Source organism: Lytechinus variegatus, chromosome 3 (genome assembly GCF_018143015.1).
Source record: "Lytechinus variegatus isolate NC3 chromosome 3, Lvar_3.0, whole genome shotgun sequence".
In the NCBI taxonomy this organism is placed as follows: Eukaryota; Metazoa; Echinodermata; class Echinoidea; order Temnopleuroida; family Toxopneustidae; genus Lytechinus; species Lytechinus variegatus.
Window position 1 is genome coordinate 41,881,026 of NC_054742.1, and position 144,179 is coordinate 42,025,204.

At 34.9% G+C, this 144,179-nt stretch overlaps 2 protein-coding genes across 2 annotated transcripts in view; one reads left to right on the top strand and one right to left on the bottom strand.

The window, feature by feature from the left end:
- Positions 1–34,996: 34,996 nt before the first annotated feature.
- Positions 34,997–97,202, top strand: LOC121411057 (neogenin-like). Its single transcript, XM_041603540.1, has 31 exons — positions 34,997–35,348; positions 42,999–43,098; positions 43,869–44,065; positions 44,865–45,021; positions 46,820–46,965; positions 50,470–50,748; positions 62,050–62,308; positions 62,900–63,054; positions 63,469–63,759; positions 63,924–64,121; positions 65,826–65,936; positions 66,681–66,971; positions 68,393–68,428; positions 71,198–71,354; positions 71,640–71,788; positions 72,341–72,367; positions 73,862–73,969; positions 74,461–74,652; positions 75,210–75,564; positions 76,781–76,953; positions 78,380–78,424; positions 81,326–81,394; positions 84,452–84,520; positions 85,811–86,299; positions 86,684–87,454; positions 87,792–88,151; positions 89,490–89,798; positions 92,109–92,201; positions 94,321–94,458; positions 95,111–95,253; positions 96,088–97,202. Exons 1-31 carry the CDS (start codon positions 35,237–35,239, stop codon positions 96,193–96,195), a joined length of 6,087 nt encoding a protein of 2,028 aa, XP_041459474.1. The 5' UTR covers positions 34,997–35,236; the 3' UTR covers positions 96,196–97,202.
- Positions 97,203–101,317: 4,115 nt separating this feature from the next.
- LOC121411058 overlaps positions 101,318–144,179 on the bottom strand; it is a 48,316-nt gene continuing 5,454 nt past the window's right edge. Inside the window, exons 2-5 of the mRNA XM_041603541.1 lie at positions 126,923–126,973; positions 125,564–125,616; positions 117,842–117,955; positions 101,318–105,515 (exon numbers count right to left, since the gene is read on the bottom strand). Coding sequence (XP_041459475.1) covers positions 105,471–105,515; positions 117,842–117,955; positions 125,564–125,616; positions 126,923–126,973 — 263 coding nt within the window. The 3' untranslated portion in view covers positions 101,318–105,470. The remainder of the gene's footprint in view (positions 105,516–117,841; positions 117,956–125,563; positions 125,617–126,922; positions 126,974–144,179) is intronic.

Genomic DNA, 144,179 nt, shown 5'->3' on the forward strand with positions numbered 1-144,179 from the left:
ATTATTATTTTCTGTGATAAGATTAAAGCAGTTCAAAACTTTGAATTTCAGTATGAATTTATTTAAATTTTGATGTTCAATTCCTCTTTTTTTTCTCATTTCATCAATGTAAACAAGAAGAACCTAGAAAGATAACCTCATGTTCTGTTTTTGGAAAGCTTAGAATAAAACTCAAGCTTGAAATTGTGTGAGCTGGATTTTAAATGGCTTTTATGCAAATGAGTGGAGGTAGAGGTAAGCCAATCTCTGCCAGCGTTTGAAATAGAACGTTTTGATGGGGTATGTGGGAACGCTGTAACTTGACATCAATGCCTTCTCAGCTGAAAGTACCAGGAGATGAGAATAGGAACTGATGAGGAGAAGAGGAGATGCATTCGTTTCTAAAACGTTCATGAAAGGAATGAAATCTTCATGAAAGGGAATGAATCAAGAAAGGGGGAAATGTGGAAGATGGCAAATGGGGAATGGATCAGTTTCAAGCACACAACAGAAAGTATGTGCTTGGCATGATTATAGTCACTGTTCTCGTTAACCTATTTGGATGGTGAAGAGAATCAAGAAAAGCTTCATTTTTGGTCGATCAATAAGTACCTCACTCGGGAAATTCATCAACCAATGGGGCTATTCTTGATAAGAAATGAATTAAAGGTTTCCAGTATTCTGTTTAGTCCTATGTCTTTCAGGTATAACTTGGTATTAGGTTGTGTATTCTTCTCCTTGAAAACCCAAGTCAATGGAATTATTTATGATTTTGATTGTGTCACTGCTATGTCGATATTTTCAATACATTGTACCAAATCTGTATGCAGTGATTTTTTTTTCTCATCAAGATGCATGATAAACAAGGAGTTTATGTAAAGTCTTGGTTGAGAGCTTACACTTTTCTTGGCGAACATGGCCAGATATTCAATTCCTGTTTCTGCATTTATGTTGAAACCCAACAAAAAATCTTTTTGCCCCAGAGAAAGGTCTGAGTTCACATGCCAGGAAGGAAAAGTAAATTATTTTGGAACGATTCTGAATTCTGTGAATATTCCAGTGAAACTCCCTGGAAATCTTGAATGGAATATCAGTTGATTTGCACATGTATCTTTGTATTTACGAAGTATGACTCAACTCTTAATCACTTCAGATCACTTTTTATTTTGCTGGAAATGGGCTTTAAATTCCAATATACTGTATTAGCTTAATCAGTGAGAGTATACATGGTAGGAAGTCTGTGTCCTTCATATGTTTACCATTCTGTAAGTAATGGTAATTCACTCTCATTCAACTGCCCTCAATGGTCTATATAAATAACTAATAGAAGGATAAGAGATCATCCAATGCTTCAAGTGAAATCTCTTCAGTCCTGAAGAGTATTGACTTTTAAACAGGGACAGAATAGAATAGCAAAATCGCTGATTTGTAGTTACTAAAATTTCGCTATAAGATTAAGAGTAATGACATATAGTGGAATTGCAAAATAGTTATAGTTGCAGACAAATGGTTCACTGAAAATGAATTCTTGGAACATAATTTTGAGAAAGTAAGCAGAACTTTGACATTGGTGGTACGTAATCTTCCTGTTGATTTTGAACAGTTGTTTTCTTCTTGCTTGTCTATATCATTGAAATGACTTTTCCCTTGAAGGGGAACTCCTTGTCATAAGAAGGTGATCAGAAGCCATTGGGACCTTATTTGTTTTATTGTATTGATCATTAAAAGGTGTTTGGCAGATGGGTACTCACAGATGCCACAACAACTGACATCTTAAGCAGCTGAAGCTTCTACATGTCGCCTATAGCAAAATAGAGTTTATTTTTTATATTTTGATTTAATCTTACAGTGTATGCTAAATTTTGGTTTATTAGGGTGCATTATAACCTCACACTCCCACTCTCCAAAACCTGTATTTACCTTTAAGGAGGATATTGTTGGGCGCTTGCACTTGTACCAAAGATTGTCATTGGCCTTTTTGAAGGTAAAATGTGTATTTGAATGGTGTTGGTGGTCATGGTTGATAGCAACCTGTCACTGATATATTCTGGTTGAACAAATTTCTCATTGACAATTCAGTGAGCAGTGTTTGACAGAAGTAAATAATAAACAGAGCTGCTCATGTGTTTGGCGTTCAGAAATTCCATTGAAGAATAAGTGTAAAGAAAATAGATATGAAGGGTGGGACTTGGGGGGGGAGGAAGGGGTGGAGAATGAAAAGTTTGAATATGAAACAGATATGGGAAGGAGCAAACATTAAGAGAAAGATTGGCAGAGAGAGAGAGGGGGAAACAATGCTATCATAAATGAGAGATAGGGTAAAATAGAAAAAAAACAATAAGTAAGATAGAGAGAGGGAGAGACAAGGAAAAAGAAACAATAATATCATAAATGAGGGAAAGGGTTAAATAGAAAAAAAAAATAAGTAAGAGAGAGAGAGAGATGGAAAGAAGGAGTTTGGAAATGGAGAGATAGAAACAGGAATGACAAATGACAGAAATGATCATATCATAGTGGAATGATCCCATTACAAAGAGCTCATCATGCACCCCTAATCATCTAGAACAAGTATATTGGTAAACTGTGTACGAATTACAAATAGCACCTGATACCCATTTGCGTTTCTCTGCCTGTTAATTAATTGGGAGGGCATAATGATATGTTAACCAGTGAATAGGCGTGTCTCCATAATTAGTAAGATATAATGCGGTCGTAAATGCAAACACATTTGCTATAACAGTCGGCTTTCTCCTGCATCCTCATAATAAACCATTTTACCATCTTGGATATTTCTTTGTGTTACTATTGGAGTAGGAAGACAAACAGGTCTTATTGTTACAGCATGGATGGAAATCAGCAGGATTAAAAGTACTTGTTGACTCACATTGCTTCCATTTAAATTAGAAGTGTATGCACCCATTTTTTGTTTGCTAGCACAAAGTGTTTAGAATAACTAGCCTTTGTCCCATCCTGGCATCTAACAATACGTCTTCCTCTGTCTAAACTTTTTTCGTCAGATGGCCACAAATTATTTTTCTTCTTGCAATGAAATTTAGATGAAATCTACCTCTGTCAACAAGCTGAAGGATGAATTTAAAAAGTATTATAAATGCTTTGTTTCTCAGATCCTATTGCTAGGGTGTTGATGCTTTCCATTTTCTAGCCAATATCATGCTTTAGTCACTTGTTTCTTTCTTTAAAAATATTGTGTCATTCCTCATTTTCATTTATAGACTGATCATAAATTAACCAAAAGCTGCATGTATGATTGCATTACTTCCTTTGGACTGTTTCTTTACAACTATAAATGCAGTACGAAAAAAATCATTATGAATGCGCTTTCCTGTTTGACAAAGATTGCAAAGACAACAACACCGTACTTTTTTCGAAAAAGTGCATGCTCTCATTTGACCCCCCCTCTCTTGTCCTGGATCAACATATCATGCATGTCAAAATTAAACATTTAAACAGCACTCTGTGAAAGTGTGTTTATGATAAACATTTACAATGAGCGTGATGAGTGTTTGGAAATGCTCATTCTGGCTTCACAAACAGAGGAAGCATAAAAGCTCCATAGAGGGTGATATGTGACAGGGTCATTACCCTATTATGGAGACAGTTAGATGCTGCCCTTGATTAGTTCATGGAATAAGGTACACTATAACTATAGTAATTAGCTATTAACACGTCATATATTGAAATAGAAAAAGGTGGAGTGAAAGTAAGACAAGGGTGTACCAATTTCTATTAGTGAAGGGATTACATGTTTATTGTAGAAAATAGATGAAATTCCAAATGATAAAGTGTGTACTATAATACAGTGGCTGACATCTTTCTTGTTAAATAAAGAAACCAAAGTGAACCACTCTACATTATCACCTATACAAGACATGTTAGCAAATAAATAAATGTCATATTTCGCTTGCTACTTTCAATCAGAGTTCAATGGGGTGAACATTTGCCATGTTGCCCTCCCCCGGCTTTGCCCATAGGAATGCTGTACAAAAGCAGATGGCAATCTGACAAGATTGAGTTTGCAATGTAACTATGGGTAACTGATGTAGAATTCTTAAATAGCATACAAAAGATTATAATACAATATTACTTCAAACATTCTTTGAATTTTCCTCTAGTACCTTGTACTTACTCATTATGTTGGCCTTGAGACAAAAATAGCAGAGTTCATATATAAATATGCATCTACACTTGTCTCTGTCTAATGTCAAATAATTCCATACTATATCAGTTACTCTCCAAATCACTCAGAGAGTTGGATATTTGAGTCCAATTAGCATCTTGGTAAGCACAGAGGGATGTGTAATTGACAGGTTAAAGAGACAAAGAAGGAAGAGAGAGGTGGGAGATAGCTGGACAGAAATAGACAACTATAGATATTTTACAGGATACAGATCAACACATATACCATGAAAATATTTATTTTTGAGTGATGTTCCTGTAAACTTATTCATGAAAAATTTATTAAATAGTTTTGTGTCTTACTCAAAATGAAGAAATATTGATTATATCTGACTGCACTATAGTATTTTGTTACAAAACAAAAAATTTACATTCATTGTAAAAATGTGATAGTTATGAATTGATTCAGAATAACGAGTATAGATTATTAATGCATATTCTAAAGATGTGTATTCTGTAACATATGAAATGTGAAGTGTTAACATTATCCTTTTCTCCCAAACCATGGAAGCGTTCCTTAAGGGACTGTTTCTACAGCTGAGAAATTTGACCAGGTCATCTCCCAGTGACTGAAAGACTTGGAAATTGGCTGTGAAAGCAGTCGTCATTAGGGAGACAGTAGATATCGAATGAGGTACGAGGGAATGTTGGTCGGCCCTCATCTAAAGCTCCTCTTCATACCATTTGGTTTTGGGTTTTTGAAGGAGAAATTGGCCTGTGAGGAAGTAGAATTGGAGAAGGATGATGTGTCCATTATCTTTGCGGCCTTTTCCTTTGAAGGTGTAGATTGACAGAATTGTGTTGCTTGTGATGGCTCACATCTATTCAGGTCACGGACCTCTCAAAATCTTAGCAACGTTGCATCCTTTTGCGGTGGTATTTTTAAGATGAAGAAGATAAACCTCATACTATACCCATCACAAATATATTAAGAGAAAAATGCAGTATTTACCCTGAAGATGTTGTTTCAATGGTTAGCTTTGGAGTAGAGGACGGGTTAGTAAATCATCAGTCTGAAGTAAAAATAATAGTTTGTTGTAAAACAACAAGACTCATGAATTATACATAATTATGTCAATTAACAGAAGAGGTACAACTACGTATCCCTGAGGAACAACATTGCAGCTGATATGAGCCACATGCACATAATTGCACTCTGCAAATTATCTTGATCCATATTTCCAAATTGGGATGAGAGAGAGTCATGCCCGGGGCTTATTAGGTAATGAATTATTTAACCTAGCAGGCCAACAAGTGGTATTGGATTGATTAAATGGAATGAAATTGAATTGAATTTCCAGTGGTCCTGACCAAAAATACTTATCATCAAGGTTGTTTTCAGGTTATGGAAATTCAGAATCAATTACTTGAGCTGTAATGGGTTCATGATAAAAGTTTTGTAGCATGTATCCATTTAATATTGTAAATGAAGTGTCATTGAAAAAGGAAAAAAAAGATCATCTTGCTCATATTTGCAGGAATCTATTTCGCAGATACAGGAGATAAAGTACTAAAATGCGTTCTTCATTTTTCTTTGATTTACAAAAAATTGATATTCATCAGCAATTGATTAACTAAAAAGCCCATAAAACCCATTGACTCGTAACCTAGATGAGACTGCCATGATTCAAGGTTGTGCTCTATTAAACTACCTTAATATATAACCATGCAGTCCCTGAACTTAATGAGAAAATCCTTGCATGATATTGGCAATAGCTATTAATTTGGGAATTCATTCTATAAGGTTAAAATTCTGCAGTAGACTTATACGATGAAATGAAGTACAGTATATATTTTGGATGTGAGTTGTAGCTTCCCGTGTGTGTTGGATTTATTGTAAGAAACATTTTTATTATTTTGTTCCTATAATTGATTACCTGTTATCATTTCTCTTTTTACATCCTCTGATGTCAAGTAAGATATGTAAGACATGCTTACTTTAGGCATTGCATGGTCTGTTGAGCTGGACAAACAGTTCAGAAGTACAGTAGCAATCTCTTTGTTGACAGTAATCAAGGATTTATAAAGTTAAGTAGTGTTTGAATGCTTTTGTAAAGAAAAGGCCTCCATAGCTCAGTGGATATAGGCCAATATGGCTGCAGACAATGCAAAGATGATATCCTCAATATATCTTGTCTTTTTAGAAAATAATTGGGATTTGAGCCTTTAAATCAAACTGGTTTAATTTTCCATGAGTAGAAGATAACTGTAAATATGTATTGACTGTCTATTCTATAAATAGGAAGTCTAATATCTAAACATAGGTCTACATTAAGGAAGTGCTTGAGAAACGTCTATCCTTATAAGGATGTGTTATGAGATTGTACATGAATTTCACCCATTTTCATTGGGACTTGAAGTGGGCTTTAGATTTATATCCCGAATTGTAACATGACAGTTTGTTTGTGAGCTCTCAAATTCCTTGCACATTCCAAAAGATGAGAAATACCTGTGGTATACTGTTTCAGAGGTGGACATGGCAATAAACACATTTCTTGTTGTTTAGATTATCAAGCTGGACCCAGTGTTAGTAGTGAATCATGTTGTATGTTATATGAAAGTCAGTTTATAGTAAGTATATCAGGTGTACATCCCATAGATGATAGTGTGGAAATTTATCACCAAGAAGATAACTTTACATGGTCCCTTTTGCAAAAACAAGTATTTCACATTGGAGATATTTTGAGATGTCCTTTGAGATTTATGGTTTTGTTGCCTTAAGTTTTCAGGTGCATTGAATTCATAAAAAAGAAAAATGTTGTTGAGGAATATATCAAACAACCAATTTTCTAGAACATTAAAAAGAGGATTTATGCCAATGCGCTCACTTGCACTTGTGATGACCCAAGTATTTCAAAATAGTAGATTTTTTTTAGAGAACAGGTTAGTTGAATATACAATTCTACAGGCTTTCAACAAAGTCAGGTCTTACATGAAACAACAACAAATTATATCATCCCTTTAACATAATATATTTTTGTTTCTTGATATTTCTTTCAAATGACTGTTTGAAACTAGATAAATAATTCTCATGTAACAAAGAGTGAAGATTGACATTTGAATTACAATTTTCTTAAACCACAAATTGCCTATTTTATCCGCAAATAAATCTCAACTTTGAGGTTCTTCTGGCTGATCTCAGGTGCAAGTATAGAGGAAATTCCTCTCAGATCGTTGTTTCCAATTATCATCACAGCAGGACAACATCCACAAGCAGCATGACAATTAGAAATGGATGTTTAGAGCTACTGGTCTGTTAGCAGTGGTGGGTTATATAGGGCAGATAATTAAAAAGATTAGCTAAGTCTAAGAATGACTCTATGCATGATCATGAATACCAATTCTCAAATTGGAATGTAGTGATATGAGAAATTTAACTCGGGTGATAAATTGGCAGAAAACACAAGCTTAAAGGCCCTGTCACATTGTTCCGTGCAAGCATTGCAGGTGAGTTGTGGATGATTGCCCGCAACTTACCCGCAACAAAGTTTTGAGCATGATCAAATTTTTTTGCGCAAATTAGACTTGCGTGCGCTTCTATGGGCAACTGCTTGTGAGATACGTGGAAGATGCTGTCAATGCAGGTGACTTGTGGATAGCAAAAATATATACCCATAAATCACAAGCATTGCTTGCACAGAACAATGTGACAGAACCTTAAGGTTATACAAAATTGGGAATTACAACTGAAATGGAAAGTCTATTCATTTTCCATGAAAATAATTCTGTTAATGGATCCCTTTTGGTGGAATGTCTTCATTTAAGCAGAACACTTGATATGAAGTTCATGTGAGCTCCCCAGATACCTACCAACTCTCTCCACCAACCCACTCGTTTAGAAGATCATGTCTCCTCAACGACTGCTGCCACCTAGAGCACTCCTCTCCAACCGCATCTTTGGGGAACCGTGCCTTGAATCCCAAAATCTTGGATGTGCGAGTCTGCCGCCAAATTGAATAAAGCTGTCAAAATGGAAGGAGAGAGAAAGGAACGGAGGGAGGATTCTCCAGAAAACAAGCCAAATCAATTAATATCCCATCAATGAAGGAACAGGGAGACCAAAGTCCTAGTCATGCCTGCACATTTTGATGCTTGAATGACTCGGAAATTGGGCTTTTGCTGCTCCAGCCAAAAATTCTGTTTCAGAAAATGGAGGAGAGAGACAGCAAGCATGAGAGAGTTAGAAATTTAGATGTTGTAGGAGGAGGGGTTAGCGAGAAATGAAAGAGAGTAGATCTTTTTCAACATCACTATCGTCAATTGTTTTTTGGCCAATTTTTATTCTCTCTGATCATCTATCTAAGTAATTAGAATGTTTGTTCAGCTGACATGTATATGATAAATACACACACATTGTTAATAGCTTGATGTTCACTTTCCAGGACAACAACCTCATTTTCAGCAACTCTGTACATCATTTGGCTGGAATGCTGCTGGTGAAAAATATCTTATTATTCTGAGCTCTAATAAAGATTTCTCTCCTGATAAAGTAAACTTTGCATCAAAATTGGGCTGGAATCGCTAGATTTTATTTTCTCTTCAGGCAAATGCTTGTGTTTAGTCAGAAAATAGAGATTTTATTCCGATAATCCCAACCTCCCAGTATTCCTAGGAGCCGACTTCAGTCAATTAGGTCGCTTCAACCTTTCATTTTGCCTTGTGCAATGTTGTTTCCCCATCCTTGTTTTTCAAAGGTTATTGTAATTGGGACGGGGAATATACTGTCAGAATCCCATAGTTTCAGGCGTGTATGTATTCATTTACACATATATTCATAATAGTGTACTCAACTGACAGTTCTTTTGAGATGATTGAATTTCAGGCTGAGGAATGAAAAATTCATTTTCTAATAATGGAGGATGAGAAAAGGATTATAAAGTTTGATTGGCTATGATATTGAAAAGCCCGTGGGGTTTTCATAATCGAGATTTCATGGTGTTGTTAAAGGTTCAAAGAAAGACAGATCTACATACTTTATGAGTTAGTTCTGAAATAAGAAATGAGGTTTAGGGGTTGGAGGAGAAATAGGGATATAGGGAAGCAGCAGAAGGAGGAGGAGAAGAAAGAGAGAGAGAGAAAAAAAGACTCAATTAAGATGTCACCAATTTAGGTTGTTCTTTAAGGAATTGTAAAAAGTGGTGACATACTTCTGAGAGATAGTGTTGAACACTATTACAATTATTACTAAATTATACCCTTCATCAGTTCACTTCATTTGGTCACTATAAATGCAAAGTATTGATCATCAAATACTCTACAAAGTTTCATTGCTAAAGAATATCATAATTTTAAATTGTCTTTAATCCAAATAATTAAATTCAATTTGATACAGGTATATGATCAATGAAAATTGAAAAACCTCAAATCCAGTTCAATGACTGAACCCTACAGTAGAAAATAAGGACTTTCTTCATTTGGTGAGCAGTGGCCATGGAGTATCATGAGAAAATGGACAAAATTGGTTTAGTAGCAGCCCAGCTTTCTGTGAATCAGACTAGTGATCCAATTTTCGGTTAGCTGTCACTCTCAATTTGTCTGTTCTACAAGCAACTTGTCACTGCGCTTTCTTGGTATCTACATTGTGTCTCAGAAAAGAAGAAAACAGGAATCCTCTCTCTTGTCTAGCTTTGGAAAATGAGATGTGATATTTCACTTGTATTGTTTGAATTACTGTTTTTTATTAGTAATAACTCTCTGTGATACAAGTGATGTTTTTAGATGAGCAAGAAGAGTTTGACATTATATAATGTCAAAATTAAGTTGGAAAATTTTTAGGTATTATTATGTTTTGTTTTGTAATTGTGTTCTGTATTAGTTTGCACGAAGAATCCATAGGGAATTATTTAAAGAAGTCTTATATGGATATGTTTAGAATTAGCCAAACTTTACCCCTATTTGTAAGTAAGAAAAGTAAACATTTAGGGCTTCCAATAATACAAGCATTTAAATGTTTTCCCCTGAATAATGTCAGATTAGCATAACTTTGGCTCACTGGTCATTTCTCATTCTTTTGTGTGATGGTAAGGAGAGAAAAGTACCCAATTAGATGACATTTAAGTAGACCTATAATGTACTTTCTATTATAAGTAAGGGTCAACTCTAGACCATGCCACTCCCTTCTATTGAATAAAGAGTCTTGTTGTACTGTTGAGCAAACTCTTTGGTGTCAACAATGAAATCTTGCATCCCTGTCAGCCAATATTGGCAAACAAAATTTGTTTTATTCTAGTAAAAGATGAAAATGTTCACATAGTTTGGTCAATGATGATTTTTAATCTTGCTCTCTCTGGAATTATTCTTTCGCATTTGCTTTTTTCCTCCAGGGAATGATGGGAGAGGAGGGGGATAGGGTATGGTTGTAAATTTTCTAGTAGGATATAAATTCTCTCAGGTAATGAAATGGAGTGCAGGAATCCATAGCACGTGATGACATCCTTTTTGTTAGTTGTTGTCTCCTGTTGCACCTCTCCTGAAACTGTGTAATGGTTTAATCCAGGTGTTCTTGTATGTACTTATTCTGCAAAAAGCACCTGCAAGGGGCCAATTACGGGCTTTGTGGCATACTTTTACCTCTTTATATGTACTTCCACATCCCCCTGTCCCCGTAGTGAGCGTGATTCAGATGGTGATTTTCCATCAGCCCCAGTTTGCTCAATCTTGTGATTCCTGCAGATCAGGTCACATCGAGATAGGTATTGAGAATCAGGAAACCTCATCCACATCAGACTGAATGGTGTTATTCTTCGTTTAGAGTTGAATGAGACTTGGGCATGTGGAGCATTTGCATTTGGTTTGAAAAGGGCGCAGTGGTATGGTACCATGAACATTATTGTTGTGAGCAATAACCAGAGTGCATGTCCATTTGCAAATTACTTTGAAAATTCACCAAAATCGTGCGCAGTTAAAAAAAAAAGTTCTAAGTTGGCTATGTATTATAATCTTATATATTGGCTATAAAATAGCATACTTATTGTGTCTTGAATTGATTATAGTACATAATCTTGGGATCGCTCTTATGGGAATAACTTGCTGGATCTGAAATAGCAGGTTAATTTGAAATCTCTGACTGATGGAGGAGGGCCTAGAGAGTTCTCTTCCTCTCTTCCCCTCTTGGAGTGATGATCATGTTTGCAAGCATACAAGATTTTAATCACCTGGTGGGGCCTACTACTTCAGCTTGTAAGGTTGTAAGCTCGCTTATTACATACCTTCATTTTTAACTATGTTCCTAAGATCTGTGATGTGATTTCTGATATACTATACATGTGAATGAAATAGAGCTCAAACAGTATCTGATTCAGGCATTTGATAGACCTATTAAGATTGATTTCATCTGTTTTCTTGTGAATCACTGTGTACATTTTCAGTTTCCACTCTACACCATGTTAGTAGTTATACATATTTTTTAAATCACAATTCTCATTCCTTTGATATCTAAAGAATATTTCCAGCCTTTCCATTTGATTCTATGTATGCTGAAAGTACAAATGTCAATCATTTACGAGGGTGCTTGAAAACATTTCCCTTGCAGTGCTAAAATTCCATTATACATTCAGTCATTTATTTTGTCTAATGTACGTCAGTAAATATCCACACCTCCATTTTCCATTTTCTTACTCAAATAACACCTTTACTACCTGACTCATTACTATATTTACATTTTGAGTTTTTTCTACAGTTTCCATTTAACTGACTGCCTCCTTGGGTTCAAGCTTATTCCATGCATCTCTTTGGATCTATTAGTGTCAAACACCCCCACCATTCACCACCACCATCATCACCATGGTCACCCACCCCTAATCAACATCCTCCCCTCATCTGAGACACTTCTGGTGTGGCAGCACACAACACCCCCATGCCACCATGGACAACACCCCTCCCTATCAAAGATATCTTAACCCCCCTTCTGAGGCATCTTAGGAGTTGAAGCACACCCCATCCATGCTACCAGCATCACTACCGACACCCCTCCCCTAACACACTCTACTGTCTGCTCCCACATTACCCCCTCCCCATCTGAAGCCTCTGAAGTGTTAAAGCACACCCCCATCTTCTACCACCACCACCACCGCCTACACCCTTCCCCTAAATTTCCCAGTACCCCCCCCCATCATCTGAAGCATCTCAGGTGTTGAAGCACACCCAGCTGTCACCTGGGAGACCCAATCAACCAGTGACTCATCCCGCCAGCTAACCCATCCAGCCGTACATGCACCAGCTAGCGTAGTGTCACTGTCACTCACCATTAAGAACATTAGAAATGGACTGATACACATTAGCCATGACCGGGATAAGAAAGAGACATGCCCTGAATGCACTTTCTCCTTCAGAATATGAAACCCTGCATAGTAAATCCTTCATTGCAGCCCCTTTCCCTTCACCATGTTATCTGGTTATCTCCCCTATCCATGTTAATGGATGGGGCACCTCATTCCCCCTAAAATTCACAAATGGTATGCATCACACAGATTCTTGATGAAATGTAATGGGAAGTACATTTTATTATTATTGAATAGTTCATATTAAGAAGTGTTCCCAATATCTTTTCCTGTTCATCCCACACTGTTGTCTTGAGTGTTAAATTTTTACTGTATCTTTACTTTTCTTGTACCTCATTGTTCAGCTGTTGGCTATTTTGATGGTTTGTTTTTATTATGATTAATAAATTATAATTTGATTAGAAGTTTCACCTAGATAAGCATGATCCCTTACATTCACCTAGTAATGTGGAAAGTTAATGAGAGATAGACCCTTCTTTTGTAGAGAAAGTCTTGTCTTGACTAACTTCATATCTTGAGGAGATAACACCCCGCTAGTACAGGTTGACATCTTTATAGCACTCATCTTTAAAGATTGAACAACTCCATCGCTTGTTAAGTCTGTTTAGAATACCAATCAGACTGAATGCATTTCTATGTGTTACACAGAATTAGTTTGATGATAACCTCATGCTCATACACGGTTTGTTGTAATTCCGGGGCATGTTTATTTGATCTTAAATACCCGGTATCTGTGTCATGTAGATAATTGTTTATTTCATCCTGACACCAATCCACTCATATGACCTTGGGTGCCTAATGGGTATTTCTTGATTTAGAATTGCTGGAATGGTGAGGTTGATTGCTACCAATGTTGGATGCTTTTATCTCCACATGGAAGATATGTCCGTGGTGCAGTCCTGGTGAAAGTCATTCCAATGCATACATAAGCAACATTCTTGAGTTGGACCTATTACACCCACATGTCAGGCCATGAATGTTGTGATGAATGAGGGCAATTTGGCTCGGTTTTCCAGCCTCTGAGCATGCCTTGGAGACAGGGTCATGTTCTCCCCCCCCATCTTCCCAAAAGGGAAAATATGATGGATGGAATTTTGTCTGGTTGCGTTGCTTTGGGCTAGGATGATTGCTTTGGTAAATGAGCTGAGTTTATGAATGACAAATGAGATCTCTCGAGTGCTTTGATGATTTTCAAATGAAAAGGAGTCACTGAGAGGAGTCTTGGAAATCTTATTTTGGTGTTCTATTACAGTTGAACACTATCATACACGCATGTGTTATCTTCAAGAGTAGTCAGTTGTCATGAAAATGCTTTTGAACACTGTAAATAAGCAAACAGCACAGAATCATTCATTAGTCAGGGAAAATGATATGATGACAACTTCTAACGTGTAAGGCCTATATTTTCATTATTCATTCCCTTTAAGTATTGAACCAAGCAAGATTAAAGATTTAATTTAATCACCACTGAGACTGTTGTTAAGATGAACTCCTGAATGCTTTTATAGGTTTCAATTACAAATCACCTTGCAGAACAAAATACAGGTAATAGATCTTGCAAATTAAATTTTGGCGAGGTTAGATTTGGGAGTATATTACCAATCTTTCAGATGTGCCTACACGTTTCACCGTGTGATGACCTTCCAAGAGTTACATCTCAATCTCCTCCCTCTCTCACTCCACATTCCTCGGTAACAAGGTAATGAACCTCATTGTAGCACCCTGTCCCATTTTAAATTATCAGGAATGCTCCGGTCGAGTAAATGACATCATCCCCTCCCCATGCCTCCTCTTTAAATTCTATTTGTGTTGCATGCCCTCCCCATCCAATATTACACATTCTAAAATATTCATATTCATAAAGAATGCACAATGTATCCTTTGCAAGAGTATCAATTTTTAATAGATTGGAAAATTGAATAGTGAATTTGGATTTGTTGCTGTCTTTTTGAAACAGATGGCGAGCGGAGAGTGTGTTTGGTTCAACCAGAGTTCAATTACAGTTATAACACATTTTACAATTCTATTATTCATTCTCAGATTGAATGCAAAAACCAGCTCAGCAGTTTTCTAGTTCAAACTTAAAATGAGCTCACTGCCATTTGTGACTATTCCAGTTTATCTAATAGCAGTGATGATGGTGAATGACTTTACCATGCAATGCCCTTCGGAAAGTCCACTGTAGAAATTCAATTCTCTCATAGGATAAGGTGTGATGCGCATATAATGAATCTTATAAATGAATAATGAATCAATGTTTGCTATTCTGTCCAGTTGTAGATTAGTTTATGCTAATAAGTGATATCTTTAAAATAGAGACTGTACATATGTTGCATTCTAAAAGAAAACAATTTTGATGGGAAGTAAGGCCTTGTTGGGAATTCAACAAAAAATTAATAATATTTCAATTTCCAGTGATCAAAACTTGCTAAAAAGAGCAATGTAGAGTATTTAGAAACTTTGTTACAAAAGAGAGTTCAAATCACAGTTGGTACCCAACTACTGCCCGAAGAAAATCCATGGTATGGAAATCTCAGAATAAAATTTACTTTTTTTTTTATATAGCAGAGGAATGAAATTCATTGTCTGGTAGAAACATCCTGATTGGTAGGTCTATGGTGTGATAAAGGGAAATAACTTTTTGTACAAAATTTTATTGTGTAAAGGATCAGTACACCATTGTCCTATGAAAAAGATTATATGAAATGTGAACAAAAGAGTCATGTTTTGTACAAAGGCTCTTTGTGTGCAGACAATTTGATAAATCTTTCTGCCTTATATATAGAACATGGACTGTAAAAAAAAGAAGAAAAATGTTCATTAGGGGGTAATTTTGTACAAAGTGTCATTGTGTATAGAAGGATTGGTATCCTACTGTCATCAAAAAAGACAAGTTAAGAACAAACCTCAGCACTCCATAGTGGCAAAATGACACCATGCATCTTCATAGAAGGGGGTCAAAAATGTGGTAACATAGGCTGCAATTTATAAATTCACTTAAATCAAATCAGCTGCATATTCCAGTCATGTAAAGACAGTGCATAAAAAATGTGTGCTGAACATTTTGTGATTGATGCTGCAAATACTCAACAAGAGAGATTTTGTGTTGCAAATATAATGTGAACTGTTCAAATTTGATTATATTGCAAGTCAGGTCATATTTCATCACTTCCTTTGTGAGAGAGATGTCAGTCACAAAATTGAGAGAGAGAGGGAGAGAGAGGGGGTAGAAAGGAAGGAGAAATAATGCAAAGTAACATATGAAAAGATGAATGGCTATTCTGTGGAAAATTATTTTGAATATTGAATTAAGCTGCACCCTTTTGCATATATAAAGGAAGAAAGGATATGATTTTTGAAAAGGTCTCAATATTTGGCATTGCATTTGTTTTTCATTCGGCTCTCCTGCATTGCTCCCAATCAGTGTGTTAACACCCAATATATTTTTTTGTGATCATATATGTTTTTCTTTAAAGATTTTGAGAATCATTTATGGTAATGACTTCAAGAGAATTGCTCTCGTGAGTTGCTTATTATATACCAAAGTGCCAATCCTGTGATAATTTGAAGGTTATTTTCTGCACATGCTGTCAAAACATGTAAGGGATCATTTATTTTACTTACAGAGATATATCTACGGAACCACTAAGTTGGCATTTTAAGCAGCTTGTATTAAATGAATTGTCAGCCATTTTCAGGTCATAAAATTCACCATTAGTCCTGCAGTTTACTTCGATATTATTTCAGGTCTATTTACAAATATAAACTGATTGGTTAGAGTCAAAATTTAATGTCTACTCAATGAACTCTGTGTAGTTATGGTGTTCAATAAATTCAGAAATTTTTCCAAGTGCTTGTATTTCAATCCTCTCAATTTGGAAAAGTAATTGATTTTTTATCTTTAATTTCTATGTGTGTATTCTCTATTAAACAAAATTAAGTATTCAAAATTATACTCATATTTTTATGATTCAATTCTGTTCAATTCAACAGATAAAATTAACTTAAACCTTACAACAAGTAATCTTTTTGACAATTGTTTGTGATAAATGCACATAACTTTACAACACAAAAGCTCAAAGAAACCGTCACCTTGTCTATTCTATCTTTTTTGCTGAATTTGGTTTCAGAAACAGAGAATACATGTACTCTGTCATTCTAGTTATGGACAATTATTATTGTAGGATGAAATCAATTTAGTTGGATACTGCATAAAGATCAATGTCATTATTTGATCAGAATATTTGTGTGTCAAACTCTTAGTTGATTTTTATGTAAGATTTTATTTTGTACAGTGAGAAAAAGAGTAGTTTTCTCTGTAAAATGACAATAAATATTTCCAGCCTGGGGGAAAGATTTCATAGAAGATATGTTGTCTCATGTCAGCTTGCCAAAGATATTCAAATTTAATATTTTTCTTTTCTGTCCATGAATGGAAATATGTCAAATATTTGAATACATACCAATGAATGCTCTTGGTGCCGGGAGTGTGATATAAATCTTTATTTGTCATTGCCTCAAGCACATGATGTAGATGACATGTACATTGTTGCCATTGTTGCCATTCATTTTTTTATGGATGAAGATAAAATTGAACACTTTGTTTGATAGCATCAAAAGAAAATGAAATGTCTAAATCCTTTGTTTGCTTTCCTTGTCGTTCAAAAATCATAGTGATACTGAATTTTTAACTCAGGAAATGATACAAGAGTTTACGTCTGATCTTTTCCTGAATATAAAGTTTGTATTCTCTTCTGCGAGTACAGAAAATACATTTGTGCTCTTACCATTGTGTTACTGTATATTTGTTTATTGATGAAGAACAAGTCCTTGTCAGGCATCAGCTGTGGCTGCTGTATAAATACATCTAGCACCGATTCAGACATCCCATGCAACCTAACCCTTCTCATATATACCCCCTGCAAACTATGCTAATTTCTAGAACAATTACTCATGTTTCTGTATTGGCTTTCACCCTGCTTTTTTGCGACCTGAATCTGAATTTCTTCCATTGTTAATTCTAATCTGCCCCATGGTTCTACAGGCGGCAAATAATGGTTGGAAAAATTGTAATCTCGCAATTTTTGTGTATTGCATTTAATCTGTGCTCTGAGGCAGTTGTGGGTATAGGGATTTTGGTTTCTGCTGTACCCCAACAAGACCAAGTATACCTTCGTTTGTTTGTGATGTCCCAACCATCGATTCTGTGCAGGTGTGACAGAGAGCTCTTTAGCATGCAAAGCCAGCCCCCTGACTTACCCCCGCTAGGTGTAAGTGATCCCTCATTTCCATCCACCTCTCAAAGTAGGCATGCCCACAAAACCCCTGCCTCTGATGAAAAGAAACTGAGACGAAATCTCACAAAATGTATGGAAATGAGAGCTGGTAAGGAGAAGATTGATCTATTTTCTCTTTTACAAACCTTTTCAAGATTTGTGTGGGAAAATATCCGAAACAAATACAGTATATAAAATGGGGAAACCCCTACCTACAAGTGTGGAAAACACAGGCAAACTCAAATTTAGTATATCTGAAAGAAGGCAATAAAGTATCTTTCCAGGATGTGTTGATCAACATCAATCTGTAGCTGCTTAAAGATATTAACACATTTGAAAATTACATCCAATAATCTATAAGGAGGACCAGCCATTGCAGCATGAAAGGAAAGGAACATCCAGTTTACAATTTTAGCATCCCTCTGTTCATATAGAACAGAGAGTGATGGATTCATGTGGCAGTGTAAATGAAACTGATGCCTTCACTCTCATCATCATCATCTAATGGCTCTACTATGGAATTGTATTTGATTGATTGAGATGGTATTAAGCCGAGATGGCAGTGCTTTGCAGTTTACTAGCATAGGGACAACAATCCATGTTTCTCATTTTGCCACCTTAGTTTTATAACAATCATAAGATAAATTGTATATTTTTATTGATGTATTCTTGAGGTGCAGAACTCCTTTTGTCGTCTTTATTATGGGAGTACTCTGGACTTTTTGACAAGGTGCCTCAGTGGGAGACTACCCTCTTCAGTCTCTCCTTCCCACTCACCAAGTCTCCATGGAGGACAGTGAGAAGAGGGTTCTTGTCTTACAGCGATGAGCTGAAACCCAAATCGGTAGTGTTTAAGGCTTGATTAGGGCAGTGATTATGACTTGGTTTGGGTAGCAATGGCAATGACCTAGCTGTTCAAAGAACCTTCTTCCCAAGGCATTCTCAATGACAGGACACTGACAGGGGGTACCTGGCATGGCAGGGATCCCCTATATGTATTCTGTTACCCTTACCCGTTGTATTCCTGGGTGCTGTTTCAAAAAGCTTGAGATGCTAAAATGAGAGTTTTTCATAAAATTATATTAACCTGCAACTGTATTACAAATAGCTTCATTGACTTTTTGCTTCAATTTTCAGAAACGTATGTTTTTTTTTCCAGATTTTGGCATTTTCCACTCCCTTAATGTGTCTTGCAGTGTCTCACTTCAACCAGCTATAAAGCTTTCGTTTGCAACCATGATTTTTCGGCATCATCAAGATCTACATATTTCATCATAATCAGATTGATCTATGAAGGCAATTAGGACTAGTCATTCTGATTTTTTAACCAGCTTTTTAAAAGAGCCCCCCCCCCTATTTAAAAATGACAATGTAAAAAAACAAAGGAAAATGTAAAGTATTTAAAAAAATATTAATGATGTTGTCTAGCATATTACTATATGCGTGTAATTTTTAAAAACTAAATTACAATTCTAATAAACTAATTTAGATTACATGTCTGATAGTGACGACATCCAAAATAAAATACCAAACCCCCCCCGAAAAAATTTCAATATCACATTGTGATGATGTAAATAATAGCACATGGATGTGTTTGTTGATGCGAGAATAAATTGCAATGGTTTTATAATGAATACCATGGGGTTTTTTTTTTACTATTGACATAAACCTTCAATTTAGTAGAATTGCCAACAAGTGTTACAGTAGCTTTATCAATTTTCTTTTCTCTTTCGTTTCATGGTCCAATCATATTGAATACGTGAAGGAATGCTAAGTGATTCTTTTAAAGAGTTTCATTTTTCTCACCACTCCTCTGCAAAGTCAAGGTCTGCTGAATTCATATTGTGGAGAAAAAAAGGCCAGTGTTTGTGTGAAGCTGTAGCTATAGGAAGTGTGAGTTGGGCATCAAATATAGAATATATTTTGATTTTACTGTCACAACTTCTATGTCCAATTCTATGTGAATTTCTCAGCCTTGGAGTGACTTTTGTCGGAGAGGCCTACGCAATTTTCTTTTTCCGTTGTCTGCTGCCCCTCACTACTTGGACTGTTGTGGTTGGTTGCTTCAGTATGAAGTCTCAGTTCCTTTCAGAGTAACCACCCTCAAACTTTGAATGAAAATAGCCCTTTTCACAAGGCCGAAGGACAAAATACACTTCATACAAACCAAGTGATGCAGGAGGTTTTGGTGAAGAATAATAAAGGGACCTAAAACTGGGCTGTCTCTAAATGAAAACTTCACATATTTCTTCTTTGAAAGTCTATTGTGTTATAAGCTAGAGAAGTCTGACTGTTTTGTTGTGAAATCATTCACCAAAAAGAGTTGGCAACGGGAGTTTTTCTTTTCCTATTCAAATTTCCTTCATAGAATGGTCAACATGTTACAATCTACCATCTATCTTTAAAGGTCTCTTATATTTCCCTAGTTGACTGTGTTGTTGAAAAAGTGGTGAAATGAAAGTGGTGAAGTCTATCCTCTACTGAATCATACCTGTTTTGGAGTAGAATTTCCCTATTGTGTTGTTGAACATTACAATATCCAACAGCATTCAACTGTCATAAACCAAACATTTTGGTCCATTAACATTATCTTGTTACAATCATGAGAATGTCCAACACATTAGCCAGTGTTACAAAATCTGTTTGGTTGATCACAGTGTAATATTCATCATCACATTTTTTTACAGAAGAGTTTATTTTAAGAAGTATGTTTATTCTTTCTGCATAGTTATTAATTTGATAATGGAAATTGCAGAGAATAATCTCATCAAAAAAAAAAAAGTTGATAGCATATGTGAGGTTTGCTTTTTGCTGATAATTGGTATCAGCAATCTAAATGCTTCCCTGAAATGAAGTTTTTTTATGCTCAAGAATGGATGGGCTTTTGCAGTATTGGTTCTTGTGATAATTCTGTTTGTGTAGACTTTGGGAATGGATAGGTTAACCCTCATGGGGGACCCTCATCAGTTCATAATACATTTTAAATTGAATATGAAAGTCATAACAGCTCCAATCAATTTAGTCATCTATAATGCAAAGGTTACACTTGACCTTGTGGGTTAACATTTCACAAGAGGACATTTACACTGTTGAAAAACAGATTCTCTCTTCTTTTGAAACCTAGTCAGAAGTTACCTAGATATTAAAGCCGAGTTTAAGATGATGTTTTATCCATGACTGTAAGATTCTAAATCTCAAAACTCAAAAGATAAGTTCAACCAAACGGCATATTTTGTTAGTACAACTTGCAAAACTTGATTGGTTTCTAAATCACTGTAAATGGTTACTGGAAAAAAAAACGAAAAAAATTGATTTTCAAATGAATTGGGATTTGATTTTTGAATTGTTTCATTTGTGGGTAGTGTGAATGGATCCTTATGATGCTACAGCAGCCATCTCCAAATCCTACAAAGAGGGGGGTAGAGTGGTATCACTCCATCATTAGACTAAACTTGAATGCCAGATATTTAGGGCAGGGGGCAAAGGCAGGGGCAGTGTCAAGGTTGATTCAGCTGCTACATTATTACCCATTGTGATGAAATAGGGATAAAATATACGACCCACTGGAGATTTAGCAGCAGAATCAGATCTGTACTTTTTTGTATTTAAATCACTTTTTCATATTCTATAGCAACTGTATCTCTATATATCTATCTTCACTGATATTTTGAAGACATTACTATTTAAAAACATGTTTATTCCTCTCTGAAATTCAAATGATTTTGATTTTATTTTGTCTGGGATGTTCTTAATTTCACTGTGATGTAATTCTTGGAAAGTCATCAGTTAGTACATGTATATGTGTATCCATCTATGTATCCTGGAAAAAAAGAGTTACCCTTCATTCTCTCGCCTTCCCCTGCTCTCCCATCTACCTCTCACTCTTGTATTCTTTTTGCTTCTCTCCCTTCTGCCTCCCTCTCTCTTTTTAACCCCAAAGTATTTCCTTTGTTTTTCATTTTCTTGATGTTGATCCCTGTATTTGCATCACGAAAGAAGAAATGATTGAAGACAGCCAGTGCAGTGTTTGAAGTTGGCCGACAAATACTGAAAGTGCAAAAATGTGTTTCAAGTTCGTGGGCAGCTGGCAAATATGCCCCTTGCTGAAACACATGTTTTTGTGTATATCTCAATTGCCCCTAATATAGTAAATACAGAGATTAAATCAGTATAAATAAAAAAAAAAATTATGAACTTAGCAAAATTCAATCATTTTAGTTTTTCCAGGATAATTATTGTGTACTTTTATAATTAGTAAATATTTAGAAAGTTGGCTGCACTTTTAAGTTTGGTACCATATCAATTTTCCATTCTTGTCTTATCAGTTACATGTACATGGAGGTAGCTTGTTAGAGTTTGATACATGAAATATTAAATTGTTACTAACTATAATTTCATATTTTAAAATCTTAATCTCAGTAATAACTAAAAGTCAAGCACCTTTCTTTTGATAAACTGATGTGTGCAGGTGAACAAATGGAAAGGTCAAGTCAACAATATGGCAATTATAAGATGACCTTTCAGCATCATTTCCTTTGATCAATCTGAAACAAAACAAGACTTGTCACTCTGGAATGATATAGATTTATCTGATCTCTTTTTGAATTGCTAGCTATTATCAATTTAGCGTATTACTAGTACCTCATTTAGTTGTTGGCAGATATTCTACATGTCACCCTATTGAAGGGGGGGGGGGTATAGTAAATCATTCTTTCCTGAAAAGAAATCCTATGCCAAAACCTTCACTGGTGGCAGGAACATTTCTACATTAGAAATAAATGTCAAATTCAATTTGGTAATGAGCAATGATGTGTTTTCCCAGTTCTTTGTTAGTTTTGTTTAGAAAAAAATGACAGCAGGATTACTGCCATCGACTGTGTATCATCAGTTCAGGTTTAAAGACAATGGAATGGAGCTTTTATAGCTCCATAAACTCAGTGATATATACATCATCAAATGAGATGGATGCTTAAGGACACATCCCCATTCCATGTTGACTAAAACATACTAAAGAAAGACATGGTGTGGTGCAATGACTTTGTGATGCAGGAAGATGTTTAACAGACTGGTATCTTCTTTCATGACCAAGCAACCATATAATAGCACCCATGGGAGTCTGACATGACATTGCAGAGTCCTGTTTTATGTCACTGTAATGTCATGGTAAATTGTTTATGTCATAAATTTTCCTCCAAGTATCCTTTGTCAGGTTCGTATTTTGAGATGCTTGTCCTGGTGAATGGCGAATCATATAATGATGCTATCCATTCCAGGATTCCAGGAGATCTTGTATCATGTGGTCTGATTTGGACTCTGTAGTAGTAGGGAAAAAAATGTTGATGCAAGCCAAATATGAAGCATTTTTATCTTCCTTTTGTTAGTTGAAAGAAATGTCAGTTTACTTATAGGCCCTATATTTTGTTGTGGAGAAAATGGGAGAGCAGGAGTGGGTTTAAAATAAAATGGATTGTTACAGCTTTTCCGCAGGGAACATCGACTGTTACAATCCATTAGAATGTCATGCAAATAATCTGGTTGCTTTCACTTCCAAAAGCTGCATTGTGTATGCGGTATATGAAAGATCGTCCAATTGACCATGTTTGTCAGTATATTCTCTAATAGCAGCTCTCGTGGGTATCGTTCAAGGTCCTGGAGTTTACAGATTGGGTGTTGGATCTCCTCCCAGGGGTCTCAACCATGACCCTTCCATCCTACTTTCAAACCAAAGTCCCTACCCCCCTCCTTTATGGTATTCCTTTCTCTTTGACCGCACTCTCTACCATGAAATATTTGAAATTGGAATTGTAGAGACATATGCAGTGGTGGATCTGGGCACGGGCGCAAGGGCTGCGTGCCCCCTCTTTATTTTTAAAGTTACCTATTGAAAATATTAAAGCTAAATTTTGGAAAATTGTCATCTGAGCCCTCATTATTATTGAATTTACTCTTTGTGCCCCCTTTTATTTGATATCCTGGATCTGCCATTGCATGGGTTGACTGTGTGGGATGGGTTTAGCTGTAGTTCAAAAAAAAAGGGGTGGGTAGGGAATTTGTGATTGATGTGGCTGAGGATTCAACAGAGATCAGGCACTGACAAAATCAATCATCACCACTTTGATGAGATTCCAAAAGAGAAATACCCCTTTCCCCTTTGTACATTTATAGAGATCAGTACCAGTTTGCCATCATGATCAAGATTTTGGCTAGCCAACACATCAGACAGGATTGCGTGTTGCATGCATGCGTGACCAGGGATTTGGGCGGGCAACAATTCTGGTCCCTTGGTCAGACCTGAAACACTGTGAAATGTTGGGAGAGATTCTAGTATGAACCTAAATCCCATGGTCAAAAGCTAGAAAGGAATGCAAAGCCTCTGTTGTTAAGAGTTCATTAAACAAACATATAGGGTGTAGAATTAGTATTCAGAAGTGAAATTCAAAATTAGATTAAAAGTGTTGATTTTTTTTTGTTATACATTCTAAAATTTTCACCCATTTTTCAGGTAGTATCTTTCTATATCTTTAATATTCTCATATTTGCATTAGAACCACTAGGTTTAATCTTGAGAAAACATAATTTAGCATATACCATACCATTGTAAAGAACCAAAAACTTGCAGTTATGAAGAAAGTAAAGGATGGTTAATGCAGAAGATGATCATTAAGATGTTTTTTTAATTAATGATTTTTAAGTGCCATTATTTCATCATCTGTATTAAAGTATCTGTTTTTTGAGTACTCCTGTCCAGTCATGAATGAATTTACCTTCATTCAAGTTGGACTTTAGATTTCCTCTTGTTATTCACAATTACATGCAGATGACATAATGGCACTATCCATAGTTGACTCTAAGGTGATTAGAAAAAACAAAATTTAAAAGGAGTTGTGACTACAAGTTTTCAGGTTGAATAAACTCCTTTTCAGATGGTAAAGGTTCAGTTATTGATAAACAAAATCACAGATACTTGAGGAAGCTTTTGTAAAGCTTCTATAATTGTACTAGTCAGCTTTAAGGCCTAAAATTTGAAATAATCCATGAGTTTTTGGCCTCGTTAGTCTATGCTGCATTGGAAGACTGTATTCAGACGGGCAGTTTAATATGGCTCTGAATGTGGTGGACCATGCCATAAAGGATTTCAAAACTCCTCATGCATTGCAAGTCAACCCACACAAAAAAGAAACAAGTGAATATATCCTGTGTCCACTTTTGAGAGGCACAATTAAAATTTTAATGTAAAAATTTGTTTAAAGACAAGTGTGCCCCCCCTTTTGAAAGTGAAGACCTTTTTTGTGGACGAAATGTACTTAATTTTTGGTTGAAAACCTTCTTTTTTTTGGGGGGGGCTTGTCGAATTTTTCCTCGGGAAAATGTGCCCCCCCCTTTGGAAAATCTTGGATCCGCCCCTGATCCAATTGAAATATTGATTGTGAACTTTCAAATTAAGATGAATATAATATTTTCTCCAATGTTCCTACAATAATTCAGTATGATCACATTTTCTTCCCGTAGAGTAAATGACAACAACTTTGCCTGAATCTGGAGGGTTATTTTGTTTGCTAATTTCATTAAATGCGAGGCATGAAGATCATTTCTTGTAACATTATCATGAGAAGCACAAAGAGAGGGAAAGTAATGCAGATGGAGGGGAAAAGAGATGAAGCGTTTGCTTTCGATTTTGCGTCATTCATCCTCGCACCTTGGTTGGAGATGAGTGGGGAATCCAGCAAGAGTGTAATATCGCGTGTCGTTCTCAAGACTGCTTGCAGCGGGTAAAGATTGAAGAGAGTTTACACTCCAGCAATCGTCCTGTCAAACCTCTTACTTTGAATGATAGGCAATAATCTGTTTGACACCCGACTGAATGAGACTCATCTATATCTATTTCATGTTGCCTTGGTTCTATGCGATTCTCTGTAGACATGTCACTCAGTGTACGTTTCGATCTCATTAGCATAGATGGGTTACCTTTGAATTTGAAAAGTATATGTTTAACAGACAGACAATTCCATCATATAATTTAAAAAGTTTCAGAGAAAACAATGTTGTAGATTGAAATGATTTATTATTTCAATGACAATTTTTGCAACATATTATTTTATTTTTCATTTTTTTTTAACTCCTGTAAATTATAGCTTTACAGTAATATATCGTAATTTTGCTCAAGAATATTTATAGTGAATTGAAGAAAATACTGCAATATTGTTGCCACTTATCGGTATTTTTTTCATTAACCAAATTTTTAGAAAATGCTTGAGGATCAGAAGGATCACATAGTCATTACTTGTATTGGTAATAGCAGTGTGAACATTTCCAGGTGAACAGCAAGACTTGTTTTTATTCCAATCATCTTTGCTATATCCATCCTATCCAGGCTATTCAAATTTGTTTGATTATTGTTGAAATCCTAAACGAGTCTGTGTTTGGCGACTCCTCCAGGCCAGAAAAACAACTCAAAATGTTACTCTGACATTTAGGATCACACCAAAACGTATATGCCATGTAGCAGGACAGTTTACACTCTTTTAATGTTACACGTTTTTAACGCCTGCAGGGAGTTATTGCAATACCTGAGATGGTTATTTCATACTATCCATGGCGTATAAGGGAATGATATGGGTAGATAAACTGGGCAGGAAGGTTGACATGAAATAGAGATGTTTAGACTTGACGAAAATGCTTAATTCCCTTCTATATTTTTGTTTTTATTTTTTAAGTAAATTGTCAAACCAAAACCTGAACTTAATAATTCTAACAATTAATTCCCAAAGGATAGCCATTGATGTATTACTGTCAATGTTTACTCTTGAAGTTTGAATGAAATTGGTGCATTTTACTGGCCATAGAATCTTTCTTGCTTCCAGTTGTGCAAAGCAGTAAAAACTTTTCCAGCTCATTAATAAAACAGGGCCAGTGAATATGTTTTTCATGGGATTTTTCAAATAGTATATAATATGATTCTACCCAGAACTTATTTTTCTGATTAGCATCTATTTTGTACAGTGTGAATTATCAAATGGGAGAAAATAAGAGAAAGGTTTTGAAATGAAAAAACAACAACAATTATTTGGGTCAATTGAAATAAAGTCATCGGAGGTAAAGAAAGAAATTATGCTATAAAAGGATTGAAAGGGAACATTATTATCCTGTAATTATACATTTATTGTAAGGGTATGTGTTATATAGACTGTAAATGTCACCTTAGATGACAGATTGGCAAATTTTTTAAAGCAAATCCAAACTGTAAGTGGTAATCTTATAAATCAATTAACAGATGATGCCACAATTCTTTTTGTCTATGATTCCCCGATGAACCTCATTCATTCTTGGTATAACTCACACGCAAGGATCTGTGATGCTTGAATGCCAGTATGGCAAATAAGAAGATGAAGGTATCTATACTGCTTATCACCTCCTTAGAATTGAAATCTGTCGTTTGAATGCCATTTATCACGTCTCCTGCTTGAAATGCAATCTTCTTCCCCAGATGAGAAGCAGAGATAACGAGATGCTGTAAATGGACGAATGAGGATTTGGGAGGGAGTGAGTGAGGGGTGGGGGTGTGGGCGTTCCAACGAAACAAAGATCGAACTGGAATTGAACCCATCGCTTGCCTGTCCGCCCACAATCATTAACTTTCTCAACAAGCACATGAATTTGTAAGCTCCCCCCCACCTGGAAGTTTCCAGACTTTTACCCATACCATCCCCTCCCCTTCACTTTCTCTTCATGACTTCTAAAACCCTCTCCTAATTTATTGTATTGCTATGTATCCCTTCCCACCGAAACGTGATCTATTGCTCATCATTTTGCATTTCCCCGGGATAAAGAATAAACGAAGCAAACATCATCCAGTCAGATCATTGCAGTCTGTCTAGAGTCTTAAGTCCAGATCCATTAGTGAGGATGAATTTCGTGTTGCAGTCAGTCTGCTTCTAAATTAAGCCAATGGCTTCGGGCCCCCCTTAAAGATGCTACGTGTTTCTTTGCCTTCATCTTCCCCTTATGTCATCTAACGTTACCTGCTTAATATGTGTCAGAGTTTGTTTTACCAAGATTTGAAATTGACTTCAATGGAATGTAAATGTATGTTTTAAGGCTGGCTCGGTACCCCTTCTTAGTTTCAGGTATACATTAGGCGGTATTAACTTGTCACACAATCACAGCAAACGTTGTTGTCTTTGAAGTTTCATCATGATCATTAGTTTTGATTCTCACTGGATCGGTTCAGCTCCTATTTTTAACTGAGATATGCTGCCCCCTAATTATCTTCAAATTGACTTTGTTTGAATGACAACGAGAACAAAAAAATGTCCCAGCCACATTGAAAGGCATCATCTTGAATCCAAACTGCTCACGTTGTCCCAGGTTCACATCACTAATGGTAACAATTTATGGTCTTATGAATTATACTAATTGACTGAAATCATGTTTGCTCATTTTACTCTTTACAACATTCATACTATACCTGTATATCTATATGCTGCCAATGAATAAAGGGATTGCTGCTTGACTCCAAAAATTCTTATTGATCAGTTAAGATGAAAAGCTACAGTAAATTCTATTTTCTAGAAAACTTTGAAAAAATTCTATTTTCTTTTATCAAATTGATATTTCCACATTTAATACAGGATGCCTTGAAATGGCCTCAAATTCTATGATGGTTTCCTCAGAGGACAAGCAAGCAGTAACATACACAACTTGAAATGAATATTTATACTTATTATCCAGACTGTATCCAGCAAAGTTCATTGCATGAAGCTACTTGCCAGTGTTTCTTTTCGACAGTCATTCATTATACCAATAAAATGAAAGACAAGGAATGGTATAGACCATCAGACCTCTTGCTTGCACTTTACAGAATCTCTTGCCAATTTATGAGGAGGAGCCATGTTGATCAATTGAATGACTTCACAAATAAGTAGAGTTGTAGTCTATACTGATGTTCAATGGATGAAAGTTGATCTTAGTTTATTTAAAGGCAAACTATTGTTGTGATAAGGCAGATGAAATTATGTTCAATCAGTTTCAGATAAATAATATGCTACTGTCAGTATTTTCATGAACTCTAAGAAAATTAGTGTTTCGTTCTGAGCTGACTTGGTGTGATTATGTAAGAGCGTGGTTATGGAGGTCATGACTTCTTCAGTTCTCAGCTTCGTTCAGGAGATATACATAGGCTTAGCTATGCTAAAGTGATGACCTCAGGAGACGAGCGCACTCTTAATTTAGCAATGGTGAGTGCGTCAGTTCTACTTACCATACACAACTGAGTTGCAATACCTATTATCCTCTTATTTAAGGTTCAGCAACTAGTGAGTTCATGCCTGGCCTCTGAAGCGACTAGTGATTTTATTTTTTACTCCCATGTGGACCTGATTGTTGATTTTCATTTGATTGTTGTGGATAACATTGGGTTTGGGGTATCGGCCTAGGGAGTGAGATTCTCTTGATAGTATAGATAACCAATTATATTTCAGCGTGCTCTGTTAGTTCTATTGGAAATTAAAGAATAATAGAGATTCCAATGACAAAACTTTATATCTAAGAACTTCGCATATTGATAGGATTTATAAAGAAATTAGAGTTTGTATTTTACAAATGTGTGATGACTGAAAAATAGAAGTCTGTTTTATAAATGGTTTTATGATTGGTGTCATTGCTAATATTTCAATTCAAGAGTCATTGCTAATATTTTAATTCAAGAGGAATCATGATTATGTTCATACTATTTTCATTTAAGTCATATGATATAGCTTTATTATAAATGATGCGGGAAATCATTCAATGATAGTATAACGCGATGTTCAATTCATGAGATGCCAGTTAATGGTCATTGTCCAGGATCTAAAACTACAATATCATACATTGTTGTTATTAATCTTGATGATAGATTCTTGACAAGTGATTGTAAAGCTGGAATGGTTGAGATAGAAGATTGAGGTGAAAAGTAAGATTGTAAAGCTACACCATAGATGACATCATGATTGAGATGAGAGGTTTTTATTCTCAATCCCAGAGGAAAGCTAGGATATAGGATGTGATTGTTCTTCATTCCATCAGCTTTCCTGATTGAAAATCATATTGACCAAGTAGACCCTAGGAAATAATATTGACCGAGTTGGCTCGTAGACCGTGCACTAATCAAGCACGCATTTTTACTTGATCATGGTTTCCCAGCAATAACCTGTTCTCCTCGATAGTATGACAGTATTGCTATTTCAGAGACCAGCACCTTCTTTTGCCGGTATGTCAGCATTCAGTTTTCAAATTTTGTTAAAAGCTGCTGTACCTATTCTGTATTGCATGACTTGAATATTATTTAAAACTTTTGTTATGGTAGAATTACTTGTATACTGGCAGACATCAAACATCTCTTCATTTTAAAAGACACTTCAATATTATTTAGACCTCTTTATATTGGTACTTTGCTTTAACACCTACTCAATCACAAAATTACCAGGATTTTTTTTGGTGTGAAAGCAATACTAATAATATCCCTGAAAGAAAATTTCTTAAAGTTTGTAGGTTATTTCAAAATTATGAAAACTATCACAAGAACTGTGCAAAAGTTGCTTGGGCAGTTGCAGTGTAGAAGCGAAAGTGTATAATAACAAGTAAAGCAAGAAGAATCCACATCCTTTATTATAGGGATGTGAGAGTTCTGTTTCTAGTTTATAAATAGGAGAAACTTGTACGGGTCAGGCATGGTTGAATGTTGAAAATTTATTATTTTAAGGCCTCACCAAGTCCAAGTAATTTTAAGGTATTTTTGTGAATAGGCCAGTGTGAAAAGCACCTTCTATTGACTCCATCTAGAATAGACATGGTTGATGGAATAGCAAGGATTATTAGATCCTTCCTTCATGTTTTCCACTATCCCACGTGGGGCCCGTAACTTCACACTTCGGTAAACTGGTCACATCTGCAGTTACTCCAGTTCTAAATCCATCTCATCCATTTTTGCAATTACGCATATTCCTTGACGCTCAGTGCTGAAATATGTATTTTGAATGAGCGCTTTCCGCTGAGCGTTCTCTTGGGGGCGCTAGAGATTCTCCTATAAGCCTGCATTAGTAATGTTCGGCGCTTGCATACTCTATCAAGCTTAACACTCCAGGCAATGGTGCTATTCTTGTGTAGCTTATATTATTATATAATTTTTGTATGCACAAGACTCCCCTAGCTCTAGCTCTTTGACATGCATATAAATCAGCATTTAAGGTAAATAGGCCTACATGTTAATTGAAAACTAATCTGCAAGCATGCATTGCCACCCTGACTCAACGTTTTCTAGTTGAGAAATTCAGATAACGCATTATAATACTACATTCATGGAAAAATACATTTAGGGGTTCAATCATATCCTTTCCAGTTTGATATGGAAATTTGTTCAAATTTCCCATCATCTTGCATGGAGTAAATACTCCTGAAATAATCCATTGTGTTGTCTGTCACCGGCAGCATGTCTTTTTAGTGACAAGCAATTAGTATGAGTGGGACTAAGGGAGAGTCTGTTGGCTAGTGATGAGTGATATGAAAAGCTGCCAGGATTATCAAGATATGATATGCCTGAACTAAAGGTCTCACGCAATTATCTGCACTTCTTCAGTAATCAACATTGCTTGCCTTCTATTTTTTTTTATAGATGTCATTGTAAACAAAAATTATACTTCTACAAAGGGCAGAATATTGATATACAACTATCAAGTTAATTGTTTGATTATATATTGTTGTTGCTTTAGATAAAATGTAAGATTTTATAACTTAAATTAAAAATGCTGAGATATACAGATGATATACGAATATAACGAAAGAAAGATTTATGTTGAAATGAGTGGATATCTATAGAAAGAAATGGTGCCCATTGTTAAATATTCAATTCAATATTAGTCACTGAAATACGGTAGTTCTTATTTGCTTTGATGCATATCTCAGTATTGATCTTGCACGAATGAGACAGTGAATATTTACAGTGCAATTTTTCATTTGAGCAGTGCAAATAGAGTGGGCCTTGAAACTGATTCAAAATCCATGCAAAGTGTAATGTAACATAGTAGGTAAACAAATGTAATGGATGGGTACAACAAATACCACATTGATACAGACTAAACCTGATCATGGGGGGAAAACCTTGAAGTCCAGCTGCTGCAGATGTAATGCAAGACTAATCGGGCTTGTTGCTAATGTGTATATTGGTGTGTAGGAAAGGTATGAGAGAGAGAGAGAGAGAGAGAGAGAAAGGGGGGGGGAGAGGGGGGGGGGGAAATGTGTGTGATAATAGATGAAAAGGAAAGGTATAGAACCACTCGGAATAGGCATAAGAGAGAAAAAACAGCAAGATGAATATACATACCATATAGAGACAAAATGATAACATATAGAGACAGAGTGCAAGGAAGAGATAAAAAAAGAAGATAGAACAAAACAGACAGACAGATAAGTCAGAGAAAGAGAAGCAAGTAAGGAATATTGCTCTTCCCTTCATCTCCATTTTCAGATTTATTTTGAATCCATCTCTCTTAAGATCTGATCAGTCTGCTTGTTTGGCCGATACACTTGGTGGCTTTATCCTATGATTTTAGGTCAATACACAGAGATTTGTCGACTTTTTGCCATTTACTTCTTCACACAAATAAGGTATACTGTAACAGACTTTCCCTGTTAGCTTACAGATGTTAGATAGGCTTCGTTATTCCACCATTATTATTTATTCATTTGTCAGCATTGGCACCCCTCCTTATTTCTCCTTCATCTTTTCCTCTGTTTTTATTTTTGTTTCTCCTCCCCCTTCTTCCCTTTTCACCTTCCTCTCTTCTACTTCTTCATTTTCTTGTCCTGCTCTTCTTGTTCTTTTTCTTCTTCTTGTTCTTCTTCTTCCCCTCCTTCTTTCCCCATTCCTTTTCCATCCTAGGACATCGCCTCTGATTTACCCCTATCCTGGATCAAATCAAATCAACCTCGGGGCTTCTGGTACTTTTCTTCCCTTGCCCCAACCAGATTAGAGTATCGACTATAAAACCTTCACGTTCCCTGGAGCGTGTTTTCACGGGATGACTCAGTCCAATTTGGCTGCAGTTTGTGCGCAATTTGTGAGAGGACAGGAGGAGGCCCTGAAGGTTTAGGATGGGTGTTTGAAAACTGGGGGGAAATGTTGGTTTGAAAGTCAGTACCCTGGGGCTTGAACCTTTTTGTCTCCAGTGTGTCAATTGTAGATGAAAAGAGGAAGGAAATCGCGTATTACCAATGAGTGAATGGCTGTTAGGCTATGAACATCAACAGTTTTCCATCAGTCGCTGACAAATATGATGGACATTCAAAGAAATATTTTAAACAAAGAAGATTGAATTATTTATTGGATGTGTGTTGACCATGCAGATGTTAGTTTTATTAATATCACACTAGAATGAACATAATGCAACTTTTAATTCATTGTTAAAAGTTGTCAAGTGTCATTGCCAAGGAACTTGATGTAAACTTCTAAACCAGGGATTCTCAAATGGTGGCGCGCGCGCCACTTGTGGCGCACCGAGCCTTGCGGAGTGGCGCTTGGGAGTTGGTATAAAAAAAAGTAAAAATAAGGAAAAATTGGGGAAATAAAAATGTATCTACCAGTAACCTGGAAATAAGGATTTGGTGATCATTTTAATACAAAGAGAAAACAAAAACTCTTTACTTGACACTTAATTGCTAATTGATTTCCTCAAATTTTGTCCAATTTAGCACTCGATAACCCCTATTATGGAGGATCGATGGTGTTCTCCTTTTTATTTATTCTTACAAAGTTTTATTTATTCTTACAAATGTGCCACAGAAGTGATATGAAAACCCCGTTTGTAGGATTTCTATTTCAACGGCGATAAATTTTGCATTTCCAGAGTATAAGTTTTGGTTAAGAGTTAAACATCAAATAATGTGATATTTAAAGAATATCATGATCGTAATAGATTATAAATTTAGGACATAACAAGCAGAAACCTTGTTTCCGGAGCCGATTAAAATCCGAAGTTGTAAAAGTGAAATATATGTATGCTCAGATGTATTGCTTGCCGTGATTGTCTGCATGCACTCTTGCTAAAGACGAACTGAATGAATAATACTGCACGTGAGTTGTAGAGAAAGATGGGTAGTTTGGGGCGCTAGGGCAGTGTAACGCCTAATTTTCAGCCCTTGCAAAATCGGGGAACGTAACTTTAGCCACTGGGGTACAGATGGGGGCCACCATGTGTTTCACGGCCAAGAAAAAAAGGAGAAAGGGAAAGAGAAAGAAAGGGAACGAGTGGAATTATCTTAATATTATGTCAAAATATATATTTTTGTATTGAAAAGTTCAATATTTTTACTTCAGCTGCCATATCTAGCCCTCTTTATTATTTTACCCATTACGCCACTTGCTTCAGCCAATAGATCTGGTGCAGAACAGTCTGAACTAGTGGTATCAGTGAACAAGTCACTGGTCATTTTTCTTTTAATATTAATATTGTATAGTTTGTTGGCATTTGTATTTTTTCTGTTGATATTAATTGCAGCACCTCTGCATGGGCAATTTAAAAGGCCTCATATTCCAAAACTTCTGGGGGCTCTGCCCCCTCGACCCCCATCAGGGGCCTCTGGAACCCCTCCGCTGATATTGCGTAATGGATAGTGGAGCATTACCAATTCTCAACAAGAAATGTGGCGCTTCCTAAAAAGTAATTGAGAATGACTGTTCTAAACCCTAAAATTATCCATTAACTTTATCTTAATGTATTTTTATATTTCAATTCTGAATGCTGAGTACATATTTATAATATGAAATTATTATAGTCAATCTTAATACGTGTAGGTAGGGTATGAAAAGAGAAACCCCATTTGCTCTCTACCTTAGATGTGATATCACTATTTTGCTTGGTATGAGAATTTTCTTGGTTTCTTATCCAGTATTAGACAGAAATTTTATTTGCCATCAGTGAATATTAATCTTTCTGCAATAATACTAAAAATTTCAAGAGCAACCCCATATTCATGAATTACCTGAATGTAATTTTTGGGGTTTTAGTTCTGACCAAGTCTTACCAGAAACTTAAAAAAAGGAAAATGTTGCCTTCTAGTTAATCGCTTGGCATTTAGATTAAGGAAGAATAACATGATCTTATGCTCTGTTTGTTGGTAGAGCAGTTTTAATAGGGAGCTGGCTAGTCTGGGCAAATAAGATACTACTTTTATTAGTGCTGCTGTTATTATGAGGGCAATTATTCTTATTTTCATTATCATAACTGTTATTATTATTATCGTAAATATCTTCTTATTTTTCTCCATTCACCAGTATCGTCACAACACCGCTACAGCAATCTTCGCTTCTCCACAGAACCCAGAGATGCACTGGTGGTCAACGGTTCTGGTCTTACACTCAATTGTTCTTCCCAACTATCCAGTGGTATCGTCATCGAGTGGTACAAGGATGGCAATAAAATCTCTTATTCAGACTCGATCTACTACAGCCTCCTACCATCAGGGGCATTGCAGATCATGCCTCGTACTCCAGTCTCCTTGCTCACCGGAGACTTCTACTGTACCACCTCCTTGAAAAATTCTCTAGAAGACACCATCAGAAGTCGCAGCGCCCGTGTCACACTTGCAAGTAAGTACATTAGTCTTGAAACCTTGACAAAGTTGCATCTATTGGCTTTATTGCAGTGAGATGCAATTGCTGCAATACACTGAGGGGTGGAGCTTAGCAAACGTTAAAACTGCAAAAAATTGCTAATCTTTTAATTTTTACAGAATTTCTAAAAAATTCAATGCTGGAATATTGATAAAGAAAGCTGTTTCAATGTTCCTAAAGCCCATGTTAGTTGGGATACAGGAAACCGTGAAAACTCGAGCAAGTAACCAGCCTTCATTGATGACTGACATGTCTTCTTTCAGGATATTAGAAACACCTCTTGGGGTGCAAAGAGAAGCGAATTAAAGTTGTCCAATGCCACCAAATCCTTCTGTAAACTTTTCACAGGATGAAGTGGCAAAATGTTTACTCCAAACGGCAGCCTTGTCAACCTTCCTCAGTCCTGAAATTTTCTGATTTTTTACTGCGGTTGCCTCTGAGAGTCTGTTTTCTTCGCTCATGTGTACATTTTCAGGATGGTTGATTTGATCTCCCTCTGCTATGATTATTAAGCTTGAGAAAAGAAAAGAAGAGGAAGAACACCTAGAGTGTGATCATGCATGTGGGATGTATCTCCTTGGTTTATTAGTATGTGTAAATTTCAGTATGGTTGACATGACATGCATGCATTATACATGGGATGTGGTGATGTGAATGTAATTGATTTCAGTAAACATGGAACTTGTATCTGTAGTTTCTTTATAGGGAATTTTAGGGATTTCATATCTACTTAAGATATTACTGAAAAACCCATTTTGTTGTGTTCTGAGATTCTTTGTCTTTATGTGTCACAATTTCCAAAGTGATCAGTAGATGTTATGATCTAAAAGATGTTAGCTTATGCAAAGTATGATGAAAAAAAGAAATGAATCTTCCTTTTCAAACTTTGAATGAGAGATAAGAAGAAAGAAAAAGATTTTATAACCAAGATCATAAAAGAGGAAGAAATGATGAGAGGAAGAGAGAGTGAAAGAAAGAAAGAAAGAGAGAAAGAAAGAAAGAAAGAAAGAAAGAGAGAGAGAGAGAGAATGGGGGATAGGGAATTGATTGGGGTATGGAGAAAGGTGATTGAGCAAAGCAGAGAGGGCAAGTAAAGATGGAGATGAGAGAGAGAAATTGTTACACATCATTTACAATACTTCAACACATCATTTGCTAGGCAGGTAGAATAAACATGTCAAGACTGAACAACTCAAACACTGCCAACTCCTGGCTAATAAAACACTGCATCAAACTCTCATATCCATCCACCAAGAATGACGAGGAAAACAAAATATAGAATTTTGTTAAAGCCCAAGCTGATGAGGATTTATCTGTATGTCTGTTGAAGGCCCAATTACAGTGGGATTACCGTCGGTATAGCTTAGAATGAGTCAGTTATAATGGACCAGACCATGTTTGATCGTCAAGACATGGTGTTTAAAGAGACGATCCACTGTTTGCTTCTTATCAAACTTCAGTCATGATTTTGATGGATGGGAGGGAGATGGGGATTGGAATATATTCTTTGATAATATGATGTGAGTAATATTTAATCATTTCCTTGAGTGTGAACTCTGTATTCTCACCTGCTTGTGCTCAACTCTCATTATTGTAGCCATACTCTTCTAAGCCTACATTGCAGTTTTCCCCTCAATTTTGTGCTACTTATGGGTAACAAATATTGATTTTTTATGATAAAAACTGAGTTTATATACATCTATATTTCTTTAGATTTTGAAATATTTTTGAAAATTTGAAATATTTTCAGAGATATTCAAGAAAAAGAGTAATGAGTGTCGAAAAAAAGAAGAAAATGGTAGATCAGCCTTAAATATGAAACAAGGAAGTGGGTGTGCTTTATGCATTATTTCTCTGTCAAAATACATTTGGTTCAGATTTAGAAATGGAAAAGGAATTCAGAAAGATACCTACATTAGATAGAAACACATAGCATCACTGAAGTATAATGTCATAGAGAATGTGAATGCAGACACCAATTCTGAGAATCAGAATGAACATGAATCACGAAGAATGTTCACATGGATTATAAGAATTGAACGAGGTGCTCTGATGGTGGTTATTTCATTGTTTTGAGATGAATTCAGCCCAAGTATGATTCACTGCCCCTCCTCTGTTTGCCGAAACACAAGTTCCCATCAAAACCCTACCATATCCGCCTCAAGTGGGCAGCCAAAAAAAATGGGAATATGATCTGAAAGCATCATAATTCCTGCAAAGTGTAACGAAACTAGCTGTCCCTACGATCCCCAGGGTCCTGTGCTTCCTAGTACATACAAGACATGTCCCTTCATTACGGAATGGAATTTGAGAACGGGGGAGAGCGGCGGAGATCTTGAAGTAGCCCATGCAAATTAACCCCCTTTTTTTTCATCCATACTCCATGGGGTAGGACCTGGGTTTGATTCGCTTGGCAAATACTAGGCGTCTGGAGAGGGGCTGAACATGGTATCCGAGAATGACTCATGGTGTATTAGCTATCCCCTAAAAGACCACTCCAGATCGCCCTTCGATACTCCTGTCCAAAGAAGCGGGTCCTGTCACTCAAGAGATGCACAAGACTTGCCCTGCACCACAGAGACAAAGAAATGGACTGGAACAAAAGAGAGTATAAAAAAGTGATAATGAGATGGAAAAAAGGATAATGAGCAAACTTTGCATTAGGGGAGATGGAGGGGGGGGGGGGCTTAGAAATATAGATGAGGAGAGAGTAGAGTATAGGAGGAGGGGGGGTGAAAGAAAAAGAGGAGAGTGGAGTGTACAAAATCTGGACAGAGAGAAAGAATGAATCTCAGACAGGAGAGAGAGAGAGAAAGATTGGAAAAAAGAGAATATGTTAGTGAGAAGAATAAGATGAGAAATATGAAAAGACTGGAATAATTGAATATTTCTAAATCATATTTCAAATGGTTGTAGTAACAACCTTCCTTAAATCTAATAAACAATGTAATTTTTTGGGTGCAGTACATTCTATCACCTTTCAACTTAAATGGTACAGCTGAATGAGCTGATTAGTGTTTTATTCTCAAGTTCATTATATTTATTTCTTACAAAATAAATCTTTGGGAATTCCAATTCTTAAGTCATTATGAAGATTAGGTTGGATGTATTATATATTATATGAAGCATGAAATGTAATTGCAGTACACTGGATATAAGCTTTCTAAAGTTTTACCCCGTGCTTCGATAGGTTTATTCAATAGAGGTTCTTAGACCTTAGTTAAAGTTCCCTTTGACATTGAATCACAATGCTCTAAGCCTTAGGGTGTGATCTCTTTAAATAGTGAAGGTCGGCCCACTTGAATCTCAGCCAGAAGCTTGTTTTATGGAAGTCACGATAAAAACGAATAAAAATCAATCTTGTTCAAAATTCTTTTATGGTAATGCTATTTCATCTTTTAGTTTGTTAACTCTGATTTGAGAGATAAAAAATGGAAATCTTGCTATTTAGGCATGTGGCATTTTGTCAGTGCCATCCTTTGCTGTGTGGCTTGATTGAAATAAGGTACAAGGCTAAACCATTCATGTTTTCAGTAAGAAAAGAAGGGTCGCAATGAATGTGCATTTTCATGAATGTTTATTCCAATTACCATTACCAGAATGCCTCATTGTGGTAATGAAGATGCAAAACTTCACCTTATACTTCTGACACAAGGTTGAATGTGTTTGTATACCAGTACTACATCTTCTACCAGTATTACCAGTACTATCGTCTTATCATATGTTTAAATGTAAGCGAAGAACACAATTGATTTCAGTAGGCTTTATAGAAAAAATGTTCTTGCAAAATGATATGGGTCTGTCATGTGACTTTAAAAATTTGCTGCAAATAATAAAGATGACCGATCTACTTAACATTAAAAAATTATTTGGTGATATTATTTGAGAGCATAAATTTATATTTAGCTTTGCAAACTAATACACTTTTGATGAGTTCCAGTTTATCCAACTTTGAACACTTTAAGGGTACTCCATATTCAAAGTCATACTGCCGCAGAACAATGTCAGACAGTACTGATTTCTATTATTAAAACTCAATAAAGCTTGTATAGTTGCTTTGAACCAAAATAAACAAAGCACATGATCATCCAGTTATAGAACATTATGACTGTGTGTGTACAGCACTGTGATAATGATGTTAACGTCATAATGTACGTTTTGATTAGGAACGTCAACAATAGTCAGCTTTGTCAATGCTTTATGACCCATGATGCCACAAGGTGTGCCGATCTGGAGAAGGACAAAAGAATGTGAAAAGTATTTACATTGTGTTTGTATGTATCATGCAGTATGTTATCATACTGTCTCTTATGTTGCTGAAATCTTTAAATACCCTACTTTCATTTAGAGAAACATGGGATGGGATGACCATGCTAGTTAAGATGGTCATTTGCATATGAAGGTATAATTTCCTATGTAATACATGTTTCTTGTTCTATTAAATGTGTTCTATGTCATATCGTTGCATAATTATTCTAGTTGTAAAAAGTGGTCCCTTTTCCCATTTCATGGTGAATGACATCTGAGCTCAGTTCTGAGAAGTTCTTGTGTACCTTTAAAAGGCAAGTAAATCAATCAAATTGATGATAGCCATCAGGAACTGACAGGTTGTCTTGATTGTAGGTGGTGTTTCTATTGTTCTGATGGTATCTTGGACAAAAGCATGGTGTTCCTTGGTAGTGTTTCATTGGGTGAGAAAGTCAAGTTATCATTGAAGGTTGTGTGGTGATACAAGGACACAAGTACAATAGTGAGTTTGGACTAGTGTGAAAGTTGCTATGGTCCATTTAAGACTCTGCTGGGTCATTGAGGTAGGGCCTATATCTATGATATATCTATATTTGTTCATTACCTGTAGGCCTACATGGTGAATAGAAACCAATATGTCAGGAAATTATCAACGTCACTAGATGTTTGGGCAACAGCGCTGACATTCTTTTAAGTGTCAGAGAAAAAGAAAGAAGACAAAATGCCTTAATGCCATCTTTGGATATATTTTCAACATCATAATTATATTTAATTTCCCTCAGTATTGGTTCTTTTTGTACAAATTTTCTACCAACAAATTACATGCATACAAATACCCTTCAAACTTCATGACAATATTAACTGTCATTTTGCTATCTTTACCGCGTGCAGTAACACTGATTCAGTAAGGTGTAGAGTGACTGTTTGGTTAGTTATAGTATTAGATTCATTTCTTCTCTAAAATGAAAGAGAGAAAAACTTTATTGCCTTTCATCAAATTATTTTTTTTTAGAAAAGGAGATAATCTTTTCTTGAATAGCCTGTAAAATTTTGCTGACATTTCTAAGAGAAACAAACAACATGTCTCAAACCATGCATGCTACCATAATTGTTATCGCTGGTGGCAAAGAGGTAGGTGTGTATTGTATCTTAGAAAAACATTTTTGAACAAAATGTTAGGATGAGATAAAAAAAATAGCTCCAGTATTATTTTACTGAAAATATAAGATGGAGTAAGGTACTATATTGAAAGCAGACATTAAGATGTCTTTGAGTTTACTTGTTATGCCGGCTACAATCCCACCCTTGTCCATGAATTAATACACTTGATTATTTAGCATATACATGTAGCTTTTAGAAGTGTTGTGTTAAAGCTCTGTAAGGTGTGTATACATCAATATATCTTGTTTTGCTACAAAGTATTTCAATGTTTGCAAGGGCTTCCTATGATTAATCCCCCTTTACATCTTGGTCTATTGAAATGATCTCTAATAAAGTATTTGATAAAAGGAATTGTTATATTGCAGGTATTTGTGCACACAGGTACCATGCATTCCATTTCAAAGGATTTCACATTAATCTTATTGAAGGCTGAGAACTGCTTTTAAAGAGTGATGATCTGTTTGTAGAAAGTTTTATGAATCTTCAACCCTTATTAATGCCTAACTCCTAGACTTCGTACAAATCTGATGATCCCTGTAATGTGCATGTAGAAATGACACAAATCTGTTGTCAACGAGTTAATGTATGGATGGTAGGATTATAGAAATCCTAATTAGTGTAATTTACAGAGTAAATTGTTCAAGGTTAATTTCAACCTCATGGAGTATTAAAATCAATTTATACCAACCTGTAAAAACCCATCTCGATTACACGTTTTTGTGTTTCTGTATGCATAAGAGACATCAAATCTATTTTGTTGTTTTTCTTCAGCTTGTTTTAAAATTGAAGTTTCAAATATGAATAAAGGACCCTAATTAAAGAATTATTTCATTCTATGAGTATGTCTTTATAGAAAGGTATCTTAACCCATAGACTCCTGGCACTGTATTTTGTATGTGCTTTATATTGGGACCACCTGATTCCAGTGGGTAAGGGCTTAACTTGATATTAAAGGTGTGTAAAATGGGGTTGAACTAAAAGAGGAGCACTGACTCACACCTTGTCCAACTGTGTAAAGCAATCTGCTGACATTAAGACAATTTATCGATCTTCTGCAGTTCTACTTCTCAATGAAAAGGGCCAGTCCTGGGAGAGATGTGTGAAAGATAGAAGAATTACTCAGATCTTCAGCTCAGATGTGTTAAATTTGTGGTTCATTGTATCCAAGGTGGAGAATGAAATCGTAGAAAGGGAGGATTCACGTTTCGCTGCCGATCCTTTTCTCGCAATGCACGGGTGTAGCGAAAATATTGACGCGTGCTGCAGCTCTATAACGGAAAACCCCGTTGGCATAGAAATCAGAATGCCAGGCATAGTATCCAGTTTCTAGGGCAAATGAAAATTTATTGATTTTTATCTGGGGATACGAAGTATTGACTTAACAAGCTCTTACAAAGTTAGCTACCTCACGTTGCTGTTTGTGTACATATTGAAATCTTTCTGCTTTATAAGAGCAGCGAGGGTGCAATATACAGATTGGTTATGAGGTGAATAAAAATTTTGCTATTTTATTGAAAACGACAGGAGTTGTCAAAGTCTAAGACAGAAAATCCTTGATTTGTATTTATATTGATTATCTGAATTTGTGGTAAAATACTTTGTATTTTTTATTGAAATTTGATGTCACATTTGTGTATTTGTGAGAAAAAGTACAATTGAAAACAAAAAAGGCACTGGAAGTATTGTATTGTGCATGAATTATAGATGGGACGAAAATGTTCTCTTGATATGTAAAGTTTAATTTTCACTAAGCACCTTACTCTAGATTAGCATGTACATCTATTACACATACTTGAATTGATATTGTCCAATCGGTTGAAAGTAAACCATTGGATACATTTAAGACTAGCCCATTAGAGCACAAGGCGTTCTGCTTTTTGTTGATTTCAAAAGTTATGTTTTTGGTGATGTTGGGCTTGCAAAATTAGCCAACATTCAAAGTGTAATAGGTAATAGCAGTGCTACATTATATTTTTACCAGGGCCAAGTTACATTAAAGATACAGTTAATTTACAATTAATCATAAATCTATCATAGCTCTATGGTAAGCCATGTGCAAAACGTTGCAATCAATTGTACATACTGAAAGTACATCTTTATGGTACAGGGTTCCAAACTGTATGAAAATTGATTGACATTAGTATTATAAAAAGAAGTGTTTGAATAATAAAACCTGTTATGTTCTGCTTTCTCTCTTTTGTTTCTATTTCCTTGTAGCTCTTGGAGAAGTGCGTTCCCCGTTTGGTGTGACAGTATACCCAGGAGATACAGCTAGATTTGAATGCGAGGTTAATGGAACGGTACCAAAGGTCACAACGTAAGTATGAATACCTTCTATATTGAGCCAATTTTGTGTACATGTCACTGTAAAGAGGTTTAACACATGAGTAAATATTGATACTATTTTAATGATTTATTACTTACTTTGGCCCTCTGCCTATTTTATGTATGAGATTACATATACTTGTAGTCATCAGTCAATATTATTCATGGATAAGACTTCATGTTCATGTAGCATACTGGAACTTATGCAATAGCTTTGACTTGAATGAATAGCCCCATATTCAACTCATGGGGATTAGAAAAGATTCTCTGAGAAAATGTATTGTTTCTACTGATGAAAGTTCATGTCATGTATTTGCATGAAAGAAACCTGTGAAACAATTTTAAATGACTTTTTTCGGTGAAATGATGTCAAGATTTGAACATTTCTTTCTCAATACATTGTCTTTAGATGGATGTGGTATATGGACATACATATTATGTATAGTTTATGAAAAGGTTCCTCGTCTGAAAACAGAATCTTAAGTGGCATATATTTTCATCCACCATTGTTTCATCTGTTCACCATTCTCTACCTGTCTTTCTTATTCTCTCTCTCCTACTCCATGCAATCCCCTCACCTCTCTTCCCATTCACTTCATTGAACCGTTTTCTGGATTTGATTTTTTTTATTGCTTTAATAATAAAACCCCTTTTCCCAATTTCTAAATATAACACAAAGAGCAAAACCAGTAAAACTAGATTTCTGCAACAAGCAATGCAGCCAAGCCTACTCTTATCCTCCCTATTTTTTCTTTATTTTAGGTGGCTTAAAGATGGCCAGTTGATCGATCTGACTGAAGAACGGTATGCGTCTCGCTATACTCTGCTTCCCAGTGGAGCACTTGAGATTCGGGACGTGAGGGAGGGCGATGCAGGTCGCTATCGGTGCAAAGTAGAGAGCCCTCTATTGCCAAATGAGAGAAGACGTAGTAACTCTGCAGGGCTGGTAGTGATGACAGGTACGACTTCAGCTGCTGATGCCTGCAGTTATAAACTTTATTGTGCAGATAATCATAGACCCTGATGTTTTCCAATAAAATGTTAAACAAACATATACAGTGACACATCCATGAAAATGAAGTATGAACATACAGTGAACATAAAGTAATACTAACTGACTGTTTCAATTGAGATGCTTTTGTCAAAGATGAAAATATTTTCTCCTTATATGCAAATGATCTGTGTGCTCAAAACATATTTAAAAGAACTTCTGTTTGGTAGATCTTCAGGGAAATTCTTATGTAAAGCTTATATCATTCTACTCCAAAATATGTCATTTTTTGTAAACATTTGACTTGATTTTTTAAATTATTTTTTGTCATTATTAATAGGTCTTTCAAAATGTTCATACCTCAAAAATATTCTCATTCACTGAAATATTCAGTACCAACTATTTATATTATTGTATTTTTGTCATCATTTTTCATGGGAATATGAAGAAAGAATGAAACAAATATCTCTACTCTCAAATCATTCATATTCTAGGAGGTGTGGGATGTATGTTTATATTCATATCATTTAAAAATTCACAATGTCATTCATCGCGTCTTTTTTTCTTTCCACTTATACCGCATCCTTCAAACTACAAAGAAAGAGAAATAAATGAACACAATGTGATAGTGATTGGAGTTTTTTCTAGCATTTTTAGCCCAATTATTCAGAACTATATTTATTCTTGCATTCTGCTCTGTACCACATTTTCGCCCACACTCGGCGTCTGTTTTTATTGCAACACTTCTCTTGTTTTCATCTCTTTAGAACCAGCACCAGCCCAGCGTCCAGAGGACTTGGCCTTCCTAGTAGCTCCTGGACCAAGCCCGATAGAAGCCTTGATAGGTAGTACTATCACTCTTGAAGCTGCTACTACAGAACCAGCTACCCTAGAGTGGTATAAGGGAGAAAAAAAGATTAATATGTTAGTATTCAACCAAGAGTAAATTCTTAATTCACACAACTTTAAATGGGTTTAAAGAAAAACCAGAAGAATTAGGAAAAAACATATCAAAGGTTTGGAAAGAGTTCACTTATGAATAAAATTGGAATGAAAGTTTAAAACTCGGATCCGAAAACTGTTCTCCCATTTGGCCTTGCTTAACATGATAATGATATTATTACCTCGGCTTTAGCACAGCTACCTTGATTGGGCGCTGGAGTATTCAAGGATTTTCTTTCTACAGGGTACCCATTCACCTCACCTGGGTCGAATGCAATTTCTTGCCAAAGGAAAACATACCATGGCTTGGAATTGAACCCACATCACCTCAGATTGAAAGACGAAAGTCATGACCACTAGACCACAACGTCATTGTGATCAATAAAATTTGCATATCAAAAATAGCAATTTATGAAATATTTATCATGTAACATTTTGTTGTAGAAAGATAGTATCTGATGTCACAGGCTAAAATTATACAAAATCATAATTCCATGATTATTTATTGATTTTAATGAAACTCTATTTTCTCTCAATTTGCTGCTTTCATATAAACTAACCTTATGACAGGGTAGACCTATCAATTTTCATCTTCAGTACACAGGTTAACAAAAGCAATCCATATTTAATAGATTAACAAGGGAAGTTTTTTTTTGTGGGGGGGGATGTTACTTTAAAATGGATGCCATTATCGTCAAGTTGCTATTAGAGATGACCGTCAAAATGTTTTTGATGTTTGCTGACGTCCATTCCACAAACATTTGTCCGTCATTTTCGCGCATAGCGTGCCACCCCTCCGCCCCAAATGAAAAAGACAAACATTTCCATTTCTCAGTTGAAGCTCCTCTTCAAATACACCTTTCAAATTTTCTCAAAGGTGAATTGATTTTCTTGTCTCCTGTTGATGAAGGCGAGGCAAATGATTGGAGTTTGAGAGAAGATGGAGATAGTGTATGTAAGATTCCCCTGAATGTTGGGTTGAATTTTGTTTGCTTAAAGATTGCATTATTGTCACACTCTGTGATGCAATATTCAGGTAAATGTCAAGATGAGGCTGTTATCCCAGTATTACTTGAAATGAAAACAGTGCAGGATTTGTCTATTAGGATGGGGATAAGGACGATGTTAACTATTACATCTGAAAATTTGTTTGAGTAATCAACTCCTTTTCAGAGATGCTCTTTTTATGAAGTTTGAATGAGTGGCAATTTAATTGCCTTCTGTTAGTAAATTTGTTCTTTATTTAAAAGTGTTTTCCTTGCACATTCCTCACTCTCTCTGTTCCTTTATTTTCTCTGACTTCACCTTCTCCTTCTCTTGCTCTTTTCTTTTCTTTTCATTTTGTAAAAGCTTGTTTTTCTTCATAGGGATTTTTCCCCCTCTTTAAAAAAGAAAAACAATGATGAAGTTAGTATCATGATTTGCATGATGTTGAATTTTTTCCAAGATCTATATGGAAAGTTAAATATATTGAATAACCCTTCCAATACAAATAATAATCATCCCTGTTGTATATACTTTTATTTCATTTTTATTCTATGTTTAAAAAAGAATTCTTAATAAACAAAAATCTGGGCAAGAAAATCGGTATCTTTAATTTGAAATAAAGGTAATGAACAAAATATGTAAATAGATATTAATACATAAATAAACTATTGAAGCGGTCTTTTTGTTATACAATGAATAAGATAGTTGCAAGGATGATCACAAAAGCAAATCTTGAATGAATGACAGCCCCTGAGAGTGGACCAAAGCAAATTGTATATTTGTTGCATTTCAGGCAAGGTGACCATTACAGAAGACTAGGACAAGGGAGTCTGCAGATAACCAACCTAGGAGAGATAGATACTGGCATCTATCGGGTGGTTGCCACATCTAAACTTGATCAAAGCACAGTGGAAAGAGGCGTAAGGGTTGTCGTACAAGGTATGTGGAACGAAGGCTTGATGAAAATTCTTTTTAAAGAAGGACAGGCCATAAAATGTTGAATGCCTTGAATTTCAATTTGTGAGGACAAATGCGTTTAGCTCCAGTAAATATCATGTGATGAAGATTTGAAAAAATGCCATTTTCTTTATTAGAAAATTGGAATTGAGTTTACCTCTACATTGAATATATATTTGGGCTCATTATTTCATACACTTTTCTATAGATGAAATCAATTATTAGAGATCAACCAAATAAAAGTCAGCAATCGATCTTAGAACAGATTGTTATGATTGATTGCCTTGTCCACCATAAGTCATTGATATCAATCGTACTATTGGTCGTAAACTTTGTGTTATTGGGCCCTGATTTCCTGCTTAGAAATTAGCTATTCATAATTAAGGCTAAAAAATTTGTATGTGTTATTTTTTTGCTTTAGATAATTTTTATATACTGTAGATACTTGATCTGGTGAATTTTGTTTAAAAACTATCAGCTACATTTTAATCATTTTTCTATAATTTATTTCTCATTCCATGATTTTAAGTTTAGATACATATGTTGGTTTTATGGTATTAATATGAATCGTTTTGAATCCAGAAAATAAAATATATTTACATGTATGTGCAGAATTCCTCCACAAAAAAATTTGGTCAACTCTAACAGAAATAATGTGTACTGGCTTATGGATAATTGTTCAGTTGCTGAGAGTATCCCTGCATAATCCAGTGTAAATTGAGATGCAATTCTAAAACCACAAAATGAGATGTTTTTCACCATGCTGTTGGTTAGCTCTGCTTGAGTTGAAACAATTTGTGGTGTATTCCACTTCCACTTGCTAATAAACCCATTCACTGTCTTCAGCCATTATGCTAATAGTAATGGAATTTCAACATGTTGTCAAATATGACCACTCTGTTTATGTCTTTGTCATATGATATTGTGGTGATTGTAGAATAATTCATGAAACTTATAATATGAATAATTTATATATCATTTACAAGTGTTTGATGATGGGTTTCCTTTAACACTTAAAAACAAAAAAAAAATTCCCAAAGCTATATCCTGAGTTACTGCAATGAAATTATTACAAATGTTTGGAGTTCAATATTCAAATTCCCTCTAAAAATTATGTCACATCCAATAACTTATCATTAAAACTTTGAGTTACCAAAGAGATATTTTACCTTTTATGTCCTGAAGAAAATCAGTGTAAGTTAAAATAAGCTCATCTGTACTTTCAATTTTTAAATTTTTTGTGAACTTTAAAATAGAATGCTAAAAATTCTGGAGATCTTGGAAATGCATGTTGAGTTTGGTGACTTCACCTTTTGGCTAGTCTTGCATCTTTAACAAATACATTTAAAACATGGTTGAGGAGAAGCACAAATAGACTGGAGGCAGTTTGGAATTGCATTCACAATCAAATTATGAGGCGTTTGGAGGCTTCCATGTTGTCCAGTATTGCATGCAGACTAATATGATTTGCAAGGGGGTAGCTTAAAGGGGTTTCTCACATCCCCTTAAATAAAATTTATACTGAGCCCATGGGCTTAAAGAGAAATGCCTGTAGTTGCAGTAAACACTGATTTCATGAGAAAGTCTGTAAAACCAGGCTTAATTGTCAGTATATCATCGAGGATCTAGATCTGGTACAGTTACATAAACTGAACTTTGTGAAATCTTGAAATCTACGCTGAAAAATGTTCCCACTGAAGATCACCAACACAGATAGGCACACGTGGGACAGTGTATTATTATTGCTGGAAAAAAGACCCGACGGAAGTGACCAAATCCGCACTCATTTTGCTTATTTCTCAGCAATTACACAATTTCTTCCAGAATCCTTTGGCACATATTTTTTATTCATACAAACAGACACTTGGGTGGTAATTATATTAGATTCTGTAAAAAGTCATTTTGAGATCGTTACCAGAACTGGAATTTATCTTTAAAGAGGATAAGGAGTATTGTTTCTGCAGACAATCTTTCATATATATTATTGCTGTGTGATGTATGTGATGTTCTGTTAAGTTCATCCTGAGATAAAAAATACCAAGAGGGTGATAAAATTCATTTGTTAGTCAGTCATAGGTCGGAGAAAAACAATTGTAAGTCTTGAAGTTGATTGCTTTTCTGGCCAAAGGAAACATGAAATAATTAAACATCTTGTTGGTTCTGTCCAATCCAAATTTACAAGTGATTGCAGTTGGTTTCAATGCAACACCCCCTCACTAGACTTGCCATGCCTTTCGTTCTGTTGGCTTTTATTATAAATTGTGTATTTTATTTGTGAAAAACAGAATTATTTCTTAATTTCCAACTAAATATGAATGGACAGGAAGTCTTAAGAAATGAATTCAAAGGCAGACAGATTTGTAATGATGATGGTGCCTTTTGTTGAGTAGTCATCAAAACAACTTCATGTTTGATTACAAGCAAACTTTCAATGTCTAAAGGTCTTTTTTTATTGATAAGCTATCGTGATATTTGCCTTATAATGTTCTATTGAAGAATTCTTAAACACTTAGTGTTTTTCACATCATTTTTGCCATGAAGGACTTCTTTTATTGAAGTTTAGTGATAACTGATAAAAAAAAAAAGTTGATTCAATAATGGCATTTTTATTTGCCATTTCACCTATAATTTTCCTAGCACATATTACAGATATGTTGTCCCATCACTTATCGCTTGAATTTTGAAAAATGCTTTAATAAAAACAGAAGGATTTTTTCTGTTTCTTTCAAAGAATTAAGTATATATCCATCAATACATTTAAGGAATCTGAATTTGTACCTCAGATTTATATAATTTTTTATGAAAATAAATTGATTCTATTTTATTATATATTATTTTGCTATTTTTTTAGTTTGGACAGAAGTCAGTGGCATAAGTCTAAGTCTTAGGAGCAAGACATGACAAAGGGCAAAATTAATTTCAAAATGCTGTGAGCAAGGGAAACAAGCAAGCCATGAATAGCCTTTTTATACGCAAATCAAATTTTGCAACAGTCAAAATTCACCCAAAAAAAAAAATTAAAAATCCCTCACAAGAGAACAAAACAGCCCCCAACCATGAATACATATCGACATCCATGGCTTGCCAATGTGTACATGATATAACAATATTACTTCGAATTCTTTAATTTTGATGAACGAAAAGCAAAGCAGAGAGTCAACGTTAATATTGATGGTTGCGATGCGATTGTGCGAAAACAGAATCACAGAGCGGAAAGCTTGTTGCGATTTGCTTTTCACATTTTTAAAAACAGAACCACAGAGCTGAATTCTGTTTTTCCTTTTTCATGACTAAAACAGAAAAACGACTTATCCATTTGTACCTTGATTCATAGCGTGGCTTCCAGATAAGTTTATTTTACACATATATGTACACTGAGCAGCCTTCGGACATGACAACTTCAGTCCACTCACCAATGAATGTGTAACCAGACGTTATGATAACCTAACTATATCTACACAATTAATTCTTTGCTTTTCTTTTTAGTTCCACCCATATTCCTAGACGAGCCCACCAACAGATACGCTAGATTGGGGACCACTGAGGTCCTGCAGTGTACCGTGTACGGAATCCCGACGCCAACCATCAAATGGAAGAAGAATGGGATCGATGTGGATGTGAGTGAAGACTTCTATAGAATTGATGATCGTGGGGGGCTAGAGATCAGTGGGTTGCAAGAGGAGGACTCCGGTATCTACCAGTGCCTTGCCAGTAACCTTCGCGGCAACATTCAATCTACAGCCGAGTTGATAGTGCTTCCCGATGGTAAGTTGAGCCATCTTTTACCTCTTGAAAGAGGCATTTACCCCTTTTACAGAATTGTTGATAGTATCTAATAGTATTCATATGAGGCACCTTTATGGACAATCCCTGATCAAGTTTTCAAGAGTTTTGCATCAATCAGTTCAATTAGATCTGAATGGTTCAGTCTGATGCACCGGAATAAAACAGTGTGATAACACCGTAATAATTTATCATTCCTATTATGTAATCTAATTCTTATTCTTATAAGTAAATATCAATATTGTTCATTATTCTTTCTTCTTTAATGTAACATTATTTATAACACTACCAGAACTTTTTAATTCAATGCAATGGAAGTTATCAAATTGTAAATGAAAACAACTAAAAATTGTACAATTGTTTTATGATAGTGTGTTATTCACATGTCATGAATCATTTTCACAATAGGAAAAGAAAATGTTTTTTTTTACAATTTGTAACGGATTTAATGTTCTACCAAAGGTTTCACATCAAATAACTTTACAACAAATATCATTAAAAAATGCAGTCTAGCTGTCATCAAAAACCTACATTCCCTTCTACAATTTTTTGTACATTTTAAACTACAACCTATTTTTCCTTCAACAATTCATTATGTTTTCCACCAACTTTAACTCTACATTATAGATCCTACTAGAATGGGGCCATGATACTATCACATGTGACATAGGATACTATTGATTTGTTTCTATCACATTTATTCTGAGCACTAAGTGTCAACCACACAATAATTAAAAGTGTTCACATGACATCATAAATTACCACAATTGTTTATTCTTTCACTACAGTCAAAAGCAAAAGCCTGAAAAACAAGTAAATCCCGTGTAATACAAATATTACCAAGCGCAGGTGCAAGAGGTCCAGGCTTGCATACTGTACAGTAAAATAAGGTATTCAAGCCATGAAAACATATTGCCATCGATCTAGAAAAATTCAATACAATCATTATTGATTACTCCTAGGTTATGCAGATTCATTGCTTTTGACAGTACAACAGATATTAAACCAACGCAATTTTTATGTTTTTTCATTGTTTTACATTGATTTGATGTCAATAATGAAATTTGTTATTGGAATAGTTTGGTATCTATAAGAGGGGTTGACGTCAGAGTTGACGGCAAAACAGGATAGTACCCTTTGCAGTTTAGAGTTTTATTTTGAATAATGTACAAAATATGACTTTGACCTAATCTGACAAGAATTGTAAGTAATATTTTGATAAAAGTTCCCTGGGCACACTTTTATTTTCAAATTGCATTAAGACTTAAGATATCAGGATAAAACAATGATGATTAACACTGCGAGTAGAAGTATCTGCTGGAGTGCTGGAAAATAGGATATGACGTAAAAAGCTTCATAAAACTTTGATGTCAGATTGCATAAGCATGCGTGAAGATGCTTTTTGGAAGGATTTAAAACCATCTGTGACAGTGATATTACAAAGCTGTAAGCCTTGACACAATGATCAACCGTAAGCTAATGAGATAACAGCTTCTGCTTGCTTTAAATAGTCATGAGGATCGTAAAAAAAACTAGGTCAAATAAATCAGTTTCAAGAGTCAGAACAGAGGGAACACTACTGATGCTGTTGTTGAGTGAGCTGGGACTAATTTATTGTGAAATGTAGCAAGCTGCAAGCCTATTCGTACGATAGGATAATGGGGGTCTATTAGGCACTGGAAGCCTCATCATTTAGAGAGAGATAGACACCATATGCTATTTTTTGGGTCTTTTTTTTATCAAATCTGTAGAATTTGGGGATTTTTTTTATATCAAATGTCTGTCCATTCCTGAGTAGTTTACAATATATTACAGGAATTTAGCTTGCAGATTGTATTTCTTTTCTTTCTAATTATTATGTTTCTTTCTGATAATTATGATTCCTGATAAATCATTCTCCTTGATAAGTTCAGAGGTATATTTTGAGAAAATGGTTGTTATCCTCTTTGATTTCTCTTACATTTTGAGTAAAACTCAATTTTTTGGAACACATGATAAATATAAACCAAAATGAACAGAAATAATGCACTCAATCTTGAAAGAGACAGTACCACATGATTATTATTGTTTATAAATGGAATAGTTACCACACTGCTTTGTAAAACTTTCCTACCAAGACTCGGTTTTTCACCCACCATTCTAATGTCTTTCATCACAAGAGCTTTCTTTGGGAAACTGCTGCTGCTGCTGCTGTGGCCGAGTGTCGTCTTACCGTGCATTATTCATACAACGGGCTAAGGAACGGGGAAGAATCATTGCTAATTCAGCACTCACACGCGTGACTAAAAATTCATGCAGAACCTGGACATGGGGATTAATTCAATCACACTCCAGCCCTGGACTCTCTGCTGAATATGTGTTTCTCAAATGCTGTTTATGCCTTGAACCAAGGTATGGTCCATGCCAATTTGCAACCGGAGAGACAAAATGGGATCGTGTTGAGATCTTTTATTCATTATTTTTACATATAAATTCATCCCCTCCTAATAAATTGTGTCTCTGTCTGGGAAGAGAGGTAAAAAACAAACAAATTATTCAATGAAATACTGGAGACAGATGTGTTTGCCTTTAAAGATCATATCAGAAGTTCAGACATCTGTAATATATCAGTGTAAAAATAAGCAAAGTAAATACAATAGAGGTTTTACACATTTTACTGCTGATCATTCTTCTTTAGAAATTCTCAAATCTTCCAGCTCTAAAAATTAATTATACTATGCTTCTCACTGACCCGAGATTTAAGAGGAGTTGAAAATAAGCATTCTATAAATTTTTGAATATTTTTGGTTGAGGTATTTTGATATCTACTTTAGATAAAAATTTACTGGTTCGTTTCCCAATCTGTTTAATTCACCTTTTCTTACAACGCATACAACAAATTTTATTCAAACATAAGCTCAGCAAATATTTTCATACCATTATCCTCTATTATGTATTTCAAGTGTTCATTTATCTGTTATTGTCAATAAATGCAATTATAGGCTGCAATACGGAAATAGTCAATTAAACAAATAAGAAAAGAAGGGAGCTGGAAATAAATTCTCTCCTAGTAAAATATGTCACTTTTACAATTTATTTATGAATAAAACATTTCTATAATTTAACTTAATGTCTGCGTAAAAAAACATTAAAAAGTTATCAGGCTCTGGTGTTTTTCCTTTCAGTTGAGTGTCTGTGTATTTGGAAGTTTTAGAATATCTCCTGAAATGAAAATTTAACAGGAAATCATATTGATACTTTCCTATTCGTAGTATAAGCAAATTTAATGGTTAAAGTGAGATTTAGAATCTGCATGGTAGATCTCATCATGAAAGGTCATCAAATAAAGATATTATATCAAGATTATGCATCAGCTCCATGTGCAAATATGCGTTATCCCTTTCTATCAACAAATGAGAATTATACTTTATCTTCTTAGGAATCAAAGAAGTTGTATTCCTGTGTGTAGTGTAGTATATTGTCTCTATGGATTTGAATTCCTTGTCTGTTTTGCATTATCCTTTTCTTCCATTTCTTCCTTTGAGTAGAATTCAAACTGATCCCAATCTTTAGAAAGCAGGCTGGAGATGCTAAGATTACCAAGGGTTATTTTGAGTAAACGTGGAAGAGAGAATACGGCGAGTGCTGTCACCTGCATCAATCCTTAAAAAACCGCACTTTCCTCCGTCTCCATGAATAATGCAGGAAAAGACTGCTCTCCCATCCATTATTCACCCAATAACGTGTTTCTCTTTTGTAACGCTGTTTTTGTTCTCTCCCTCTACCTTTCCCCCCTCACCTGAACCATTATCATCATTGTTTCCATGGAAACAGAATATCTTTAGGGAAAAATTAACTTGATAGCATCAAACACAGACCCTTGTCAAAAATGTATGTTATTTCCTCATGGGAAATGTTGTTGCAAAGTGAGATATATAAAAACAGCTGCTTATGCATCAGACACTTGTCTAGTTAAGGCTCTTATACATTTGAAGTTAAGAATCATGAGAGAGGATTTTTTGTTCAGGATTTTTGTCCTTTTTGGCATTTTTTAAAAATTTGGAACATGATGTTTTTCCCTTCATACATTTTTATGAAGAAATCGTATATTTGATATGAATTAATTTACAGAATTGTGATCCATCTATTGCATCTGTATCACAGATATATTAATTTAATTTATATATCTCCTTCTCATCAAAAGAGAACACATTCTAATGTGCATTTACATTTTTTTTGCTTAGTCTTTGATTGTATAAAATACTGTGAATGTAGGTTAAAAAGAAACCTTCATCATTCATTTCATGTTGCTATTTGAGAATGGCTCCATATGGCCTCAAAATGTTTGCTTGCCCCAGAAAAGGATCTTACTCAGATCTCATAATCTGTTATTTATACGGGATCTGTATTTATACGGGTGCATATCTAATTCAATAATATATTGCAAGACAACATGAGATATTGCTCTCCAACTTCATTTGCCCTAATCTAAATGCAAGCATCCATTACATCTTCAACAATCTTTATTAGAAATTTTCAAGGAAGAAACAAGATTGCTTATTCATATTCTTTAAGACTAACATAATTTATGCAGAAATTTATTCAATTTCTATTCTTACTTTTTCCATATTTGTACAAAATAAGAATCTTTGATTTTGTTGGTCACAGCAGAGAATGAAACTATCATCATAGTTTATAACTACTATCACTAATATTTTAGTTAAGAGTAGAATGTTTTTAGGTGTGTGCTGTTAAATTCTTTGAGAAGGGAAACTGTAAAGATATTGAAATTTTCCTCCTTTTGAAACTTGTGTCTTTCATATGTAGGACACACTGGCCATTGGTTTCATTGTATGAAATAATTCTCAGGAGGCATAGAATCGCTACTGCCACTTTGTGTCCAATATGTTTTAGAAGGTGTAATGAAATTGTATAATCAGACATTGTGATAATTTCTCAGAGTATTGTTACATCTTGTATATTATAACTTCACTGCATACATAGGTTGATGTTACCTTGTTTTTATTTCATGAAGTTTTCTTCTTTTGTTTGGCTTCTTTTGGATCTTTCCCGATGTCCTCCCTTGCTTAGAGATTATAGCTATCCTGATCAGGCATTGCTGAAAGCTTTTGTGCATATAATCCTCCTTCCCTTCCTGTGTCTTTCCGTCTTCATATCACCAAACACTCGAGCTTAATCAATAGAGATTGCACTGGTGTTGCCCAGGGTGGGCAACTCGATCCTCATCCTAGTTCACAGTCTTCTTGAGGAAGAAGGCATATCACCTCTCCCCGCTCATCCAGAATCGAGGATTTGGGCGATTACTATGACAACGTGAGCCCGTATTCTTGCTTGCCTGTGGCATGGTGAAGAACCCCTCATGTTCCTCCACACGTACCTTTTTTCAGGAAATACATGTCCAATCTATCTTGCCCGCTCTTGTCTTCTTTGCGATTCTAGCTGGGAGGGTGCCTGCGAAAGGTCATCGCAACTTGTATCTCTCGGAACAGGGTCAACCAAGTCCATCCTTGTCAATATGGCAAGCTCCTGTCTTATTGATGGCACCCCCTCTAACTTTTTAGTTTCTATCAAGTGACAGTGAAGTTGTATGTTCAAGGTAACATTTGCATAATTTAAAGATGTAGAAGAAAGTATGATGGGCATTGAATTGATGAAACCAAGCTGTCGGCCCTTGTTTTCTTGATATAATCCCTCTTCGATCGATCTCTTTCCCTGTGGATAGAACTATGTTACCCAGTGGATAGCATCTATGTTACACCTTTTTCCTCTTTCCATTGCAGCGACACCTTTTCTGGTCCCCCGCATCCTTAGTGTGAATTCTCTTATCATCTAGTCGAGTAAAGACTATGGTTGCGTTTGTCCTAATTCTGTCTCTTCATCTTTCAGACCATAACTTAATTATCATGCTGTCATATACCATTATTTAGTTTATTTATGCATTTGGGACAGTTCCTACCTGTAATTTTGTAGAACTTTGCTTGCAAAAAGTAAGAAGAAGCTATTCAATACAAGTCCATGTAACAATATGCTTATTGTACTGATTGAATGACAATGAATTATTCATGAGTTTCTTGGTACTTCTGGTTAGTATTACCCCATTGCCCCTTGCTATTGCCTCCTTGGAAATCTTTGATATGGGTGGTTTAAAATAGGTGACATGGCACTATCTCTCCCCCATGCTCAAATTGCTGAAATTTGATCATTTAAGTGAATAGACTACATGGTAACCGTGACTCAGTCACCTTAAGAATAACTACTAGTTCTGTGATTGATTAGGATAAGTGAGAGTGTGGGTGAGTGAAAGAAAGGATAAAATCAGGGGAAAGAAGTGTTTTGAGGGATACATACATGGAAAGAGCCATCTAGAGAGTGGTAGAAAAAAAATAGGGAATCAAATGGGAGGGAGAGGGGGGGGGCTTCAGTTGTATTGACATCCATCCCCCAGATGGTTTAAACCAAGTATGCCACTCTTATTGCTGTATGTCAATTGAATGGTGAATGGTACTTACCATGTCAGGCAAGATCAATCCCAGCTACCTGTCACCTAGCTTTACAGATCTATCTTGCAGTTTGACAACAGCTACCTCACCTGCCAAGATATGTCAATAATCAACTAAAAACTAACCACATTACCTGTTCTCACAAAACAACATTTCCCCCCACTCATTCTCCTGAGAGTTAATAGTTTTTCATACTGTAGGGGAGTGTTCTATCAATTTTCTTAAGCCAGATGATTTCAATTTTCTTTTCTCTCCCCCCTTTCACATCCCCCATTGCGCATCATTACTTAGAGTATCTGCAGTGTAAGTCTCAACTGGAAGAAAATCATGATTGAGATCTCCATTATGTTCAATGAAATTTTACAGAATCACCTTCAAAATGCACCGTTTTCAACATTTTCTGAATGCATTCTGCTGGACTGACCAACGATAAAGTAAACATGTTTCAAAAATTGTGTTTCTTGAGTAGAAGTGTGAACTGAATACAGCCAAGGTGTCCCTGAAGTTTAAGGTCCCATCTGTCACCCAACACATAGTCATGCACATAGACAATCACACCAGGGTTTGGTAACAGGTAACAATAACATCACCCCAAGCATTTACAGGGTCAGGTTTCACTAATGTTTGCTGTCATACATGCCCTTGGGTTTCAGCCTCTGAAGAGACCATTGACGTTGATTACATTCATGCAACACTTTGTTGAATGTTATGGTATTGTGAAACATGCCATGTCAGGGATGGTGTATGCACAATGGGTACCTAAGCTTGGCTAAGTAGGAGTTGGTATCCTCTGGAAAAGAAACATGATATACCCTTTGGTTGTATCACAATCCTCTCTGAAAAGTGGGGATAGTTTTTATATCCACCATAAAACTCATCAAGAGGTTGATGCCTCCTCTAGACCCGTCTCCATCAGCCACAGTTTTCAAAATATTATCCTGTTTATTTTTGGAACCGGTACATTATCCCTGGAAGTTATGCCGATCATAACTCAAGATTGTTTGTCACGGAGACACAAATAGCAGACTATATTGTTAGCTTGTCTTGAGATTACAATCTTGAGTCAACTTAGGACTTATAATTTGCAAGTGAAAACATATCCAGTTTTCGGCTCAGGATGATTTGTTCATGGTATCATACCATCACACATTTAAACAAGGAGAATAAAGTGCAGATTCTCTTTCACACAACTTTCTTTTTTTCAATCTCAAACAAAAGTCTTGACTCCCCAGAGTCTTCCACAAGGGCTGACATGGGTTTCTTGAATCTCAGGATTAAATCTTGATGATCAGGTTGGAATCTAGAAATTGAACAAACTGGGGCTGATGGTGATGGGCCTATATTGAGATGGGGGAAAAAGAATAGAGGTAGGAGGATATTGAGGTTGGGATTGAGGAGTTGAATGACCGTGAAGACATTGGTTCCAGCTCACATATTTCTAAAGAGATAATAGACAGACACCTGCTCAGTTGATGTATCTTACCTTCTAATTGGATAATCAAATTGAAAGACCTTTATCAGACACCCACATGAGCTATTTCTGTGTTTTGTGATGCTTTGGTAGTGATAAAGAATTCATATGAATTACCATGGAAACACATACGTGAAACTCCCCTCACCCCAACAAAAAATTATATTAAAAACTAAGAGTACGATACTGTACATCTACTACTGCATTCTTAATGCGTTTAAAATATGTTTATATCTAATTCAGATACTGCACTTTTCTGCAGCTACATTCATTATGGTCATACATGATTTTAACTATAGATGCATTCTATTTATTCATTCATTGAAATAATTTATCTTTTGAAATAAATTTTCTTTTTTTTTCTTCATTTCATGGTTTTCAAATAAGTAGAAAATACTTTTCTGGGGAATTCAATCCACTATCAGCGAAAATCAATGATCTCGACATATAACATGAACATTGAAATTTTCAAATCATTGCATACTACACAAAAATTTGCTCAATTTGTAGATGTTTATGATAGTATGCATGAGACAGATTCTCAGACGTGACATCCTAGTTCCAAGCTGTCTATTTTGGTGTATTTTATTTCATACATTCTTTTTGAGACAGGAAATTGGTTTATTTAACAAAACAGATGAACTTTCAAAGCATGTGTTCATTCTCAATTGAATTTTGTTGTTGTTAATGAAGGATGAAGAAAAAATGGATATGGAGGTCCCATTTTCAAATGTTTGAAACCTAAATGTTTTCTAGTGAGTGTCTGAAAATAAGTGTTGTTTTTGTTTAGAGGATACTTATTACACGTAGTAATGGGAGAGATGCAAAATAGGAAGTGTTACATGATTCTGAGGAGGGGGACTCAGGAGAAATGGCACTTAGCTTTGTGAAAGCGAGAAAAGGATATCAAATATGCATTGATTCTCACTGAAGCCAAGATCAATATTTATATCTCATCACCAAAAGTGTGGGCCGTGGACAGTGTGATTGATAGCGCTAATCATGGGATTACAGCTTGAAAAGATGTTAGTAGACTGCCTTATTTGTCTTTTTGGCCATCAGTTTGTCTACATTCTCAATTCTCCTTTTTAATCCTCTATCTATTTTCATATTATCTATTTTTGCTGGAGTCTGAGATATATGCTGATGGTGCTAAAAACTAATCATGTTTCCTTTTATCATGGGGTGTTATTAATTCATCATTTTCTGCATGGCTTGACATTCAGGATGGCAGTTATTTGATTGAAAAGGAGGGATACTGGTACTTTCTCAGGTTTTGATTTTATGATCTTTACTTTATTCATCTATTTCTAAAAAAACTTATTTTTATGAAATTACAAATATATATCAACTCCTTGTGGATAAATTCAAGTAGGAGACAAATTCATTTTCAGTATAAAAAAAACAGATCATGTCTTTGAAAACTGTTGGCTCAAACTAGAAAAAAGATAAGGAAGTTAGAAATGTTAGGCCGCCTTGTTGTTGCATTTCCCCGGCTTGATGAATTTTCAATTCACTTGACTGCCTTCTCTTTATGGAAACTTACATAATTGAAAAGAAAGAAATACATTGAAACATGAAAATAAAGAAACAACAACAACTAGGGTGACATTTTGATTGGGTTTATTTCACAGAGGCTACTTAAATTTGATAGATTAGAATCAAGAAGGGGAAGATTGGAGACAAGAAAAGTGATATTAGCCGATCAGAGTCAAAGGCAAAAATAAGCCTTGCTTCCACATATATACATAGCCGTAAGCTCTGAAGCTTACGTGCACAAGATTAATTGCATTGTCAGGAAAGGGAAAGCAAGAAAAAAAAAACAGGGCAACAGCTTAGGCTGTGTACCAACAAGCTAAAACCTGCTCCAGGCAGCCAAACTTCATTTCAGCCATATCTTGAAATCTATAGACGTACATTTTTAGGGCTCTGCCGGCCTCCACATGACTCTCATACATAAGAGGAGCTGGATCAAATGTTACCGCTTTCGGGCAGTCTCCCTTTTATTCATTACCTGTTCCAAGTTGTTTCTTTTGTATAAATTAATATTAGGCTGTCTGATCCTATTAAGTAGGTTCATGTTCTCCATGACAGTGATAGTGGTGATAACGATTTCTCACAATATTATTTTGTTTGAATGAAAAATAGATATGAGGAATCTCTCACCTTAAATATAACATGCATGTATCTTGATAGCGATGGAATGCCAATGACCTAGAATAGCGTTTTTTCTGAAGAATTTTTTCAGAAGTTCAGAAAAAAGGTGATTAAGCTCTTAAGGAAAGGAAAGCATTGTAAGCAACAGCACATCTTATTCATTGATTACATTTGTCCATCCACCTAAATATTTAATGACACTAAAAACAACATAAATAATATGTGAAATACAGCAAGCTCTAATTGTATTATCATTGGTAGAATATTCAGTCAAGTTCAGACAGACTTTTTTTCATTCAAAATATTTGCTATGTATGTTAATTTAAATGTTTGATTTCGGGAATATATATTTGTAGGATATATGTACAGTAGATCTGTTTCTTTTAAATCATATATTTATAGTGTTGTATACTATAACAAGAACAATACAAAGATTATGATAAATTTATGACATGATATGATGATTACCCCGACCTCCTCCAATGTCCCCTTGCCATAATGTATACTATTGCATGGATGTTTATTTTTATCCTTTTATTTGCATATGTGTATGCTTTTTTGTCATTGATAGCTTTATTATTTCATTATAGCAATTTTCCTTGATTTTGAGTTTTCCATTTGAATGTGCTTGTCATTTTGTGCTCTTAAAGTCTTAATTATTCATAAATGTTTGTATGTAAAAATTTGATAAATGAGAGTTCTATGATAAACAAACATGTAGACTTGATGAGATGATTATCAATGCATTTGTTTGTTAACTGATCAGACTTATTTTCACTTTCAAATGCATTATTTCCATATGAAACACTTTCGTTGATGAAACCAAATCATTGAACACAATATCTTTATTGTGGATACTGTACATGTATATTATTGTAATATTTGTATTAGCACATTTATTTTGAGTTCTTTAGTTGTGCATGTACCAATGCCAGTCAACATTCTGCATGATTCTTGTGATCCTGATTGGTAAGTATGGAATGCTTGATGTTTGATATTTATTATTTGTTCGCAGTTTTGAATTGCATGGTTGCATGTTATTATATATTGCATTTGCATTTGTCTTTGTGTTTGCATGCCATTCCCTGCCCCCTCCCCTTATGACCCATCCCCCTTTCTCCCCACCCATGCCTACCAACCCCTCCCACTGATCAGGAGTTCTCCCCCCTGAGCAGCCCCCGACCTCCCGTCCCACACCTCCACCCGTCGATGTACCAGACCCCTTACCAACTGAGTTACCTGTTATTCCCGATGAAGAAACTCCGACTGGACCAGTGGCTACTGCACCTCTTGACCTGAGTGCCATCAATGTCCAGCCTCAGAGCATCACGTTGTCATGGAGACCACCAACGTTTATCCCAGGCTCTCTTCTTCGATATCAGCTCTATGTTCAGAAGGATGAAGATGGCGCTAGGTAGGTGATCCACACTGTGCCTCATAGTTGACTATAAGTACCTTATAAAGTTAATATCATAATATGCATAATGTTATCTTTTGATGATAAATATGTTTATAATGGATGGGTATAGGCCTACTTCTGTAGAGATATTGTGGTAAAGTGCATGAAGTGTTTGATTCTAGATCATAAGCTTTAAAGTGCAAATCCCCTATCAGAAGACATCCTATCATCCTATCAGAAAACATCAAATGGGTACCATTAGGAAGGGTTCCTTCAATACTTTTGAATTATAAAGTTTATTAAACCATTCATCTACTCATATTACATGGTTATAAAAGAAATGTCAGTCTGTTATCTCTCTTTTACTTAGTGCCATATCGTTTTACTTAGGTGATTGTACTGTCCCTCAAGCTCTAAGCTCCTAGCATTCTGAATATGCTACTCAGTATTTTCACACCTCTCTCTAACCATTTCTACACTGTCCATCCAAAATATCCCTTTTCACATACCCCACACTCCTAACCCTCGAGTAGGTTCCCTGTTGAAGCAAGATTCTATAGACCTATTATTCTAATCGTAATGCACTTTCTATATGTTTTCCTGTAGGAAGAGGCTAGTTGATGTTACCAAGGATACCTTGTCTAAAATGGTGACCGATCTCTTACCAAACCAAGCTTATCGTATCTGGGTAGCAGCAGAGAATAATAATGGACTTGGTGCATCTTCTGATGTCATTATTGTCACTACACCTGATGATACTAGTGAGTTCCTCATGTTTTAAAGATGAATACCAGCTGTGAAAATGATTACAGAATTGTTTCTAATATAAATTGATCCAATTTCTTCAATATAATGACCAACCAATTCTTTGAACGAATGTAAATTGTGTGCTGCTGAATTATTATGGCATAAATCAGAAATTGCTCAAATATGCATTATTTTCGGTAAGCTATAGTTGATTAAAATGCCAGTTTGTGCTTATAAAATGGTGATTATTAAATGTTATCAGGTTTTGCCTATTCATCGGAATTTCACATATTGCGATAGATTATAATATGCAGATCTAGACTTTGCTAAGTGACTACTCAAGTTTTGCTTTAATGCTCACGTTTGTTGGCTGTGATTGCAGGGGAAACTTTAAGATTTCTTATTCAATTTCATGATTTATTCAATAGGAGTGACACCTGATGAGGTAACCGACTTGCGAGCCATTCCAGTCTCCCCCACCTCTATGGAGTTGTCATGGCGACCACCCTTTGATACACACGGTGACCTGATGAATTACATCATTAGGGTAACTGATGAGATGATGGGGAGCACGATGGAGAGAGAGGTTGCGCCCTCAGATAATAGTCTGATCCTTGATAACCTTGATGTCTACACACTCTATGAGATGACCGTTATCCCATACAATGCTAATGGAGCCGGTGGAACCAGTACTATCAATGTCAGAACACCTGGAGCAAGTAAGTTAACAAATTGTTAATTTATGTAGCATATTATCAATCAACAATCATGTTCTTCATCCAGTACCTGTCTCATACGCATCTGATGTCATTCATTATAAAAAGATCTTATTGTAGAATTGTTCTCAACTATTGCATATAATTCTTGATTGCTTTTGTTTTAGATCCTACGGGGATGCCCAGTAACGTGAGTGTTAACCCTGCACCAACGGTGCCCAACGCCTTGGATATCTCCTGGGTACCACCCCTGATCCATGAGCGCAATGGAGAGATCATTCAGTACAAGTTACGTTACCGTGAGAGAGGAGGAGAGGCAATACCAGTCAATGTCTTAGGATCAGCTACTTCCTACAGAATAGATGGTCAGTTTGAGATTCCTGCACATTGAATCGGCCTATATTGAGCCTATGTTGTGAACCTGTTTGCAAAGACAACCTAAAGGAGAGAAAAATGTGATCTTTATGAACAGGTGGTCAATACGATGAGATTCCAATGAGACCTGTTTAAAGGGAAAAAACTTTTAGTTATTTATTTATTGATTTATTTAAAACTGTTTATGTCAACAAGGCTATCTATAGTAGCTGATAGCCGAATTGCATTGCCCTTTACAATCATTTACATAAAAATACAATCAATATCCAAAAAAAAAAATTAATTTACACAAATTCTACATCATAAGAAATATTCAAAACACACAGAAAGGTTGTTTATCATGTTTGGGGTGCATGTATTAAATTACGACATTCATCCCCATTATGATAAACCAAAATTAAAAATACATTTTATCAGAAATACATTTAACAGAAATCAATCATTTGGTCTTCTTCAAAAGGTAGATCTTTAGTCCACATGGTTGTAGCAAGAGAGCATTTCACCAACGTTTGTTGTCTGACAAGTTGTCAGATCTGACAACTTTCCTTCATTTTTATTGACTGAGAAGCACAGTTCCTATGGTAACTGTCACTTAAACACATGTTGTTTGATAGTATATCCAACGTCCAGCTTTAAATAAAACTTGAACCTCAATCCTAATCATCCTATAATGCCTAACTGAAAACCCTATTATTTTTGTATTTTCTTTCTTTCAAGAAATTAAGACAGGGATGAATGTTGGTACATGTATGATATGAAGAGCTTTACAAAGCTTAATCTTTTGAAAGCATACTATGGTATTACAGTAGATAATGTCATGAATAGTGTTAGAAAAGGGCAGAAACTTGGCACAAAATGTAAGCCATTCAAATCAGAGCCATCCTCTCCCCCCCATGCTAGTATCTGCTTTATAAGTTACCAAAGATGGTCCAAATACCTTTCAAATAAAATAGCTGGATAAATATGAGTCATGTTTATATTTCAGCTGAGTAGCATATTTGCTAGGTTTACATAAACATGGTTATGAGCTTTTTCTCTCATTCAACCTTGACTTCATAACAACATACTCATTATTTAAATGTTTATATAATAATCTTTTGAGAATTTTACACCCTTTATGAAGCTTTCATGCAGAGATTTCTTTGTGAAACAAGTTAACACCTGTCATACTGAATATGGGCTGGTATTCTTAAAGCATGTTTAACCTTGGTTAACTGAACAAGTCTCACTCATCAAGTACAGATTTAAAAAAAAATAGTGAAAATATTTTACAAAATATTTTGGAGTGAAATGGGGAAATAATGATGATAGTGGTGTTAATATCATTTTGGTTAAGTAATTTGGTTTGTTTTTTCATAGAATTTTTGACTAAAATTTCCTTTTCACTCTTGATAAAGTTAAACCCAGTGTTGCTTACGAATATGCCACCTATAGTGTGTAGATCAGAAATGTCCATCTTTTTCTTATTTCCATGTGCGCTAGTATTAACTCACATTATCCAGAGTTTTCCAGTGTTTTTCCTTTCCATGGTTTGCTTTAGTTGGGTTGTATCATGGAAAATATTTACCATTTTGCATATGGTGTAAAATTTGGAATACATATTCATCATGTTGATGATATTCATAATCTCGAAATCTTGATGTGTCAAGTAGAAAATATAACTGTAGGTGGTATACCTTTTCTTTTAATTTCAGATCTTGAAAGAGAAACAGAATATGAAGTAAGAATCGCCATGGTAAATGCTAATGGTACTGGACCATTTACCGATTGGATTGTTGGTAGAACAGAAGTTCTTGCACCAAATGGTAAGAAAACATTTTATTGTTTTGAGAAGATTATGACTGGATAGAATGTAGGGATGAAACATTTTCTTTACTAACCAGCTTTGTGGTACTTGGTTTACCTCAGATTTATGATATTTCTTTCCATTCTCATAAATTAAAAATCATTCTTCTTTGTGTCTTGATAATCTGAAATACATAGAGTGGTAGCTCATATTTTCAATGTATTACTCGGCTATTGGGTTCTAATATTTTAATCCCTTTTTAGAACTTACTCTAAATTTTACTTGAAAAGCACTCTTTCATTGCAGTTCTTATTGCATTTTTATTCTGGTTGTATGTATAGTATTTAAACTTCATTCTCTAAGCCTCTATTTTATGTACAGAAAGGGAAAATCTGAGCTGTATCTGTAGCTACAAATGTTCCATAAACAGAATATTTATAAAAAAGCTTTTTGTAGGTGTAATAAATCACATTCTATCTACGAGAATCTCTATATCCCATATTCTTATGGAGAGATTCCTCTTTTAAGCTAATGCATAATTCTTTCTGGCTTTTCTTTTTATTATCTTCAACTTCAGGGTCTTTGAAACTAACTCAAAACTCTTTTTCTTTTGCATTTCTTTTTTTCCATCTTTTTATCCCTGTCCCAAATTCATCATGAAACCATGCACCTACTTTTAATACTAACTTGACCTCTTCCTAATCCATGGTCATTTTCCACAATAACCCTGGACTTACTCTCTGGATAATGCTTCCCCTGATAGAAAATATACCCCCGCCCCCTCCCTCTGAAATTGAGGTGAGAGCGTTTGCCCATCAGATTACCATGCACTGGAAGCATCCTGATTCCGCTGTCGTCCTGGTTGAGGGTTACATTCTAGGGTACGGGGAGAACATACCCGACATAACGGTTCTTGAGTTAGACAGTTCAACGCGCTATGTTGAGTTGGACAACCTTGAAGCAAACACGAATTATGTGATCAAGCTTAGAGCTTTTAACAAGGCCGGGGAAGGCGTGCCAGTCTTCAAAGATATCAGGACCAGCACCGATGGCAGTAAGTTGGCAGCATTTGCTTTATGCATGGTCGTTGGTCTCAGTGATGAAGTCATAACAGCATGGTCTCGTCGTAGATTCTGCATCTCCTTGTTGCATGCTTTCTCTGTGGATGGTGCATGATGTTTTGTTCTGCATGATTTGGATTTATCAGTCTGAAGAATCTGGTGTAGAAAATACAGAATTTAATTTACAAATAATTGGAAGTTTATTGTTTATGATTTGAACTGAATTCAAGAAAATGTGTTTTGTGAAGAATAGAATTCCATGTATATTTGTTAGGAACACGCACATTGAAATTTTCTCAGGAGTATGTTTAATTTCCTGCAAGTTTTATTCATGAGTAAAATATTTCATGAAGTATGATTGTTTTTATTCTGATAAATAGTACGAGATTTCCTTGATAATGAGGTGAGAGAGGACAATATAATTTAAGGGACTCTTAGATCATTATAAAACTCTGTTCAACCCAATATGTATAATGAAGTTCATCAAAAATTAAAGCAACGGTTATAATGCATAATGTATACTGTTTAATCATTTTATTCCTCAATATGAGTAAGTTTTAAAAGTTTCTCACTGAATTTAAATATATTTACTGACATGTAGCCTATTCTGCATGTTAATATATTTGCATGTTTCTTCAGAAGACCTGATTTATTTGATGAACTTGTGCATGGTTTTATTTTGTAATGCATTTTATTGGTGTTGTAACATCAGTTCTTAAGAAAACATCAGTATACATGATGTTACTATTAAGTAATATATTACATCATTACCAAATGATTCCTGATTCTAAGAAGCTGTTTTTCATAATAATTCTCTACACTAATGAATTATGAACTGTTTTTTCATTGTTAGGGCAATGTGTATTGTGACTTTAGATTTCTTATCTGAATTGTTGCATGCCTCTCGTGACACTGTCCATGTAGTTTTATTTTCTTGGTTAGATGTTAATTTTGTCATGATTAGAAATAATTATTCATTAACATTGAACTAACCAATTATCAATATAATTTGTTATAACAAATCTCTGTCACTTTAAGTTATGAGGCCTTGTAAAAATAGTATATCAGTGAATGTAGTCAAGCTTTGATAATATTCTTTATCCGATCAAATTCAAACATTATTTTAATTTAGTGACATGGCAAATATTGAAGATTGTTTATATCATTTTAATGAATCATTTTGAGACCCCGAGCTTAAAGTGACAGAAATTATGCATCATATTTCATGTCTTATCTATCTGACTATCTTTCTTCTTTCTTTTAGAGGTTCGTCTGGGTCAATGCTCTCTCAAACATTTCATATCGACTCTCAGAATCTATCCCATTTATTTCAGCTCCTTCACTCTTTCAAGTTTCGTCTTTCATTTATCAACATCTATGCCTGACATTTGTATTATACATCATCATATTACAGGCAGTATTCCCCATATCGGAATTGGCCTACCCCCAAGTAAGAACAATTAAGTTCTTTTTTTAAAGAACATGGTGTTAATTATCAGTTCAATAGCCCTTTTATTTCATATCCTTCTCATCGTCATCATCACCGCCTTCATAGTCATCGGCTTCACCGTTCCTTTCTCCCTGCTACATGTCATGTGAAAAAGGGGCTGTTATCATCAAATCATTTCTCCTCTTCCTTCTCCACATTTGTTTATTTCTTTTAAACCTCAATTTTCATCTGCTTTTTCTGGTTTTAAAGATTTATTTCAAATGGTTAAATTGCTTTCTTTATATAAATGCACGAATGATGCTAATTTCTGTTATAATCTCGCCTTCTATGCATGGGACTGGTTGTGTTAGTAAAATGTGTACCATATGTATTGCATGCATTGTTCGCACAATTAACAATGAGTACAATAGGTAAGTTTGTTTTAGTGTTCTGGTTTCTAGTTCTATTTCTCTGATTCACTGATTGCAGATTTTTGTAAAGAAGATAATTGCACTTAGTATCAGTAAGAAATACAGAGACAGAATATATTCTAGAAAATAATTTCTGTCCCATCGGGTCCACTCAACTGTAGCCTAGCACTGCACACCATGCAGTGCTAACACTGACAGTTCTTGCAAGCACCATTATACTTTTATTTTGTCTATTACTTGTACATGTAGATTTTCCACTACAAGTGTAAACCGGGTACAACATGGCCATAAATTTGACCAATATGAGGGAGGGGAAGAAGCTTACCCTAGGCATAAATGAAAATATAAAAAAAATGCAGAAAGATTCCCTTTTTAAATATTTTGGGGTTGGTGTTTTTGACACCTTGTATATCCTGTCTTAAGGGATAAAATTGCCGCATGTATTTTAACATATTTTTCTGTATGGAAATGTGTACACCAGTATAGTTGAGTGCCCCCCCACGGATAATTCTTCCTCTTTTTATTGGTTTACATTTCCTTTGTTTGAAATAAATACAGTGGAAGAGATAGAAGAAAAAAGGGGATGGAAGAGAAAGAGGAAACAAAAGTGGAAGGGAATGCAGTGCACATTGGATAAGAACAAAGGAGATTGGAAGTTAATATTTGAAAAATATTTTAAAAGAGGAATTTAATGTAAATGCTTGCCAAATCAGGCGATGATATGCTTCAGCGCAGTGAAATAACAATGTTGTGTATTTGTATTGTTCGTCAGCTCAAACAAGCAATACACTTTGCCAATAAAATGGTGCCTTTTTTGTTCTTGCAGAACTCGCAATTGGCTTACACACTGATGTGATTTTGTTGTTTGTGCCACGCACTAAAATTTGCAATATGTGGCTTTTTATGTGTACTGTAGTGATGGAAATATTTGTAATTAGAGGAGGATTATTGACAATCATTACACACTTTAGATAAACATATACATCCCACAGATATACAATTCTCTGCCATTTTAAGAGTTAATTTATTGTCATATTAATAGGGTGAAGGGTTGTCCCCCCCATTATTTGTTGTTGCAATAGTGGTGTTTTTTGTTGATTTTTTTCTCAAAATTCTATAAGATCTTAACTTTCATCAAATTTATCATAATAAACATTACTATTACATAATTGTTCAGCTGATCATTCAGAAATTATATTGATTTTTAGGTACTCCATTTGGTTGCTCTCAAATTTAAAGAACAGTACATCATATTAAAATTTCATTCAAATTTTATGCACCTTCAATAATTATGTAATCACATTAAATGACTTATTGTTACCCTAAGCTGGATAAATTGTCCCATGAAAGGTATGGGTAAGCTATAAATTGAATTCTTAACATTTTAAAGGAGCAGCTGATATTAAAACTGTAACAAAGGAACAACACTTTTGACTTTATTTTATCAATTTGAGAAGATGTCAGAGGTGTGAGAACCAATTTGAAAGCTCTTATGCAATTCTTACTTGATTTTTATCATTATTTAATTCAGATAATTCAAATAAATGTGATTGTTTTGCTTTATATTGCACTACGTGAAACCCTTGCAAGCACACAGTATGAGATGTGTAAGTGAAGTGACTATTGTTGTTTACTGATGACAATGCACCTTACATGTATTTTTTTCTCAGTGTAATGGCTTTATCCTGGAACCAGTGATGCTACGTAACAAGATGGCTGACTTACATTTTGTACTTCCCTGTTGCACAGTGCACATAGTGTTATTCTTGAAATGATTCTTATTTCAAAGTTTATTCTTAAGAAGTGTTCAAAGCAAAGAGATTATGATTTAATGAAAACACATGAAATGGGAACATATTTTCTTGTGATTTCCAATTAATACTTATGTCCATTTTTAAAGATACCTATAAAGTTTTTCTATTTCCATATCTATTATAAATTCAGTGCTTGTAATATTTATGAGTATTTATTTTGATATAAATTACACTAAACTACTGTTTATTTCTAACACAAATACACAAACATGTTGAATAGTACTGACTCAGTGCATTTTTTGTTAGAGATGAAAAGGTATCATGTTTGTCACATTTTCATGAAAATCTCTCTTTTAACACATAACGTCTTCTCCAAATCCCAGGACCCCCCAAAAGGAAATCATTATATGATTTTGAAGCATTAGATAATCCCATTGCATAATCTGGTATTAATCACTTACCTGTGCATTTTACATTTTTTTAGATGCAAGGCTTTATTAAACACCCCCTTTTCTTTAATGGAACAAGTTATATGTAATTTACGATATAAAGTTGCATTAATACTGTCCATAAATCTAAAGCCTATATACATATTGTTGTTCCAGGCACAGGATTTCAGAAGACAATGACACCGCCCTCTGGGTTGATTGCTGAAACAGAGTCATCTCGAGCAATCTTGCTAAGCTGGCATGATCCTAACCCTCGTAACACAGACGAGGGAGTCGTCAGATATTATTCCTTGGTATATAGCACCGACAATGGGTGAGAGTTATATAACCATATGAACCTATCATGTTTTTTAACTGTTGATTTGATCAGCCCAAAATACCAAGCATGTGTGACTTTAAGCATATTTAACAAAAATAATTTTTTTTAGTTGGTGTAGGCAACAGTATGATATGACTGAACATGATAATTTTAAAGCCTCATAATTCTTGAAAAATTCGGGTGAAAGTGTCTGTTACTGTTCCAGTTCATCAATTTGTGTTAAAAAGAATTACATTATCTTTAAAGAAATGAAGTATATTTTTACTCTCACATTCACAGTCAAACTTACTATGTAAATTCCACGGAGCCCCAATTACGAGTATCCGGTTTAGAAGCAGCTACAATGTATGATTTTCAAGTCATGGTTACTGAGGGTGAAAGAGCAAGTCAATTTTCTATCATCGCCTCTGCTGAAACATTGAATGCAGGTAACATCCTACTTTATCCTATCCTATATTTTGTATTTCTTTTATTTGATTATCTTTTTAAATCTTTCATGGCAAAATAACCGCATTTGGAGATTTTGCCTAGCAATTTTGATGCATAGCCCTAATAATCATGCAAATTGTTAGTCCTGATAAAAAATTGAAAAGAAGTGTAGAAAATATTAATTTTCCTGGATTCATGCATCTAAATTGTTCTGATAAGTAGTAAATATTTGTACTGCAGTTCTGGGGCTCTAAATGTAAACTTTGTCATAGCATAGGGCTATTGGCATAAACTGCTATTAACTAGGCCTAAAATAAGTATCAATTTGCACAGATCCCCACATGAAAGCACAAAATGAGTCTACAAACTTTGTTATTTAGTTATGTTTTTGTTGATTAATTTCTTGCAATTCACACCAATGTATATGTCAAGTAAAAGCACAACTGAAATATGCAACGGGCCATTGTTTTATGTTTGTACCGTGAGTTGTTTCTCCCAAGCTTGTAAAAATGCTTTTTAAAAGTCTGCTATTTATATCTTTATATTTCTAGATATTATCAACCGCCACCCCCACCAAGGTACTTTGTCTGTTCAATCAAAACTTTGTTAGGAATGTTGCATGATGATAACCGACCCCGTCCCATCCATGAAATAACCAGATATCTCCTGTACCATTTTACAGTGCAGTTTGTAGCAGTCGTTTCCAGTCTATAAAATGAAATGAAAATATTCACTCTGCTAATCGAGTGAAATGTTATTGTACGATTGTCTCCATTCAACTGGTTCCCCCTCCTAATATAGTTTGCTCATCTGTCTTCATCCAAAGAACGTGAAAGTGATCCTTTGTTTTTTGTTTTGGACCGAGTTTTATGAAATACTCTTTGCCAAGGACCATATTACTGATTAAACATGAGATACTCTATGAAACAGCTTTATTTCATTTTTTTATGAACTGACCTAAAATCAAATTCATTTATGAAACCATTATTTGTAAACAATTGTATGTTTCATGTCATTATCCTGGTCAGTGAATGATATCAGTGTATATTTTCAGGAATGAAATGATTCAATAGCTTGATGATGAAATACAGAGGGCGTGACATATGGCATCTCATTGTTACTTGGCAGTAACATAAGAAGGTCCATGCAAAGATCTTTTCATGAAACTAGGCTTGTGTTACTCCAGCAGAATAAAACATATATGTGCTTTTATTTTATGTCATCCATTGAAATACCATTCGGTTTTGCTTCATATGAATTGTACGTAATAACGTGATAATAATGTGAATTTGATTTATGGTATTCCATATATTTCTCTTTTTTTAATTTACATCCATCTTTTATTCAGCTTTGATGCAACATTGAAAGATTTCTGGCTCCATGTCTTATATCATCTTGGTGTATAAATCTTCATGCCTGTGTTGTAGTACTCCCTGTGAAACTAGCTTTGTTACATGATAATAGTACATTACTGCATACTTTACTTTCACTGAACTCAGTAATGTGCATGATATACAAGAATAAGATTGTGTTAATTTTCTTAAATTGCTTTCTATAAGGAAGCTTTTTTACATACTTAATTCGCTTAGCTCCTCACTAAGGGTTTTAAGGAAATATATGCCCATTCTAAAATTCCTGGGAAAGGAGTATAATTTTTGCATGAAATAATCCAGCCTGAGAATTGTAAAAGAAGGGGAGAATACATTATTTCTTATTCCTTTTAAGTCTTTGAGAAATGAAAAAAAAACCAGCTTATTTTCAAAGCCTGTTAAGTGGACCTATTTTTAAGCAAATTAATCAGCTGGGAAGCGGTGAATATGCGTAAACCTTACATTGCCGTTTTGATATTCATCAGGTTTTGATTGATATATGTAATTTGTCAATTTCTATTTTGGGTCTGGTCTGGGTCTTTAAGTGTTTTGTTTTATGACATTGTTTTGTCTGTGTAAACTACTTTAGGGGTTCATCTACCAGTTTTCTTCATGCAGTTCATCAGAATCAGTTTTAAAATCATTGTGGTGTTATCCAAATTCAATGAGTTGATTAGACTTTTCTTTATAATTGCATCTCAGTTCCAGATTCAGCTCCTCGGTTGCTAACAGTGAGTGACTTTAACAACTCCTCTACCTCCTTGGTTGTTACATGGCTGCCTCCTCTTCATCCTAATGGAGACATTACTCGTAAGTATAAACAAAGAACAATTATAAATATAACCAGAACAGGCTTCAGATTACTTATTCTTTATATATTTCTATGTTCAGGAAAGTTTCATGTTGTCGAAATCAGCATATGTTTGAAATATTAGAACAAAATTTGATTGTACTTGTAAAAATCTCTCTAAATGTTTCTAGACCTATTACTTTTATACAACTTATATGGATGTATACTTTATACGTACTTATATATAGTATCGATATAATAAATTGCTATGTGTATTTTTGCACATAACAATCCCTGAGCTAGAAAGATGTATTTTATATAGATATGTTCTTCCACCCTGCTGTAGATGATATGACTAAAACTTGAAGTTTGAAGAATAAGAAATCTGAAAGAAGCATTTCTTCCAACTTGTTCTTAAGTTAAATTTCTTTATATATTTATACAATGTGTATTTATTCAAGATTACTTGCCAAACTGCAAACTTATTCACTTTATCACCATATCTCTGCAGGCTATATTCTGGTCTATAGACCTTCAGGCACAACAAATCCTTCAGAGATTGTAAGGAAAGAGGTTGGAGGCGAGACACTCATCACGTTCGTCCATGATCTTAATCCAAATTCAGAGTATGATTTCTCAATTCAGGCGGTAAACTCTGCTGGTATAGGACCTATATCTGATGTTGTAACACATAGAACTAAAGGTGAGTATCACTTTCTCTTTGTAATTTTTCAATTCATTTCAAGGATTCAATTAACGTTGAGAATTATTCATTTTTAAGTTATGCCGTTTGATGATGATTAATTTTTTCCCTAATTCTTGCCGATTACCTGTGGGATCAGCCAATCATACCAGGGGGCTGTTTCATAAAGCTGCTCGTAAGTTAAAAGTGACTTTAAGAACAACTGGCGATCCTTTCTTACGCAATAAACCATCCCCAATGAATATACAATTTACCACAAGAAGGGATCACCAGACGTTCTTAAAGTCGCTCTTAACTTACGAACAGCTTTATGAAACATCGACCAGAAGACATTGACATGACAAATTATGAAGAAAATTTTGTTTTTACGTATTGGGCGTAGCAGGAAACTTAAAATTTAATACTTAAAAAACTTAATACGAGAAAGTTAATCTGCAATTGACTGCAAATCAACTATACAAATTTGCATTTACACCTGATTTTGATTTGAAAGTTTCTTGCAATGCCAAACTTGTTTTTTGATAATTTTGTGTAACTTTTTTTTTTCTGCCCCTCAGCCGCAGGTGCAGCTGCCTACCCAGTTGACGATGTTGAGTTCCCCTGGTGGTTGTGGTTGGCTATTGCTCTGGCTTGCCTCTTCCTCATTGCCCTGGCCATAGCCCTGCTCTTCTGTATTGCCTGTGGTTGTTGTCGATGCTGTCTGAAATGCTGCCCAGGTTGCGGCTCCGTCTGTGATGACATCTATGCTTGCTTGGAGCCTTGCGGAGCCTGTCTGGCCGGGTGCGCATCCGCATGTTGTCCATGCTGTTGTGAAGATGAAGATGACTGCGCCAAGTGTTGGACAAAGTGCTGCTGTGGTGTGCCTTGCTTTGTATGCTGTGGAAAAGCTTATAAGGAGAGGAGAGCAAAAGCGTAAGTTTTGTGGTAATCTCTGTATAACGTAAGCTGTCAGGAAATATCATCAAGATTTTAATCATAATTATAGAACAATACATTTTAGTTGTAATTAAGGTACCATTGAGTAATACACACAGGCGATTCCATAAAAAAAATCAACCTTATTGTATGTTAGCTGCCCCCCATTTCTCCCTACTTTGTGAATAGTTTAAGTTATGATCAATTGATAGTGTTACAAATTTTATCATGTACTTGAAAACAGCGACTTATAATTGAAGGAAGTTCCCGCATATAGGGCATTCATATTTCATAAAATTGCTCATATTCAAAATATTCTTGAGGCTCCTGACAATAAGCAATGCTGCAGCCTACAATGCGAACCCTGTTCAGCAGCTTTACTTTCAAATTCTCACATTTCTTCATAGAAAACAATATTGGGACTAGACGAATTCAATGTTACAGTTTTTATTCACCAATGCTGCTAAGATGGCTGAACCAACTTTCAGGGGGCCGCAGAAGTGGGGGGGGGGGGGCTGGAGGGCTTTAGCCTCCCCACTTTTTTCTAAAACTATGTACAAAAATGACCATATGATTGAGATTTTGTGCATGGCTAGCCCCCCCCCCCTTTTGGCTTAGCCCCCCACTTTGAACACCATTCCGTGGCCCCTGACTTTGTTTAGCACACGATATGAAATTGGCAATACATACTGTTCACAAATACTTGGCTGTAAGAGTGACAACATGAAATCATTAATGTGAAATTAATGTCACTACCCTCACAATGATTCCATTGTGTCAAAATCCTTTCCTATTCCAAATGATGTTATCACCTTCAAAAGGTCATACAGTTCAAATTGTAATGTGTTTTCATCATGTTCTTGCATTAAGCTGACAGGTAATAAAACTTTAGCCAAGTATTTTCATGAATGTTTTTTAATACTTTGATTTTTTATTTTCAGTTTTATTTATTTCCATCAACAAATTGAAATTGAAATTTAAAAAAACATTAAATAGTTTAAATGCTAATGTATTTTCATCATGCTGTTCTTTCGGGGAGCTGACAGGCTACAATGGTGTAACCAAATGATTCATAATTTGCTATCCTTGTAACATTTCAGTTTTACTTTATTCATTTCCAGCTACAATTGCAAATCAATACACATACAAGTTGGGCTATAAAAATCGTATACTTCAAGTGCTAATGTATTTCCCATCATGTTGTTTCTTGCAGGGAACTGACTGGTTACAAAGTTGTAGCCAACGGTAAAGGTATTAACGCAACCAATACCACACAGGTGGAGGGGAACCCCCCTGATCTATGGGCAGATGAACTCATGATGAAGCAGATAGGAAAGAATATGGTAGCCACACCTTCAGAAATGGAATCACTTAATAAATCAGAAAGTAGGTCATTATCTACTGTTTTCTTTCAAACAACCATTGCTTGCTTTTGTCTTAATATGCAAGTGACTTTAGAATATTAACATGAACAATGAGGATCAATAACAATGATATTGAAACTGGACAATTATCCCAGAGGACATTATGGCCCGTATTCCGAAGTCGGGTTTAACTTAAACTCAGGTTTAAAGTTGTGGTTTAAGTATGGATAGCCAATTGTTACATAAATCAGTAATGGTAGAGATATTGTGTTTCAGTTCATTTGGCTCATCATTCATACTTGTCTAGGAAGTATAAATAGATGATTGTCTTCACCATCCATGAATCAGGAAAGAGCACAGTAAACATAATAAACATACAACTTAATAAGAATTTTGACATTTTTGGCTTCCCATAAGTTTAGCACAAAGTTAGACCATGGTCTAAGTTAAACCTGACTTCAGAATACGGGCCTATAACTCCCATCTGTAAGAACACCATGCGCAACACTTCTTCCAACATGAAAGAGATATTCCACAACAATTTTTTTCTCAGACAACTTGCAAGTTATTGGGAGAGTTGTCCTGGGGAAGAGGGGGGTGTATGCCATGTATGCACGATATAAGATTGTGCTTTTGCAAATGGATCAACTTTTCATAAGAAATCCCTACACATTGGTCTATGTTTTATGAGAAATCCCAAAACATGGGTACCCATTTTGCCTTTAAAGATGGGTAAGATGTTGAAGATATGCCTCCAGTGCCCTTAAATAAAAATCAAAGATACCCCCCCCCCCATCCCTCCATTGTCCTCCCAGGGAAGTTGTCTCAGAATCCAATGTTATATATTTGTATATACTAAAAAATATTAATGCTAGTGCTACTTGACTACATGGAAAATTAGCTATCTTGTGTAGATCTGCTTCTTTCTTGACAAAAGATTGCAGGATTAATTTGTTAACATCATAACAGATATATATTTATAAGTTCATTAATTGACTTGATATAGCTTGATGAATAAATAATACCAGCTAGATTAGACATAAGGTCATTCCAATGTAATTTGCATTCATACGTCTTGCAATTATTTATGAATTTGCGGTTCATTGTTCGTTTGTTTCTTACAACAGCCAGAATTAATTAAGTTGCTTAATTAAATGTGATACAAGTTTACAACTTCTGATTGCAATTGACTTGACGTTTGAGAGTTTATGTAGTAGTCGTTTGTGTCTCTTATACTGATCTGGATGAAGCATAGATTCTCACCTCACTAAATCGTTGTTTTGGATGGCATATAAAGGAAGTAAGAACCTCTTTGCCTGGTGCTTCAATCACAAGTGTTTTCAATTAAAGTTCACTTACTTTGCTACGTGCTGTTAACACCCTAACATGCTTTGCTCTCATTTCTTCCCCTATCTTTCCCTCTCTCTCTTTTCAATACTTATCTGCAGTTGAAAGTGAAACACACTTTGCAAATCATGCACAGCATCAACAAGGTAAGAACAAGATCAGGCCCCACCCCTCTTTTCTGTCAAATAAACTTATGAAAGACTGACAGTTAAAACATCCTTGTGGTTTTTCATAATTGATTATTGTAGATAATGGGTGAAAATTATTGATGTAGTAAGCAGGTACATGCAGGTTAGAGGTCTCCAGCCTTGCATTTTAAGGTTAGCTTGTCAAGGACATATTCTAGACGAGACCATTCAGAACCGGACCAACAGCAACGTTTCTTAACTTTACTCTCAGAGTTTGAATCATTCCATCAGGTATTTTCCCTCCAAGGTGAGGGTTATGACAACTTGTCCTGGTGCCTGACATCATTTATTGCTCATTCAAGGGAGCACAATTTAGTTTTTTGCGAGAGTATGATATTCATTCTCATCTTTTCTGCATAGATTTCTCACATGTTCATCTCATTCTACACAAGAATTCTTGATAAAGCTGTTCTCACTACTTTCCAGCATTTGTCTTTCTAAAATGAGAATAGAATTGTCACTTTGACTTGCAATTAGTGTTCAAACTCTTTGCCATTCTTTCCATTCATTAATTATATTTTCATGAATTGAATTGCACAATGCCACTCTTGTTCATAGACCTTTTAAAATTATTGTAAGAATTTATGTTGTAAGTGATTCAAATTAGATGATGATCATAGTCGTGTTTCCATGACCTGGAATCAACAATGTCCTCAAATTTCAACCACCATTACTGTCATAGCTACTAAGATTATTGTAATCATGATAACCTTCATCATCATCATCATCATTGTCATCATCGTCATCCAGATTTGGGCTTAATTACATTCCAAATACATTCCTAATTACATTCCAGAGATGATCCAACTACTTACCATCTTCTAATTGTACAGTACAATAACCTGCTTAAGCCAACCAAATGACAATTTATTGTCAAGTTGATTATAATCTGGGCAATAGCTCGCTCAAGCAGGTTGTTTAATGTTAATTAGAAGCTGGTAAGTAGCTGGATCATCTCTGGAATGTAATTAGGAATGTATTTGGAATGTAATCAAGCCCAACCCTGTCATCATTATCATCGTCATCATCAATATCAATGCATAACCATCTTCATCATTGTGTCTTTAATCATCCTTATTGCAATATAACCATCATTAGCACAAGCATCTTTCCCATCACTTTCATCACGCGATACCTTGGAATAAAGGTCATTAGTACTGTTGATGCAAGTAATAAAGCTTATTGTGGCCTACCATTTTATCATTAAACCCCATTCGAATTAGAAGCATTTACGCCAATTCTTTATCATCATCATCGTCATTTCCTGTGTCATCTACTATTTAACCAACCATTGGCCTATAACCCCTCATTACATACCCTCTGGTACTTGGTATTCCATTTTCAGAAGCCAAGGCTAATTTCCGTCTCACTACCTTGGCTGACAAAGTCAAGAGTGCAGCAGATACGATTGTTGCTGATCATGAAGAAACCGTGAAGGGGCGAGCTAGCATGCCAAACTCGCCTCACCCCAGCCGAAAACTACCAGTCTATGAAGCAGGTATAGATCACCATGGATTATTTATAGAACAAATCAAATGTCTTCCTCACAGCGAACCTGGCTGCAATAGAATAGCGGATATAGTGGTGGAGGTTGTATTCTTTGCAGTATAGACCCATTTCTGAAAATGCGTAGATTTTTTTTTCTGTTTCTCTTGCCAGCGAAGTAGACATTATCTGTTCCAAAGGCAACCAATCGGCGGCTTGGAACCAACAAGCCAGATCATGAATGTAGACTGCAGCATCATCATTTTTTTTTCTTTTTCTTTCTCATTTTAATATTGCTCACTTTCTCTCTCTCTAGGAAGTCATAAGGCTCAAGTAGCACTGCTGAACTAGCAAGTCTTCTTTATAATTTCTGTGCTAGAGCTCATCCATTCCAGTGACAGCTCGCAGCAATTTTTTTTTTTCAAATTTAATTTTTCTTCAATACTTTCAAATCTAAACCAGACAGACATGGTTAATGAAATACCAATTATTGATTCATATCGTGTTGTAGCAAATCTAAAGTAAGTTTGATTTGCACTTAACATTTTATTTTATTGTGTTTTAGCAAATCTAGATCAAGGGTCACCTTGATTTTCTTTGTTAATTTTATGAATTTTATGATTAGTAATGCAATGAATCACTTACTGCTTCCTCAATGTTGTGATGTCAGTTGCAGTAATGCTTAATTCCTTGGTTCAGGCCCTTGTAGCATATTTTCAAAGCATACATATATTCTAAATAAAAAGTCCTTTAATTCTAAACTGTCCCACTGTTAAACATATAGTCCCTGTCACCATTTGCAATCAGAAATACTGGGCCAGAAGACATTGAAATTGTTTAGAATGACTTGATTAGGACTTAAATATGTTTTTAGCAAGTTGTCGTCTGTGTTTTTTGAAATCCACATTCATAACATTTGATTTTCAATTAGCCTATTTGATTGTATGTAGTTATTTAACATGTGCTTAATTTGTCCAACCAAAAATGCTTCAGTGCTTAGGGTTTTTTTTTTCATGATAGAATCTGTAATACTAGATACAAATAGTATTTTTATGATAAATGATGCAGAAAAAAAAGCTAATTCTAAAAAGCTTACTATGACACAAACTGTTGAAGCTTTTACTGATTTTAGGGGAATCCTTTTTATGCTTTATTTAGCTATTACATTGATATGGTCAATTATTTATCACCTAGAGGTTTCTACTATAATTATAGTTTCACCTTCCACCATTTGTATATTTGCTGATCAAGAAAACATCATTTTTTTTGCATTTTAGTTGCTTGTATAATATGAAAGAATTATGATGACTGTGTGAAGCATTTTATTGCATTTAACTTGATGGTGGCTTTTATGTTATTATTTGGATTGCTTAGAACATACTTCTGTCTACACCACTCGTCATGTGTCTTTTGCTGATCTAGCTCCCATTAATGAAATCAGAGGTATACAATGCAGTCTATTTTATTGGAATAATTAATAATCAAACACCACACCATGTAATCATTACCAATTCATATTTCATAGTTTAAAGAATAAACATGTATTTATCATACTATCACCCCATGTGTATCCATACTTTGGTTATATATTGATATAATTAATGAAAATAATAAAACAATAGTAATAATAATCTATTCATGTTGCCCACAAAAATTATCCAACAATAAGGATGTATTTTACCACGTAATATGAGCTCTTAATATGTAGAAGTAGTATCATATGCTTGCAATTTAGTTGAATAGATATCCTTTGAGTTTTGATAGAGCAGTAAGATTTAGTTTAAACCAGGACATGATATAAAAACTTGCTGCAAGTATATGCATACCATTCTTAAATAACTTACTGAGCATGTTTGATTGATTCCTGTTAATACATTTCATCATGATCAGACTACTAGTACTTCATACCCATTTCAGTGGTAAACGCAGCTTTTTTTACTTTTACAAACACATTCAAATTAAGAATAACACAATTTTTGTTCCCTTTGTCACTCAACACATGAACATGGAAGATTTGTTGAAGCCAATTGAAAAACCAACTTCTCCTATCTACTCGTCTCCAATGTGTCCCTATGCTGCTGTACCACGCAAGAAAAAGAAGAAACCAGGTACAATGTGGTACCCCTTTAGTACCCATTTGTTACCCCCTACCCTATTCTCATATCAGTGCAAAGGAAAAAACCCTGTCTCTTATGTTTTACTTTGACCACACAAGGATGATAAAGATTAGGTAATATGTGGTACCTCTTTTTGAACCCATTTCCTCACCCCCTGAATCTAGCCCTATCTTCCAAATACACACACAAGAAAAAAAAAGAAGACAAGTTTTAATGTGGTACCAACCCACTTAAAAATAAAAATCAGGTGGATTACTTTGTGTTACCCATTCAGAACCAATAGTTCCCTTATAATCAAGTACTTGTCTTTTCTAATAGACACTGTCATATCTGGAGCATGTGTCATAAAGAACTTTGTTGTTATAGTAAATTTCATTTTGATAAGACTCGGCGATTTATAAAAATCAAAGTTTTCACAGTGGGTAGCATATGGGAAAGTTATTATGAAAAATCTATAGCTTAAATTCCGAAAACCAAAATCTAATTTCAATACAACATGCATATTTTCATTGTTTCAAATTCCGTAATAAAAATCAAATTTGTTTTTGCTAAAGAAACAATATTTTTCCCATTTTAAATGGATAAATGAATATCCTTCATATAGAAATAGCTGCCTGTACTTGACTGCCTCCCTTATGACCAGCCATTGTTCATTTTAATATTAATACATACTGACCCATTAATATCACCTGATACCGTAATTGTAATATGTTTATTATTCTCTAATGTATTGTAATTCTGAAGGAATTATTCATAACACAGTAGTTATCAAAATTTAATTTCTAGTAGTTTGGTATATTTTACCATTTGTAATATATTAAGCACTACATGTTAATCCATTGGCTTTGACCAAGATGATTCCATGTTTTCATCTTTAATTGGGGTATTTCTGCTTGAAGCAATGTGCAAAAAAAATGTGTCGATAAGGATGTTCTTGCACCAACACAAAGAATTTTCAATTCTATATCCTAGAATTTGCAAATAATCTGTATTGATAAAAAACCCTCATATTTTTCGTTTGTACAAGAATATATTGTTTTTCTTAAGAGCAACATACGTTCTCCCCTATTTTGTAATTCTGAGATAATTGTACCCTTGATCTTTCCCTCTACTTTGAATTCCTAACTCATGAAGACTCTCTCCCGCTGAGTGGTAAGATATCTCCTGTAGCCCTTGGGGCTTCGGCGACTAGCCCCAGTGCAGATATACATTATAAACAAGGTACTCTTTAATAGAACTTCCCCTGTCTCTCAAGTCATTCAATGTAACATTGACAATCTGTATAAAGATGTAGTCCAGTAAATGGGTGGAGTGATGACAAACAGTAATTAGTTGTCAATCATATTGTATTGCTCATGTTTAACAAATGTTTAACCATAGTCATTCCATATTGTAATTTTACCCATTAATAATCCATGTTTTAATGAGCACATATCCGTAGATGATATCTGGAATTAATCATAGTATTTACCGAAATCATATGTTTTTGGTTACTTATTTCAAAAGATGAAAATGTGTAGAGGTTGTAATATATAGTATAAAAATATGTCTGCTTAAAGCTTAAAAAAAATTGCATTTTTAACCGATGAGAGATAGCTATGTATTGAGCACTTTGCTGAGATCATAGTTTATGGAAATATCATCATATGTGATATATGATATTTTCATCCTAACCAAAGTACTTGAATACTAGTATTAGTATTGTTGTGATAGATATCACATGTGATTATCATAGAAACATATTTTGTGACTGAACAAGCTTGGTGAAATTATCTATCTATTGTTTTGGGGTATTCACAGTTTTGTATCATTAAGAGTTAAGCAGAATGCATTTAGTCTGACTAGTAAACATAGCATTTGGTGTAGCCATACAATGATATACCCTAATGTATACATTATTAACCATTAACCCTTCAGTAGTACACTGTGTTATGTATTTCTGTATTCTACTTTGCTAAGATGTTGTATCAAGATTTACATCTTAAAGATTCTAAAAAAGTATACTTAATGTTCTTATACTTTTACAATTGATTTTTCAACTGTACTTGTATATGCATTACTCTCTCTCTATGTATTCCTTCTTTTATCCAGTGTACCACTTATCTTCTGATTTAAACAAACCTGAACAATATTATGTCCATGCTGTACTGACTGAGATTTCATATTACCAATGTGGACATGATTATTGATTTTACAAATTTGCTTATATTTTACTTATTTGTGCAGCTAAATGTCCCCTTTTTATTCATTTGCATGTTTATTTCCATTTCATTAATCATTTTTATTTTATGATTTTAGTCTGTGAAACTTGTGAATATTGTGCCATTAGCATGTTGCATGCCTGTATTATGCTTTGTCTTGCTTTGTGTTTGTGTATCTGTAGTATCAGAGAGTTATGTACCTGCCCAACGGAGTCAAGTTGAAGAATCGGTTCAGAGAAGTGAACGAGCAGGTAATAATGTAAATAAGGAGAATGTAATTACTTGGGTACCTTGATAAAAGTCTTAGCCACAGCCTTTCTTCTTCTCCCTCCAAAATCTACAGGGCCCCGTCTTACAAAAAGAGTTGTGATTGATCCGATTAATCGCAACTATGGACAGCCAGCAGCGTCAACATGTTTTATTCATGTTTGTTCAAAATATTTTCTATATATTCATACATAAATTGTTTTCTGAAAGATTCACCATGCTTCTCTTAGTTTACAAAGGACATTGTGCGAATTTCCTGTAGAAAAATTTATGACATTGATGGATTTCCATAGAGTTACGATTGATTGGATCAATCATAAGCCTTTGTAAGATGGGCCCCAGATTATCGTATTACACTAAACAATCAGGAAGGTAGTTTTTCAACTTTAGGCAAAGATATGGATGTGACTTTGATTAAGTTATCTTTCTAAATATGAAAATTAATTTGATTCAGCATGCTACATAAGACCATTATATTTGGATTGAGAGCGCACAAACCACATATGTTGTTCTGTATCATAAAAATTGCAAGTTACATTCATGAAATTTAAATAGATGTTAGTAAAATTACATGATTAACCTGTTTCAAATCTCGAGTTGAATGCTGACCACTTATTGCCTCATGTTAATGTTGATTGAAAATGCATTTTATGTAAAAGTCAAAGATATATATGTCCTTACTGAAATTTATGCTTGCTGCGAGCTGGTTACTAGCAAGCAACTAGTTGTTGGCTCACTTGATAAATAAGTGATTGCAGTTAGCAAACAGTACATACTCACTAAATGATTGCCTAACAATTTTTACAAACTTATTTAATCTATCCCCTAGATAGTCACTCACTTTATGTGAGGGTCAGTAAATTCAGTAAATTAATCGTTAATCTAAAAATATATAGTACAAGATAGTTCAGTGAATTTCCAAATTATGTTACACTATTGCTATTTTAGTGAACAGTCCTCCAATCTTTAACAGGACATTATAACAAACATACTTCAGTCTTGGTTTTGTGGGATTGATAAATTATCAATACACTTTTAACGTGAACACTCATTCATAATGCGAATGATGGACAATCTACTAACTGCAACGTGATTAGGTCATGTGTGTACAACACGTGTCTATAATGTTGCTTTCTCTTGTCTGATCGTTATTTTTGTCTTCAGCTTGCATGTTTAATTCTTATTGCATGATTTATATGTTTATCAGTGGCATGGTTGTCATTTGCATGTTTTATGTTTTGTACCCCACCCCTTCCCTCCCTCTACAATCCTAGCTAACTATGCAAATGTCAAGAAGGGCGAGAAACCAAATGTCAACATCAACACGACCAATGTTCGAATTGAGGAGGTCAAGAATGAATACCCTGGAAATGATGGTTACTCTACCCTGGGCAGTATGCATTCTGAGATTCCAGAGACGAGACCTCGTGAGAACTCAGACTCTCAACAATCTGCTGTTGGTTATCAAGATGGTCAGATCGTGACCTTCCCTGATGGTCACATTGTGGCCAATAGTGGACTGAGACCTAATCCATTGACCATCACCTTTGAGGAGACGACTACTACGCACTCGGTGGAGAAGATGGTGCCACAGTCAGATGGTAGCAATGTCAAGACTGTGTCAAGTCACCAGACCTTTGCCAAGTCCTACTCTACCTCAGATGCATCAAGAGATCGCAACCTACAGACCATACTACAGGATGGCTTAGACAAAGGACCACTAGCCATTGACATACCTCAGAACTCTGAACAGCCTCTCAAAGGTATGGTTTCAAACTTTCCTAGGATTCTGATCGAGGTAAACCACCATCTAAACCCTTTCTTATTTTGAAGAATACTTCTTTTTAAACTCTCTCTCTTTTTTTTTCATAGTATGACATTCATGGTTAGCTATTTGGTGATAAATTGTTCATTATTTTGACTTCATTTTACAGAGCCATAACAATAGACAATTTAGTGTGACCTCGAAGGAAATCTTGTCTCTTTTGTTTGTTAATGTTATCCATATTTTAAAAAGGAATTGTTAAAAACTATGGACAAATGAAGCCCAAGAGTTTTATTTTTGAAATTGAATGAGATTATGAAATGTGGATTTCTTGTTTTCTCACTTGTGTTCTCACTTCCTGTCATGCCTTTCCTTCCTGCAGCCATCACTGCTCCAACTGTCAGCAGCCTGAATGAACAGTCAAGCTACCGTAACAAGTACAGTAGTTCCCATGACAGCAGCAACGCCTCTACAGGGTTCAGTCCTGAACTTGGCAGGGATTACAACTACAGGACTAGTGAAAGTTCCCAGAAAGAATACAACTACAACACTCTGGACAGTGGCATTGACACTGGAAGGGGTCATGAGTACCGGACTGGAGGTTTCAGGATGGACCCAAGAGGAATGGTTGAAAACAGCAGCTATGAAGAGACCCAACATTACATAGTCCCCGAGCACTCTCCTGCAAGTCCACCTCTAGGTCACAGTGCCATATCACCGACCTTCCATGATAACCCAAGGATTGCCAGCCCCGTTAACCTGGGTCCTAGCCCTCCTCCTCTATCGCCCACCATGTCCAGGGGCCTGACTCGGGATACTCATCTATCATCCAGTGCTATGACACTACCAACCTCGACCAGCCGTGGCCTTGGCATGGACAACGGCAACTACAAGAGCAGCTCAAGCTATCAGTTCAGAAGCACTTCCAATATTAGTGATATGAATCATGGTGGAGATGCTCGCGGTTCATCGACGATGGGTGGGATGGGAAGTTATCGTAACAAGTGGCACATGGGTGAGGGTCGGAGTACTGGCACCAGTGCCTTTAGCCCCAATCTATCTGAGAGTATGGATGTCGACAGAGAGACGAGCTTTGCTAACAGTGTGTATTCAGGTAGCAAGGGAACCAGTGACTATGCCACTGACTCTAGAGGTATATCGCAGTTATTGTATTTGTTGATAGGTTTTAGAAAATGAGTTGAGATAAACAAGATTTTGTTATTATTCATCATTATACTTGTATAAACATATCAAAGCAAATTTGAATAATAAATTTTGCCTTTGTATAAGAGGAAACTCTCTTGATGATAAGATTTATGAGAGATTTGTGAAGTTAAGATCCTCCAGTATCATATTAGTCTATTGTATGCATCTTCCCATATCCTGCAGCTTCCCACCTATTCTAGTGTAGAATATGTATGTCTTGTGTTTTAGATTGGTAGATGCATGTTGTTTTTATGTGATTATTCTGCCTCTCCTTCCTCTCCTAGTGCATGCATCCCTGTCCTCCAATCACCAAGATGACCCCTCTTCTGCTCCCATTTCAAATGGCACCAGCCAATCCTACAAGTCCAGTTCCTACCGCTATGGCTCCAGTGGCACCTCCAGTAAAGGGGGCTTGTCCACTGGGCTTGGCGGGGCTTCTTCTGGAGGAGGTAGCATGTCGTATGGTGGTGATGTTGATGGGTCTGGTGTATCCAATGGGCTATCGACTGGTAGAGGGTATTCCTCGAGCCATTCCATGTCTGGGAGTCACTACTCTTCCAATAACAATAACTCCACGGGTGATGTCTTCTCTGACACCGATGCAGAGGTCGCTAGTACTATGAGTCGTGCCAGAAGCCAAGAAGGTATACCAAACTCTAATACCAACTAACCCAGTTATGACTTCGGGAGCATAGCTACTTGAAAAGTGGCTTATGTAAAGTACATTGTTCCTGTAGTAGGATATACAGGAATAGATAACTGGAAAGCTTCCATGATAAAATTATTCACATTAATCTTGCTAAACTGCAAAAGAATGCCTCATATCTCAGCTCAATGTTTACCTGAAGTTCAAAGAACATTTATTTTGTGATTAAAGTGATTAAATGACATTTGAGTGATTACCTAGGTCAGAACCCCAATAAGTTTTCTGTGAAGGTTCTCTGTAATAAGCCAAAATAGTCAGAATTAAAAGAACAGTTTGAAAATCAGCTTTTTTTGAAAGAGGGAATCTACCTATATCTACTATTAAAGTTTGTAGTAAGGAAAGTCATCTAAAATAATGGTAACAAAACATTATCTGACATCATTTTGTTACCGTGGATGATTTCCACACTTATTGCAGTATGCTCATTCATGTTTGAGTGAATTATAACCCCTGTTATATCTTTGTCATTTGAATCTCTTCTAAAAATGTTTACATTAAACAAGCCATTATATGTAATTGTAAAGATTAGAGTATGCTCTTTAAAATTATATAAACTTTCTAAAACTTATATTGACAGATTTATTTGGGGTTCTAAGCAAGGTGAATACATACTTGTATGCTATGTGGCGTAAACATCAATATATTTTATTGTTTCAAATTATCAGAAGCAAATATATTGTGCAATTCAGGATATTTTGATGTTTTTTGAAAGGAATTGAAATCTCTCTTGCTTCAGCTTGTGGAACAGCTTTGCTTTAGTTCTAAAGTTCTCTATATTATGTTGCAGTAATTTTCTTTTCTGTGCTACATTGGATTTTTAAAAACTATGTAATTTTGTAACCGACAAACTTTTAACTAGAAATTCCCTAGTATAAGAAAGCTTTTCACAGAATATGCAGGCCTATATAAGATAATTAACATTCCTTATTTGCCACTATTTCTTTGCCTCATTCTCTTTTTACTGCTACATTACTGTAATTGTCTGTATATTTGTAATTAATTAACATATTTCATATGTGGAATTGACGAATGAATACTTTAAAACAAAATTAAAGGTTTGAGCTAACAAGAAGTGATGCTCTTAATTAGTGTACTCTGAGATGCTTGTATATACACCAATATCAGATACATTAATCTTAATATATATTCAACTCTTCAGCCCTATACCCATTCCATCAATTTTGCGAAAATGAATACCTAGCTAACAGTATTTTTAATTTTCTATTGCAACTTTCTTTTAATGATTATATTTGCATTCTTCCTTCCATCCAATAAGTTTTACACCATCGTCCTCACATGCCCCAATCCTCTTACCTTCAACCTCCTTCCCATCACCTGCCACCACGAGAGGGCATCCTCCGTCGTGCACACTCTGCAAATCTCTACCGCGAAACCAATGACCCAGCACTGGATCGAGTGTATTTAGGAGAGCTAGATGACACAGTGTCTGAAATAGGAATGTCAGAGTATGCGAGACGACAAGCCAGGGTCATGGCTCGCGTCAATCACACTTACAAACAACGTCTAGTTTCAAAGGCTATGTCACTTGATCACGTAGCCATTCAACAAACCGCTAATAGAAGAGGTAGAGAATAAAAAGACTTCATTATATTATTATAAGATAGGTTCTAATGATGCTAAAATGATTTAATATTCATTTAAAACAATTATTCAATCACCATTTATGCATAATAAGGTATTATAAGGTATAATTGAATGACAAGGAAGTTAGCGAAACTTATCATCCAATATACTCTTCAAATATATGTCAATGGTAACCTTTATGTATTATATACATCCTATGTTTTATTATGATAACTTAACATTACTCTTCAAGGTAAATCTAGTAAAAGTTTTAACTTTGGTAAACATCATATACTGTATATCAGCCATTGCTTAGAAAGTTAAGGTTTTTTATGATCTATCAGGTTTATGATATTATTGTTTGCTGAAATAGAAATTTTAGGCCCCTAAATTGATAATGCACTCATGAAGTACAATTTTTTCTTTGTTTTGCAGTGTTTGTTTTCAAATAACTAGTTAAGCTCAAAAGCACTCTATGTTTGTATCTGTGATGAGCACGGTGTGAAACATTAGTTAGATAATTTTGACATTGAGTTTATGTTACAACACTTCCATTCAGGAAACCCTTTTATCTCCAAATCCTTACTTTTAACTTTTTATAATCGGGATGGAATCATAAGAATTCTCTGTCATGAATAAACCTGCGAAAGAAATGAATAGGATGTCTACCTTATTATCCAATGAATAGTGTAGATGGTACAAATGGAAGAGCTAATTCAGATTGTAAGATTCTCCATTATGTTTATACTAGCAATGAAAATGGGTGTACACACTCAATGTGTCTTTTCTTTTGCTCTTTATATCAGGGTAAAGAATGGGAACCTAACAAGTCATTGGTGTAAGCTATATATCCATGCCTTTCCTCCACTTCAATCTTCTCTTCATCCCTTTATCATATTCCCCTGATACTGAACGTTATAATTTCTTCTAAACAAATTGTCATTAACTGATTTGAGTTCATGGTTCTGTTCAGAAATATATAAAAAGTTTGGGTACTCCTCAAATGGTTTTCTGTGGATTTTAACCCAGTGGTATACTTAAAAAAAACTGCAACTGGGCAAGTGCCAAAATCATGCCTCTTGACACACTGGGACAACCCCAAAAGCTAGCCCCAGGGGCAAGCATTGATATGTGTCTCTTCTGGCTTATTATGCCCCCATAGTCTTCTTTTTGCTGTTTTTCATATAAAACTTACATGTTTCTGTTTATTTAATTTTGTTTGTGTGTGTCCCCTAAAAGTGGCACCTTGGGCCTGCAACATTATAGGTATGCCACTGTTATATGAATCAATAGTCAGCTAAGATCGTTTATCATAACATTCACAAACTAAGAATGCTATATATTTTTAGATCTTTGAGGTTTTTCTTAACATGTGTTCAAAGTTATTCTGATTTCAAGCATCTTTCCTAACATAAGTTTTCCAATAAATCAATTTTATTTTCATAAAAATATTGTAATATAGTAATGTACAGTCCAATTGTGTGTCTCCTGTTTAATGGGAATATTTAGAATACTAACAATCTGATTTTCTCACTTTCTATTTCTCTCATATTTTTGTATTTCATCAACATGCTTAATTGAATCCATTTATTTCCTATCTTGATTGTTTTCTCTACAGGGATTCTTCAGTATTATAAAATATTAATTATGACAATCCTTTTGTTCAATTTCTATCATTATATGATGTATTGAATTAACACTTTCTCTCCTTCTTTACACTCCTATTTTTTTCATTCACAGTGGGTTTACTAATATTGCTCCAGTATCCATTTATTGATTACAATTTTTTTTTCCATTTTAAAATTTGACATTTTGCCTTTCAAGTACATGTACCTTTTACTAAAACAGTGATTTACTTCATTGTATCTAATAACATGGAATGTGTTTTGTCATGAATTTGATAATTTTGAAGGAATAACCATGATGCAAACATTAATTTTTTGTTATTGTCTATACTAGATATGAGATGTAATGTTCATTGATTAAATTCATGAAAAGAAAAACTGAGCAATTGATAGAGGACATTATAGCCATGATGTGCAGTTGACATAAATTGCTGTCACAGTTTTGCATGAAACTTGGCTGCGGAGTCCATGTAAAGCGTGCTGTGTAACTCACATTTTAAGCAAACTTTATATACAACATAAATGAGAGCAAATCAAATATGTTGAAAGACACTTTATGAAAATGACAGCACACCATAGTCTCAGCACTTCACTGAAAATATTGACAATTTGGTGCATGTACTTTTTTTTTTCAATGTGTTGACCTGACGTGTTTCTGTCTTTTCCCCCTCTTTCTGGGATATCAGATAATTTGGTTAACACGCAGACCTATGACTTCATGTCTAATGCTTCAACACGCTCTGCTATGTCTGACAGACCTCCATATGTTTATAGCTCAGGTATTGTCAAGGGAAAATTTCACTAACGTACTCTTTTTTGCAAGGAGCATGCACTGCATTGCATTTGAAAATAGAGGTAGATTCTGCTTTTGCACCTTTTTTTTTTAATCTGAAAAGAAATTTTTGCTATTAGTAGTTTGCTAAATGTGCTATGAATATTCGGTCTAATTTTCCACTGCATTTATGATAGTATCAAACAGCATTTGAAGTATCAGAATGGTATTGTTTCTTCATATTTCTAGTATGCTTAGGGTAACAGAATGAGTATTGTTATCACACATTAGATCAGTGTGCAGAAATAATCACAATTATGTCTTGTCCAGCTGGACACCATTTGAATTGCAAGACATGACCTTGCTATGATATCATTACAGTGCTCAACTCATATTTTGAGATTTAATCTATGTCTGGCACAACGGATGATATAAATTGAGTTTAAAAAAATGTTTTAGGTAACATACTCAATATAATCCTGACACCTGCAAGTGTCATCTTCACAAAATTATGAAAGGAAGTTTATACTGATTATTGATGAGTTTTCAGCTATTAAACTGATATTTTAATTGGTCATTGTTTTTACTGAAGAGGCAAATTATTATCAGAGTGCATGGCTCAGTTCAAGAGCCTCTGCAATTACATATGTGAACTCAACTACCAGGTATATCGATACAAAGCACTTATCTAGATTTATGTAAAATCTTGATATGTATATAATGATAATATTACATGTGCTTTATGTACCAGAAACATTTCTTATCTTGATGCTTATGCAAGCTTTATTTTTTTTCTTAGATTTCTTTATTCTTTTCTTTGAACATACACAACATTTAAAAGTTTATATTCTTGTTTTTCTTTGTCTTTTCTACTTCTTTAAACAAATCTATAGAGAGTAGTGTTTCTTTTCTTCTTATTATTTCTATTATAATCATTATTTTATTTTATCTTCCTCTTGATCATTTCTATTGGAAGGCTTTTAACATTATTTGATTCATTTACTAATATTTGCATTGCATTTGTCCTGCATCGCACAGTCCACAAAGTCTACTGAAATAACTACATATGCTATTGTCCAGTATTGTACTTATACTAATATATGTTCCAATGGTGTACATGCAATAACCAATCTTTGTAGTTGCAGCTTTATGAATTGGCTTATAGCTCATTACAGATTTACTAACAAATCATAGATTTGTGCTGTGTTTTTTTTTTGCCATCATGCTATTTTGTTGTGAGTTGATTTTTTTAAAGCTAATAGTTGCACCCCATATGCTATTTGATTTATTTGAATATTTTTTTGTATTTCTGCAAATATTCTAATGTTCACATGGCTAGTTCTAGTATGTTTGGTCACTGTTTAGATCAGTAGTATATATCTGTTAATATTGTGGTTCTAAGTTCATCTCAGATTGTCTTACAAAAGTGGTTTCCTGAAAATACAATTAATTCTATCTCCAGCGGGCTATATTTCTGTAAGCTGATTGAATGAATTTCAGGGACAAATCTAAATTAAATATTGCTTCCTATTAACTTCAGAGGCAATTTTTCATTCAATTCCTTTAAATTTCTCATTTTTGTTTGTCCGTACAGTAATAGTATTGTGAGCTATTACAAGTGATCTGTCTCCGTTTGCATGTCCTCATAAAATAAAGTTGAATTTATAGTTGTAGATTCATTTTAATATGAAACAGGGCTGTCATACTGAATCCATTGAATCATGCCCTGACCAAAATTCTGCAAAAATAGTTTTTCCATGCTCGTGTAGTAGAAGAATTCTAATCACAGTTTGCTTTGGAATCTTGATTTTTAATTAAAAAAGGCTGTTAATATATCCAAAGATTGCTGAAAATAAAGGTTTGATATATTAAAGAAAATCAATAGGACACATTTCTTGACATGTGAATTTATCTATTTTTTATACAGAATATTGATTATTAATAATTCATGGTATCTTAGAATTATCAACAATTTGGGTAATGTAATACATACATCCCTTTATTTTATACATTTTAGTTCTGTCATCCAATATCCATTCATATGAATAATGTGGTTGTGTGTTAAATAAGCTTTGCAATATAGACAGTATCTTTTTACACTAATGTCTTGTTTGAATGTCTAGCAGGTTACCATAGCGATACCAATGCAAGCTCTCAAGATGAGTCCGGTAGTCAAAACAGTGGTACTGCACCCCGCACCAACCCCCTCTCTAGCTTCACTGTACCCGCTCCTCCTCCTCACTATCAACATCCACAGGCCAAAGGTAAGGATGATGATGATGATGGTATTAATGATGATGATGATGATAATGATGGTATTGATGATGATGATGATGATGATGATGATAATGATGATGGTAGTAATAACAACACTTGTTCATGATGATGATTATAATAATCATAAGTAAAACAAGAGGCAAAACAATTTTGATGATGTGGTTGATACTATTGATGATGATGAGAATGATGATGACAAGAATAATGATAATAATGGGGATGTTATGGTGAAATATGATTTTAATTGTTATAATGATATGTTATGCTGATAATTTTGGTGACAATTAAGATGATGGTGATGATAGAATTGGATATAGTAAATGAAAATGTGGTTTAGTTACGATTAAAATTGTAATGATAAAATAATGATGTCACTAGAAGTGGTCATGAGCTTGATGATCAGCAGTAGAATGGTATGATGATGATGATGTTAATCACGGAGGTGATGATAATGGTCATGGTCATTATAGATACAGTATCATTCTAAACTTTGAAGACACCACATAGCTGATTTATATCTAGTCACGAGACTTGCAATATTAATGACATCAGTCAGTTACTGCAGATGATAAAACCAACCACAGATTCAGTTAAAAATGTAAATGATGAATACTTTTTGTATTGTCTCTGATGCTGTAGTGAGGATAACTGCCCCAACATACAGTCCATTGAAGAGGGGTCAGCCCGGTCCTGGAAGAGGTCGTGCTCAACCCATGGCCGTTATTACTCCTAAAGCACCTGATGTTACTTATAGAGGAGTAGGTGATGGAAACAGCCCAGGGGTAAGGATTCATTTATTTGTTCTTTATGTAATAATCCCATTTTTGAAATCACAGTCTATCCTTTCACCTCCATTGATTGATCACAAGGATAATTTGTACAATTTACATCAGCCCTATGTTCAGTTGCTAAGATTAGTCTTACGAAACCCTGACTGAAATAGGTCATTCATCTATTCTTTTACTTTCCCACATTTTTTAAAAATATATTTTCATGATTTTTTCACTTCTCTTTTCACCAGGTATTTTCTGTTTATTTAATCTATCATTTCATTTCTATTTTTCATCAACGATTCATTTTTAACTGTCTCCCCTAGTAAGATTTGATAAAATGTATTTCTGAACCAATATGTTTTTTGAGAACCTCATCTTTCAGACTAAAAGAAACAACATGGAAGACCAACAATCTCAAACTGGAATTCATAGATTAAAATGTTAAGATTTGTTATTCCTAAGTGAAATGTATGATATTATCGAAATAAAATTATTAACAGGGAAAGTGATTACTGTTGATATTATTTTTCAATGTAATTTAAAAGATATATGTACTCAGGGCCACACTTAATTGAAGTAATATATATTACAGTTTCTTTGCCATCTAGTGGTAACTTCCATGAAATCCCTGACTTTGAGTGGCTGTTGAGCATGGTTACCATGGCGGCTACCATTGGATGGTGATGATACCATACCGGTAACTTATAAAACGAGGCCCTGGTGCAGTTGAGAGAGAGAGAGTAAGTGAGAGTGAGTGATGGTGTATTAAAGAAGTGGATTATGCCTTCAAGCATTGTACTCATACCTTTCCCTACTTGATTTTCTTTTATGCTCCATCAACAGTCAACTGTGCGCACATTCAGTGCTGAAGATCTCAACGCTGAGATGATGCACCTTGAAGGCTTGATGAAAGATTTGAATGAAATCACACAATCCGAACTACAAAACTGATTCCATCTACCATCTATATTATTCTAAGTGCCGGTTAATATGCTGTTGTGATGAGAGAGGAATCAACCGTTTTCAGAGGAAAAAAAAGTGGACATAAAAAGAGCTATTTTGTACATAATATGAAACAGTAGAAGATGCAAGCATATGTAAATTTAAATGCAGTTTTGTCCAATAGGAGAATATCTACATGTGGAATAGGTAATGAATGAAATTGCAATTGCTTTGTAGAGTATATTTCAAAGTGATTTTGTTGTTTTATGTTGTGCTTATATTTTGAATGAGTTTGTAATGGTGGGCCAAAAAATGTAGGGTTTAACATTCTACTTTTTTCTCTTCAAGAAAAGAGAAGAAAAATAACTTCCAGAAGGAAATTTTCTTCTATGTTCCATATTGAGGAGTGGTACATGATGTGTTTTGAGATTGGGAGGTTTATTATTTTGTGATTTTACAATGAAACTCAGATTTAAAGCAATTCAATGTCCATTTTAAAAAAACAACAACTCATGTACCAAACATGTGTCTCTATATGTTTACAGATCAAGTACCAGTTTTTAACAAACTGTAAAATGTTAAGTATTACACACTGCTATTTATCATTGTTCATATGTGATCCTGTCAGTTTACTACTGTGTCAATGTCAACTCAAGATTACATATCTTAAAATCTCCAGTTATACAAAATATGCAAATAAAAAATAGTATGAACAATAACATATATGTAGTTGGTGATTATTGTTGTCTCAGTTTTGTGTTGTAAAAATTGCTCTATCTATATGTAAAGTAAGATAACATGAACATGTGCCTATATAAGAAAAATTTAAAGGGAGTTCATCTTTGTGAAACCGCTGACAAGACTCCATTGAAAGCAGTCTAATTCTTGATCATGTATGACAAAGATCGATTGTATAATTAATTTACAATTGACTGTACATTGTGGTCAATGCAAATAATCTTGAAAATTTTCATTATGATCAGTTGCTGAGATTTGTGTTATGGGGATCTGAATGGGAAATATTCAGGTTAGCATTACCAAGACAACAGCTCATAATTATGCTCATATTAAAACCAGTAAACACCTTGTCTTGTTGGCAGGTTTCACAATAATGCACTACCTTAAAGTATAGCTCTCCAAATTGTAAATGAATGTATTAGGAAGTAAACGAGGCAATCATTTGTCATGTAAATGTGTAAAGGTAGCATATTTTTTGTCATGGAGATATTAATGTAAACAGGGTGCTTGTTTTTTAATTTTTCTGTGGTATTGTTTCCCCATGTTCACGAGTTAGGCTGAGCACATAAGAAATCATCTTTTGTACCCATGTGGTGCTTGAAATATATCCTTATTTTCTACAGTTCTTTCAAAGATGTACCAATGATGATTATCTGCCAAAATATATGGCTGATTCTAGATGAAAGTTTGGTTTTTGTTTGTTAGCGCTTCATCCAGTGTAAGACTCATAAAAGTATTAGATCTGGATGATATTGCAGATTGTTTTTATTTGAGGGGTTTTTTATTTTGCTTTTTAAAGAAATTAATATCATCTGATGTAACATGATAGGTCTAGTTTCTTAAATACAATTGGTCATTATAGTTTGTGTTTTAAATATGTAGAACAGAATTGAAAACTAAAAATATTAGAAATGGTATTACTTTTTTTTATTTTCTGTTTCCACAAAAACTCTGTATGAGTCCATTGTAATCCTTCCATTTTGAAATATACGTGTACAGTATATATGCAAGCGTCAAGTAGAAGAGAAGTTAACATAATGTCCAATAGAAATATACTTGATTGCTTTGCCAGTTTGTAACTTGGTTTTGTTTCAATCAAATTCAATGCTATTTTTAAAGATTGATTTCTTACTAGTAATCATTTTTTGTCTTGAATATATTCTTTAAAGCTATTCTTAGATGATAAAGACATGTGCAAAAGTTGCTTGACAATATTTCATAGTGCAAACCCAGTTGTGTGGAATGCTCAATGTGATATTGTTGAAAATAATGGTTAGTCAGATATCACACAACCAATTTAGTATGATACCTGTATTTGACATGAAAATTTATTAACAATTTTAGTATAAAGTCCCATATTTTCCAAAGTGTCATTTATTCCTCATCAAAAAATGCCCAAAGTATTGTTATCAATCAAAATGAAAATTGCAATGCTAAAAGTCAAACCAAACTTTCAATCATACAGCATATGCTGATTATCATACTTGTTATGGACATAAATCTCAAGTTCTTATAATGCAATTGATCTTTGGCAAATTTTCTAGGTATATAATTTGATCTCTGATGGATCTAGTTAATTCATATTTCTCTATTTTATCATAATTCAAATTTTAATTTTCTTTTCATCTTAAAAGTGTAATATTTATTCTATGAAAGATTACTAATAATGTAGTAATGTATTCTTAGATTGAAATAAAAATGTTTCATTGAGACAATTCTGTACAAAATGATTTATTATCAGTACTTATTTGAGTTTTGAAGTACTCACAATATATTTAATCTTTTTGCATATTTATTGATGCTGATATTTGTTGTTAGATGTTTGTTTGTAATATGGATTTTGTTGAGTATGGAGCTTTTGTTTTTGATTGTAGCTCAGAGAATGCTTAGGTAGCAATGAAAAAACTTTTGTGTCGCTACCCCAACCAATTAATAGTTAACAAGTATACCATATCATCATTACTCATTGTTAAAACAGTGGGTGATATTCTGCCTAGACTATGTCATGAAAACCACAAAGATGGAATGTGGTCATGTTCATGCATTGACAGAATGAGTGGATTCACCTTGTTCTCTGGGTTATATTTCTCTAAGTAACCGTCCTTTAACAAAAGTTCCTCAATATGTGTAGTAAACTGATGGTGCTTTTTGTAGGTTTGCTAGGTTATTATTATTTTGCAACACAATTTAGGTATTTCCAAACTTAACTGAATCTAAAGTGTGTAATATAGTACTTACAAGAATTAAATTGCAGTAGAAATAATTCAAGAGATTTTGCACATGTTACTTTGTTGTTGTTTTTTTTTATAGATAAATCAAGTAAAATTATAAATTTCAGCCCCTTATTTTTTAATGAAAAAAACCCTATTGTAACTTGCATCATTTCATTGACTTCATTTTCTTAAGTCAGTAACAAGTAACGGTATGTGTACAGTGTACATGTATATGACAAATATTACTTATTGTTTTTTTCTATTTTGTATAATTTGACTATTATAGAAAGCTAGTTTAGAAATATTTTTATTTGTGAATGCTGCATTGCCCAAGTTCTGCAATAAAGATATTGCATCATTTACAGATTAAGGTGAGTTTTTGTTCTTGAATAATAATTTTTAGGTGGAATCAATGTATTTATTACAATTTAGGTATGAGTGAAAGCATGAAAGAAATTTGAAGGAAAGTTTTATCTTACTTCAACTCAGATATCTCTTCCGTGATGAACAATTTTAGTTCACTGGAGAAATGTGTGGTCCATTTCATAGCACATTTGTAGTCATATAAGTTATCAATCAAACCATTTACCAGAATGGTTGGTTCTTTTGTTTTATCTTATTACATGGTTAAGATGGACTGAGTAATGTGTTGTCCAACATAAGTATTGATGGGAGCAAATATGATGTGACATATGAATGTGTACATATACGTCTTCTATTTTTATACTGTAAAATGAGCTTGAGCACTCGGTGTGAGGAAAAAATAGTTATTGTAAATTTAAAGGTGATTATTTGAAAATAACTCGAAGAAACATGCCCTTTTATTGAATGTTCAATTACCATAGAAAATATGTAAAGTAAATAGATTGTGCTTCATATGTATTTTGCTATAAGGAAATTCATTTTCATGTGATTCTCGTCATCATTGTCCTTCCTTGTTGTTGTATTTTTGTGGATTTCTTGTTTTTTTTTTATCAAGACCATCTCTCTGACATTTCCTTTTCTATAGAAACTAGACATAGATCTGAATTTGTTATTTATTTAACACAATCAGATTGCATTGTTTAACAATATTGGTTTGGTGATCCATCATCACCTAATGCAATACAGATGTCATTATCAGATAAAATCATCCTGCAAAAATTTACATTCTATACCTTTGAAATATGTAGAATGGTTTCTTGCTTTTAAGTTGCAGAGTAAATTGCGGGAATTGCTTTCAATTGTTAGGTTTTGCTAATAATGATGTTTTTGTTTTCATGACTAGATAATGTATTTAACGATATCCTATGAAAATTCCATAGTTCTGGAACTCTCAAAATTTGAAATTACTGCACCATGTCAAGAAGAGGATCATTGAGGTAGATACAGTAGGGTTTTTCACTCTCCTCTACATCAAATGGATAGGTTAACTTTGTTGATAGTAGAAAATATTGTATTTAATGGAATGACAGATGTACCATTTCTTTTTCCACTGTATCATCAACAATAAGTATAAGTTTTAGACAAGGAAAGAAGTCGCTAACTATCTTAAACAAGAAAAACTGAATAATTTAGGTTTGCCTTACACTGCGAGCACCCACCTGGGGGGCGTTTCATCAATATTTTCGTCCGACAAGTTGTCAGATCTGACAACTTTCCTGGATTCTGATTGGTTGAGAAGCACTTTTACTATAGCAACTGTCGGATAACATTGGACTTGTCGGATAAAACGTCTGACAAGTCCTTTCATGAAAGGCTCCCCCGACAGAGCAAGTACACAATCCAGCCAAGTCTGGCTGTGACACAGAAATCGTGTCTGTCAGACATGTCTTGAGGTCAGAGAGACTTCCTAGTATTCAAAATTCAAAATTGCTGATTCTGATGCTAATTTAAAAAACTCTTGATTATTTACGCCAAACGGTAATGGCTACAGCTTTATAAGCGAAGTGGGCAGTTATTTATCAAGGTGTCTGATTTTGCGAAAAGTGTACAGCACTATATTCCAGCTGGCATGATTTACACTATGATTCCTGCATGCTGAATGCTCACAGAACAGTGTATGGCAAACCCTGTCGCCTTTTTAGATACAGTTATGTCTTCCAGATTGTCTGAAAAATTCAAGTATTGTTGATTACTCTAGGAATAAATCATGTAGACCTTACATTTACTCATAGAAGATTGGGTTTTTTTCTTCAAAGTTAACTCATCCTTTACTTGAATTCAAACACTTTCTCTCTGATTATATCCACCCACACATCCTCCATCCATATTGATAAAAAAAATCTTCAGCAACACTTTCTAAGACAGATTACTTTTTTTATTTAGACCAAGCCAAAACACTAGTTTACAAACCAAAGAAAAATATTTTTGTCTGATATGTACAAGATAAGTAAAAAGAACATGTCTAAATACCTTTTGACTTCCACAAATACAAGCTTAATACCCCTCCGACAGAACCTTGTTTTTTTTTTCTTTACAAGGTATTCAAGTCCCTCAGGAAATTCCTAATTGTTGCACATTCTTAGTTCTTCATTTTGTGTCTTTCATTTTTGGTTTGTTTTATTCAGTGATGTTAAGTCTTCCCCATTTAAAAATTGCACCCCCTTAATTGATCAAGAAAGTATAAAGACATGGTAATGCATTGAAATGGAAATATGTCCAAACATGTCTTTTTGTCTGATTTGATGCTTCAATAAGATATAAACATTTAACAGATTTTATTACATGACCACTAAATAGGTACAACCTGCAAATCATCAATATTGATGAAACATGTCAAACATATATTAAGCATCAGACTCTTGTCAATGTCAAATACAGCTAATCTGTGACTTTATTTGCCAAACCTTTGAGAATAAGTAGTATCTCGTAAATTAACTAATTTAGAAAACGGGGAAATGTATAAAAAAAAAGAATTAAAACGTAGAAAGCACTAATAAATGATCTAAATGTTGATGCATGTTAGAAAGAAAATTATAAAATTGCATACATTTTTTAAAACATCAGCTTGCTTTTTGTCAGCGATATGTAATGTGATTATTTATGTGAACTTCTAATGAATTCTGTCACTGTATTATTCTTCATATATATAGAAAATCCTAAATTGACCAAGGTACATGTACGTGCTACTGCACGCGCAAAATAAGAAGCTATATTTATGTCGTATGCATCTGTTGACTGTTTTCAATTTACTCTTTTTTATATTAGGTATTCTCTTTTGTCGCAATTACATGCTTTTAATAAAATCGGAGTCATATTTTGGCTGAGAAATATTATTCCATTCTCTCACATTGTATTATTTTATTTCTATCCGATTGTGTGTTACAACAAAATCAGTATACGTGTGTGAGGGAACAAAACAGCGATGGGAACAATTCATAATTTTCATATTGATATTGAAGCAATATACAAATTGTGACTCGCCTAATCACACTTCTATCAACCTCATGAAATGTAAGGGGTAACATAAATCTTACATCCCCTTTGTAAACACTTTGAAAAAAAGGAAGGGTCTTTAGGTGGCAAAACCAATAGTTCATTCCAAGCAACACAATCTGAATAAGCGATAAAACCCCCGAGGCTTTTTACTCTCTTTACCTTTATCATTAAACACAGTCAAGATGCGAGGGAGATTAAAATCACGCTTCGACAACGTCCTTGCATAATTGAACATTTATTAAGTAGTTGAATCACTCCATTCTCGATCTTTATGTTTATTTTATTGGTCATCCTAATTTGCCAACCTGCATTTCCCATCCATGAATCCATCATATCGGATTTGCCTTGGAGATGAGCAGAAGAATGCTCTTTATCCATAGGATTTCCACTTAAGATGAGAAAGATGATGTGAAATGCGTCTATAGAACAATATTTCATTCACCATGCCATTTGTTGTAATAAAATTGATGCCTATTTTCCAGGTTGATAAATTCATAAACCATATGTTCACACTGTTCATGTCGATAAACCACATCTTCTTTCTTGCATGCGCTCAAGACCTATACTAATTCAGGATGCCACAACCGTATAGCTTTAAAGCATTCATTTCACATCATTTTGTAAAGAAATAATGTAAATTATGCTTCCAAACATTATTTTATCTAGCAATATAGACCAATATGCCAAATACTTAAGTAGTTTTACCAGAATATGCATTTCCATTTTCTTCATGAAAACTAATCCAGACTATCGATTGAAACGCATTGACCTCTTTGTAGTGTAATTGTTGGATGACAATTGGCCATGATTGCTATTAAAATAATGTAAGTGTTCAAACGAACTTTCTATGCTGTGAGCCAAGGCATTCTGCATTAAGTCAATTTAAAAATTGTAATGTGCATTTCATCCAAATCGAATCTACCTACGAAGGGAGAGGAAAGTTTACCATTTTCAAGCCGACGTGCCTTTGGGCAGAATCGAGTATAAATACCTCAAATCAGACCTGCACAAACATTTCATATACAACCTAAAGAACACTATGCAACTTTTTAAACCGACCTCTTACGTTTCAGCATACCAATGTTTGTTTAAAATATATCCAATTCGTATTAGAAACAATTTTTTATCAATTATTTGTACGTTGATATTTTTATCAATCTTTTATCAAACACGTTCGAATCCTGCCATTCGCTGAATTTTGTAAGAAATAAGTCTTTACTTCAGTTTACATATGAACACTTTTTTGAAGGATAATTAGCTTTCGTTTAGATTTGTTTTCTTCACTTTTTTATTTACTTGTCCAGATCAACATGTAACTCTGTCAAGATATTACTAAATATGAACATTATTCAAAATAATATTTACTTGACTGTTTATTATGCAGACATGTATTAGCTGAATTATTATATATTCCTTCCGATTTTATTTACCTTATCTCAAATCAACTTTCAAACTCGTGTGAACTTTAATGTACAGTATGGCTGAAAAAAAAACAAATCTCTAGAACCTAATAAATATCTGTAGATGATAAACCATATAGCCTTTTTCTCAGACATTAGCTTTATAAAATGTCAAGTGGTAAAATCCTAAAATTGATAGTACATATAAGTTCCGAATAATATTCAGTAAATCTCAAAAGTTACGGGTTAGACTAAGATGTAGTTACGAATCTTCATATTAATCATCTGCTCTACTAAAACAACGTGAACAATGTGAAAATATGGCAGGATAATTATTCCCAATTTCAAACATGTTTATATATTTCTCTGCAACTAAATCATCTACGGCCTTTCTTGACTGTTTTTTTTTGTTTGTCTCAATTGATGACCCAGACGTTTTTTTTATTTACACCCCCCCCCCCCCTTCAAGAAGAATCATATAGGAGGTATCCTACTCTTCCCGGGTATATAGCACCGCCTATGGCTTGTAATAATATGGCTTGCTCTGACATAAGAAATAATAAAAAATAACAATAAAAAATCTAATTATTACATAATCATGCTTAGATGACAATATGCTTTATAAAGATGCTTTTTATCAATCGTACACGTATCCTTGAAATATATTACTGGTTCTTTTGTTTCTCTGCCATATAACATCATACATTTTTATCAGATCTCTGTAGAGTTGACAAATCCACTTCAATACGGCTCTCGCCGTGCTAATTTTAAAGTAAAAACAACTGATATTGAATTCATCAAAAGAAATGGAATAATCAAATATCAATAAATACAAAAGTATACAAGAATGCACAGACATATGAAAAATTTAAAGCATAAAATGGAATTCTAATTATCAAATATTCAAAATTAAATTGATGGAAAAAAGCAGCAATGTGATTCTTTATAATCATCTTCGTCTATATTTTATTCAAATCAGCCCTTTTGAAAAGAAATATCAGACAATTCACCTCATTTAATTATGGAAATTGTAAAGAAGGCTATAGAGTAAAATATCTGATTAATCTTTTGAGCGTGATTTACGAGGGGAATCTTTATAGTGAAAATCCTTATCCAGGGTCCCTGTGGAATAAGGGGTTGTGTAAATAGAATGAAATTTAAATGATATGTACTATATATTACATTATTTACTGTACAATTTATTATAAGGTAAATTTACAAATGCACTTATCAAGAATCAAAACTCATTCCAAGTAAAGAGTTTTTCAGTATGATGTAGCCACATCAAACCCGGTTGTGAGTGAGGGAAACATTTTTTTTTCTTCTGTACAACCGAGAGGAAACTGTAATCTTGACTATTGTTTACAACAGGTAGAGGTCCAGATTAAAGTGATCTACGTAGAAATTCAAAATATAAACAATTTCATGGGGTTATTTACAAAACAATAACGAATTATTGAGGTGAGTGCCATGTGTGATTACGTGATGCGGTGACACCACGTGACATGCGCTTCTAGCGGAGATCAAGCCCATTCCTTTCTGCGAAGTCTTCGATTATCTGTAGAGGTATGAGGGGGGAGGCGAGAACAAAAAATGGAAGGAGGGGAAAATCGCGGTCGGAAGTGGAGAAAGATGTAGAAAGAGGACGAATAGTGGGGAGATAAAACAGAGAGACGTGGAGAAAGCAAGTTACAAATACTGATATACTACAGAGTGTATAAATTTACATATAATTTGCACATCAAGAATAATAATTCAATATTTGATATTAGACATAATAGAAATAATACAGATTTTCTGTCCGAAACATTTTATTTGAAAATGAGAATATTCTATAGGCGTATTAAACTTGGGGTTTTAAAAGCATGGAGTAAATAACGGAGGACAACGTTTAAAACGAGGGGGGGGTGTACATTCCCCTTGACCCTCTTTGGTGTTGTCAAAACGAAAACCACAACTTCCGATCTGAGGAATTTTTCAACGATATAAAATCGCTAATTGGATATTGCAGTTATTTTAGTTGTATGGATTTGTGCTAATCTAACAAAATACGTGTACAAAATACGTGTACAAACAAATTGCAAGAAAATGCTACAAAAAAAGACAGTCTTCAACAAAACTTTCATGAAAAATAGCAATGGACCGAGAATGGATCCTTGCGGTTATTTTTCAATATGTTGTGAGATATCATCTGCACATGTATTTTTTTTCGATTGACCCTATGAACCATTTCTATATCTTTTTCATGCACAATCATATAACAACATAATTTGAAATGGTTCAGAAGCTGTTCTTAAGTCGGTGAAAAGGGACTGGCGATGCTTTTATTTGTATGTTACGTGTCTCTATGCTATGTATTTCCTTAACAGTGGTTACCACACTGATAGACTTCGAAGTATTTGAAATGGTATTTTCAAAACGATTGATAATGGCAAAGAATATTCACGAAAAATCTTGCTGCATAAGATATTAATCATGGGTATTTTTTTCTCGAATAAGTACTAAATCTTTTATATAAGGCCCTTGGGGTGTTATGAGTACGGGGCAATCACTTCAAAGTTATGCATTCAATGACGTTACTTAGCAAAATGAGTTAGAAACCTTAACGTTACGTCAACTCAAATAATTTCAAGATATATTTGCATTATTTGCAAAAAAAAATATGAAAGAGAGGTATATAAACTCAACAATTGCCCAACCTTTTCTTCAGAAAACTCGAGTGTTAGAATAAGGATGCTATAAGAATATAGGAGCGCATTGAGCACCTAACAAGGTGGAAATGTGCGCAATATAAATATCCTATATTATTATTATTTACAAGAGCCCCTTTTCTGTAATTTCGTCACCGTATTTTATTTAAAGACTATTCGTCAAGAAAATAGGACATCCTGACAAACTACACTAGTCTGTGATTTCTCTTTTGTCTTGTTTTGATGATTGTTTTCTTGTTGATATAACCACGATCGTGGCTGGGGTCATGGCCATTGGTTAGAATGTATCTTTACTCGTCTCTTTCCTGTCAGTAGATGGTGATTTTAAGCAAACACAGGAGACACGTTTAAGGATATAGTCGAGAGGAGTGCGGTGTGGCGTGCCATCAACTTCAACCATCACATCTAACCACTCCCTTAAACTAATCGTCTTCCTTGAATTTAGAGAGAAGTCTGTATCGAGGTCGAATGGCGTGTGTTCATTGGTTATTACAAGAAAATGATGCATTTTACCGTTGTATTTTATACTATAAGAATAATCATCTTAAATGACATAGTTACAGAATTCGATGAATGGAATCCTTTATTGGCTTAAATCTCAGTGCTATTATAAGAACAGATTATTATCATTGCTATTGGTGTGTTCAATTGAAGTCGTCTGAATTCAGTCAGTTCATTTCTTCAGAATCTTGACAATAGCCATTTTGATTTTAATTGAATGATCATAATTGCATTTTTACGTAACAATTTGCTCTGAATTAAATGCTCTAAGGATATTTGAAAAAAAATAAAAATGATTTTTGGGGGCATCACCTTGTCATTAATGGCTTGAAAATAAAATTGCCAATAGGAACAAATGCTCCACAGTGCGTCCCAGAAGAAAGATATTGTCAAATACATATAACCCAGTCCTAAAAAAAACTTCTGATCTTGAATTTTATTTACAGATAAATCTCTATTTTTTAATTATAATGATGAATTAAAGTTCTTCTACCATTCCTTCCTATCTTTTTGTTCGAGGAGCATAAAGTGCTCAAATAAAAGCTCAATATAGGATGTTTCTTGGCACTTAAGCTGGTTTGTCGTTCCAGCATGAGCTGCATTGGCCTTTGCGACTTACGAGGTACCATTTAACATCTAGCATCCCGAGGGGGGGGGGCAATAACACCACTGCATTTGATACTTGGGTATGGTGTAGATATACCTTTTACATATAGTCTGGTCAGTTAGGGAAATTATGTGGACACGGTGGACAAAAGCGTGATTTTTTCTCCAGACCTTTATTTATGTATAAGAATTAAGAATGGGGTATGCTCCAAAAAATCTGGCTGCAGGAACAGTGAAAAAATGGGTGAAAATGTCAGAATTTATGAGTTCAGATTTGTCTGATATATAGACTAGCGCTAGTGCAAAACTCAATAGCAATGCATTATTTTGCATTGGATTAGTTCTTGAATTCAGACCCTTTTTGAACAGATCTTCTGTTTGTCCTTGCATCTCAATGCACTAAATATTTAAAGCAGATGCTAAACAAGCCGAAGGGTGACGGTGGAGGGGGTTGAATGTCGATATGTATGTACATATTTTGGTCTTTGGAAGATTTGCAAGACACATTTTTTGCATGTGTTGGAAATTGTGTTGCCATGGTAACAGTGTATTATTGCAAAAATAAGGTAAAAATCTTGCAGTTAGAACCACTTCCTCTGTTTTTAACCGATTCTCATGAAATTTGACACACACATTGTTCTTGAGGTGAAGATGTCTAAGACACACTTTTGTGTGTCTTTCAGAAATCTTGTTGCCATGGTAACAACATATTATATGGTCAAAATTGAGAAAAAACTTACAACTCAAACTGCTTCATCAGTTTTCAATCAATTTTCATGAAATTTGGCACACACATTGGTATTGAAGTAAAGATCATGTACTAGGCACTTTTTATGTGTGCTTCAGAAACTGTGTTGTCATGGTAACAAAATATCATATGGCAAAATTTAGGTAAAAAACTTGCAATTTGAACTACTTCATCAGTTTTGAACCAATTCTCGTGAAATTTGGCTCACACATTGGCCTTGGGGTAAAGATGTGCAAGAACCTTTTTTTTTTGCATTTATCAGAGAGTGTATTACCAGGGTAGCCACATATGATAGCCAGAAATGTAGGAAAACTTATTGTGGATCAAACTTTTCCCCTGTTTTTAGTCAGTGCTTATAAAAATTTGAAGAAATATTCATCTTGGGGTAAAGATTCATATTAAATTCTAAATGTCTTCTCTGCATTAAAATGTGGGGGTATTAATCACCTTCATTAATATTTCAGGGTTTGGGGGGAAGGGGCAGGATTAGTCCTTTAAATCTGACATCAAAGAAGGTTAAAGGCAGTGGCCATTAGAAACATAAAAATGATAAACACTCTTAAAAAACGCATCCCCTTAAGGGCATATATAGGCTGGAGGTACACTGGGTGAATATGAAACCTTCCGCTGAAGCAGGGGAGTTCCAACACTGGCAAGCAAAACAAAATGTGTACCCCTTCTACTTTCAACAGCTGATTTTCCAAACCTTAGTTCCACCTCTCCAAGATGTGCACCCCTCCCCATACCACTTTTAGTTCTACTTCCCCATGCTCAAACCAGTCTACACCTTTGTCCCTCAGGGGTCAATGCATTTTTAAAGCTAGACATTACCCTTTTTTTTGGGGGGGGGGTCTTTAGAAAATGGCCTCATGAAAATTACAGTTAAAGGATTATGACTAGGAACTTAACCCCCCCCCCCCGAAAAAATAGGGGGCTGATATACTTTTTAGCAGAAAATGCCCCCCCCCCTCAAAGGTAAGAAGAGTCCTTTGCACTTCAGACCATTCATTTGAAGTTTAATGCATTCTGATTTGATAAAAAAATTGTTTACAGTACCCAATTAACCATTGTTTATTTATATTCTCCTACTCAGTCTTTTATTCATATTCATATTCATATTCCGTTCCTACTCTTTCTTTTTAACTTTCACATCACTCTTGATTTTGAGCTTCACCATGCCATCTCCTGTTTCCTGTCTCTCTCTAAGTATATTTTTTCTGACATATTTTAAAGTGTACCTTTAATCATGCAACTAATTATAGAAATATAAATATATACAAAAATCTACTTGTTTTAGAAATTCACTTGCAATCCATGACTCAGTAACATACCATATCAAAAATATACCTATGTGCACAATAGATTTTAGCCTTATATTTTCTTTCATTTAATTTTTTCAGTATATTTCTGTGACAGCCCCTGCTTCATGCTTCAAATTAAACATTGATTAATTGGACACCGGAAACATTTTTTTTTTCAAAGCAGAATGTTTGAGGCTTTAAATTAATATGCTGAAGTGTAAAGGATTCCCCCTTTTTTTTTTGGGGGGGGGTTAAGTTCCTAGTCGTTATAATTTCCTTTTACTCTTTATGTGGCAATTTTCTAAAGCCCCCCCCCCCCCAAATAAAAAAATGTAAGGGTTTTTTTAAGAGTGTTTAAGTTCCTCATGGTCATGGCCTTTAACCTTCTATATTTTTATGTTGTCAGTTTTTAAGGAACTTCTCCGCCCCCCAAAAAAAGCTTATAAATATTATTGAAGGTGATTAATATATATGACGTTATAAAGGGGAATCAAACCCAAATAAACACTTGTTTTTAGAGGAAAATGAAAAATCAGACAAGTTTATAGGTCAAAGTTTGAACAATATCGGACAAACCATAACAAAGTTGTGAACATATTAAAGTTATAAACATTGGTAATCACTATACCCTTGAAGACTTCAAATTGACCGCATATGTGATGTCATAGTGATGTAAGAAGGCAAGGACCACTCTTCCATGTACTGGAATAATTAATTAGCTAAAAAAAAAAATTTTCAAAAGTTTTACTTCAAATTATATCTTTCTTTCATGAGGACATAAAACATACTACCGGGTTTATATTACGGCCCCAATGGAATAGGGATTTAGGAGAAAACCAAAAATCCTGATAACTAAGTACTAGTCTTATGGGAACGTTGTCCTTGCGGCCTCACCCCTTGTCATAATTTACTTACCCAGTTGCCAATTTGAATTCTACATATACAAGTAGCCTTAGGGATCTTAATTTTATAGCAGCCATAGCTTTATTTTGCTTGTCCGATTTCTTTAAAACTTTCACCATTCTTATTTTTCTCCTTTTCCATGCACACAACATTATGACCAATTAGGCTTGATTCCCTTTTAATACTGAATATGAATCTTTACCCAACATGAATATTTGTGTCAACTTCTATGAGCACAGGCTGAAAACTGAGTTTTCCCCATATTTCTGGCCAAATGTGGTTACCAAGGCAATGCACTCTCTGACAAAGGATCTTGCACATCTACCTCAAGGCCAATGTGTGAGCCATAATTATTTCACGAGAATTGGTTCAAAACAACAACAAAACTGATGAAAAAAGTAGTTCAAATTGCAAGGTTTTTTTTTCCCTAAATTTTGCCATATAATATATGTTGTTCCCATGGCAACACGATTTTGGAAACACACACAAAAAGTGCCTTGTACATCTTTACTTCAATACCAATGTGTGTGCCAAATTTCATGAAAATTGATTGAAAACTGATGAAACAGTTTGAATTGTAAGGTTTTTTCCCCAATTTTCACCAGATAATATGTTGTTGCCATGGCAACAAGATTTCTGAAAGACACACAAATATAAGAATTGGACATCTTCACCTCAAGATCAATGTGTGTGCCAAATTTCATGAGAATTGGATGAAAACAGAGGAAGTAGTTCCAACTGCAAGATTTTTACCTTATTTTTGCAATGGTACACTGTTACCATGGCAACACAATTTCCAACACATGCAAAAAATGTGTCTTGCAAATCTTTCCCCCAAGACCAAAATATGTACATACACATCAACATTCAACCCCCTCCACCGTCACCCTTCAGCTTGTTTAGCATCTCCTTTAAATATTTGGTGCATTGAGATGCAAGGACAAACAGAAGATCTATTCAAAAAGGGTCTGAATTCAAGAACTAATCCAATGCAAAATAATGCACTGCTATTGAGTTTTGCACCAGCGCTAGTCTATATATCAGACAAATCTGAACTCATAAATTCTGACATTTTCACCCATTTTTCACTGTTCCTGCAGCCAGATTTTTTGGAGCATACCCCATTCTTAATTCTTATACATAAATAATGGTCTGGAGAAAAAATCATGCTTTTGTCCACCGTGTCCACAAGTAGGGCATTTTTTACGCTAACAGACCAGACTAATAATGACTCACTGTTGATCAGACAATAAAGAAGATAAAACAATAAAAGAGCAATATATCGAAAATACAATTTTTGGCTATCACCCAGTCAATAAGATCGCATTGATCGATATGATAAGTAAGAATAAAAATCTTGGAACCTGCAGGATTCGAACCTCTTGTCTGATTGCCCGTCAGCGACTCTGGGACCAGGCAATCACTGTCCCGTGGTGGTCCAGTGGATTAGTCTTCTGACTTTGAAACAGAGGGTCGTGGGTTCGAATCTAGCCATGGCGTTATTTCCTTCAGCAAGAAACTCATCCACAAGGTGCTGTACTCAACCCAGGTGAGGTGAATGGGTACCCGGCAGGAAGAAATTCCTTGAATGCTTGAGCGCCTAGGCAGCTCAGCTAAAGCCGGGGTAACAATAATAGCAGGGCCCGCTGATAGAACAGTTTTCGAAACTGAAGTGGCTACCCTGGGTAAATATGCCTATATTATTATTATTAATATATTCACGATGAATTAAGAACAAATACATCAGCGCCTGTGATTTTTTTCTATATATATTTATTTGTCATTTCAAAAGAGCAATATATATATATATATATCAAACTTTTAAGAAAAGCTTTCTTAAAACTCTCAACCACAAAGGCAGACACTCTAAAAACACTGAGTAAAATTGTACCCAATGTTGGGTAGAAAGGGAACATTTATTGGGCAAAATGCATGTTTAAAAGCAAAATTTCAACGTAACATTGCGTAAAATATATAAGATATTTGGTATCTTTATACCCAACCAACATACATATTCCCATTTTACCCAATATTGGGTAAACCTTTTTATTTTATTGTAAAATCACATATCAACGGGAAAGAATAGATTTATAACTAACCACGAATAGTAGGTGAAGGGGAGAACTGAAGGGAATGAAAATACAATACAAATTTATACGATTGCATGTATTTCTTTCTTTATACTTCACAAAATATACGAATACTCCTAGGAGAGTTTATCGGTTGTGACTTGATAATAATATTTAATAGCCATCTTTGTTTCCTGCAACCTATTTGTCTTGACATTATGACATGAAATTGTCCTTCTAAAAGGTTAATGTGCTTTAATGATATAGTGCATAAAAGAGACAAAGAGAAACAAAGCAACGTTTGTGCAACGAAATGAGTCGAGTAAACAATTGGAACTAAATTTTGTTTGGTCCAGACAGTAGTAATGTCAGGCGCAGAATCTTCTCAAACCATTTCCAAACAAATGTTTAAAACCTACTCCGTATTCTTATATAATGTTAATCACATGTTCTCATTCATTTCAATTTCTGCCATGATTCATGCGTCATTTTAATTTGTTATATCAAAATGAATAACTCTAAAATCCCTCGTAATTTTGAGCAATAATTCATAGTTTCCTGTTGTCATGTATCACCGCAGTATACAACAATATTCCTAACATATCGTGCTCAATGAATGATTGATGGCCGGGGGGGGGGTCTTAAACTGGGGAAGAATGAGAAAGTCTAGATACTGGATGGAAGAGGGGAAAGAAAGATCAGAATAAAGGGATATAGGGGTCGTGATGGAGAGAGAAAGATAAAGAGTGTGTGCGTTTGTGGGTGTGTACTGATTCGTCCTTGGGTACAGTTGTGTGTGTGGGTCGGTGTGTGGAAGGGTTTAAGAGTGTGTATGATTGTATACATGAGGGTGTGTGTAAAATTGTGACATAAAGAATGTGTACCTTTACATACCTCATGGCGGAAATGAGAACAAACACACATATACGAACTTTTCATTTGGACCGAGGACACACAACACATCCAAGATGTCCTCGGTACGCGAATCATTGCAGGTAGTCCCAAATTATGATTGAATTTGACGGATACAAATAAATAATTCTCAATTTGCAACAATATTATATCCTCGGGTGCATAAAGAGCAGTCCGTTGAGAGAAAACACATCTTTGTTTACTTTAGAAAATAATACGCACGATAAACTTCTATCTCTTTAAAGCTCATTTACTTTGTGTTTCTTTTATTTCATTTTTTATTTATTTTTAGAGGAAGCCGGAAGGTTCATCTCCTATGATAGTTTGGCTCTGACTGATCTTATTATTTCTTCTCTTTAGTAGATGTAATCTTTTTTTTGCACCACAGTTTTATAGGACAATTGATAGTGTAGTACTTTCTTTTGAATTTCTTTTTCCACATGAAATTTATTGTTTTATATCTAATTAATTCCGCTTTCAATCTTCTTTCGACTAGATTGTATCCAGGTGTTATGTCCACGCTGTCTGACATGTCTTTGAATCGTATCAAATGCAACTAACCTAGATTCGACACACAATTCATGATCTAGTTTGTGAGAACTGAAAAGAGAACTCAGGAGAACTAAAGAGTAAAAAAAATGACAGTGGGATAATATTATAACGAATGCGTTTCCTGCGTTTTAAGACGGAAAGAGAGTATCGATTTTTTATTTCAAAGAATAAAAAAAATTGATATAATAGGAAGGGACAGTGTAAAATATACACTGATGCAAATGCCAGGCTTAATTTAGATACTATTTCTCATTGCATTTACGGGTTAATCGCAAGTAAATTCATGTGACATTATGTGCAAATACTATAGAATTACAAAAGTTATGTTAGTAAGAATTTTCTGCAATGTGCAAGAGGGAATATAGATACATTCATGAGATACATGAATTACAGGATGTAGCGTTTCAAAGTCATCGAGGTAAAAATTAATGTCGCAAAGAAATAACATCGCTAAAAAGTGCTTTCAGTGCGCTGTCATGTCTATATATTTTCGTTGTACTTTGTTTGCTTGTCGTAGCTTCCAAAGTCGGCTTCTCAATTGGATGTGAGGTAATTTAAGGATGCCCTTTGCTATACAAATACCTCATATCCCGGCTATTATTCCAGACATGATCTTCAATTCTTTGCATCATTGTAGCATGGGAATAATAGTGTACGTGAATATTGAGTAGTTGAACTTCAAACATCAGAAACATCTCAGACTTTTTTGATAAATAAACTGGCTTTATCAATGCTTGTTTGCACTGGCACTTACTCCCCCCAAACAGCAACAAAAAAGAGAAAGTTCTGCATCCAAGAGAGAGAGAAAACAAAATACCAAAAGTAAAAAAAGGGGGGTACAGGAAAAGGGTGGAAATAAGATAATTTTCTAATTTCACGTCAAAATCTTTCACAACACAAAACTGTCATTAAACATTGTCAACATTTTATTTAGAATTTTAACATGTTTGAGGGAAAAACCCCATTGGCTATGTTCTGCCTTCTCAATATGTTGCCTCATTACGCCACTGCTTGTTTACTTTGCATATTTGCTGTACAATTATAACCCTATTTTCAGCTATGAGGGAATTGCGGAATGAATAACAGATAAGCTGAATTATTATACATAAAAATCATGAAAATTTTTATCGCAAAATAATCTTTGAGGCTTTTCAAAACGTCATGTATTAATATATTCTGAGATCCATTTTATCTCGGATAAAATAAAAATATTTTATCTCTGTTAAAATCAGTGAGATAAAATACCCTTAAAATCTCTCCGAATTGGTATTCTGAGAACCATTTTATCTTCATTTTATCTCTGTAAGACACACCTATTTTTTAATCAATATCCAATTAGAAACGCTCTTTTATAGCTCTCTCATATCACTCAACCAATTAAAATCCATTCCGCCAGGAGGTGTGGCAAAGGGGCCAGACTGCGTCAATTTATTGACTTCAAATACGCTTGCACTATACGCTTGCGCGTCTTTACGGAGATATCTTTTTAACAAAAAGGACAATACTCTCATCTTTTTTCGAAGTCTATATCGCATCTTTTCAAACATCATTTCAAAGACAATATTAGTAAAGAAGTCTTATGAAATACTCTCTGATTGTACAGGAACAACGTTAAGGTGTTATTCTCAATAAGTATATAATTTTTCTTCATTTTCATGTCACCATTTGGGGTTAATTCACCTAAAAATACTGGTGAAATCAACGTCGCAGAGATAAAATAGCCTCTACCCTCTTTTAAGTTTATTTTATTTTTTCTTCAAAGTAACAGGGGCGCAAGCACATCATCTGCGTTGCAATGGCCAGATACGCGATGGGTATGTGTACGCAGGCATTGTTCTGTTGCGTATCATTTGTAGATGCGCAAGATAAAATTCATACGCAAGATAAAATCTCATCTCAGAATACCAATTTCATTTTAAGAGATAAAATAAAATATTTTAAAGATAAAATGACCTCAGAATACCACCCCAGGCCACTTTTTTGTAGAAATATAGTCATGATATTGGTCCGAAAATGACTTATTTTCAAAGAGAGGTAAAAAAAATGAATCCATATATTCCCCAGAGGGCCGTTTAGGGGCGTTTTTTCTGTACATCAGAACATACACCTCGTTATTTTGCATCACTGACTTCAGTTTCCACATAATTCGCCCTCTAAATTGCGGAATTCAATTTATAATGGTTGATGTGTTATTAGATATTCCTTTATATTGTTCATGGTTTAAGTAATAAGTATGGTTGGAACTACCCCTTATCGACCACCTAATCTTCTAAGCATTGTATCTGCGAAAATATTCATCAATTTTACCCATTTTTCATCTCATTTGTGCAGAAAATTGAGCAGATCAGATTCCCATGTTTCTCACGGCGACTCCGATTCAATCAGCGTATATATCAACGAACAACGAATGCGACGATTTTACATTTGCTCATTTGCTCCCATCTTTTGAAACCAACCACCCGCGATACACTAAGTTTACGGCCTATTCTTGTCGCGGTGGCGAAGTATTTTGACTCTTCCAAATCAGTTCTGTGATGTCAACATGCTAAATGATCGTCTCACTACTTCCATTGCGAGCTCCGGCACATGATTCGACGATTGACGACGGATACTTGTTCTAAAGCCGTTTCCTATCGGATTTCTTCGTTTTTCAGCGGGGTTTGGGTCTGGTCAATACAATTTTGATTAATTCTACTAAATATTTATTTTTTTGTTGCTTTTTTTTTCTCGTAAAATTGATTCTTACCGTTTCTATGGACACTGCGCCTACTCTCCTGCGCGTATCGTTTGTAATACGCAATAATTTTAACGCGCGCAAGGTGGTCGGTTTCAAAAGAGGTGGTCGATATGTAGTAGTCTCACCAAAGCCAATTATCATTAGAAAAATTAAGATTCATTTTACTTTATCTTAATTTATCATGCCCAATGTATTTCATTTTCTAAACTATATCTCTGAAATATGCTACCTATAATGTTAAGTAAGTCGTTTACATTGATTTTATGTAGGGATACCATGCATGTCATCGCCCTTAGATTTCTGAATCCCTGAAAAAAGCACCAAAATTAGGCATTTTGGTCTGAATTTCTAGAATTTCTATTGAGGGATATAATCAAATCAGTTGTTCAAGTGTTGTTTCACTACAATGCCACAGGCAACTGGGTAGTGTTTGAGTAATGTGATTTCGACTGTTAATAATATTCCAAATAGTTTGGGATTGTTTTACCCATCAACTTTCAAATAGGATTCAAGCCAAAAATATCCTGGGGAAATTTGGGTGAAAGCCCCCCCCCCCTTCCAAGATCTCACTACGTATATATCCCTCTGTGGTTTTCTATCACTCTTTTGCCTTTTTATTTCATGAAGTTTGAAATTGGTACCAGGGGCACTCACCCTCCTATCCGCTTCGCCGGATACCTCATTGTAGAAAAGATTCAAAAGAGAACTCTCCGTCGTTGAATTGAAAAATTCATTGTACTTTGAAAGACATCTCTTATTCCAATCTTATTTGCTATTTTCTTTTAGATAATTTAAACTTCATTTTGCCAAAAAAATTTTAGTTCAGGTGAAATAAAGTGCTTACCTGCCATAGTTCCAATTGCTGTTCTTGTGAGAACCGTTCGATGACTGAGTCAAAAGGACATACCGACTGTCTGAAACCTTCAAGTGAATCTAGCAAATACTCTTTCCTAAATGTCTGCAAATGAGGAATTAAAAGATTCATATAATTAACATAAATAATGTTTAACATTGGGTTAATAATTGAAGGAAATTATCCAAACATTCGCAGTAGGCCTATACTCTTTGAATTGATCATCTATATACTTTAAATCCATTATCTTATTAATTTTCTTCTTATTAATTTTAGTCAATCATATTTGTTCTTTCTTTAATAATAACTTTATAATCATTAGTCACATACTTATTTATTAATTTACCTACTTCATGCATTTTATGTTATTATTCATTAATTTATTTCTGTTCATTTCTTATTTGACAATAAACATTAAAAGTAATGTGGACAGGTAATTGAAAATGTGATGCGAAACAGTTTCTATCTAATCGCTCCAGACTCGAGACGATTGGTATCTTTTTCTTGATGAACATGGCCTCATTTATCTTGTGGCTTATAGGATCCTATTTCTCTCGAGATGCGATTTAACGGACAAACGCTTTAAGTTGCGAATCTATTAACCTTTTACAGGGTACATTCCGTTTAAAAATAAATCAACACTAACGAAAGCAAACATGCTTCTCCTGGACTAAGGAATGGACTAGTCTGCATATTCCTGCACTTTTTAACCCTTCACTTAGGTTCTTAAGTCGGTGGGAGCGCGTCTGGTATTTGTCGCATCTTTAAGCAGGTACTTAAACGGAGTGACAGCCCGTTCTCGGACAGTAATTAGCTCTTTCGTGTTCAGTCCGACTTCCTAAGAACAAAGGACGGAGGAAGAGAAAGCATTAACCCCTGCTCACGTACAGGAAACAAGTTTGGTGTAGTTCCGTGAACCTTAAACCTGTTCGTCGAGTGGACCAGCAGTTATTCTAGCCGATCAACGCACTTCATATTGCTATTCAATTTAACGTCGCTCAAAAAAAAAAGATCGCCTTTACACAAAATGAGAGAGGGTAGAGCCAAGGGAAGTGTGCGTCGTTTGACAGAAGATAAATGAAGCGATGGGAGATTGAAATGATAATCATTATAATATGTACGTATGTAGGCCTATAAGGCTAGGCAAGATCATACCAGATATCAAACCGGTATGTTGGTTTTTAAATCTTGCGTAGGTGAATTAGGATAACGAATGAACAAGAAAGACAGTTTGGTGCGGAAGTCAGATGAAACGCAGTAGGAAATTGTAAAGAAAGAGAGAGAAAAGGAAAGAGGAAGAGAGGTGGAGGACAGAGATGATTATTATGAAATGGGATTAACATTAATAAAATTACAATTTAGGAAAGAGGCGATACAAAAAACTAACATGGAATCATGCACAATGGAATGACGATTAAAACGAGAATGGGAAGGAGTTTTAAAACAGATTGTTAAAAAACACACCTTTTTTGTGCCAATAATTCGATTCTAATGAAACCTAATTTGGCTGCATCAAAAACAGCTGTCAATCACGTTAACTGTCAATGAACAGTAAAGGTTTAGGTTTTTACGATGAGACCGTGAATTATTTGAGCATGCTGTAGTAGCATTATACGCATTGATGATTTTGTACGAGGGTTGATTCGTGTGTTATTAATATTATTAGCTTATATGTGGCTGGTAAAAGCTAAATTTCAGCTTTGCCAACTGATTATTAGATATGCATACACAAATACAATTGATATTACAACTTCAATGACTTTAAAGGTCCTTTTTTTGCTTTACAATTTATAATATGTGCTAAAACACGAATACTGAATTCAACAAAATTTATTAAACACTCGATATTAAACAGTGTATTTATGTTAAAATTATATGAATGCCTTTTAGGGTAATCGATCCCCACATAAAAAACAACGTAATAATACTTTCGAAATTCCCTTCGTTATAATCCTATTAGCTTTCAAATAATCCTTTTGGTGTGTTATTTTCTCTTTCTGATTATGGAATAGCAATGGTTTTCAATATTTTATTAAGTTTTAAGCTCGTAAAGATAAGAATTAAAAGAATATTAGCAAAATTATGTGTATTATCACATAAAAATCGAAACACTGATAACACAAACGACTGATTTTGTTTTTATTGAAAGAATGAAACATTGAAAGAGAACTTAATAACATGTATTATTAAATTTACATGTCACATCTTGTCACATCGTTTCTTCACATCGTTTTCTACGTGGTGTACCGTGAAACCTACTACACTATTCTTCTTCGCCATGGAAACCTTCAGAAGTTATGTAAAATGTGTTTTGATAAATAGTCTGAAAGCAGTACTATGATTCCGTTTCAAAGATTTTAAGCAGAGTTCACACTTTTATTTTGTATATGTTGTTTGAACATGCGATTTTTTTATACAATACATAATACATAAGGGTTTGGGTAATTTTGACAAATTTAAGCCGTTTATCATAACACTGCTAGCCAATATTGACATTTATGTCATCAATCATCTTTTGTGCGTCACCAAGCAAGCGAATCATAGCCTTTCTTGTCACATCGTTTCTGCCATAGTAATCCATTACTTAACGTTCTTATTAGAATGGAAAGTACACTATATAAATTTAGTTTGTTAATTTAATCATGTGCGTCTATGAAACAAAATAACGATTTTGCTAAATAATCCTTGGCAGTTTCATACAATTTTAAGAATCGTCATTATACAATTTCAGACGTAAACTCTAGTATTTGCATTTACCAGAGTCGAAATCCACCCAAATTGGTGAGCGTTTTCATTTGTCAAAATGACGTGTGTGTCAATTTGGTACTTAGCTCATATTGGACTTATAAATCACAGATTACGAGAATTTTAAACAAATTTCGTTTTCACATTTTAAATATGCATTTGTTATTTGTTGTTCATATTATCTTCAAACTATAAACTAAACATTCATCTTTAAATAGTTAGTTTGTTTCATTATTTTTTCTACGAAAGGAGAAAATAAGATCAGGTGAGTATCGATTTGGAACTCTGTTAGCATTGAGCATACTATGTTTACAGAAAATACCTCGAGCTTTAGATCTCATATCAGTACACATGTAGCCTTATAAAAGTCCGAATTTAGGGTGCGAAGTTACAGAGCGGCAAGGCATCTTTTTAATGTATTTTAATTGACAGCCGGCAGGGTTCTTGAAAATGTATTCAGCGTTATTTGCTACTTCCCGTGAAATGAGATGAAGTGACGGAATAGCACGTTTTAGATTTAAGAGTTGCATTTTATATCCTCATGTTCGAGGTAAAATATTAAAGGTACCACATTTGAGAAACCATGGTAACGTAAATCAACAAGGCCAGATTGGTGTTCCTATTCAATATTTCGACAAATAATATCCAATGTTGGGTTTCATGTCTGGTTTTTCTTTCGAATCTTCCCGTTTCTCTTACAATTCTTGTCAGGGCATTTATAGCGATTGCTCACTGGTCGTTACAAGGCTTTAAACAAACTTTCAACCATGAAGTAGGTGAAAACTATTTCCCTTTTGGTAAATATTCACTATATCTATTGCATTTCACGGGCGTGTATTCGTTTGGGAGCAGAGGATGAAACTGAATGCAGTCAAGTTTAAAAAAAGAAGTCATCGTCTGGATGATAACCCATGAATTCCCTTAAAGTATATTTATAATTTTCTTGTAAGTCTTTTTCTTCAGATACTTGTCGAGCAAGAAGGCATCATTCTCCCATTATGCTCCCATCTGCCTCCCATGTGTCATGTCATAGGAAGGCAGCTGCTTGTCAGAAAGGAAGACGACCAAATTACTCCTTTTCAACTTCTCTCTCTTAGTTCATCCAAATTTTCCATTCAGAGTATTCCATCCCATTTCCAGCGGCCCCCACCGCTATCTGTTCTAGCCCCGAATGACCAATCATTCAAAGTGCTGTGACACCGTCTTATAGCAAATGAAATGTCACTGTTACACAAATAATTTGAAGTTGGTGGTGTATGTATTCTTTAGCTTGAGGTGTCACTACAAGAGACGTTCTAAAAGCATTTTAAGATCGATTTGAGAAGAGGCAGGTTGTTTCACCTGAAACGCGGGAGTCCGTTTGATATCGAGCCTTAAGTGATGTCAGCTGTGAAGTTAGCCAAATTAGGAGGAAAAATAGGGTGCGGATTACAATGGGTTGTTCTCCGTGATAGTTAAGACGCCAATTTACAAACTTACTACGTCAACCATTTCATAATAATAATAAAAAAAATACAAGGCCTAAGTTTCGGCTTTGTTCAGAATGAAAGAATATTATGCCGAATACCTTTGTAGTAAGAATATTGCCATGTTAACACCACTAGAAATTACCATCAATATCTTTAAGGTTAAAGCGGGGGTTAAAGTAGTAAGTAGTAACAGAAAAGCGTAAGCACATACATCCACCCAATTTTCTTCCAGCTGCGGTCTAGAATCATTGTTACAATTTCTAAAGGCAGATAATGTAATAATGAAAATACATTTAGTCGCCATCTTTTCTCGCGATAGCAGCCCAACGACCACCTCTTTGCAAAGAAGTAAAAGTGATAAAAAAACACCTATGAAGAATCTAACAGGCATCTTTTCAAATAAATGTACAAAAAAAGGATACATAAGTAAAAAAAATTAATTCGCTATTTAGTTATTAAAAGTCTACGAAGTCTCATATATGTTTATGACCTATGATTATTAATCAACAATGTTTCATCTATGCATGTTTGTTGATATATTCATACATTTCTTTCGTTGAATCAGACATTATATGTGCATTTGAATGATTGATAGAAACCTATTTCGGTAAGTCAAATGCCTATATTCCTTATCACTATGATTAATCTATCCTCGCAGTGTGAATTTACCCTCAAATCATTGGCTAGGATTATCATGATTTAAAACATGTCTTTGCTTATAATGACAGTCTTCATTTGGCAATATGTAAAATGAATTTCGGGCGAAAAATAAACGCAAGATATATATATTTTTCCCTCTAAAAGGATCGTCACAGTGTGGGCAAAGGCTATATTATGATGTTGATACAGCAATCATTATGAGCGCATCGGTATATACTGACATTCAACTGTGACAGTAATTACCTTATTTTATTCTCTTCTTGGAATCGACCTCATCTTGAGAGTACCCTTCTTTCATACTATAACGAGCCATCATTTGCTAGGGAAATGAGAGGGGGCATGGGTCTCTATGTCTGCAAACGGTTGTTATTATCGTCTGTTCTTTATTTTTTTATTCACTATCCAAATCTTTTTTTATTTTCCAGAAACAAATCAAGGCTGAATAGCTTCTCCCTACTGCCCTATTATAACACACAACAATCCCTTGAAAATATACTGTGAAATGGTTTGTAGGATCCACTACAAATTTGTTCCCTTTAGTATTTCTTCCTTCTTTCTATTTTTTCCTATGCGCTTAGAGACATGTTTTGTGACAAGCGCTATACATATAATGTTAATTAGTAGTAGTAGTAGTAGTAGTAGTAGTAGTAGTAGTAGTAGTAGTAGTAGTAGTAGTAGTAGTAATAGTAGTTGTAGTATTAATTTCATAAGGGATATCATAATTTCGCAGATGAGGACGGCAACGAACTGATCATATTGCTAAAGAGATGAAAGAAGAGAGAAGAAAACAAACCATATTTTTGAAGAGAAAAACAAGATAACAGCGTACATTTTCACTGTTGCCGGCTATAAGGAATTGTGCGGGGGCACTTCAGTGATATTTAGGCAGTTAAGATGATTTGGATTATTTTGTTTGATATCTGGAATGACTAATAGCATTCATCCCTGGTGTGTGATAATGTATTGATAAAAGTAGTTTAACGTTTACGTCATCCGTTATCTCCGAGGCGAATGTCTTTAACTTAATACGCTAATGAAACCATTGGAACAAATTAGCTTGTGTGAAAACAGAAAATTCAAAGAAACAGATCAACAAAAGTTTGAGAAAAATCAGACAAATAATGAGAAAGTTATGAGCATTTGAATATTGCGATCACTATTGCTATGGAGATAGCAAATTGGCAATGCGACAAAGATGTGTGATGTCACTGATGAACAACTCTCCCCATTACTTTAGTATATGCCTCACTTGAATTGCCTCTTTTATCACATCTATCCATAGATCATGTGTTCTTTCTACATGAGGGCATGTAATACATATTTTTAAGAATACATAATGGATAAAGAGTTTGTATCATCGTAAGAAAAAGCAAAAAGAGACATTTTGAGGGTATTTTATAGTCCACCAAAGGGGAAGTTGTTCATCAGTGACATCACACATCCTTGTCGCATTGCCAATAGGAGGATCTCCATAGCATTAGTGATTGCAATATTCAAATGCTCATAACTTTCTCATTATTTGTCCGATTTTTCTCAAACTTTCTTTATTCTTATTCTTTGATTTTTCTGTTTCTACACAAGCCTATTTGTTCCAAAGGTTTCATTCCCCTTTAATACGCTAATGATCTTCGAGTTCAAGTTTACGGGAAGATTCACATACTAAACACATCTTCATTTTGGGGATACATGTAGTATATTCTTTGTGCAAATGAAGGTCGTTTAGGTGAGTTCGACGAAGGCTTCTGCAAGGGGTTTATAGCCAAGGGGGACAAGAGCTAGGCTCTACTACGTTAAGTGACGCAAACCGTCCCTCTTTTTGTAGTATGCCTTATCCTAGTAGTAAAGGTAGCAGTATAACTATAGTAGACTTTATTTGATTGCCTGTTTATATCACAAGGCTAATTTGCAATAAGTTTCATTGTATGCTTACTTTATTAAATTAAATCAACTATTGTGTTTTTTGTAAATTTTGCTATGTCACTAAAAAGATAAGGGGGAACAATGAGCATGCTGATTGTCACAAGGGTCTCCGATGGTAAACAATCGTCCCCAGATATTAAACCAACACTATCGGGGACGTTGGATCGGGCGTGTGGGGATGTGTGTTGTGTGTGGGGGGAGTGTGTATGCTGCGTAGTGGGTACTAGTAAGTTATGGCGTACGTGAGGTCCTGTGTGTACGTATGTAATGGGAGGGTATGTTTGTGTGTGTGTGTGTGGGGGGATGGGTGTCTGTGTGAGTGTGCGAGGTGCGTGACGGGATGTGTCGGTGGTTCTTCATCTGAATTTCCCAAGTACCATCATGATTGTTGACCCATCGGTTTTCTTGTATATGTAAGTGTATTAATGGTGTTACTCCTCGATTGTAGTATATAATATATTGAAATTAATTATCACGTCACCATATAAGAGTTCTTTGTGAATGGTGCTGATTTTGTGAGGATTATGCAATTTTTTTTAATCCTTTCCTCTAAAAATCAAATACGACAAATATCAACAATACTTCGATATATGAATAATCCAAGTGATGTACATTTCTAATGATAACCTCGTCGATTTTATAAAAGGAACCATTACATTTAAACTCAATTCAAGAAATTTATCTTTCTTTCATTCTTGTACTATTACTTTTTAAATTTTTTTAAACGTTTTACTTCACTCGTAGCAGAGCATGTTGATTTTTTTGTAAGGTCTGTGTATATATATACACGTATATACAACCATTGACAACAGTTCATTCCACTAACTTAAACCATTTGTCACCTGCATTGTATGATAATGAATAAATGTTAAAATACCTTGTATTTGCATAATCATGATAACAAAGGAAACATATTTACCTCATCATTTTTGCTCATAGTATTTTGTGACATTCCACCGTCCCTCTTGCCAACTGTAAGGAGAAGGTATAATAATATAACGAATTGATTGGTTAGGATTTCAGCCACCTCTTGAAGTGTACTTTTTAATGACATAACGTAAAATCAAATGGTTATCCTGCCCGCATACATCGATTTAACAGCCGAACCGACTCCAAACATCGCTTACCGGATCGAGCCTAAATCTGATGCAAAATACCACACAAGATTTGTCCTATTTGAGACCAGTTAAATGAAAGGGTATTACTTAATTCATTAACCAAATTTTTCTCAGATAATTTAAGGTAAAAAGATTTAGAATTTCATAAATCAATTGGGAAGGTGTTTATTTCTTTTCAACAAAAATAGTATTGAAATATCAGCCATTTTCATCGAACCATTTAAAACCATTTTTGCCCCCTTTTTTTTGGGGGGGGGAGTCTCACGAATAACAGATTATGATGCAGCCTTGAAAATGAAAGGTATGATTTGTTCAAACATCGCAGACATTTGAAAAGATTTCGAATCGTCGAGATATCTCGTCAATTTTTCAATATACCATTGCTATTATTTTTAAAACCCGACAAGTCAGGCGCACGAGATTGACATGATAATTACTTTGTAGTTATACTGTAAAGCATGATGGACGTGACGTGATAATTACTTTGTAGCTATAAAGCATAGGTAGCCAACTGTCTATCAAAGAAATATGAATGTCATATTGATCGAAGGCCATCCAAGAGTTTCGTGTTCTTAAAGTTAGAAACTGTAGAAGAGTAATTTTCGATTGAAATAATTTTCGATTGAAGTGATACCATGTTCTTTCCCTTATCATGATTCCATCAGAACCTCTCAACATTTCGCTTTAACCAAGCGCTTAATCAATAAGTCTATAATCGCTCCTAATAGCATTCTTAGAAAGTGAATACTGCCAAAAGTCTTTAAAAGTTCAATTTTTATTGTAAACTTGAATAAAAAAGAGGGGAGAAACCTACTTTTGAATAGTTTCATATTATTAAAACGCTATCTAAAAATAACTCTGGGGGGATAAAATGAGACTGATATAGAAGTAAATTATTTAGACAATATTTCCGAAGAGTCATGAAATCATAAATATATCAAAAGAGGATGTAGAAGGGATTAAAAGGAGCAATGAAAGAGAAGAAAAATACATTCTTAGTTATTTCCTCTACTTAACCCGTTTAGTTAGTTAAAATACCTACTGAGTGTACGTTTGAAATCTATACACACTTTTTAATTGCTTTAATCCATTCTTGCTAAATGTATGTGTTTACAAAGCTAAGTTGGTAAAACTTGTATGAAAGTTATTAAAGAGCTTACCTCCTCCTGCGCATAATAGACTTAGTTGTGGCGGGCACTTTCTTCCCCTAGCTGTAATACAAATGAAGCCAAAGTATTTGAAATTAGTATCCAAGAATCAACATATCGTTGAATATTATGATCGACTGTTTATGCAACACTGATTTTCTGTAACAGGATAGATGCACTATATGCAAAGAAAATTTTGCCCCGTTTTTTTTTTTTTTAAAGGTGCATCGATTTTGGCTTGTCTCTTCGTTACACATATCCATATACCCATCCCATGGCACTCACACATACACACAAATATATATATATATATATATATATATATACTGCGATTCAAGTAATATTCTTTATTGCTTCCTCTGTAGCAAATGTCCAGATGTAACATACATTGAAGAAACCAGTACTAACTTTAGGATAAGATTCCATAATCACAGGTCTACCATCCGATATAACACCGCGATGGTTTCCCGGTAGCTGAGCACTTCAACAAAGACAATCACTCTATCGATGATCTCAAAACCGTTCTTTTCGGAGGAGGTTGTAAATCCGCAGAAGAGAGGAAACTTGATGAGCTTTGAGTCATTACTCATAGCAGAGGTTTTAAGTTTGGCTTAAGCAGGGATCTCTCTTGGCTGGATGAATACAATTTTTCTAAATAATTTTAGGAAAAATTCCAAGAGTCAATTATTCTCGTTTTACTCTACTCCGTACACATTGACTCTTGATTTTAAGATAGAGTGATATAAGAGGTCTTTGTCACCCCCTTTGATCGTGAATTAGTTTCATAATAGGCCTTTGGCGATTATCTTATTCTTCTCATGCATATTCATTATTGTGGTTATGTCATTATCAAGTAATTATGACATATCAATAATATCCTCGCTTATGCATTGATATTTACAACCTGCGCTTTAAGTATGCTTATTATTACGGTGATGCCTTTTAATCTGCATGTTTCCATGACCACCATAATTATGAATGCATATATTTTGTTCAATATCTTGTCACTGTGAGCTTTGTATCCCCGAAGACGTGAGGTATGCGTTGAAAATTTGGAGGATACTTGAAAATGAATTTTGTTGGAACTGCAATGCATTACCTATATATATAGACCCCCACACACATATATATGATATATATATAATGTATTATTCAAGAGACAGACAAAGAAATATAAACATGGATACAGAATCATATAATCATGCAGAGTGTTTTAGCTCCGTGCGTGTGGACAAAATAATGTTTTCGGATGCTTCTGTAAACAGGCTCTCTGACAATATCATATCATATTTCTTGCCGAATGCGTTAGAAGATGATCCAACTATCATTCAAACTGGAGAAGAAAAGGAAGTTGCAGTGGATTATAATGACCGTTGATAGATCTACCCATCATCAACTCGTTAAAAACACTTTAAAGAATGTATCATTTCTGTAATACATCGCATCATCCTTTTACTATTCTACAAAGTCTGATTACTGCCGCGACAGTCAGAGAAAGTTCACCCAACATCCTCAAGTGGAAAGGGCCATTTTTATCCCTTCGAAAAGCATCGTTCGTCAATGTCAATGATGAGAGAAAATAAAAACCGTCATCATAGATTATAATATCTCTCCTACACTGCAGGAAGACACCATCCTGTTTCGAGCTATTGTATCCTCGGTAACCCATCTTTTATTTTTTTTGCAAGCACATATCACGGTTATCGAATAGTCTTTTCTGGTAATGACAGGGAATCAGTAGGAGCATGCAATTGCTTTGGGAATGTTAAAACCTTCATCCTTCTTCAATGACTGGTGATCAATTTTTTCAACGACATTTCGATTCATCTTAACCATCATGTCTTCATCTTGTTTATCCTGTTTTATCCCGTTATATACCATTTCATGCTATGCAATGATAGAAACATCCTGAAATACCAATCGATTCTTCAACATCTTCGGTAGATCATGTTCCACTAAATAAACATCAATTTGAGGCCACCTCTTAAATAAAAACAACTTTGTCGAACTGCTTATTGCATTCAATGCCACAATGCTTCTTATGACGTGTTTTATATGGTTACATGAACACGGTATATCGTAAACATCTTAAATTGGTCAGAGAACTCTGTTCCAATCTGATTCATGGTTTTATGAACGTTGGATAAAGTAAAGTAAATTGAGTTATTGTCCATGAATGCATCACCTGACCATTATCTCGCACAGTTGGAGGTCACGATCTTGAAAAGAAATGCTATACGTCCCACTATCATTGTCAACCCTGCGTACTATATATCAATTCCTAACAACATTTTTACGTGCTCCCACAAGGCCAGTCTAAGTTTTACTTTAATTCTACATGACTACCTCAAATTGATTAAACGTTCCCATGGGTGCAGTACAGAACAGCATGGAATACGAATCGAATGCATTTTAAGCATGGATCCTCCTAACACCATGTTGTAAGAGAGAGGGGGAGAGCTAACGTTATAAGTGTTTATCTGATCTCTTGTCAGGGATCTTTTCTCTATAGACAGAAATTCTTATAATACATAATCATATCATCGTCATAACACCAGCAGCAGCGCCAATGACCACATATATCACGTGGAAAGTGATCAGATGACGATTAAGATATCACAGATAGAAAAATACCCAAAAGGAGTATATAGCAATAATATTTTATGCAGTTAATAATTTAAGAATAGAAATTCACAATCCGCTCATTTTCCCAATAAGAGTCTTGAAATATATAATGATAAAACAAATATTTATTTTTAACTTGATCATTTACATACAATAATTTCTTTTTGTATATAAGCTTGTTTGGACTTGGTGAACTTCTTCAAATGCTATACAATATATATATGTATATATATACCATTATCGCCAATTATTATGAGCGGATGTATGGTATTAATTTGTTAGCACAAATAAACGTGCGCTTTTGATCAAGTTTTTTTTTAGTCTACATTATTTTCCTCCAATGTGAAGATTATGTCCTTTCACTCTGAAGTACGAAGAGTCAGGAAGGGCTAATTTAGCTCTTAAAGAGCGTGTATAGTGACTGCACTTCGGAGTGCTGATATTTCTCGTTCGTATTTGAACTAGACAAATCAGCACCCCGAAGTGCAGTCACTATATATTCACACTCTTCAAAACCTAAATTAACTATTCCTTTTTTTTTAGAGTGTTAGCTTGTAAAAATATTTGCTACAAATACTAAATAATCATTTCAAGTGATATCGGTTCTTATTCATGAAATATTGATTGACCTTCAACATTATGAATATTATCATCAATATCAATTTCTATTCTGAAGTATTTTTATTTCCATACCAATCCACAGTACCTACATGCTGATCTGGTCTTAGATAATCGCTAATCAAAATCATGTTTTCAATATTTCAAAATTTTAAATACAGTCAAAGAATGTAAAAATTGGATTTCATATTGCCGCTTATGGGCATATCAATTCATACAAACTATTTTTCTTTACATTCGCGTTAAGAGTCTCTATAATATTTCTTAAATAATAATGTTTAACGAAGATTGCTCATGTTTACAATGACACTAAAATTAACAAGTCTTCGAAAATATGATAATAATCATGCCGAGACAAGCAATTCTTTCTTCAGAATATAATATCTGACACAAAATCAATAGCATCAGTAGTAGAAGTAGAAGTAGTAGCAGCAGCGGTAGTTGTTGTTGTTATTGTATACTACTAGTAGAAATAGTAGTGGTGGTGACATTAAAGGCTTATTTACATAATTTATGGCAAGCTGCATGAGTAGTGCAATAATCTGGGGTTAAATATTTTGTACATTTTTAAAAACAAATTTAAATTAAGTTATAAAATAAAATAAGTGAAAAATAAGTGAATAATATACATATTCACATGGATTTGATAAACTACATACATAAGGTATTAGATTATAAGTCTATCCAAGTTAATAAATCAAATTACAAATGTCACCAAATAAATATTTTTGCATTACGCCAAAAGCGTATATGAAAAAATATTATGATTAACTTGAGATAAGAACTATGAGTACATAATATTGCACATCAAAATGCAAGGCAATAAAGCAAATAGATTGACATAAAGAGTAAGAAGTGTCAATGTAATTTATGAACAGTGTAAGGCAGCAACTTCAGAGAAAATTATTTATTACACACGATAAAAACTCAGAGACGTAAAATCATAAGGTATTTAGGTAGAAAAATGATTAGTGGAAATAAAACTAATATTTTGGAAAAAAAAGTAAAGGAAGTGCATATCAAAATCAAAGTTACAAAATTATTTCCTTCCATCAAAAAGATATATGAAATAGGAAGTTGTACTTTTTGTGATAGATCCATTTTTATTTGATTGCAAGACGCAATTAAGTAGGAGTATGTGCCTAGTCATTGATTTTGTCAATTATGACCACAATGTCTAAAACAGAGCCCAGATATACACATTCAGTTATTGATAATGATGAAAATATTTACTGTTGGTATAATGAATGTAATGAAATAAATTTTGTTGATGGGAATACATAAAGTCCATTAATGAAGTTCAGCATGAATGTTGCAAATCAGTAACAGAGTCGAGGGAGAAGAAGAAAAACACTAAAATGCAGGCGACAGGTCACTTGAATATGGCTCGACATTTTAACACGTGCTTGAGTTCGCGCCAAAATTCGGCGGATAAACACAACCTACTCCTTTCAAGTGGCAACCAATTCCAGCTCAAGATCACAAAAATATTCTTGAGCAAATAGACATCCAAGTCCGAAGCATGCATTATTGATTCAGGATAAATGGGATTCAAGTCTTTTTGGAGGGTACAGTTCTCCTTAACGTATCCATTCAAAAAGATAAAGGTCATGAATCGTTTAAAGCTCGAAGAAAGGGAGTTTTTGAGAAAATGTACATCAATGGGTTCGATATCAAGAACCAATTGTATTACTGGTTTCCATGACAATATCAGAACAAGGAGTGATATCGTAATATCCTATTTAGATTATTTAGGGTTAAGATGAATATTTTAATAGTTGAATCTCTCTTATACAGTACTTTAAAACACACAAATCAAACATAATTTTAAATACTTTGAGGTATTCTGTTGCATTTAGCTTTACACATTTAGTCAAGTGGCTCACCAAGTTTCATGAATATAAAATTCTAGATCATTTACAACTAAAAGCGCTAACAATCCATGCAATTTGGAGGATGAAGACCCATAAGATCCGTTCCATAAACAGTCACAACTGCGTAACTTCTGCCCCGTTTCATCAAATGATGAAGGAAGGAAAAGAAAACAGTGCAAAAAAAAACCGTGTAATGTAATAATACAAATGCACATCCAAAAAAAATCCATGTTATATTTTTAGAATATTTCAGACTGCATTCAAGGACAAATTGGTGCACTTTAAGGATGCGTGAATGTAAAGGTACAGCATATGGCATTCTCATCTAAATAAGTAATCATCAACATATCTGGATGTTATAAAAACCAAGCAGGAAATTAGGAGGACAGAGTAAGTTATAGCTTTCCATTTAGACGTAAGAAAGAAGATGGCGATATGGAGCTCAATTCAAATACATAACAAAAGAACAAGTCGAGATCATTTTCTCAATTAAAGCTCGAATAAAAAGATTTTATACGACAATTTTTTTTCTCATACAGTCGCAATAATTGCCTAATGACGGTACGTTTTGTTATTTGAAGTTCTTATATTAACTATTTTCAGCAAACAAAGCAGAACATTTCATACATTAACTTACATTGTTTGTATATTTAATTTTCACATTTAAAATTATGCCTTTTATTGAATCATTCCTGATTTTCTTCTTCTATTTTCTTAAAATCAAAAGTAAATGTAAATATAACTTATGAATCCCACAAAATTATGGTTGAAGGTAAAAATTACGCGTAATATCCAGATGCTTTCCATGTGATTATCAGATAGAACATAAAATTAGGAATGTTTTAACTAATAGATTCAGCATATTATTTTTTTTAGATATGGTGTAGAGGTATGAAGTCCCCTTACGATAAATCAAATAATAAAAACAGTTTCTTTAATATATAGGGACCAACTACCACTAAAGAAAACAAAATAATGTAACCATTATATTTACTTCTATTGAATAAACATGGAATAGATTTAGCCATACTGTGATCATACTGTGATCAAAAGTCTATTGATTGATGACAAAATTAAAGATTTAGAGGAAGCGGTTGTTGCAATTAAGTAAACATGACAGAAAGAATAATGGAGGATGTTTCTTTGATTCGTATCATGGTTTATAATCATTATTATATGACATCAATGACATGTAGTTGACACGTAGTTGGCATGTACTTTTTAAACACATTATATGTAATAAATCTAGCAGAGCATAACAATGATTTGACAGATTTTCTTAATCAGAAAGTTGATGGAACAAAATATCACCGTAATTGCTCTTTAATGAGGAAAAAAAATATTAGCTTGCAAAAGATCGGCTATTTAATTTTCACCCAATAACATTTTGAAAATCTTGAATTTTTTTTCCATCCGATTTATAATGATTACTAATAAAGAAGGTTGATTGATTTGATATCACATTTAACTGGTTCTCCGGAAGACTTTGGGTTAGAACAGTATAAAAAGGAATTATCAAAGATCTTGAGTACGTGATTTTGGTCAAATGTTAATTCAATGTTATCCCGGTTCATTCGGTCAAGGTATTTCTTGTCTGATGAGTGCACTTTAGCGCTATTTTGAATCCCATTCGCAAAGTATTTCAATTATACCTTTTTACTCGAAAGAAATGGAAACTCAGGTAAGGGCTATCAAATTAAAATGGAAGAACGGTGAAACAAAGCAATACGAATTTTCAATCATTTTAAAATTGAAGAAATTATGCGAAGGATCAAGTGTTTTAGGAAGTGTGGAATATCTAAAAAATCGTACATCAAATACATCAGTCAAGTAGGATGGAAAAAGACAAAAATGAGAATAACTACTTTTCTTACAATTAAGAAAAGGAAACTGTTGGCATTCTCAAGTGTTTTTTTAACATGTAATCTCCTTTATCATCAGATCAAAGGAAACTGAAATATTTGACGTCTATGATAACATACAAAGAAATAAACTGGGTTCCAAAAGAAAGTGATCAAACTCTGCAAGGGCATTGCACAAATTCCACTGTGTAAAAGTGAAAAATATTTTTCAATAATCAATAATCTATAATCTTCACTAAGCACATGTCAATAATTCAGAGATTGGTTCAATCACAGACAGGCTGTAAGTCGCAAACTGGCAAAAGACAGACCGATGAAAATTAGTTGGGATTAAACAATTTCCTTTGACATGTCCTTCAAGGGCATGTTTAAGTGATTGCTTAATCACAAAGAAGATACATGAATTAACATCAAACTTTTAAATGACTGAAACAATCACACAGCCACACACAGATCCCCAAGGGATGTCCGGGGGGGGGATGTCCCGGTAAGTGGAAGATAATCTGAGCACGGTGTGCATCAACAATGTGCATCCCGAACACCCCACACAGATACACAATGTGTTCAGACTATCGCCCGCTTACCAGGACATGGCCCGGGGATCTGTGCGTGGCAAACTTCTCGTGGCTCCTTTGTGATTTAGCCAATAAACTGGTTTTATCCCATTTTCATTCGGTTTTTCTTTTGCCATTTTGTGACTTTGGATTAAGAAACCAATTGATTTGAGGGGCTATAGCCTATCTGTGATTGAACCAATCTCTAAAATATTGACATGTGCTTAGTAAAGATTATATATTATTGAAACCATTCAACCTCCACGTTGAAACTAGCCTGTGTAATAATATTGTTCATTTTGACTGAGTGGAACTTGTGCAGTGCCCTCGTAAAGTTTGATCAGTTTATTTTGGAACCCAGATTAGTTATATGCGTTGCTATCAACACCTTGTTTTGTTTGACTTGAACCATGCTAAATTTCGTCTTGTGCACGTGATTCTGTATAGGCCTACATGCAAACACGTGGACAGTTATGTGCTTATAAAGTGCAGTTAGGATTGTCATATATGACAGAATAAATCGAAGTAGAAGTTGGAGACACTTCCCCTCCGTAAAAAATAAGAAAAAAAAGTAGTATTAAGTATAAAATGAAAATAAAAAATGAATGAATGAATAAATAAAAAATATTAAAATATCGCCTCAACTATTTTGTGAGGTCCAATACATATACAAATCACCTCGGTGGGTAATTAGACTTTGACTACTCTTTAAACTTTAAGAATTATACTTTGAAAGTAGATAAATTCATAATTGACATTTAATACTTTTTTATATTTATTACCATCATTACCACCAACGAAAAGGCTAAATGACTTCCAAACAACGATACAATCCAAGAATTTTTTTAGGCAAGGAAGTGGTGCTGCACCAAATACTCCGTGGATTGAGTTGAATTCCCTAAAAAGGTAATAATTAGTTTAAATAATAATCGATGAACGATTGGATCTTGCCATGCCGATTTTATCCGGACTAGAAAGATACAGTGTATACGTATAGTATTCTTGTCTTCTCATTCTCACCAAGTAGACTCAACGGCCCGAATTCACAAAGGTTGTGAACAAAAAATGATTTCTAAAACCCATGGTTTTGAAATCCGTGGTTTTAAATGAAACCACCTCTGTGAATTCTGGCCAACGAGAGGATCTTCTAATTACTCCAGTCTCATTAAAGTGAACTTGACGAGATCAAGGATCTTGCTTTCCTGTGTCTCCTTGCCGAAAACCAGCATCTTGTGCCCCCCCCCCTCTTTTAGACACGGTTCCTAGGTGCACATTTAACTACACACAAAATATCATCACACTTACATGAAATAAAATTTTGTTTAAGGTGTCGACATCTAGGAAAATGAAATTCACGTGCCTACATTGATTACCATTGTTTACAAGACAGAAAAACTAGACTACATTACACTTACACACAGTGAGTATGAGAAGCAGTTCGTCAGTCCTTTTGGACCTTCCTCAAAATTAAAGATCCTTATTGTACAAGTCATGACTATAGTTTCAAGGTGCTTCCCCTTCACTATGTATTTGGATGTATTTTGGACATTTTCAACCTGGACACCAATGACTTATTGTTCACTTCGACGCATGCAGCCTGGACTTTAATATTCAGAAGGGAACCCTCAAGAGAGCAGAAGCTGAAAAAGGGTGGGAAAATGAGCCCAATCCAATACTGCTTCCGTGCATATGGGAATGCTGTCGAATCCCTCTGTATTTTGTTCATGACATTGTTCGGACAAAACGTCCAATCCGTGTTCATGAAATACAGGGACCCGTCTCCTTGGATCCCATTTAGCCTAGGTCACGGTCTAACTCTGTATGCACTGTTAAAAAAACCTTGATTTTACAGAAAAATAAAAGAAGATTTTGCAGAAAGCAATACCAGAATCATTCTTTAAATTCATGAAACAGGAATTTTTCTGCAATTTAACAGAACAGGTCTGTTAGAAAAAGGGGAAAAGAGTGTTTTATTTAAGGAAATTTGTAAGATTACACACACCAAATACCAATTTCCTGTAAGATTACGCAATCTGGTAAGATTACAGGTGTTCTCGAGACTCTGCTGCAGGAACTTCTTTTAGTTTAAGGATAAATTTTCTAACAGTGTGGAAGGCCAATAATGTCACATTTGTATGCTTCTTATGATGAATGTGTTCTTTCATCATAAAATAGTGGCGAAGAAAACTAACGAAGTTATTAATTCCTAGACACATTTTTGAAGGATCATAGTGGCAGATGAACTGCCAAACCGAAACTGAACCTGTTAAACATTAAAATAAAGCTATGATCAGTGACAATGCACTTGAAATCACGATCTGCTGACCAGTTATCTGCTATAACAATGCAGTTAAAATCGATGTGAGATAGGATGCGCTTTTAACGAATCCTCCTCAACAAAGAATGGAAAGAGTGTTATGATGATGTGGACAGGTGTACTGTGCCTAAATCAGAACATCCAAATACGAAATTTAAAATTGATATAGGGTGGTGAAATCATATATCCCCAAGCAAAATAGAAATGAATAAAAAGAAATATGTACACGATTTTGCGCAAATACGGTATTTATTCTTGTTCTGATGAATGTTCTGTTGACACCACAAAGTGCATCATCAATAAATGACGAATGACAGAAATTATAAGGTGGACCATTGTGACGTGCGTGGAGTTGATAAGAGGAAAACTAGCTCACGACATGCCTCTTTCTGATCGTTCTTCAAAAATCGGATAATTCCTTCCATATTTCATTCTAGGTGACCATGAAATACCTGGAAAAGAATGCATTTATAGGTTTGTTAAACTAATATGCTAAACATGAAACTTTTCTCATTTGTTATTAAATATCCTAATATAAAAGATGACACTTATTATTTACAAAAAATAAAACAAAACAAAAGAAGAAGACCACATAAAACGAGTTTGAAATATTATCAAAATAACTACGTTAAATTATTTCATTATAGGACGAAAATTGGAACATATGCGACCAATTGAGGGCACACGTAAACTCAATCAGAAAAACAGAATAAATCTACATTAAACAATTACGTAAAATATTCATCACTCAGTATCTAAGCATGACTAGCCGCCATCAGGGATCAAATCACAAGACCAAGCCTTCCGCGGCAAAGATAATAATAAAACTGAACTGAGCTTGGAATATTTCGAGTCCTAGTAGTTAACAGATATTAATTAAAGAAAGACAAAATGGGTCATGGAGATCTGGAGATCGTCACCTTTAGTAATAATATGGTATTTCAGTAACCCTATTACAAATTCTGAAAAATAAGATCTGCCACGTCCGCCTATCCCTCTAAATTTTCAGGAATAACTAACTGCCTTTTGAAATATCAGGTAATAGTATGGGTCGATTTTTTTTTCTTTATGTAGATCAATGGTACTTGTGAAAAGTACAGCAGTTCAATAGATTTTCCTTAGAGAATAATCTAGTACTCCTATATCAGTTGGAGATATTTCGGGCATGGCAGCCGGTATCAATGAAAACAAGTGGTTTATTCCGTCTTAACACATTGGTTTTGGATTATAGCAAGAACTAAGAACTGATATGAGATATCCGGATGATGTACTGATATTCGTGTGTTCTGCTATGGATTTCCCCAGAAAAACAAACAATATGAAATAATTGCTGTTCTAATATTGGCTCAGCAGGAAATTAAAAATATATGTGAAAATGTAATAATCGATATGAAATGGACGTTTTAAGAGATTGATAGGTACGAGGAGTGTATGTAGAGCACATATCAATGGATAGTAAATAGACAATAAGATAATGAAGGGGAGGTAATACTTCGTCATTCATCTATATAGTTGTATCCAAACAAATGGAAGCTAGGAAGATCAATGATTATACGGAACAAGTTTCATGTTCACGAGAGAAAGAGAAGGGGGGAGAGTAATGTAGGAAACGAGAAGGAAGATGAGAGGCAGTGAGAGATTTAAACGAGGGAGGGCGAGAATGAGATACTGGTATTATAGGGTAAGAGAATGAAGTACAATAAACAAAATGTGGAAATGCTGAGTGCTTGGTTTGTTGTTGAAGAGGAAAGATTGCAAATGCAAATAAACGTGCGTGTGGTTCTAGACCAAATACATCTGGAAATAAGATAAATAATCCAAAAATATGATTCTCAAATTATTCTCCATTTCTTTCTTAAGTTTTAGGTTTCATAGTGATTATCAGACGTTATCATCGTGTTCGGAAGAAGAGAACTCTAAAATGTCGAGTTGGTATCCCGAGAGTTTCCCGAACATGTTTTGAGTCTATCGGAATCTACGTCTATCCATTATAACATTTCGAGACAGACAATACTAAAAAAAGGCATACGTGTTCATTTTTTCATATACTTGTAGGATTAGAAGTCAACGTGGTCAATGTTCATACTTTGTGAGGGTTCACTATATGAAACAATCCTTACGCAGACTTGATGATGATACTGTTGACATTCATTATGATTAATTGCAGCTTTGTAGACAGACAACAAGCGGAGTATTTTGTCTTTATTACGGTTATCCCACGCCTGATACCAATGACGGGTGTAAGCAACTATCAATTTTACTTTAAGTCACTTTACATTCCGAAAACACGACTTCTTCTATCGCACAACGTTTCTTTTTCTTTTTTTTTTACAAAGATTCTGATGACGATGCTTAAAGCCCCTTTCACAACTGACGTACGACCAGTTTACGACCGCCTGCAACAGTTTTTTTCTTGTTGTTGCACGATCGACCTCTTGGTGTCTTGCGAGCACTCGCAGTCGTTGTAGACGATCGCACGAACTCTAGGTGGTCGTGACTGGTCGCATCTGAACTTTGAAACATGTTCAAAATCCAAACGCGATCAAATACGATTGATTCACTCGCATCAGGTCGTACCGTCGGTCGAGCGATCATCGTGTGACTGTTGTTCAACGTTGTACGACTTGGTGCGAGAGGTCGCACAACTAAGTATAGTTGCATTTAGTCGACTGGAGGTCGTACAACACTTGCACATGTGCTAGCGACCTACATGGACAGAGACCAGTCTTGCGACTGGGTGCGATAATATATAAGCGAGAAGACTGTTGTAAGATGTTGTAATGATGAATTCAATTCGTCTTTAGAATCATCGGACATTTCACACGCTCGCTCGAAAACTGTAATTTGAATCCGAATTCCCGAGCTAAGGCGGTATGTGTCCTTGGTGATTTGTTAAAGCCCCTTTCACGATTGACGTACGACCTGTTTACGACCGCCTGCAACAGTTTTTTTTCTTTCTTTTTTCTTGTTGTTGCACGATCGATCCCTTGGTGTCTTGCGAGCTCTCACAGTCGTTGTAGACGATCGCACGAACTCTAGGTGGTCGTGACTGGTCGCATCTGAACTTTGAAACATGTTCAAAATCCAAACGCGATCAAATACGATTGATTCACTCGCATCAGGTCGTACCGTCGGTCGAGCGATCATCGTGTGACTGTTGTTCAACGTTGTACGACTTGGTGCGAGAGGTCGCACAACTAAGTATAGTTGCATTTAGTCGACTGGAGGTCGTACAACACTTGCACATGTGCTAGAGACCTACAGAGACCAGTCTTGCGACTGGGAGCTATAATATAAGAGTGTTGCAAGACCGATCGAAATTACGGCTTACAACATTCCACTACCGTTGCATCTGCATGTATGCGACCGTCCAGCCCCTTTCACAATTGACGTCCGACCAGTTTACGACCGCCTGAAACACCTTTTTCTTGTTGTTGCACGATCGATCTCTTGGTGTCTTGCGAGCACTCGCAGTCGTTGTAGACGGTCGCACGGACTCGAGGTGGTCGTGACTGGTCACTAATCAAAGCACTGCATCGCAAATACAAACTACGATGAGTGCGTGACAATTGCATTATCTACGGAAGTGCTTAAAAGGTCACGTAAGCTCCGCCCCCTAAAAAGATGTTTTGGAGGTCAAGTCTTTCACACGCAAAATTAGTACCGAATTTGGATGAAACTTAACTGGAATTCACCTCCAGAGTAGAATTTGAATTCGCTATTGTGATTAGCATTCGTTATTCTAATCATGTTCTAGTTTGATTCCACGCGTGCTAAAAATTCGTCATTACAAGCGGTGTTAACCGGTGTACATAGAGGACCACACCAGTTATTCTACACCGGTATTAAATTGGTGGTGTTAGTTTTCCAACTATAGGTGTTATTACAACACCTATGGTTGTTACATTTACACTCTTTGGTGTTATGTTCAATATCTTGGGTGTTATTTTAACACCTCATGGTGTGGTGACTGTGGTCCTCTATTAACACCAATTGGTGTCAGTTTTAACACCACAGTTTTTACAGTGTAGCCTTATTTTCATTGGAATCATCATTCAAATTACGATTTTTTTACGGTATGAAAGGGCGTTGAGTAACATTTAAAGAAAAAAAAAATATTTTGAGACACTAGTTGTGTCATCTAAAGAAAAAGGCCAACCAACCATAACATAATTTTAGGCCTGGTCCCACTGGCCGATGGACGTAAAACGTATTCATAAAGGACACAGCGGACGTTTTCATCCGCTCCAGAAATGGACAAACTTAGCGAAAAATTTGCGTGAACATAACGGAAAATAACGGACGTTGGTATAGGGATGTTAAACGGATGTTCATCGGAAGCCTAGCGAATGAAAGAGGATGGAAGTGGATGGCAGACCCGAAGGGTTGCTTTATATACGAAAAGCGTACGCTTACGCGTCCCTGCTATTTCCGTGCTACCATCGATGTACCTTATCTTTCCTCCCTCTTTTAGTTGTTCAGCTGCAGTGGATATGAATTAGACTTGAATTGCGAGGATGCACAGAGGATGCAGAGAGGATACAGCGGATGTTTAATGGATGATAATATACATGGGACGTTTGTTGCTCGTATATGTTGCGGATGATTTACATCGTACACGGCGGAAAGTTCATCCGTTCTAAAAGACCGGTCCCAGTGACATTTAGGATGGATTGCGCATAAATTACGGATAAAATTTGATTACAGACGCTAAACATCCGCAATATTCGTAAAGTATGCTGTTTTAAGACGGTTATTTTCCGCACATGTCCGTAATCATCCGCAAAGGCACATTTTTCCGTTCCCAGGAGTTTTGGGCTGCCCAAAACTCCTGGGAGCGGAAATCATCCGGTTTATATGCGCAATGCATACTCAATGTATGCGCTGAATTTTCGCAGTTATCCTGTGATATCCGCAACGGACATGGGATTGCGGATAAGTAGCGGACTGGGATAGAATGCGAAACGAATGCATAGCGTGCCTAATACGACTTTATACCAAGCTATGATAATTTATAAAGAATGCTTACAGACTGGTCACGAATAGTGCGTTTGTATTACGACTGTTTCGCGAACAATTTGCGAGTACACAGCAAACATTCATCGTAAACCCAGATTACTATATAAATGTAACAGAAAATGAAATTTGACCGTCATTTTAAGAACAGTTGTGTAGAATATAGGATGTTGCCATGGATCATCACGGACATTTGATAGTTGCAGCCATCCAACAACATAACAATCTTCTCTTCCAAGTTCAACGTTTGATCCAAATACGGAAAAGAAAGCGAAGGAGAAATCAAAGAGCTGTCTGGGTGAGACCTTATATTGGCAGAAGACTACATCTGGGCATGTACGATAGATTGATGGTGGAGCTGCGTAACGAAGATCCACGTGCCTTTCAGAACTTTATGAGAATGTCCCCAGACATGTTTGACGAACTGGTGAACCGGCTCACTCCTCGACTGCTCAAGACACAGACCAACTTCAGAGCGAACTTAGAGCCTGGACTCAAAGTGGCCATAACCCTACGCCATCTTGACTCTGGTTCAAAATACAGGGACATGCAGTACGGTTGGAGGGTCCCTCACAACACAATCAGCAAAGTTGTCAGAGAAGTATGTACAGCCATATCAGAAGAGTACCTTGATGAACAGATAACTTGCCCTACCAACGATGAAGAATGGCGTGAAATTGCCAATGACTGGTTGCAGAGGTGGAACTTTCCTCACACAATCGGCGCGATTGATGGCAAGCATGTGGCATGCAAAGCTCCCCCAAACTCAGGCTCGGAATATTACAACTACAAGGGCTTTTTCAGTATCATTTTAGTTGCCCTGGTCAGTTCTGACTACAAGGTTCTTTGGGCTGACGTATCAGGAAACGGTTCCGCATCAGATGCTCAAATATACAACCAAAGTGAGCTGAAGCAAGGTCTCGAGAACGGCGACATTATGGGTTGGCCAAATCCAGATCCCTTACCCAATGACACCCAAGATGTCCCATACCTTATTGTGGGCGACGATGCTTTCTCTCTGAGAACATACCTAATGAAGCCAGGGAGGTCTTCTGGAGGTGGACTCGGTGACCTTGGGGATTGTGGAGGAGGTGGTACTGGTGACGGAGCCCTCTCTCCAACTTTGCTTGTCTTTTGTTTCTTCTTTCCTCTTGATTTGGCTCTTGTTGACATGTTGCTACTTTCTACAATGTTGATAAAGATAATGACGCTGAAGAGTGGAGTGCTCTTCTTTTATATGGTCTCGATTCAAATGTATCACATTCGCAATGTGACCGTTGTTTCCGCACCACGTGCGCATTGCATTCTCTATGCATACGTAATACTTCCGCAATAATCGTTTAGCATCCTATTTTTGTCCGCAATACATGTGTTATACTTCCGCATTACTTTCGTTACATTTTCGCAATGTCTGCAATACATTCCACAAGTTTACAAGCAATATCCCTCGTAAAATAGCATTCGCAAGGTAATTCGTTTTTATTCGTGATATTTCCGCTTTTAATCGTAATTTGTTCGCTGTACATCTTTTATGTATCCGCAATTTTAAAGCGGATTTTTTTTTTTTGCCAAATTTAATGCGGATGACAACGAATGACCGAAATTTGTATTCGCAATTCATGCGTAATTCAACTTCCCCCCAGTGGGACCGGGCCTTAAAAGTCTTTGTGCAGCTTAAAACTTTTTGCGCGGATGAAATCACGTGCAGTGCACGGATGCTCGATGGATAGAGCGTATGTAACACGTATGCAACGAGTACACAACGGATGCAGGGCGATTTCCAACGGAAAAACAAGATTCCACAAAAGTTATTATATAAATTTAACTACTTTTCAAAATCAGTGTTTATATCATATTTATTGATTAACTTTCACTTTAGTTCAGTTTAATTTCAATTCAATTCAATTTCTGCTATTTCACAATTATCCAATTGCAACTACTAATGTATCAATGATTAGTTATCTTTGCAATTATTGATGAATTTGCATCATAATTATACATATTTTATATGATATTAGCGCTTAATAAGTATTAATTATTTCAATGCTATGTATTTCATTTTAATTCATTGATTCACTTTAATCTATATGTAAATGCATCACAATTTGCCTTGGCCGCCATGATGTATGATTTTTATCAAACAAACCATTTATATTTCTATAGTAAGCCGTGAAAAAGAGGCCAAAGAATTAAAGCATGTTAAAACGCTGGTCCCTTCATGCAAAGGTGAATTGCAAAAGCGATTCAGTAACCGAACCTCCACACAAAAATTCGAAGGCCTGCAATAGAAATAAAGCTGAGGAAACGTTGAAAATATGAGAAGTTAGATTTCGTGGAGAATAACTATAGCCATAAATGATATGGTCGACGTCAATTGGAAGATACAAAAAGAAAGAATAAGAA

Bases quoted from the DNA above. Each gene is read 5' to 3' on its own strand.
- LOC121411057 (XM_041603540.1), top strand. From the start codon at position 35,237: ATGCCTCGTACTCCAGTCTCCTTGCTCACCGGAGACTTCTACTGTACC. The intron at 75,565-76,780 runs GTAAGTTTTGTG...TGTTTCTTGCAG, and splicing joins AAGGAGAGGAGAGCAAAAGC to GGAACTGACTGGTTACAAAG. The intron at 89,799-92,108 runs GTAGAGAATAAA...CTGGGATATCAG, and splicing joins ACAAACCGCTAATAGAAGAG to ATAATTTGGTTAACACGCAG.